This window comes from Ranitomeya variabilis, chromosome 5 (assembly GCF_051348905.1).
Source record: "Ranitomeya variabilis isolate aRanVar5 chromosome 5, aRanVar5.hap1, whole genome shotgun sequence".
NCBI lineage: Eukaryota > Metazoa > Chordata > Amphibia > Anura > Dendrobatidae > Ranitomeya > Ranitomeya variabilis.
The window spans coordinates 547,508,605-547,632,544 of NC_135236.1; the positions used below are offsets into that span (position 1 = coordinate 547,508,605).

At 45.1% G+C, this 123,940-nt stretch overlaps 2 protein-coding genes across 2 annotated transcripts; both read left to right on the forward strand.

Moving 5' to 3' along the window:
• The first annotated feature begins 22,730 nt into the window (after positions 1 to 22,730).
• Positions 22,731 to 50,272, forward strand: LOC143776464 (uncharacterized). The gene is made up of 10 exons (XM_077265879.1): positions 22,731 to 22,862; positions 24,191 to 24,225; positions 25,126 to 25,191; positions 25,921 to 25,986; positions 26,286 to 26,339; positions 29,629 to 29,661; positions 33,303 to 33,371; positions 34,974 to 35,039; positions 46,487 to 46,684; positions 50,079 to 50,272. The coding sequence occupies exons 1-9, from the start codon at positions 22,814 to 22,816 to the stop codon at positions 46,676 to 46,678; spliced, it is 630 nt and encodes a 209-aa protein (XP_077121994.1). The 5' UTR covers positions 22,731 to 22,813; the 3' UTR covers positions 46,679 to 46,684; positions 50,079 to 50,272.
• Positions 50,273 to 60,018: 9,746 nt separating this feature from the next.
• LOC143773827 (uncharacterized) lies at positions 60,019 to 95,978 on the forward strand. The gene is made up of 10 exons (XM_077261165.1): positions 60,019 to 60,110; positions 60,296 to 60,348; positions 61,407 to 61,472; positions 61,793 to 61,855; positions 75,534 to 75,587; positions 76,121 to 76,177; positions 78,142 to 78,216; positions 78,718 to 78,783; positions 83,206 to 83,381; positions 95,806 to 95,978. The coding sequence occupies exons 1-9, from the start codon at positions 60,062 to 60,064 to the stop codon at positions 83,356 to 83,358; spliced, it is 636 nt and encodes a 211-aa protein (XP_077117280.1). The 5' UTR covers positions 60,019 to 60,061; the 3' UTR covers positions 83,359 to 83,381; positions 95,806 to 95,978.
• The last annotated feature ends 27,962 nt before the right edge of the window (positions 95,979 to 123,940 follow it).

Sequence of the window (123,940 nt, forward strand, 5' to 3'; positions counted from 1 at the left end):
GCGCCGCCCGCCAAATCGGACCCAGAGTGGCGCCGCCCGCCAAATCGGACCCAGAGTGGCGCCGCCCGCCAAATCGGACCCAGAGTGGCGCCGAACGCCAAATCGGACCCAGAGTGGCGCCGCCCGCCAAATGGGACCCAGAGTGGCGCCGCCCGCCAAATGGGACCCAGAGTGGCGCCGAACACCAAATCGGACCCAGAGTGGTGCCGCCCGCCAAATCGGACCCAGAGTGGCGCCGCCCGCCAAATCGGACCCAGAGTGGCGCCGCCCGCCAAATCGGACCCAGTGTGGCGCCGCCCGCCAAATCGGACCCAGAGTGGCGCCGCCCGCCAAATCGGACCCAGAGTGGCGCCGCCCGCAAAATTGGACCCAGAGTGGCGCCGCCCGCAAAATCGGACCCAGAGTGGCGCCGCCCGCAAAATAGGACCCAGAGCGGCGCCGCCCGCCAAATCGGACCCAGAGTGGCGCCGCCCGCCAAATCGGACCCAGAGTGGCGCCGCCCACCAAATCGGACCCAGAGTGGCGCCGCCCGCCAAATCGGACCCAGTGTGGCGCTGCCCGCCAAATCGGACCCAGAGTGGCGCCGCCCACCAAATCGGACCCAGAGTGGCGCCGCCCGCCAAATCGGACCCAGAGTGGCACCGCCCGCCAAATCGGACCCAGAGTGGCGCCGCCCGCCAAATCGGACCCAGAGTGGCGCCGAACGCCAAATCAGGCCCAGAGTGGCGCCGCCCGCCAAATGGGACCCAGAGTGGAGCCGCCCGCCAAATGGGACCCAGATTGGCGCCGCCCGCCAAATCGGACCCAGAGTGGCCCTGCCCGCCAAATTGGACCCAGAGTGGCGCCGCCCGCCAAATCGGACCCAGAGTGGCACCGCCCGCCAATTCGGACCCAGAGTGGCGCCGCCCGCCAAATCGGACCCAGAGTGGCACCGCCCGCCAAATCGGACCCAGAGTGGCGCCGCCCGCCAAATCGGACCCAGAGTGGCACCACCCGCCAAATCGGACCCAGAGTGGCGCCGCCCGCCAAATCGGACCCGGAGTGGCGCCGCCCGCCAGAGTGGCGCCGCCCGCCAAATCAGACCCGGAGTGGCGCCGCCCGCCAAATCGGACCCAGAGTGGCGCCGCCCGCCAAATCGGACCCAGTGTGGCGCTGCCCGCCAAATCGGACCCAGAGTGGCGCCGCCCGCCAAATCGGACCCAGAGTGGCACCGCCCGCCAAATCGGACCCAGAGTGGCGCCGCCCGCCAAATCGGACCCAGAGTGGCGCCGCCCGCCAAATCGGACCCAGTGTGGCGCCGCCCGCCAAATCGGACCCAGAGTGGCCTCAACCCTGAGGGGCTACAACTACCAAACCAGCGCCTGAGGGGCACCCAAGTGTGAAAGTCTTGCAGGGGCAGCCCGGGCACCATTCCAAAGCACTATCTGTAGTTCCTTCAGGAGCTCTTTTTTATTAATAAAGTACAAAAACACATACAAAACAACATCAAATAAATAAACATAAAACAGGGAACTAAACTGAAATTAACTTGAAAAACCAGCCTTAAAAAATGTCCATAAAACTATTGTCCATAAATTAAACTTGCAGGAACCTACCTATGTATACTTTAACTATAAAAGAAAAGAAATAGAAAACATACATTTTAACCCACTCATCTACATTCACACCTCCCCCATTCATACATAAAGTCATTCATACAAAGTCTGGCCCATACTGCCCAAAAGAAAAGATGGCCTCACTGGCCGCAAAACACAACTTAACCCTAATATATACAAAAACACTTAACCCTAATATATACAAAAACACTTTTTTTTTCCCTCCACCCGCACTTCAACAATAGGTCCATGTTAGGTCCATATTAGGTCCATATTAGTCCATGCCCTTTCCAAACACCACCACAGGTCCATGCAAGTTCATGCCCTTATAACTCAAACACATTTTTTTTTTTTTCCAAATTTTAATTTTTTTTTTTTTTTATATATATTTTTTTTTTCCTATGCCCCTACACAACCCTATACACCCCCCACCCAACCTAAACTACACCCCCCCACTTCATACTAACTATTGCACACAAAAAAAAAACAACCAGAAAAATTACACACATGGTATCAAACTAAACAGCAACCTTTTACTTTACAGAACATAACTTGCATAGTATACTCATATCACGAAACAAAACAATAACTGAATCCTGTAAGGCCCAAGTTCAGCACCTGCAAGCCCAATATCCATAATTTTTCACCAGAAACAAAACAAAAAGCTAATTGTGCCACACACCAGCCCGCCACCAGGAAAAAGGAGTCTGGAGAGGCCTGGCCCCTGACCCTAACACCAACACAAACATCCTGTCCCTACTCAACTAAGACTGTCCCTCAAAAGGCTGACCCTAACTATCCCTACCTGCCCCTACCTATCCCTACTCTACCTAACTTAACAATGCTAACTATCTACCTATCCCTAATACTGTCCCTCCCTGTCCCTATCTGTCCCTAAATAACTGTCCCTCAACACCCCACACCACCTTATCTTTCCCTATCCCAATCACACAGTCTGTCCCTAGAGTAAAAAGAGAGACCCCTCCAAAGTGAAGAGGCCCTCTTCATACCCGGCCTCCCAAATCCTAGGAAGATTTTCCCTAATCACTCAAACCAAGCTTTCCCTCAGGTACGTATTAAAAGGAGAGACCCCTCCAAAGCCAAGAGGCCCTCCTCGCACCCAGCCTCCCGAACTCCAAAGAGCGCACCTTACCCAGGTCACCCAAGATGTTACTAACCACCTCATCCCGGGGGAGGGTTTTATGCTGCATTGAAACTAGGCACCGTGCATTCCAGGTGTAGAACCTAACAACTACACTAACTAGGAATAAAGTGCCCCGATCTCGGCCACCAAGGGATCTGAATGCCCCATAAGCCCACTCCGGATAGGAAAGGGATGCCAGCCTAGGCCAGCCTATGGAAGCACCCACCCTGTTATAGACCCCTGCATTAAAGGGACACTGAAGGAGGAAGTGCTCCATGCTTTCCAGCATGTCGCCACACTCTTCACGGGGACAACCCCGATCATCAGAGTTCCTGTACTTCAGATTGTCCCTCACATACAGCCTCCCATGGAAGCAGCGCCAGGCCAAGTCCCAAAACTTCGAGGGGATCCGTGAAGAATTTAACAACCCGAGCCCCCCCTCCAGATCCCGGCCTGGGCAATCTCTGAGCACCAGGGGCTTCTGGAAATGGGTCAACAGGACCCTACTGTCAAGGGATTTCCTCGACATGGTCCTGATTTCCCACATTCCCAGACCCCACCGGCGGATCACCTTCAGAGCCGGGGTAGCATAAGCCGGGAGATGTCCATGAGGTGTGCGCAGGTCCTTCACCTGCCCTCCTGTCTCCCATTCCTGGAAGAAAGGCCGAAACCATCCCCTGCAGGAGAATACCCACGGAGGAGCCCTCTCTGTCCAGAGGTTGGCAATGTTGGTCTTAAGAAAGGTGTTCACTAAGAACACCACTGGGTTGACCATACCCAACCCACCTAGTCTCCTCGTGCGGTACGTGACCTCCCTCTTGATTAGGTTAAGCCTGTTCCCCCATAACAGTTGGAAGAACAGGCTATAGACCCGCGTCCAGAGAGATTCCGGCAAGATGCAGACACTGCCCAAGTAAATTAACAAAGGAAGCAAATAACCCTTGGCCAAGCTGACCCTTTCCCTCAGGGTTAAAGACCAACCCTTCCACTGGTCCACCTTCTGGGCGGCAATCTTGAGCCTGCCTTCCCAATTTTGTTGGGGATAGTCCCCTGGGCCAAAATTGATGCCTAAGATCTTAGCGGAGGACTGGGGCCCTGGAAGGGTGTCCGGGAGATCAAAACTTGGATCTCCCCCTCCCAGCCAGAGACTCTCGCACTTTTCCCGGTTGATCATGGACCCGGAAGCCTCCGAGTAGCGCACGACCTCAGACATGACCCAATCCGCCTCCTCTCTCGAGGATACAAAAAGGGACACGTCGTCGGCGTACGCTACCACCCTCAGAGTGGCCCCCGGCTCCGCCCGGTCCATCCCGACTCCCACCAACGGTCCACGATCTACCCTCCTTAAGAAGGGATCGATCGCGAACACGTATAAAAGTGGGCTCAGAGGACAGCCCTGACGGACCCCGGAGCTCACCTCAAAAGGGTGACCAACCCAACCGTTCACGAGCGGGAAAGTCTCAGCCCCCTCATACAAGGTCTTTAACCAATTGACAAACCTCCCCGGCAGACCATACCTCAGAAGGACAGACCAGAGGTACTCATGATCCACCCGGTCAAAAGCCTTTGCCTGGTCTAAGGACAGCAAGTACCCCTTCCAGCGACCCGCAATGCCCTGCTCCACTGCCTCTCGGACACCGAGCACAGCACTAAAAGTACTGCGGCCTGGAACAGAGCAGTGCTGAGCCCCTGAAAGGAGCCGGGGTGCAAACTTCACCAGCCGATTAAACAACACCTTTGCCAGAATCTTTCGGTCCGTATCGAGAAGCGCTATGGGACGCCAATTCTCGATACGGGACGGGTCCTTACCCTTTGACAAGATAATCAGAGCTGACTTCCTCATTGAACTGGGAAGAGCACCCGAGGAGAGGCACTCATTAAACACCTCAGTCAAGAGGGGGACCAAGGAGTCCCTAAAAGTCTTGTAGAACTCGGATGTTAAGCCATCCGGACCTGGCGATTTTTTGGGCCGGAGCCCATCAATGGCCAGTCTCACTTCCTCTTCCCTGATTACCTCGGCCAAAACATGAAGAGAGGGGTCATCTCCTGGCTCAGGAACAGTTTCAGCCAGGAAAGCCGACATCCCATCTCGATCCAGATCCCTCTTCCTCAAGAGGTGTGAGTAAAAGGACCTGACCACCTCCAGGATCCCTGATTTGGATCTGTTCAGGGAACCCGTACTGTCGATCAGTCCTGTCACCACCTTACAATTTACTGACATCTTACAGTTTCTGTAAGGGTCGGGCGAGCGGTACTTCCCAAAGTCCCTCTCAAAAACCAAAGATGCGTGCCTATCATACTGACACCTCTTGAGCAAAGATTTCACTCTGGAGATTTCCTCTCGGTCACCTCCAGTCGAGACGAGCTGCTCGAGTTTCCTCCTCAGGTCCTGATACAAGCGATGCCTGTTCAGGCTTCTGAGGCTCGAGAGCTGACGGAAGAACCCCGCCACCCTTTTCTTGAAGATCTCCCACCACTCAGACTTAGTACTACAGAGATCCAAAAGCGGTACCTGGCTCTGAAGAAAAGCCTCAAAGGATTGTCTCACCTCCGCCTCTTCCAGAAGGGATGAATTCAGCTTCCACAGCCCTCTTCCCATCCGGGGTGTCTCTGTAACATTCAGAGAAAAGAAAATTAAACAGTGATCGGAGAACTCCACCTCAACGGCGGACACTGCGGAAAAGATGGCGTCCTCCTTCAAAAAAAACCTGTCTATTCTAGACCTACTGCTACCTCTATGAAAGGTGAAACCCCCGTGACCTGGGGTGTGCCGTATGTGGACATCCACCAGGCGAGCTTCACTAGCTAGACTATTTAGGGCTATGCTATCATAAGCCAGGCGGCCTCCGGGACCCCCCCTATCACGGGATCTCGTAATGGTGTTGAAATCCCCACCGAAGACCACCTGCCGGCTCGTAAAAAGAAAGGGCTTGATCTTCATGAAGAGACATTTACGGTCCCACTTAGACTGTGGGCCGTAGATGTTTATGAGCCGAAGCTCCTGTCCCCTCATGAAGACGTCTAAGACCAGGCACCTCCCCATTTCTATCTCAATAACCCGTCGGCATTCCACCTCAGCGGTCTTAAAAAGGACCGCCACCCCGCTATACGGCTCGGCCGCAAGAGACCAGTATGAGGGCCCATACCTCCACTCCTTTTTAGCTTTGTGGATGACCCCCATGTCTGTTAGTCTGGTCTCCTGCAAAAACAAAATTTCAGCCTCAAATCGGGTGAAAAAATCGAAGGCCGCAAATCTAGCCGCATCAGACTTTATGCTGGCGACATTAATCGACGCCAGAGTCAACGGGGTGAGTTCCGCCATCATGGGTGATCAAGTTAGACGGCCTTCTTCTTCCCCACCCCGTCATCCTCACTTTTCCCCCCCGAAGAAGGGACAATACCAGACATCTTTTTCCTCTTTAAGGATGACGAGGTGTCCATTTTGGCGGTGTCCTCGCCTCTGGGTTCCGGGTCAGTCCCCCCCCCAGAGGAAACAACGTCCCCCGGAGGGCAGACTGTGCCACCCCCCGAAAGCCCCCCAGGTGCCGCCCCCGGCCCCTCACCCTTGAACTCCGGCTCAGCAGAGTCCTCGAGGGCTTGGAACCGGTTGGAGAGGGCAATCAGAGGGGAGCCGGCGAGCCCTTCCGTTGGCACATCTACGGTCAGGGGAGGGGGCGAAGGACCAGAAGGCTTAGCAACCCTCTTTTTCTTCTTCCCCCTTTTTTTGGTCTGATGTTTTTCACCCTGTTTTACTGTCGGCTGATCCGTGACCTCCTCATCCACACTTTCATACTGGGAGGAGTTGTCGGAGTCAGCCCTGTTGTCCTCCCTCTCCATCCTCCTGATCTCCTCGCACACCTCCGCCTCCCCCGGGGCCTCAGCGACAACAGCCGATGCCTCAGAGGGGGGAGCAGACATTACCCCAGTTGCCTGAGGCTCTCCCTGCCCCCCACCCCCGTGGCGCCTTTCCTGCCTCCTTTGGTAGGTAGGACCCCGGGCTCTGTCTCTCCTCACTGGCCCCTCAGCCCCTCCCCCGCCGCCACCACCTACCACGGCAGAGGTTGAACCGCCAGAGGTTTCCCCCTCACGGCCTCCCCCCACCCGGCCAGCAGCAGCATTGGAGAAAGAGCGAGGGCAGCGGCTGTACGGGTGACCTAGATCACCACACAGGTTACACCGAATATCCTTACAGGATGCAGCGAGATGGCCTACCCCGCCACACAAGGCACATTTCTGCACCTTGCAGCTTGCGCTGAAGTGGCGGGGATCACCGCACCTGTGACAGACCTTCGGCTGCCCCTGGTAGAAGATCAGGATCCGGTCCCTTCCAATGAACGCCGAGGAAGGGATGTGGGTGACAGTACCCCCTGAGACCTTCAACTTCATCATGAAGGTCCAGCCCCCTGACCAAATGCCAAATTCGTCCAAATTTTTTTTAGGGACGTCCGTGACTTCCCCATAGCGGGAAAGCCACGTCAGGATGTCAACACCAGAGAGTGACTCGTTACATGTTATAACGGTCACCCTCTTCACGCCATTTTGGCGAGACACCGCTTGTACAGCGAAGTCTCGCCAGCCGGGTTCCCCCTTCACCAGCTCGTAATTTGACCAGAAGAGCTCAAGCCCCTCTGGCCGCACGAAACTGATGTCAAAGAAGAGGGTGGCTGCAGGATGAATCAGGGCAAAGATGTCAACTACCCCAAAGCTCATCTTCAGGAGGAGCTCCACCACCCTACTCCTGGGTGGGCAAGCTTCACTGCCCCTCCAGCGAAGACGGACTACATTCCTCCTCGCCACCCCCTGCCCGGCTGTCGGGAGGGACCATACGGTTTCCCCCTCCCTTCTATCTTGGAAGGCGGCCAGGCCATGTCTCTCCAGCCAGAAAGACAGGTCCACCTCTCTTCCCTCTACCAGGATCGACCGCTCTCCGTTTTTTAGGGCTTCCAGAAAACGGCGCTGCAAAACGCCGTCCCCGGAACCCAGAGGCGAGGAGACCCCCCGAGGAACCCCCTGAGCACCCCTCGAACCCCCTGGAGCCCCAGCCACCACCGCCGAAAAAGAAAGGGGGGAGGGGCAGCTGGGGGGGGCAGATGGACCAGCCTCCCCCTCACCCACCACCGCGCCACCAACGCCACTGACACCCACACCATTCACACGTGCAACATTTGTACCGCCATTCACCCCCTCCGCCACATCCCCAGCACACAGCACACCATCCATACCATCAATTGTATCCTCATTCGCCCCAGCCACATTCACACGGGTTTTATTGATGTTCTTGGTTTTTTGTTTCACTTTTCCCCCTGCTGGGGGCCCCTGCTGCACAGCAGCACTGTTGTCCTTGCCCAGGAGCGCCGCTGCCCCTTTAAGAGCCACAGAGCAGAGCCCAGTCAGTATGCTCTGCCCGGGCCCAGGAGCAGCAGCACTTCCTGAGCTCTGGGCTGACACCTCCATTTTTTTTTCTTTCTTAGCACTTGGAGCAGGGCCGGATACTGCCACCGGACCCTGCCCCACAGGAGAACCTGATTCTACTGTCTTCTGGAGCACCGGAGCCCCCGCACCACCAGATGTCGGTAAGTGGGCAGGGGACCCCGGCACCCCCTTGCCGGCTAGTACCGCTGCAATACATATATTTTGAGTGGGCGGAGCCACTCGCGACAGACCCGCCGAGGCCACGCCCCCTCAGCTGGACACAGCACCAGTGGGCGGGGCCACAGCCACACAGGCCACGCCCCCTCCACCGGCCGCGATCACAGCGGGGGGTCCCGCGACCACCGAGGCTGTGCCCCCCCGCCGGCCGCAACCACAGCGGCGGGTGGGACAGCAGCCGAGGAGGGCACACCCCCCCGCATGCCACAACCACAGCGGGCCGGGCAACACTCGGGGAGGCCACGCCCCCCTCACGGGCCCCAGACACATGCATGGAGGGGACAACTGGGGCCGCAGCTGGGGAAGCCACACCCCTCAACGCCACCCGCACTGGAGACCCCGGGGTACGCCCAGGGCCCCCCATGGTACTGACGCCAAGGGGCATAGCTCCCGCACCAGCCGCCACCACCGCTGAACCCCTCAGCACAGCCCACTCCCCCTTGGCGTCCAGTGGCGGCGGGGCCCCCGGCACGGACCCATCACTGGCTCCGCGCACGGGGGTCCCCGACCTGGCCACGGACCCCGGCAGGGGAGCGACCAGCACCTTGCACTGTGTCTTAGACTTAGTCGCGCCCTTTCCTGGTCCCCGAAAAAGATCCAGCCTTATGAGCGGATCCGCATGTGGGGGACCCGGACACCCCAGCTCTCGCCGCCGGAGATGCGGCCCTGGCTGCCTGCACACCAGGTGCCGGGCCAAGTCCCCTGTGGCACCTCCACCACAAACACTACCACCGGCTCCGCCGGCACCGCACTCCATATCACTGCCCGAATCAGAGCTACCACCACCAGGCATGGCATTCCGATCCGGGCAGACTTTCCTCTCCCCGCTCCCTCGCTGCGGACCCACAACAGGGCCCGAGCCGGGGTGGGTAGCGGGTTCCGCACAACGGGACAGGGGAGCCCCGGGAAGGGGGACGTAGACATATTTATCTACCACGGATACCTTCGCCTTCTTCCGTTTTTTTCCCCCTCCCGGTTGCCCCATCCTCGCAGACCTCGTCCCCAAACAACAGCTCGCCAAACCGTGCTGGGGACTCGATCTGCCGCACTTGCTGCAGGATGAGGCAGCCCCCCTGACTGCTGGTACCACCACCATCCTCCCCCTCGCTCCCGCTTTCCTCTGAGTTACTGGAGTCCGACGGGAGGGCCACTTGCTCAGGGGCTATCCCGCTATACGATACCTGGGTGCTGTTACTCCCCAGGCCTTCAGGTGGATATGGCACAGATGGACCGCCATCTTCCTCCTCCTCCTCTTTCTCCACCTGGTAGGGGTCTCCTGACCCCTCAGGAGACCCACCGGTCATGGCCCTAAACCGGTCATCGTTTCTCAGCTTCTCTTCGAAGGGGCCGCTTCCCACCAGGATCTGTGCCCTCCGGTCTTCAAGGGACTTTATGGACCCCTTCAGCCTCTCCACCGTGGCGGAGACCTCAGCTCTTCTTGAGGCAGGGAGCCGGCACTTTGCAGTTGCCCTGGCTCCCTTCAACTCCTCCCGGAGTAGCCTCAGTTTCTTGGCGGCCTCCCCGTATTCGTAGAGGTGCGCGTGTATCCGGGAGCCGTAGTTGGTGATCGGCTCCCCTGCCACCTTAGAGCCCCATATCAGGGGGCCCACCGCCACACCTCTACTGGCCGCCTCACCTCCAGGAGGAGGAACCGCCACGGTCTCGGCCTTAGGGGCCCCGGTCTTCTGGGGCCTGCGGCCCCCCGAGTTCTTGCCATTTTTTCCCCATGATCCTGGGACTGGCTGAATGACACACGGGCCTCTGGTGGTATGCAAGGCCTCCCACCCCCAGCCGGCTTGCACCGGGGGGTGGGAGCCAGGGGCTCAGCCCCGAAGCTCAGTCCCAGGAACAGTCTCTGCTTCCTGGGAAGGGGCAGGCAAAGAGTCCCAGGTGAAAAATCTCCCTTCCCAGGAGCTCCTTCCTCACAGCAGCAGCCAACACCCAGACCCAGAGTGACTCCGCCTACCCGAACCGCTAAACGCACAGACTCCAGTGAGGTGTCATTTCGAAGCCAGCGTCCCCAAGAGGTGTGCTAAGTATTTTTCGTGTCGATCGGATTTGTAGTTTTGGCGCAATTTGCGTTTGAAAATGTTTTTTCCCCTCATTGTAATGCATTTCAATAGGGAAATTTTCCCATAGGTTATAATGGCCGGGTTTCTGAGGCAATTTGAAATGTACCTGCCACCTGCCACCTGGCTGATTAGCTCATTGATATGCGCAGTCAGGCCCAGTTACTATGCCAACGCCTGCGAACTGTACACCAGCACAGTTTTGCCAGATAATATCAGCTCTTAAAGTGATAGCACAGCACAATTTCAAAGCACTATCTGTAGTGTTATTATAATTATTGTTCATTTAACCCTTTTGGATTTAGGGTCTGTAAGCAGTGAATCCATCTTGTTTCTCGCTGTAAGATGCTTCTGTCTCAATTTCCTCCTCTCTGTGCCCTGGGTACCCTGTCGATCCCCATGAACTTGATCATCTTCAGTTCTTAATTGTGCATGTTGTTAATATGGGTGGCCACAGGGGTATTTCTATGATTGACAGTATCCCTGTGATGCTCTCCCACCCTTCTTCTCAATTCCCTGGTGGTTTTCCCTATGTATTCCATGCCTCATGACATGCAAATGTGGGGGGGCGGGATTATGTGTGGTAATGTGGTGGGGGGCAGGATTATGTGTGGTAATGTGGTGGGGGCGGGATTATGTGTGGTAATGTGGTGGGGGGCGGGGTTATCTGTAGTAATGTGGTGGGGGGCGGGATTATGTGTGGAAATGTGGTGGGGGGCAGGATTATGTGTGGTAATGTGGTGGGGTGGTGGGATTATGTGTGGTGATGTGGTGGGGGGCGGGATTATGTGTGGTAATGGGGTTGGAGGCAGGATTATGTGTGGTGATGTGTTGGGGGGGTGGGATTGTGTGGTGATGTGTTGGGGGCGGGATTATGTGTGGTGATGTGTTGAAGGGGCGGGATTATGTGTGGTGATGTGGTGGGGGGTGGGATTATGTGTGGTAATGTGGTGGGGGGGCGGGATTATGTGTGGTGATGTGGTGGGGGGGTGCGATTTGTGGGGGGCGGGATTGTGTGTGGTGATGTGGTGCAGATTGTGTGTGGTGATGTGGTGGGGCAGAGCTACTGTACAGGGGGCAGGATTAGCGAGTAATCGCGATGCCTCATACTTGTCACCGGCAATCCTCATTTTCATATTGTTGCACGATTCCATGTTGCTATAATGTCTACGTGCAACAATATGAAAATGAGGATTGCCGGTGACAAGTATGCTGGAACTGAAGGGTTTCCCAGAGAGATTCCTGCGGACCCAGATGAGTATATATGATTTACGCAGAGTACACTTAGCCCGCTATTTGAACCCATGCCATTGCTTTTAGGGGCACTGATGTATTCGAAATATATAGGGGTATAAGGCTGCGGTTTTGTAGATGATGGGACATCTCAGTAGTAATCTATTGATGAGCATACTGTTTATATACCACTGAATGATTATAAGAACTATGCAGATGAGACTGAATGAGAGTTATCCGTATAAAATATAGGATTTGTCTCAAATGATAGTAAAGTGATATGCCAGGAGAAAAAGTGTGGTTTCACTAAGTTGTCCGCACATGTAAATGGTCTATGGTTTCCAGGCTATGATGGTACATTGTGTCTATATCCAAGAATATTGCGACATGGATATTTCATAAAAGGATTCTATGAGCAAGAATCCTGAAACTGGTATATTCCAATTGTGGAGATAATACCCTAGGCAATACATTTGGTGGTATTTGTGGTTTCTCTACTTACTTTGTTATTGTTTTGTTTTTTTATATATTTTTTTCACGTTTTATGCACCTAGCACTTTGGCACCGCACTTTGTAAATGTACGGTTATATAAAAAATGTTTTTAAATAACTCAGTAAAAGTTATGTTTTAAACAATGTAATGCTATCCATTGCTACTCCATTATTCTGGCACCACACTACCCTGGCCAAACACAACGGGAGCCCTGGGGACACCGCTTCACCGTTGGGAAGCGTCATCATCTTTGCTGCAGACGACCCCTTTAAGCAGCGTCGGTCACCCCTGACAGAGTACCACAGGTGGCATCACAAACTTTTATCATCTTCACAATCCCTTTAAAGACTATCCCTTTCACTTGGGTGCCCAGGGCCACAGACCGGGTCGCAGCCAACGTGACCATCCCTTTAATAGCGACCGGACCCAGTACCGAATACCCTACCGCCGTCGTGGGCGTTCCAACTTGGCGTCACAAACAGGATTAGTGCTCTGGTCTCGCCAAGTACTGTGTGCCATATATTGTGTTAATTTGCGTGTAAGCCGCCATTGCCGCGCTGTGTGGAGTGCGAGGAGGAGGCGTACCATCATGGGCAGAGTCTGCAAAAGAGCGCGAAGAGGAAGCGGGCACCATGCAGGAGAGCCGCAAGTGAAGAAACCAGAAGGCCCTGGACGAAGGAACAGGAGGAGACCCTGACCGAGCACAGGAGGTACCGCTGCAGACTCCGAAGACTGGACACCAAGCTTGCTTGAGTTTAGCACAGGGAAGGGAAATGTCCGACCTGGGAAGAGAACTAGCGGCGGTCGCAGCCGCAGGACCCATCATGCCCCCAGGCCCCGCAGCAGATGCAGCCGGAGGCCCCATGATGCCCGCAGCTCCTCCAAACCGGCTGGACCCCACTGCAGTAACAGCTCCTATAATGCCGCTATCCATGCCCTATATACCGGGAGCGGCTTGGCTGTCACAATATTCAGGGGAGTCCCACACGCTGAATGATTTTAAAGGCTCTGCAGCCTATTTGCAGTATCTCCCCTAACAGAACATCAAAAGGTCAACTTTCTAACTAGTCAATTAATTGGCGCACCACAATGAAGTAAAATCCTGGCCGGACATTTAAAAAGGAACTATTAAGCAGATATTTGCCAAACTTAAAAACACTCTTGATACCCGCACCGCTGCAGAAATCAAGTTGAGGCTTTTTGAGTGTAAACAAAGAGCACAAGATAGCATACGGGACTACGCCCTTAATCTCCATGAGGCACTGCGGGCCATTAAGCAGGTTGACCTGAACAGAGTGCAGGACGGGAACAATCTCTTAAAGGAGCAGTTCATTGAGGGATACCTATCCAGTACCCACAAAACACAGCTGCGCATCCTGGCCTTGCAAATCCCTGACCTGGACTTTGCACATTTTAAAGACAGGGCCTTCCGGTTGCTGCATTAACCTCAACCCAGCCGCACAGTGACCCTTAGGTGTTCAGTCCTCACATACCACCAGGAGGTGGCGCCCTTTTATCAGATCCCCGTTGAAGCCGACGCACAGATCCTGGATGACGATCCCTCCACAGAACTGCGCCTCCCAGTCCAGGAACTCACTAAAAGCGTAGCTGCACTAGTCAGGATCGTGCAGTCCCTCCAGGAATCCCCAAAGGAGAAAATCATGCTGGCTTCCAGTCCGAATGACGTCCCCTGACGACAACAGAAGAGGATCCCACCAATCAGAGGAAGAGACAACGACTGCTATCATCAGCATGGAAGACCCATCTGCTGCTGCTGCTGTAACCATGCGGGGCACATTGCAAGGTTCTGCCATTTAAACAAGTGACCCCTGGGGCGTAGGGCCAACCCTCAGGAGTAGCACGACCACACCCACAAAACTGGTGAGCCAAGTAAGTCGGAGGACGACCGGTCCTCCCCATTGTGATCGATGGTATCCCGATGAACGCTTTACCGGCTCTCAGGTGATGAATATACCTTAAATTCTCTACAAATGGTATTGACTCTGATATTACCCGTGGCCCAGATAGTGACTTGACAATAGTAACCAGTAATGGTCAGCCTTTGCCACAGGTATACAAGATATTATTGCATATTTTTGTCACTCGCCATCTTTCAGGTTCCAACCCAGTGAGCTCACACCACAATAAATGGTAACTTAATGCATACCCACTAGTGAGGAGCGAGTATGCTCGTTACTCGCGATTTCTGAGCATGCTCGGGTGTTCTCCAGGTATTTTGGGCATGCTCAGAGATTTAGTTTTTGTTGCCGCAGCTGCATGATTTGTGGCTACTAGACAGCCTGAATACATGTGGGGGTTCCCTGTTTGTTAGGAAATCCCCACATGTATTCAGGCTGTCTAGCAGCCGCAAATCATGCAGCTGCGGCGATAAAACTAAATCTCCGAGCATGCCCAAAATACTCGGAGAACACCCGATCATGCTCAGAAATCTCGAGTAGCGAGCATACTCGCTCATCACTAATACCCACCAATATAAGAAGAGATTTCATGGCTGAAATGACCACCAAGGGGGGAATGCATAAGGTGGCATGAATTCCTCTAATACGACGATGTTCTCCACACTCACCCGAACGTGTAGAATGGGGAATCTCATATGTTGAGGTAGGAGGAGCCATGTTGGGTCTCTGGACAGATGGGTTTTCAAGGCTTGGAAACGATGTGAGGCTCCTCCCTATGTCACCAAGAACAATACTGATGTGATGGTAGACACATCTAATATGGATAGAGAGAACCATCTGGAGGATCTGGAGCATTGACTTCTCTTTCAGTTCTTGGAACGGCATCAGGAGTGGTACCTGAGATGACTTTTGGAGTGATAACAATGGTGGCGACAAGCACCAAAGGAAGTAGAAATTAGCAGATCTTTTGAAATCACATTTGCCAGCTTTGCCTAATTACCTTTCATACTTTAATTTCTTTCCACCTGCCTTCCTGTTTAATTTTGGCTTTACCCACTCTAAATAGCCCCAGCGCTTCTTTTGATTAATTTTCTGAAAAAACTGACAGCTTTCATGCTGTTAGAGGGGGTGGATCAGCTGTTCAGTGTTATGACGCAGAAGTGAGTTCTTCTATCCTCTGTCAGCTCCCAACACTAGTCAGCCAGCACTGTAGTGATAAATGGTATTTCACCTCATCTCATGGCAAAAATGGAACTGTAGGGCCACTAACATTGACTTTAATTTGGTGGGTTTAGTGGTTTGCCTAAAAGGTTTAGTTATTGAAGCCAAAAGCCTCCTTGGACTCTTGACTAGGGTTGAGCGACCTTTATTTTTTTATGGTCGAGTCGGGTTTTGCGAAACCCGACTGTCTTAAAAGTCGAGTCGAGTGAAATCGGCCGACCACCGTGAAAAATCGGGGATCGGCCGAAACACGAAACCCAATGAAGAAATTTAATTTTTTTTTAAATCTCTCTCTCTCTCTCTCTCTCTCTCTCTCTCTCTCTCTCTCTCTCTCTCTCTCTCTCTCTCTCTCCTTCCTTCCCCCGGAACGGTAAGACTGCTTTTACACATTGCAAATCACTGCAACATGCAAGCGAAAAAATGGCGATAGTTGTGCACGCCCCCTGACACCAATCTCATCACTCTGCCGCTCCTTCATTGGCTGCAAAAATGGCGCTAGACGCGTCATTCGAAACGCGACTTTGGCGCCAAGTTCGCGTGTCGCGTGGCCGACCCCGCACAGGGATCAGGTCGGGTTTCATGAGATGCCGACTTTGCCAAAAGTCGGCGACTTATGAAAATGACCGATCCGTTTCGCTCAACCCTACTCTTGACACATCTAAAATATTTGTGTTTCTGATAATGCAGATTTGTGAGCGCACACTCATGAACTAAAGCATCAAGGGTAATTTCAGGGTCAAAGTGTACCTGCCGAGTTTCTGGAGTATTAGTAAACATGTTGTCTATAATTATTTGACAGCTTGTCATGGACCAGCTAAGTTTTCGTCATGTTTTTAATCGTCTTTAAAGAGATAAATTTGACTGGCTGACTTGTGATAATTGCCTTTGCAGTTGTGAAAAATAGACAAATATCATCAAAGCGAGCCAGATTGTTGTCCTCAGAAGTTTGTCAGAATCCGGTTAGGTCATTCTTAAATTCTTCCATGTTGTACCACTATGAAGGAGAGCACCACTGTTTCAAAAGGGAAATTGGTTTTGAAAAAAGTAAGTCTATAGAAACAGGTGTGTTATTTGAGATGTGAATGTCATAAATACGTGAAGATGAGATAATAGGTAGAAGTGAAGAAGAGATCGAGTATTAATCTATTTGTGTATGGATGCCGGGGGGAAGTGACTAATGCGTATAGTCATCTTCCTTGGGATTATGTCATGTCGGACGCTGTTCACACTAGGGCATCCGACAGACAGCGGTAATTCCACTTTTGTCCACTATGCGCTCAGTGGCGTCGGCTAGATTCTAACTAGCTGGTCCGGGGTTAATTTACCTGGTACTCGGATTGGAAGCTGGGTCTCGCCCACTGCCTTTAAATAGTTCTGCTGAACATTGGGTGTCGCCGATTATAGCTTCTGTCTTGTGCTTGGTTATCTCGGTCTGGAGTGGTGGTCTAGGAGAAAGAGTTTTGTATCTGGTGGTGTATTTCCCTTTGTCATAATTTCTCCTTCCTATATTTGTATTTGTTTTGCCCTGAGCATTTATAGTGTATTCCTGTGTGACTGCGGCATGGTGTATATTCTCCGTTATCCTTGTCTGTGCTAACTGTGGGTATTGGTGTGGTCTCCTCACTGGGTGGTGGGTGGTGGTTTCAGCTTAGGGTTGAAACAGGAGACAGGGTGAGGATGGAGGCCCAGGCACACCATCAGTGTAAACTGTGGGAGAGGGTCAGTCAGGGTTTCCCTAGTCTAAGGGAAATCGCAGGGGCCCGGGTTGATAGCTTTTGCCTACCTAGGTCTCCCATGACAGATTATGAAGTCATCAACGATCAGCTAGATTCAAGTGATCCATAAACTATGTTAGAAGGAATAATACCCGAGGAGCCTGATTTACTTACCATAAGGTCATACACATCAACTTTCCCAAATCAATAGTATGTTTGAGGCTTCCCAGGTGAGCAACTGGAGGAAGATTAGCACTTTTCTCAGACGGGCATTGCCACACCTATCTCGCCCCAGCGAGTGTGCCAAAGCTGGAGTGAAAATGCCAAAAGTCACCAATTTTTGGCGCAACGTGATGGTCAAGAATTCTGTGATAAAGACTATGATTAACTGGAGCCTATGATTTTATAGCAAAAAGGTAAAATTGTGAAGTGCTAAACTCTATGTAGGTAATAGAGATGAAGTGCTGGTGCCCTCTGGTGCTTGGAAAAGGAAAAAACAATGAGATCTTTAGAAAACTAAAATCTCTACACAAGGTTAAATACCAGCTGTGAATGCAGAAAAAAAATGTTAAGAGCTGAAATATAAACCTTTTCACCAAGTCTCCAATTTTAAAGTAGTTTGTTTCACGATATTATTGAACGATGCAACGTGCCGTAGCATATCAAAAAAAGTATAATTGCAGACGCTGCACCTTGTTATTACAGGGTCAAATTGCTATTGAATCAAAACAGTGGAATTTATTAGCCCTGTGGGCTGGAGAAATTGATTTGGGGAAGCTGTGCTGGAAGATCAGGGTTGTGTCCCAACTCTCACTTGTCGTGATATGTGTCCTGCAGTCTTGACTGCTTTGTAGTTCCTCCTCTCCCCTGACTACATGGGAGGGACTGGAAATTCTCTGCTCTGTTTATACTTACATTCAAAGAAAAAAATACACAAAGAAAATGGGAGTTTATTAGCATCCTGGATAGGACCTGTGCACAGTATATACCGTATGGAAATAAACATACTAGAAATAGGAGGAAACCAATATGGCTAAATAGAGCTGTAAGGGGCGCTATAAGTGACAAAAAGAAAGCATTTAGAGAATTAAAGGAAGTAGGTAGTGAGGAATAAATAAATACAGAAAATTAAATAAATGCTGTAAAAAGAAAATCAAGGCAGCAAAAATTGAGACAGAGAGACTCATTGCCAGAGAGAGTAAAAATAATCCCAAAATATTCTTTAACTACATAAATAGTAAGAAACTAAAAAATGATAGTGTTGGCCCCCTTAAAAATAGTCTGGGTGAAATGGTGGATGAGGATGAGGAAAAAGCTAATATGTTAAATGACTTTTTTTTTATCAATCTTTACACAAGAAAATCCCATGGCAGACAATATGATCAGTGAGAACAAAAATTCCCCATTAAGTGTCACCTGCTTAACCCAGCAGGAAGTACGGCGGCATCTAAAAATCACTAAAATTTACAAATCTCCGGGCCCGGATGGGATACACCCCCGAGTACTGCAGGAACTAAGTACAGTCATTGATAGACCATTATTTTTAATCTTTAAAGACTCCATAATAACAGGGTCTGTACCACAGGACTGGCGTATAGCAAATGTGGTGCCAATATTCAAAAAGGGGACAAAAACCGAACTCGGAAATTATAGGCCAGTAAGCTTAACCTCTACTGTGGGTAAAATCCTGGAGGGCATTCTAAGGGATGCTATACTGGAGTATCTGAAGAGGAATAACCTTATGACCCAGTATCAGCACGGGTTTACTAGGGACCGTTCATGTCAGACTAATTTGATCAGCTTCTATGAATGAAGAGGTAAGTTCCGGACTGGACCAAGGGAACCCAGCAGATGTAGTGTATATGGACTTTTCAAAAGCTTTTAATACGGTGCCACACAAAAGGTTGATACATAAAATGAGAATAATGGGGATAGGGGAAAATATGTGTAAGTGGTTGAGAGCTGGCTCAGGGATAGGAAACAAAGGGTGGTTATTAATGGAGCACACTCGGACTGGGTCGCGGTTAGTAGTGGGGTACCACAGGGGTCAGTATTGGGCCCTCTTCTTTTTAACATATTTATTAATAACCTTGTAGGGGGCATTCAGAGTAGAATTTCAATATTTGCAGATGACACTAAACTCTGCAGGGTAATCAATACAGGGGAGGACAATTTTATATTACAGGATGATTTATGTAAACTAGAAGCTTGGGCTGATAAATGGCAAATGAGCTTTAATGGGGATAAATGTAAGGTCATGCACTTGGGTAGAAGTAATAAGATGTATAACTATGTGCTTAATTCTAAAACTCTGGGCAAAACCGTCAATGAAAAAGACCTGGGTGTATGGGTGGATGACAAACTCATATTCAGTGGCCAGTGTCAGGCAGCTGCTACAAAGGCAAATAAAATAATGGGATGCATTAAAAGAGGCATAGATGCTCATGAGGAGAACATAATTTTACCTCTATACAAGTCACTAGTTCAACCACACTTAGAATACTGTGCACAGTTCTGGTCTCCGGTGTATAAGAAAAACAAAGCTGAACTAGAGCGGGTGCAGAGAAGAGCGACCAAGGTTATTAGAGGACTGGGGGGGTCTGCAATACCAAGATAGGTTATTACACTTGGGGCTATTTAGTTTGGAAAAACGAAGACTAAGGGGTGATCTTATGTTAATGTATAAATATATGAGGGGACAGTACAAAGACCTTTCTGATGATCTTTTTAATCATAGACCTGAGACAGGGACAAGGGGGCATCCTCTACGTCTGGAGGAAAGAAGGTTTAAGCATAATAACTGACGCGGATTCTTTACTGTAAGAGCAGTGAGACTATGGAACTGTCTGCCGTATGATGTTGTAATGAGTGGTTCATTACTTAAATTTAAGAGGGGACTGGATGCCTTTCTGGAAAAGTATAATGTTACAGGGTATATATATTAGATTCCTTGATAGGGTGTTGATCCAGGGAACTAGTCTGATTGCCGTATGTGGAGTCGGGAAGGAATTTTTTTCCCCAATGTGGAGCTTACTCTTTGCCACATGGGGTTTCTTTGCCTTCCTCTGGATCAACATGTTAGGGCATGTTAGGTTAGGCTATAGGTTGAACTAGATGGACTTAAAGTCTTCCTTCAACCTTCATAACTATGTAACTATGCAACTATGAATTATTCTCTTGAATAGTGGTCTCCCCAAGATTCAAACCTCCAACCTGAATCGTAGGATGGACCAGCAGTAGTCATGAGCTATAGGACGCACTGACATACTGTATATACAGTAGGAGAGCTTTCTGTACCTGAGTGTGAATTGTATTCTTCTGTTTTATAGGCAATTTGCACAGTACATAGAGATGCATCATTATATACCAGTTAATTTCTGTGTTCCTGTATATTAGAGGTAAAATAAAAGTGAGAGATTTATTTATTCCTATAAAATTAATAAAAAATAATGAAAAAAGGATTACAATAATGACATTTTAAATGGACTTAAAAAAAAACCAAACATCTCAAACAGCAGAAAACAGGCATATTTGGTATTTCTGTAATAGTAATAGTATAAACCTGTACAATACATAGAACAGATTATTTACGATGACCAGGAAATCACTTTAAAAAATGGTGTGATTTTTTTTTCTCCATTAGAGGAATATGTCACCAAGTTTTCGCTGTATAATTTGAAAACAACATAATGTAGAAGACACTGATTCCAGTGATATTTCACTTACTTGGTTGTGATTTGCCATTTCAATAGAATCAATGTTTTATCAGCAGGAAATTATTACTACAGGACAACTGGCCCCATGCATTCTAGGCCAATCAAGCCCCCACTAATCATTAGCATCTTTCTGTCACTTTACAATGCGCGCAGGAAGCTGATGTGGGCCGGCTATAAACAGCTCAACATCTCAGCTTGGTTAGATCTGCAGCAAATAAAGCTAGGACTCTCATAACTGCTGCACTTAGTAAACTAAAATGCTTTGATGTGGGCTCCGGTGCTGAGCCCACCTCAAAGCCAGGACATGTCAGCTGTTTTGAACAGCTGACATGTGCCCGCAATAGCGGCGGGTGAAATCGCGATTCACCTGCCGCTAGTAACTAGTTAAATGCCGCTGTCAAATGCTGACAGAAGCATTTAACCGGCGCTTCCGACCATCGGGCCGGAAATGAGCGCATCGCCGACCCCTGTCACATGATCGAGGGTCAGAGATGCATCTGCATAGTAACCATAGAAATCCTTGAGACCTCTTTGGTTGCTGATGCCGGATTGCTGTGCGCGCCACCCTGTGGTCGGCGCTCATAGCAATGCAGGAATTCAGCTACATAGGAGCGATCTGATGATCGCTCCCATGTAGCTGAGCTGATCGAGTTGTGCCAGCTTCTAGCCTCCCATGGAGGCAATTGAACTATGGCAAAATTAAAAAAAAAGTTAAAAAAAATATGAAAAAAAATATATATAAAAGTTTAAATCACCCCGCTTTCGCCCCATTCAAAATAAAACAATAAAATGTTGGTCGCCGCAACATTGCATTAAAATATAATAACGGGCGATACAAAAAAACGTATCTGCACCAAAATGGTATCATTAAAAGCGACAGCTCGGCATGCAAAAAATAAGCCCTCACCCGACCCCAGATCACGAAAAATGTAGACGCTACGGGTATTGGAAAATTGCACAATTTTTTTTTTTTTTAGCAAAGTTTTGAATTTTTTTTACCACTTAGGTACAATGTAACCTAGATATATTTGGTGTCTATGAACTCGTAAGGACCTGGAGAATCATAATGGCAGGTCAGTTTTAGCATTTAGTGAACCTTGCCAGAAAGCCAAGCAAAAAACCAGTGTGGGATTGCACTTTTTTTGCAATTTCACCGCACTTGGAATGTTTCTCCCATTTTCTAGTACACAACATGCTAAAACCAATTATGTTGTTCAAAAATGCAACTAGTCCCACAAAAAACAAGCCCTCACATGGCCAAATTGACGAAAAAATAAAAAGTTATGGCTCTGGGAAGGAGGGGAGTGAAAAACGAGAATGCAAAAACGGAAAAGGGCAAGGTCGTGAAGGGATTAAAATGTAGCATTTTGAATTTTATATTATAATGTTATAATTTAGGAACTCCGTGGATAGCTACTAGAGAACAGTGAATTGATCTGCAAAAGATGGGATTCGAGTCAAATTTCTTGGCATCCACTGGTCAGTGTGAATGTGAAATATGTGGGCTCTCATTTGCAGCTACTTAGAGTTACTGCGATTTTTTTTTTAAAGAGAAATCTACACTGCAAGCATTCAGGGTGCGAAGGGATTGTTATAGCAGTGGACGACCCCTTTGTCACGGTATTTCATGTGCAGCACACATCAGACTAATATTTTAACAGATTTTCGGGGGTCTCAGGAACCAGTCTCCCACCAAACTGCTGGGCATTTCATTGTCTATACTCTATACCATAGTTAAAATAGAAAATAATGGGTAAGTAATTTGTTTTTAATTATACATTTAGAAAATCTTTGCATGATATTGCAGCGTGTAGAAGAATAAAAGCAAACAAATTAATTACAGAGAAATATTTTTTAGAATCAATAGCAGGATCTACATCCGTGTAATAAATGGCACAATGACGATATTTTATATTGTGCCAATCAGCAAATAAGGAAAAATGACAAGATCACCCTGCAGCATCGTCCTGGATGTATATAAGAGCGGCACATGATGGTACAGTTCATCCCAGCTTTTACTTTCCATTGAAGTTAAGAGCTAAGCAACTTTACTCGCATCATGAAAATTGCCGTCATCTTCCTTTGCGTGGCCCTTGCCAGCTTTATTGGTAAGCTATTATATTTGTCACCCTACATCGAAAAATGTTATTAATTAAATATCTTGATTTCCATAATATTTTATTTCATTATTTCACCAGGTTATTGCTACTCTGTCTTAGATCAACATGATGTAGGGAAAGGGACCCTAAATCCAGCAATGTATCACTTATTGGGCTATGTGCTGTACTTTTGACAAAATTGCTCTGTTATCTGTTGCAGTTCCAGTTCTCTGAATGCAGAGCTCTCTATAACCCCACTCACACCTCTGATTGACAGCTTTCTGTGTACACTCTGCATAGGCAGAAGGCTGCCCATCAGTTGTGGAGATGGGGTTATACAGAGCTCATGAGTATGGAAGACTTCATGGCTGCAGGTTTACTATTCTTCTAATTATAATGTCCTGCTGCTGAAACAGTGATTTTACCAAAACTACAGCAAGCAGCCCAGTAAGAGACACATCACTGGACCCAGCGTCTCTCTCTGTGCATTAAACTGCTCTCAGATTAGATGGCAAAATCTTGGTGACATATTGCCTTTAATATTAGTTGCTGCTGTGCCTAATGTTCTACAGGAAAGAAAATAGACTGAACGCTGGTTGGTCAAAAGTCCCAATATTAACATAAAAAATGTGGGGTATGATACCAACTCTCTCTTTATATAGAGGATTATAGAAAATCTAATTTAAGACAACATATTGGTAAAATGAATAAACTCCATCAGTGAGTGAATGATAAAACATCACAGATTATCACTGTCTAATGTATCTGATAAAGAAAAAGATACTGAAATATCACATAGAATTTCCACCTTATTTCTAGGCAGTCGGTTTATAGTATATCAAGGGTTAATAGGGTTTGGCTGTAATAATAAAATGATCCATATTTTATAGTGAAAATCACATTCAGAAAATCCATTAAGACATCACAAAATAATGTAGCTGTTTATCTGTATGTATTAGGTATAACCAGACCTGCCCTCTTAACCCCTTAGTGACTACGCTTATTTGGACTTCATAGGAGGGAAACATTTTTGTAACTCTTTGCTCTCACAAGGTGGCAGGTTACGTCCTATAAACGTTTCCCACAAATTGCAATAAATACATCCCAGGTTGAATTAGTAACACAGGCATGATTGACTCCATACAGAATGGCCACTCAGAAGTGAGGCGATGATAACTGTATTGACTTTTGTGTCCTTCTGTGATTTTAGATATCGGGGTTTTGTCATATTGAGATTAATGTGAACGTTCAAATGTTTCTTAAATCTATGAATAATCCAAAATATTTCTGCTCTTGTTATTGTTACTATTGATTCCACCTTTTTCTTTTTTTCACAGACACCGGTAATGGAAACCCGACGCTTACCTTCCAAGTAAGAGGCCGCTATAGACTGACTTCTACAACTGGGATCTGTTCTTTCTATTGTACAGTATCATGAATAAACAGTCCTGTTAGTGAGCGATACAATAGGGTCACAGATACAACACATCCCAGTGACATTGTGATGTCCTACTACAGTTGGCATAAATTCAGGTGGCATTACCTCAGTGCCGGCCCCGATGCCCTATATCATCAAGAACGTCTTAGATTAGAAAGGCGACTGCAGCATCCAATGTGGAAAGCTGTTGTGTGTGTATGGGTGTGAATACAAATACATGGGCCTTTCCCTTTGTAATGCCATAATCTTCTTTTTGGGGGGATTGTAATAATTCAATGGGACGCTCTCTAGATAGCTGTGCCACAAACATAATGACTAGTGTGGCTTCAAATTTTGTTTTTGTACAAGTGCCAGCAGGCCGGAAAGAAGGGGACTGTGAGGTGATGTGTAGATGCTGGAGGGTAGCCATGGTGTATGCTATGGTGGAATAGGATTGTGGGGAGGTTGGGAATATGCTGAAGATGGTGGAGAAGTGAGGTTATGGAGGGGGAGAATATGAAGGGTCCCCTGTATTTAATCAGAATGACCAACCAGGTTATTTACTATGGGTTTTCTAAACCTGAAAGCCCCTTTAAGGTTATTGTTATCACAGTTTAAAGGGAAGGTCTCAACATTACAATAGTCCTTATAAAGACGGCCATCTTGAATCCTCAGTGAATAACTGTTATCACAGAAGTGCAGAAATTGCAGCTTGCCACAAATACGCCCATGACAGGGCTCTGGATGTACACGGTGTTAGTGTAAATCTATTTATGGTTATGTAGACATAGCAGACATGATGTTTTCCTTACTGATATTTGCTGACTCGCTGTCTACTTGTGAATTGTTTTTCAGAAAGTCAATGTTGACGCTCTTGTTCGTTCCACTTACACAATTACGACCAAATATGAGGAACTTCAGGTAAATTTTTCTACAAATATATTCAGTATAATAATAAATCTATGAAAACATTTAGAAGGTAATTTGTCTGGCTATTATTCATGAAAATACCAATATCAATCAGTCATAAAGGATATAACAAGTGAGAAGCAAGGTTTTCTGGTGGAAATGTACATAAGAAATGTCACCATTGCCACTAGTTTCTCCATTGTATCTCTGCACCGGGAGCTGTCAGTGAAAGTGCCGGGCCGCGCTTACAGCCTCACAGTATAGTGAGCGGGGAATGTAACCGCTCCGGGCATGCCTATATGACTGAAATCCGGCAGCTCCCTTGATGAGGGGGCCTTGTGGAGTCAGACGCCCCTGATTCATTAAGAGGTGCAAGCCTCCTTATGAATCAGGACCATTGGACAATTGACGTCCAAGTCTGAGTGATCTTCGCCATAAATCTTACCCAAGTCCCTGCCGGAGGAAGATTGGTGTCATAGCGAATGTCAACACACGTCATTCATTTATCGGACCTGGGCGAAAAATGGCACGAGAACGTCAAAAGTAGCAACATTTTAGCGCAGCCTTGAGTTATACCAAACTGTATGACTTTTGACTCCATAATTCTGGTGCAAAAGCTTTGATGAATCAGGGCCTATATCCGTAGGTAAATAACGTTTTCCAAGGTGACGGGTTCACTTACCGCACAGATTGTCTACTTGTGCCACAATATAATTAAGACAAATCTTTCTTTTTTTACAGATACTTGTTGGCCTTGAATGGAACACACAGGCCCGATGCATACTAAGCGAAATAATCTTTGAACTGGTATTTGTCTGACATTATATATTTTTTATTCTTTTTTTATAGAAGTGATGTCAAGGAATGTCATTTTGACATCTAACAAGAAACAATTTAAACATTTTAAAAAATATTAAAATTTGGACAGCACATGAATGGTTAATAACATTAGATTAAAAGGAAAATAAAATTCAGAGTATTATTATTCTCTCATATAACACCTCCCAGTGACACCCTGTAATAACCTATTCTTGAAACGTAACTCATGTCCCATGTTCTATTACAAAAGTTTACTTACTCATTACATCAACACTTTTTCTTTCCAGCAATGTTTGGCCTATCAGCTTGGTTGTTCACTGCAATATCTTCTGCAAATTTCAGTAAGTTTCTTCCTGCTTATGTTATGTTATTCATAGTATTTTTCTAAACCTTACCAAGGTGAATGATTTTGTTATTACATTTAGATCGAATGATTTAATCCTTACAATGATAATGTCAAATATGATAAACATTAATAACACCCCGTCATATGTATACTAGTAGAATAAATACTGTAAATCTAGCTTGTCACCCTATTTTACAGAAGCCCACCATTGCTTCTACTGCAGAAGATGTTCCTAGTATGGAGGGGTAGGGAAGCATTAAAGGGGGTATCCGGGACTACACCAAAACCAAACATGTACCTAAGCACTAAGAGGCAGGTAATTGCAGCTTACTGCCTGTTGTGCACGATGCTGTCACAGACCGCTCCTGCTGGAGACTGAGCTGCCTCTGCTGATGTGACAGGGCGGGACTTTCATTTTGATTGACAGCAGGCTCCCCCAGTTAGGCAGCGGGGATCCGGCTGTCAATCAGAATGACCTCACAAGTACCTCCCATCAACAGAGTGGAGCGGAAAAGAAGCCTCCGCTCTGTAGACGTGACGTCATTAGAGGCTTCTGAATCTGTGGCAGGGGCGGCCTGTGTCTGCTCTGTGCCAGGGAAGAACAGTGCTGGGCACAACTGGAAGTTGCAATAATCTGCCTGTTGGTGCTTAGGTACTTTTTTTTGTAAAGTCCCGGATACCCCCTTTAAACAGTAGATTCTACTGTATCTCTCTGTAATTCAGGGTCAGTTATTTGTTCTACCATGTCTCTGGCTTTCTACTGCTCAGCAAAATGTCCGCTGCCTTTATTTTGCTGAATTTGCATGGAGCAAATTACAAAAAATATTCTGTATTCTGAAGAAAATAATTTTTATGTAAGACTCAAGGAGAATTAATTTCCATTCTAATGAATTCACTGATCTCTGGTCCTTACCATTGTGGCTCTGCCTGATAATGCAGCTGAAGTAAGGCCATGATTAACAATAAGTCCAGATCAGTTCACTATGCAGCAAATAGCTATTCATTTATTGATTATGCTTACTTACATAGAAAACCCAAGCACTTATGGAGAAAACCCACGCAAACAGGGAGAGAACATACAAACTCTCTGCAGATGTGGTCTTTGGTGGGATTTCACCCCAACTCTACAAAGCAACAATGCTAACCACTGAGCCACCGTGCAGCCCACTCATTAATGTGGAGTAAACAGACTTCAAGGAAAATGTCCTGAAGTTCACAGATCCTAACAGGATTGGCTAAAAAATAAAACATGCCCTGTGCCATTTCACACACTGGTGAAGCGGGCTAATGGCGTTAAGCCCAGAAGGGCAGGCTTTCCCACAATGCTCAGCTGTCAAGTCAGATGATATAGCGCAGCCAATAAGGGAGGCTGTCACATCTGGTGTAACAGATGGGGGCAAGCCATGGAGCGCCATCTTATGTCAGTGAGGTGTAGGCATAGGGATTATGGTGTACTATTTTCAGTGCTCATGTAGATTAGTATTTTAATGCAAAATCTCCATAACTCGGAAATTTTAAAATGTTTTCATTACAGAGCTCAAACAGGTTCACTACACACCTAGGAGACATCGGAGTGTTAGAAATCTGTTCTATGGGCAATTAGAGGCTTTTCTGTATTGCTAGTCCAGACAAATGTATTTAGCGCAAATCAAATTCTTGGGGAAAAGTTGGAGAAGACAACAAGTTCCATTTAGAAAAATACCCATGTATCTATTATATTCTATCTATATAAAAAATTTGCGCTGGTAAACCCCAAACCACTTAAGTAGTGATCAGAAAAGAGCATATAAAAGATTTCGGTAGGTCAATATGGCTGCCTCCCACGGTGTACGTGGTCCAGTGATAAATAATTTTTAGGGCACAAAGTAGGTTCATATACCCTATCTAAACAAAGGGCTGTGGGTGGCAGTCTGTTGCTGTGAACACAATAATCTCAAAGTGTGCTGGTGACACACACGATAAGCTAAAAACAAGTCATAATCAGTACCTTAGGGAATAGGAATAGATCATCTGTCACTTCTCTGGAAGTTTTTCGGAAAGGCTGGATGACACAGCAGAAGTCTTCAAAAGTTGTAATCCCGGCTCCGGCCGGTGGCAGCTACTCCGAGTATCGGAGTCCAGCATGGGGCGGGGATGCACTGTCTGGGGCCGGCGGCGCCGCAACGTGCGAACGGTGTAAGCGGTGCATGCAGGACCTGTGTGATGTGTGAATCAGGTGACCGCCCCACGTGACTGCAAAGTTAGGTACGGATCGCAGTAAGGACCAGAAAAAACCAACGCGTTTCGAAAACAACTGTTTTCTTCCTCAGGGCTTAGGAATCAATCAGTGGGTGTTTTCCTGAACTTGGTCCACACCCCAAATCAAGTTTTTCAGGCTGGGATAAAAGTTTTGAAATAAAAAAATATGAAATATCATCTTTGAATGTGAGTCCTGGGAAGCGCAGCCATTCATGGGCTGGATGTGCTTTTCTTGAATTACTCATCCTGTGTGAGCCTTACTCTGGCTCTTTCACTTGGATCCACCCGAGGCAAGCTGCAAGCCCTGTATATTGAAAAGTATCTCAGAGGGAATTTTGAGGATACATAATCTAAAGCCATTTCAGTCTTTTATCAGGTGAGTGCATAAAATTGTGCACCCTTTAAAGACTATAATATTGTGTTTACGCACTTAGGGCCCTGCGATTTGTCTGTTCTTCTCTCCCAAACAGGGTTTTTTTGTAAACAGCCAGTTAGTAACATTAGTGCATGTTAGGGACTGTTCTGGGAGCTGAAACACCTCTGATAACTGCGGGAGAGCCTGAAAATCTATATATACAGCGTTAGGCTACTTTCACACTGGCGTCGGTATGCGGCCGTCGCAAAGCGTCGACGTGACGTACCGACGGACGTTGTGCAAATTCGGCACAACGTGGGCAGCGGATGCAGTTTATCAGTGCATCCGCTGCCCATTCCAAGTCCCAGGGAGGAGGGGGCGGAGTTCCGGCAGCGCATGCGCAGTAGGAAATGGCGGATCCGACGTACAAAAAAACATTACATTGAACGTTTTTTCGTGCCGACGGTCCACCAAAACATGACGCATCCAGTGCACGAAGGACACGACGGATGGCCGTCCATCACAATCAGTTGCTAATTCAAGTCTATGGGGAAATGCAGGATCCTGCATTCTCAAAAAACGACGGATTGTGACGGAAGCTGAAAAACGCAAGTGTGAAAGTAGCTTAAGAAAATATTTGTCAAGGATAGGAATACGTGGAATTACCGTACTTTCTTTTTTCTTTCTTTAGGGAATCCCATCTGATTACTGTGCCCTAATCTTGGTAAGTAACAACCTACAAAAAATGGGGAATCTACATACAGTATCATATATAAAGTCAGATCAGAAGGTCATAGATCATAGATTGTAAGTTACATGATATATGCTTTGTAGCAAGAGAGTTAAAAAGAACAAATCACAAATAAAGGGAAATGACGACGACACTGGGGAAAAGCTCTATTGTTACAGGAATAATTTACTATGTGGAGAAGCAAATATATTAGAAGTGCTAGCGAGATATTTGATGAGAAGGAAGGTTCTTGGATATTGATTGAATTGGAAAGCGAATATGACACAACATACACATGTATAGTATAACGTCACTAACACACCATTGCCAGAAGAAAACACAGCGGCTGCTGCTGAGCGATCGTTGTACACGTGATTCCCTCCTGCATTTTGCAGAGAGACGTGTATGGGATTCTGTGCTCCAACCACTTCTGCTCTGGTGCGAAATATCAGTGATATTGGGATCCTGAGAATGCGCCTTCCATCCTGTATAATCCCTTCCCACAAGAAAACCCTATTACATACAGGACCCCAGATTTCTTGTCACTGGGTAACATAATCCTACAGACATTCTGCGCTAAACAGCGGCACAAAGATTTGGTTCATCAAGTTTTTTCTCAAACTTTCAGTTTTACATCAATATTTTATATAGCAATAAGCATAAAAATAATCCCACAAGTTGTATGTCTTCTGGATATATAAGGATTGAAATGGAAAGGTTTTACTATAAACAGGAAATAATCTTCTTTTTCATACTATCATTATTGGATTTTTGGTGAATAAAAATTGAAGGTTTGTCCCAAATTGTACAAATTTGAGATATTTCTGTAAAAAAAACAGGCTCCTTCTAAGTTACCCACTGGACTCCTACTGCATTACCTTTTTACCATTTTAAATCACAAATAAAAATACATATTATTTTTTGAAGCTTTTTTTTAATTACATGAATTTTTCTGGTGATTTTGATGCCCTTTATGTAAACTTTTAGAAAAAAATGATAGAAGAAAAATCACAATATACAGAGTAGTCTGCAATATAGAAAATGCCACTGCCTCCCAAAACACTACAAATACACTCCCCCAAAATACTGTGCTTACGTCATTAATATTATATAGAATTTATAGTAACATAAAATTAGTGACTTTTCAAATTAAAAAAAAAGAAATGATAAAAGGGATTTTATGAAAAGTACACTTAGCAGCCCCGTAAGTGATACCTTGCTGGAATCAGGGTCTCTGTCTGTACATTATACTGCTCTCAGAATAAGTGGCAAGAGCTTGGTGACAGATTCCCGCGAACACCTTCACAACAAGGCAATTATATGTTTTTTTTCTTTTCAGGATTTTTCCTGCCCTTCTTCTAAGAGACATGACTTTTTTTTTATTTTTCCATCCACATAGCCATGCCAGGGCTTAGGTTTTGTGGGTGTGATGTAGCGATGTCCTTGCTATGCAGCGAATAGGCAGTGACCCATATAAAGTTCAAACAAAGTCTTGTTTATTTCAGAGCATACTCACGAACCGGACAAATAAGCAAACAAGTCTTTCAGTATGAGTACATAAGGCCTGCCAATGAAATTAGACAAACCACCAGAATGTATAGTTCAAAATAAACAACCTTTATTGATACAATAGTAAAACCCAGTATTGGTGCAACACCAATCAAAAATATAAAAATGCCTCCGATCATAATGGACAGGGCTCAAGCAAACCCCCACATAATGCCTAATGTCATAACATACAATTGATAAATCTTATATTGGCTGGAAAATTATTAAAAGGAGATAAATCTAAACCATAGAGCATATGAGTGGAAAAATGCCACATATATCAATCATTTAAGCAGAGTGTGCCCAAATAAATCTATGTCATAGAACATGTGATATCAATCATTGAACAAAGTGTGCGCAGATTAACTATATAGTTACTATGGTAACGTATCAATCATTAGACAGAGTGTGCGCAAACTTGCTATATTGTTACTATCGTAACGTATGCTGTAATGCAAAATAAGAATGGCTATAATACTCTAATGATGAAATATTAACATGGCTAGTGTGGTTAATCTCCTAATAAAATTTACCAAGGTGGAGGCTGCATGAGACCTGCTGAATCCCCAACGCGCGTTTCAAACGAATTCTTCTTCCGGGGGTGTGTGGTAGGGAGGGAAAAGGGAGTCTATTTAAATGCAAACCAGCCAATCCAAAACGCGCATATACGCGTATGGGTGGTAATTACACTCACTTTTATTCTTCCCTGTGTCTCACAGGCAAGCCTGCTGTGAGCACAGGGCACTCCAGCGGATCTAATATGCTTCTAAGCACATCCTGGGGGATACATAGCGACCCTCGCATATGACACCGGTCATTGCCTTACATGGGACATGTTGTACTTTTGACCGACATCATTCATTTTATCATATTATGGACGAGAAAGTGGGAAAATATTCAAAGTGTGCTAAAATTGAAAAAAAAGTGCAATGTCACAATTGTTTTTTGGGTTTTGTATTTACCATGCTCACTATTTGGTAAAACTGACCTGACAATGTGATTCTCCAGATCAGTACGATTACGCAGATACCAAACGTCGTTTTTCTTTATTTAATTGGTGAAAAAAGTTTGTAATTTTATTTATTTTAGAAGTTTGCTTCTGTCGCTTTATTCCAAGACCTGTAACACTTTCAGTTTTCAGGATCTGGGGCTCGGAGATGGATTATTTTTTGAGCCATGAGCTGCAGTTTTTTCTGGCACCATTTTGGGGTAGACACAACATTTTTATAGCCTCTTACTGCATTTTATTTTGATGTTTTGGCGGCCAAGAAAATATAATTCTGCCATTTCGATTTTTTTCTTGTTAAGCTGTTTAGTGGTCAGATTAATTTATTTAATATATCGGATTTTTACAAGTGCAGCGATACCAAATATGTGCATTTTTATTGGGGTGGGTGGGAAAGAGATGAAAAACATTTTTTAAACTTTTCATTGTATTTAATAGTCCTTTTAGGGGACTTGAAGCTGCGATCGTCCAATCGATTGTACCAGACATAGCAGAGCACCAGCACTGCTACACTGAAATCATAATCTCCTATGAGCTCCAGCCACAATCTTGCTTTCATGAGGGTATCACCATGACAAGCACGGGGTCTTCAGCACTGGTAAAGGCACAAGATGGCTGATAAAATCAGGCATACTATTTTGGGAAAGGTACAGACTCGACATTGAAGGGACGTGACTTTTGACGTACATGTACATCAAAGAAAGTGAAGGGGTTAAAGCAGTTTTCTGCTTAGGTCTCCCCCCAGTCGCTATAAGGGAGAGCTGCTATCAGGTGACTCCTGTTGTGTAGGAATATAGGTTCTGTTACCTGTGTTTTATTCAATGCTTGGTGGTAAATGTATAGCTCCGCTGCATTACGGCAGGGCTGTGTTCTGTGACTACCGATTGGCTGCCGTGTCTACAGGAGCTGAGATGGTCCAAGTTCCTCCCTGACATGTCATCTGCTGCTGCTTATAGCCTCAGGTACCTGCTAGGGAATCCAGCAGGGCTGGTGTAATGGGTTAATGCATGATTACATTACTTTCTAATAATGAAAATGGCTGACTAAATTATAATATAGTAAATCACCCTTTACCTTTCAGGCAGGCGATATAGATGGGCTTTTGAGACTGGATATTCAGCTCTGTCTGACACATTTTCTCTTCTGTGTGGTAAGCTACAGCTATGGACAGTTCATTCCAAGACAAGTAGGGTCAAAAGACAAGAGAATAGCACTGAGCACAAGCAAACTGTATATGTATAGAGGCAGACACATTTTATATAGTTAGTTAGACATGAGCGGATCAATCCATTTATAGTTGAAAATCATGGCTCCACACGAGTGCGAACACCTTGAGATTCGATCCGCAAATCACAAAATATGTCTGGCCGCCATTTTGGTGAGCCATTTAGGCAATTTGTAAAAAAAAAAAACAAAGACGGAAAGAAAACTAATAATGCCTCACTGTTCTCCGGCTGCCCCTGTGCTTGCTACATGCTGCCCTCTCCTCTCCACTACCATGCTGCACATCTCTGGCCTCTTCACCTAAGGCCAGGACTAGTCACCATCAGGCCTTGGAAGTCACTGCACGTCATAAGGTTACAATACCATGATATCACGACGTGCGCTGTGACCTTATAACGGGCCGGAAGTCCTGGCCCATAGTGAAGAGGACGGAGACTAGGCGCACAACTACAGAAAGAACAAGCCTGGATGGCGGGCAGCGAACTGCGAGCAGGTGGGGGGCTGAATAGGTGAGCAGTAAGGGGAATTTGTGCTAAAAATGATATTTCTACCTAGGAAATGTAAATTACATAGAATTAACACATGGGGAAAATTTTCTAATGAAAACAGCCAGAAATCAGTCTAAGGCCCCCCTTACATGTATGTGTTAGATGGTCCCTTTTTACCATCTGTGTTTTTCTGTTGTGCGTCCATGTGTACATGTGTATCTGTGAGTTACCTGTGTGACATCTGTGTGTATGTGTGTACCATCCAGGTAGGTAGATAGGTAGGTAATAAATAGATAAATAGATATCTGTCACATATATAAGTTGTGCCCTGAATGTGTAGCTTTCTGTACATCTATTAATCTAATAAATAAATAATTGGAAAAAAATGACGTGCGGCCCCCTAGTTTTTTAAACCAGCAAAGGTAAAGCAGACAGCTGAAAGCTGATATTTTCAGGCAGGGAAAGTCCATAGTTATTGGGCACTTCCCAGTCTAAAAATACCAGCTCGCAGCCACCCCAGAAGTGAAGAATCGTTGAGAGACTCCAATTCTGGCGCTTTGCCTAAATCTGTTCATGTAGTGTAGTGAGAGTGTAATAATATTCTCACCTACTGCTGCTTTGTCCAGGATCCAGCAGCGCTCTGCTCCGCTACTGAGTGACGTCACCGCTCTGCAGAACCTCCACATCACATTGTGCTCACCCTGGCCCCATAGTGTTATTTTTACAATGTAAATCTATGGAGCGTCAGAATGAATCTCCATAGTCCTTTCACTGTAAGAGATTTCCACCTCACACATAGATCGTAGCGTGATCCGGAGAGTCTGAAGTGCGGTGACATCACTGAGAAGCGGAGTGGAAGAGCGCTGGATCACGCAGAAAGCAGAGCTAGGTGAGTATATGAATACACTCACACTACACTACATGCACATATACATACATTTAGAGAAAAAATATTCATGAAAGTGCTTCTGTAAGATGACTAAGAAATACACAGTATTTGTAAATCTATCCCATTATTTTACATTTCTCAAAATCTGCAGGAAGGAATCTTGGCAAAACTAAATTGTGTTCTGAGTGTCCTATTGAATACACTAATTGGAGCTTTGGTAAGTGGTATTTACTTATGGATTCCTATGTGTGTTATGCGCCTACTCACAGGGGTGGCAAATGTACCCTTCTTTCTATGTCCATTTTCTTAAATAAAAAATTCACATATTTACCACAAGAGATAACTGAGAAAAATGTTTTGTGATTTCTGTTGTAGATAAGCCTTAGTACCTTTCTAAACAGTGGATGGGGCTTAGTTAGAGACAAGAGGCCGACTACAGGCAATAAATCTCCTTTAGTCTAAGCCAGAAAACTGGTTTACGTTCTAGTGATTAGCGAATGTGCTCAGATAAGGTGTTATCCGAGGTTCCTCGTGTGCTAACCGAGTATCATCAGAGTACTCGAAAAATATATTCGAATCCCCTCGGCTGCATGTCTCCGGCTGTTACACAGCGGCAACACTTACAGGGATTGCCCATTTGTTAAACAGCCGCAACACATGTAGGGATTGACCATTTGTTAAACAGCCGCAACACATGAAGGATTGACCAATTGTTAGACAGCGGCAACACATGAAGGATTGACCAATTGTTAGACAGCGGCAACATATGAGAGATTTCACGTTTGTTAGACAGCGGCAACAACATGAGGGATTGACCATTTGTTAGACAGGGACAACACATGAGGGATTGCCCATTTGTTAGACAGCGGCAACACATGCAGGGATTGCCCGTTTGTTAGGCAGTGGCGACACATGCAGGGATTGCCCGTTTGTTAGGCACTGGCAACACATGAGGGATTGCCTGTTTGTTAGCAAGCGGCAACACATGAGGGATTGCCTGTTTGTTAGGAAGCGGCAACACATGAGGGATTGCCCGTTTGTTAGGCAGCGGCAAAGCATGAGGGATTGCCCGGCCCATTTGTTAGGCAGCGGCAACACATGAGGGATTGACCGTTTGTTAGACAGCTGCAACACATGAGGGATTGCCCGTTTGTTAGACAGCAGCAACACATGCAGGGATTGCCCATTTGTTGGGCAGCGGCAACACATGAGGGATTACTCGTTTGTTAGGCAGCCCCAACACATAAGGGACTGACCGTTTGTTAGACAGCCGCAACACATGAGGGATTGCCCGTTTGTTAGGCGGCGGCAAAACATGCATGTGCGGCGCCCCCACTGCCGCAGGGCCGAGGGGTACCCGATACCGGGCCTCAGAGTCTCTGTTCTGGGGGTTTGTGGTCACGGTGGCTAGGCCCGGTCCGTGGCCCTGCTAGTCAGTGGGGGACGTCCGGTGGAAGAGTGGTGAATGATGGTGTAGTTGTGAAGTGCCGGCCGCAGTAAATAACGAGGACACCAGGTTGCAGTCTCTTTACCTCTTTACTGAAGATCTCTGGGTCCTAAGTCCGGAATCCAGATAACCAGGCTGCGCAAGTCCGGCCGGTCCAATGGCACCTCCAGAGTTCTCTTTACAGGTGGAAATCTGTGCCTTCCTGCTAGCGCTGTGTGTTGTGGTCCTTCCCTGCTGTGCTTACGGAAAGTACCCCACAACTGTTGTGTCTGTTTCTGATGTTCCCTCACAACTCGATTAGATGATGTTCTGCTAATCCTCCGTCCCTCCCGGTGTTATGGTTGGGACGGCACCCGTATGACGGGTAGGCTCGGAGCTCTTCCGGGACCCTAGAGTCGTCCCTCTCCACAGGTTGCCCCCTATGTCGTCTTAGGTGATTGGTGTGAGACAGCCCGCCTATAACTGACTGTCCTGCCGTTGGTTTGAAGTATTGCTTGAAGCTAGATGTATAAATACTTCCTCGGCGTTCCGGCCACCGGTTGTGCGCCTCAGTAGGATGTTGCCTCGGTCTTACACCACGACTCCTACTGGAATTCTCCTATTTGCTTTGATCTCGTTTCTCACTCAGCACAATCTATCTCGCTTCTTATCCTTTCTTAGGGCACCGCCGCTATACTGCGCAGGCACGGTCCCGTAACCTTCTTCCTTATTGCCAGGCCTCCATCAGGGTCCCAAACCTGACAGAGACCCTACCGAATCTTCCCCTGCAACACCCTCTGCCACAAGGTGTTGCCTGGTTCCAACCCAGTCAGCTTTCTCTTCTAACTTCCTGCCTGACCCCCAGTTTTACCAGTATGTGAGGAGTGGCCTAATGAATAGAACCCTTAGCTCCCCCTGGAGGCCCGACTGTGAAATGTATTGGTGTCTGTGATACCTGGTCAGATGAACTCCTTCAGTGCCATCAGACGTACCATGGCTCCCCTTAGTGGCGGAGCCACAGTACTGCAACGACCAGGACTCTGGGGCGCTGCACTCCCCCCCGGTTAAATCCAGTACTCCGGGACTGGGAAGAAAACAACAATACAGGTAGCAAAAAGACATACAATTTTGAAAATGCAATAACAATAAGTAAGCTTAAACAGAGCTTCCCTTTATGGGAGGTGAGGACACTTGAACGTTACAAACATGGTTAAACATTATAAATTACAGGCCATAAATAACTCCTGTTACCCAACCGGGTATTCTACTTAGTGCAAACTTTTTGAATAATAAGTTAACATTGTCTTTAAGGACGTACACTTCCTATCCACTAAAGACTTACTTATAAAAACATTATAATACTGATTAACTTTTCTCTTTTATTCTCCTACTTTAAGTCTGCAGGACCGCCTGTCCTAACGGCACCAGACCTTCTGCCTCTCCTTTCTATACAGGACCGCCCCGTTCAGCCCGGGCCTACTGCCTTTTCAACTACTATACACAGTATAGAACATAACATTACTTTCAGTTTGAAATCACTGAGCCATCCCTGTATGGCTCCTAAGAGGACTCACTGACTAACCCTGTACGGGTCCGCTTTCTGTCCTCAGCCTTCTAGCAACATGGTCAACATTTCTTTACAATAAACTGATTTTCTACATATAACTTTTACATGTAAGCATCATCATCACTTTCTTTTATCAAGGCATTATTGCTATTTATCTGTCTTAAAGCAATACCATTCTTTAAATGCAACAAGTGAATGTCCCCTTTAAGAGAGGACCAAGTCTTTATGAGGTAGCACATCTTCTCAAGCTACCAGTCCATACTCAGCAAAGGCTCCGGTGCGGTATCTTCGCAAAGAGTCCTTCTTTAAGTAAAACCAGTAGGGAGCACCTTTAAGAAGGTGCAAACTATTTACAAGCAGTTTGTATCATGCACTGTTCATGATTGCGGCAGTTCTTGATAACGTAGAAGAAAATAGAAAATAACCAAAAAGCAGTAGGGATCCCGGGTCAACAAAGGGATCCCTTTAAGAGTTAACCCTAGACAGGTTTAGCAGCAAAATCAGGAAAGCAAACAGTTAAATGAACTATATACATGTCAGCATACTAAAACGTTTATTTAAACCATTCAGGGGGCAGCACCGGTGGAGGCAACCCCTTTGGGTATTGCGAACCGCCCGGTACTGCATAGGGGGGTCTGTTATCCCAGCTGGGGGTCTGTGTACCCACAGTCTTCAGTTCTGGAGCAGCAGACACGCGGGTCACCTGAGGAGGCACCTGCGTGGCCACGGCAGCGGTGGAGGTCATAATGCGGCACGTCGTGGTCTTCACGGTCGTGCCCGTTGGGGTGACCATGGTGGTCTCAGTGGTGATCGTGGGCCGACCACAAGGGGGCATCTTGGCCACGGGAGAGATCTTCTCTGGCACCTTAGTCGGGGGTTCCACCAGCTTTTTCCTGTGGACATTCAAGGCGAACCATCCCTTCTCTCCAAAGTGCCGGGTGTAGGTAACTGCATCCCCTGGGTGGAGGTCCCGGTCCGGGTGACCCTCCCTCAAGTGAGACTCTACATCCCTCCGGTTAACGAACACTTCCGCATACAGGCCCGGTTCCTTGATGAAGCCCCAACCTCCGCGGAGCCTGAAGGTGACAACGGTGCCCTGCCTGCGCGGGGCCTGGTGAGCGGTGGGGTCCTTGCGGGCCCGGTCCTTGACCGCCAGGTCTTTTTGGTGGTAGGCCTCTAGCCCGGCCTGGTATTCTTTCTGTTTCTCCTCCCATTGCTGCTCTAGCTGGACCTGGTATTCTTCCCAGCTTGGGGCCTGTACCATCTCGCCCTCCTGGGTCTTCACCCCGGGGAACCCCATAAGGTTGGATCCTGGGTTCACCCAGCGGCACACTGTGCGCTCTGCACGGACTTCACACAGCAGAGCGGTGGGTGGAATCGGGGCCTTCAAGCGGTGTTCCATACCCGTGGGCTCCTCCCATGGCAACAGGCGCTGAAGTCTATGGGTCCCAGGGAGAGGGGGTGCCGCTACGGGGCCTACTAGCAAGCCCTCGGCCGGCAGGACAGGGTCGACAGACTCACCAGCCGATGCAGGCTCCTCCTCCGCGACGGGTTCCTCTGGCGGTGTCAGCGAGGACCTCGGCAGCAGTATAAGATCTGATGCTGGGAGACTGCTGTCCGGCGCCACCTGGCACGGAGCCTGGGCCTTCACATGCAGCTGAAGGAGCTGGTCGAGCAAGCTCTCCATCTCGACCTGCAGGAGTTCGGTTCTGTCCACGGAGAACTGGCTGCTGCGCTCATCCGGGTAGTCGGGGGAGATGTCCGCTTCAACCCCACTTTCGGTCTCAGAGCTGCTGGCCATGGCGTCCTCCACGTGGGTCACTTCCTGGTCTTTTTCCCGCTCTCTCCTTCGTGGGCGGTTCCGTTTTCTCTGTCTCCGCCCTCCATTGAGGATTAGGAGGCAGATCTCTGCTGCTGACTGACACGTCCTCACAGTGCAGAAATATTTAGACTGGGCGGCCATTGTCTTTCGCGCTCTCCAGCTTGTCTACGCCCACTCCACGCCCCTCTTCTTCTCCTGCGCTTCTTCTCAGCGCTGCAATGGCGGCGGTTTTGGGGGAAACTTCTGGCGGCAAGTGGCAACACACAGTTCTCTCAATAAAGCACAGTCTTTGCAATAAGTTACAGTCCAAGCATGATAAATCACAGTTCCAAGGCACACATGACCCGATTCTTCAGGCTTAAGTAGATCCTGTTTGTGATGCCAAGTTGCGGCGCCCCCACTGCCGCAGGGCCGAGGGGTACCCGATACCGGGCCTCAGAGTCTCTGTTCTGGGGGTTTGTGGTCACGGTGGCTAGGCCCAGTCCGTGGCCCTGCCAGTCAGTGGGGGATGTCCGGTGGAAGAGTGGTGAATGATGGTGTAGTTGTGAAGTGCCGGCCGCAGTAAATAACGAGGACACCAGGTTGCAGTCTCTTTACCTCTTTACTGAAGATCTTTGGGTCCTCAGTCTGGAATCCAGATAACCAGGCTGCGCAAGTCCGGCCGGTCCAATGGCATCTCCAGAGTTCTCTTTGAAGGTGGAAATCTGTGCCTTCCTGCTAGCGCTGTGTGTTGTGGTCCTTCCCTGCTGTGCTTACGGAAAGTACCCCACAACTGTTGTGTCTGTTTCTGATTTTCCCTCACAACTCGATTAGATGATGTTCTGCTAATCCTCCGTCCCTCCCGGTGTTATGGTTGGGACAGCACCCGTATGACGGGTAGGCTCGGAGCTCTTCCGGGACCCTAGAGTCGCCCCTCTCCACAGGTTGCCCCCTATGTCTTCTTAGGTGATTGGTGTGAGACAGCCCGCCTATGACTGACTGTTCTGCCGTTGGTTTGAAGTATTGCTTGAAGCTAGATGTATAAATACTTCCTCGGCATTCCGGCCACCGGTTGTGCGCCTCAGTAGGATGTTGCCTCGGTCTTAAGGCACGACTCCTACTGGAATTCTCCTATTTGCTTTTATCTCGTTTCTCACTCAGCACAATCTATCTAGCTTCTTATCCTTTCTTAGGGCACCGCCGCTATACTGCACAGGCACGGTCCCGTAACCTTCTTCCTTATTGCCAGGCCTCCATCAGGGTCCCAAACCTGACAGAGACCCTACCGAATCTTCCCCTGCAACACCCTCTGCCACAAGATGTTGCCTGGTTCCAACCCAGTCAGCTTTCTCTTCTAACTTCCTGCCTGACCCCCAGTTTTACCAGTATGTGAGGAGTGGCCTAATGAATAGAACCCTTAGCTCCCCCTGGAGGCCCGACTGTGAAATGTATTGGTGTCTGTGATACCTGGTCAGATGAACTCCTTCAGTGCCATCAGACGTACCATGGCTCCCCTTAGTGGCGGAGCCACAGTACTGCAACGACCAGGACTCTGGGGAGCTGCACATGGATTGCCCATTTGTTAGGCAGCGGCAACACATGAGGGATTGCCCTTTTGTTAGGCAGCGGCAACACATGCAGGCAATGCCCATTTGTTAGGCAGTGGCAACACATGAGGGATTGCCCGTTTGTTAGGCGGCAGCAACACATGCAGAGATTGCCTGTTTTTCGTTTGTTAGGCAGTCCCTGTGTAATTTGCGACTGTCAAACAGCCAGAAGACATGTGTGTTATTAATCTAAAGGTGGGGAGAGTGAAGCCAGCGCTGACTAGCCTTGTGTATTGTGTGAAATGTTAATATCACATGATCTCCAGGAGAGACAATGCCGACACCAGAGGGGAATAGAAGTGTTATTATTTTACTGGGTAGACACATAGGGATTCAGAAAGGGTTATCTGAGTAGTGGACAACCCCTTTCACTCTACCGGGTACCTATCATTTGAAATTATTTTCTATATGTTGTACAGACTTAAAAGGATTGACTGCCTGGACCATAATACCCCTCCCCAGTTTTCTTCAACGCAAATAATGAAACAGTCTCATATTCAACTTATACATTTATTGGAGAGTAACAACATAAAACCACTCTCTTCTTCATAACAAACCCTTCTTTTTTGGAGGGGTAAGGTCGCAGCTCTCTCTCAATTAACCACCGGAAGTTGAGGGGATATGCCACCGGACTCCCGGCACATGTTGCCCTTTTTGCTCTTCCGCCAAATGCTGCAACTTTTCACTAACTTTTTCCACATAACATAAGCCACAATCACCACCAAGTAACCATCTGAATAACCAAAACACTGGGAGGGAGGATGGGCAGCTTGATGACACGCAGCTCAAAGAGGCCAAAACAGCTCAGGCACCCTTTTTATATCCCACTAATGGAAAGTAGCTACAATCCCCACCCCGGAAGTGATGCTGCCCCATGCAACTAACTGCAACGAAGGAGGGAATACTCCTTGTACCCTTTCCACACCCCACACCGAAGACAACTGGGGGGGTGGGTAAATTAACAAGACCCGGCTGGCCAGTCAAGGGGTCTCCATCAAATAAAGACGGGCCCCCACAATCTCATCATTAAAGAGGTTGTCCACTACTTTTACATAGATGCCCTGTCCACAGCTATTATCGGTGCCAGCGTCAGCAGCAGCCAACCAGAAGTGCCTACTTGCAGAGCTTGGTCATCTACTACTAGTGGACGGAGCTTTTATTGCACATCTGCCTCCCATTGAATTGAATAGGAGGCGAACGTGTAGTTGCCCACGATGATCAGACAGTGATGCCCTATCCTAAGTATAGGGCATCAAGGGCATCAATAGGGCATCAATGTAAAAGCATTGGATAACCTGTTTAAATAGCAAATCTCAGGAAACTGCACTTTACCCTGAGTTCTCAGAAATGGAGGGGTTATTAATTCTATAGTTTACATCTTGTTGTCTAGTTTGCCGGTCTCTCTGCCATGTATCTGTGGTTCCCTGTCTCCTAGTCGAGTAGTACATGCTTTCAAACACTGCTCAGTACTATTAACTTGAGAAAACCACTGCAAATGTGTTGCTGATTGAAGGGGGTCCAGTGTCCGAGCCCCCTGATAGCTCACTTTCACTGCTCTGTGCATGCCGTCATGCAGGATCTGAGCGCTGAACACTGCAGAGCATTATTTGAGCCATGGACTGGGGTCTCCGGACTTAGACTTCAACTAATCAGCAGCATATTTCAGTCCATATAACATATATAAAAGCCCTCCCATGAAGATTTGGTTTCACTAACTCCGTGTACATGTGCATGTAGTGTAATCTGTGCGTGGTAATATAATCACCTACCGCTGCCTTCTCCGGGATCTAGCTGCTGTTCCGCTCCACATCTCAGGGATGTCACCGCTCTTCAGACCCCCGGGGTCACACTGTGCTCAGCGTGACCCAGAAGTGGCTTTTCCAATGTGAGTCTATGAAGCATCAGATCCATAGGCTCATATTGTAATAGAGATATCGAGCTCACACAGAGCATGGAGTGAGCAGAGCGGAACAGCGCTGGATCCCGGAGAAGGCGGCGGTAGGTGAGTATATTAATGCACAAATGCACAGATTTAGTAAATAATAATAAAGTAGGTATATTTCAGGCACACTCATAGCACTTTTCTCATACATTATTAACCTTTGCAGCCTCATTTTTGCTCTTTATAAATGGGTACAATATGTGGTCTCTAAAATTGAGTCCAGTGCCCCCATCACTGAGCTCGGCTGTGGTGCAGAGATCACAACCATAGAGGAAAAACTGGAGCAGCAATTGTGTTACTTGTAAACAGAGCAAACCTATGAATTATTACAATGTAGAACACGCCATTAAGGGGTTAAAGATATTGTAATATCAGAGGTAAACCCCAATACAAATGCCGAACAATCTCCTGTGGACATCAGCTAAGGACAGTTCTCTGATAACTTCTCTTTATAGGCCAGAGCAGAGAACCCTTAACAGGCCGACAGTCTATACTTATTTTATTTCATTGTATTTATTTATAAAAATACACCAAGTAGTAAAGCTGGCGACTAAAGGAATCGTTATTATAATGCCGCATAAGCTGGACTTCTTCAGCTCTCCTTCTCCTTCCACATACAGTGCCGAAAGTATTCGGCCCCATGGAACTTTTCATCCTTTTCCCACATATCATGCTTCAAACATAAAGATACCAAATGTAAATTTTTAGTGAAGAATCAACAACAAGTGGAACACAATTGTGAAGCTGAATGAAATATATTGTTTTTTTAAAATTTTTGTATAACTGAAAAGTGGGGCGTGCAATATTATTCGGCCTTTTACTTTCAGTGCAGCAAACTCCAGAAGTTCATTGTGGATCTCTGAATAATCCAATGTTGTCCTAAATGCCTAATGATGATAAATATAATCCACCTGTGTGTAATCAAGTCTCCGTATAAATGCACCTGCTCTGTGATAGCCTCAGGGTTCTGTTTGAAGCACAGAGAGCATCATGAAGACCAAGGAACACAACAGGCAGGTCCGTGATACTGTTGTGGAGAAGTTTAAAGTCGGATTTGGATACAAAATGATTTCCAAAACTTTACACATCCCAAGGAGCACTGTGCAAACAATCATATTGAAATGGAAGGAGTATCATGCCACTGCAAATCTACCAAGACCCGGCCTTCCCTCTAAACTTTCATCTCAAACAAGGAGAAGACTGATCAGAGATGCAGCCAAGAGGCCCATGATCACTCTGGATGAACTGCAGGGATCTACAGCTGAGTTGGGACAGTCTGCCCATAGGACAACAATCAGTCGTACACTGCACAAATCTGGCCTTTATGGAAGAGTGGCAAAAAGAAAGTCATTTCTCAAATATATCCATAAAAAGTGTTGTTTAAAGTTTGCAACAAGCCACCTGGGAGACACACCAAACATGTGGAAGAAGGTGCTCTTGTCAGATGAAACCAAAATTGAACCTTTTGGCAACAATGCCAAGGTATATGTTTGGCGTAAAGGCAACGCAGCTCATCACCCTGAACACACCATCCCCACTGTCAAACATGGTGGTGGCAGCATCATGGTTTGGACCTGCTTTTCTTCAGCAGGGACAGGGAAGATGGTTAAAATTGATGGGAACATGGATGGAGTCAAATACAGGACCATTCTTGAAGAAAACCTGTTGGATTCTGCAAAAGACCTGAGACTAGGATGGAGATTTGTCTTCCAACAAGACAATGACCCCAAACATAAAGCAAAATCTACAATGGAATGGTTCACAAATAAACGTATCCAGGTGTGAGAATGGCCAAGTCAAAGTCCAGACCTCAATCAAATCGAGAATCTGTGGAGAGAGAGGAAAACTGAGGTTCACAAACAATCTCCAACAAGCCTCACTGAGCTCGAGCTGTTTGCCAAGGAAAAATGGACAAGAATTTCAGTCTCTCGATGTACAAAACTGATAGAGACATACCCCAAGCGACTTGCAGCTATAATCGCAGCAAAAGTTGGTGCAATAAAGTATTAAGTTAAAGGGGCCGAATAATATTGCACGCCCCACTTTTCAGTTTTTGAATTTCCACAAAAATTTAAAATAACCAATAGATTTTGTTCAACTTCACAATTGTGTTCCACTTGTTGTTGATTCTTCACCAAAAATTTACATTTGGTATCTTTATGTTTGAAGCACGATATGTGGGAAAAGGTTGAAAAGTTCTGGGGGCCGAATACTTTCCAAAGGCACTGTACTCCTTCCTACTGAACCGCCGCACAACCAGCTCTACCCTCTCCTAGTGTATCCTCACCCATCTCCTGTAGACTGTGAGCCCTCGCGGGCAGGGTCCTCCCTCCTTATGTACCCGTGTGCCTTGTTTTTCCTCATGTTTAATGTATTTGTCTATATTTGCCCCGTATTTCACATGTAAAGCGCCATGGAATAAATGGCGCTATAAAAATGAATAATAATAATAAATACTCTGCTCTGAGACTTGGGCCATCTGTGTAGTTCATGGACATCCATTCATCATAACAGCTACCATACAATACTTCATTCATTTATTCTGCTCCCTGACAAAGTCCCATTAATTCCACAGCACTTTACCCACCATCATCACTGTCAGGATTGCCAACTTGACTTTTTTTATTTTCTCTAAAAGGCTAAAAATCATGGGCATACAATAATTTTAGGGACACATTGGAACCATAATAAATCTTCATGACTATAAGTGAGCTAGGCCTACAGCCCATAATTCTGATAATTCTGATATGATACATGAGCTGCATTCATTGTAAACTGTAAATTATGAGAATTACAGTTAGAATAATCTGTAGAAGTTTATTCTGCTTAAAAAATCACAGACACTTTCATTTTATTTTACGAACAGGGCAAAAAATGGCCAATTTTTACAGACTGTCTTGGAATTTCGGAACAGTTGGAAACCCAGATCGCTGTCCCCATTGAAGCTCACATTCTAAATTCCCTATAGGAACAATTTTTGAGTGTGTTAGGAAACCCACACAAATAGAGAGAGAACATTGAAACTTCTTGCAGATTTTGTCATTGGTGGGATTTGAATCCAGGGCCCCAACACTGTAAAGCAACATGACATACACCCCACAACAACAATGGTAGCAGAGATAAATAGCCCCTTACATGAGTAGCTGGGTCTCAGAAACCGGATCAGTGGCAAATTGCCATGGCAACTCTCATAGTAAAGAGATGGGATGGACAAGTGATAAGAAAGCTCGTTTAATATTGCAATAATTATTAAACCAGAGATTATATTTGTACGGTATCCTTGATCTCAAAATACTAATTGTTGACCAATCTTTTTTCCAGGGTATTGTAGGAGGTCTGCCTTCAATTTGCTCTGTTCTGCATCTTGACCTTTCAGCTATTATAAGCTTCCAGTCCGGTACCCTTCTTGGAATTGCTCTGGGTATTGTTGGTGGTATACTCAAACCTGTTACCGCAGTGCTAATAGGTGTCCTAGGAAGTGTCGGAGGTATCTTAAGTATTCTGGGACGCTAAACAAAGGTAACAAAATATGTAGCTATATCTATTTACTTCCAATATTTACAAAACTAGTTTAAAGTTTCCTATCAGATACACACAGTTTATAAGACCATGCGATGAATGTACTAACCAATGCCAGTAAGGCACTGAGATCAAATGTAATAAAAGAGAAAAAAGGTAAAGCTTAGCTTTTAATAAAGAACAATTAAAAAGTTGTATACTAATCTCTAGCAGAGCATGGACCGCTATTCCAGCACATTTCAGGCGTACCAATGTGTTTCCCTTGTCCATGCATCAGATAGGTCAGGGACATCATATATCATGAGAAAATCAATAACAAAATATAGATGAAGGGACTCATGACCCTGCTGTGCATAGTTATATGGTGAGCATGATCAATGTCGCCAAGTGCTGGATAAAGTGATAGATGGTGCAGCTATACCGTCAGTGTAGCTTGGATAACGAGTTACCAAACTTCATTAAATGATATCATTACTTATCGCTTTAGCCAGCACTTACTGATCATTCCCACCATATAAAATGGATATATGCACAACAGGGTCATGACTTCCTTTATCTATATTTTTTATTGATTTTATACTAGGATAGGGCATTAATATGGTTCTATAGGAGAACATCATCCTTACCAGTCTGCATAGTTACTGGCTTAACTGGCCAATCTCTATTAGAGGGTTGTATATGACATTTTAGTTGTTTTTTATTCTAATCTTTTTTAAAGTATTTTTATTTGCACTTTATTGGATTTGACCAGAGTGCCTTACTACAATGAATGATTCATATGCCAGATATTTGAGTCCTACACATATACTGTACTTCGGCATGTAAATAAGAACATCTCTAAGTTGTCTGTTTTTCAAAGATGAACATGTCTGATTTTTAGAGCTTTTCATTGCATAATAATCTAGTGCTCACAGGTTAGATCTTTTTATATACCCAGAATTACACTTACCTTTGCATCTGCTGCTTGACATTGAGCGCTGATGCTTAGCTAACTTGTAATCTGTAACATCTCTTTAGTGACATCTGAAAATGTTTCTATCCAGTTGGAAAGATCCATTCAGAAGAAGCATCTCTGATCTGAAGGCACATGGCAGTGGCATTAGTCATTGTTCCAAAGCATGTGCATGCCTTACGGTCAATTGGGTGATGTTTTGTTATTTTACAATTGTTCCTAATATTTCCAAACCATAATTATGAAGCGTATGATCACACAAAAGAAATAAAATTGCAAATAGTTTTATTATATTACCATAAAAAATTACCATAAATTACATGTAACAACAGTGAAGGTTCAATTTTTATCCAGTTATCATTAACAGAGCAATTTGAAAATAAGGAACAGGTCCACCCATACAATGAATTATAGCACCACACAGGGATCATGGGTAGAAAGATGAAAGGATAGGGGTCAGGATAACAATTCTTTTAAAAGTAAAGTGCCAGTGCATAGTATCCTCAAGAAATTGTAAACCACCTGCTAATACAACAATATAGGGAAATACTCATTCCTCAAATCAAAATCGGTCAAACCGTATAGCAAGAGACCCCCTTATATCCATAGAACCAGTGTTTCTATCAGCAAATCTTACCCATATCCTTCTCCATAGGTGCCCACATGCGCCCCGACGCGCGTTTCGCCCTCGGCTTCCTCGGGGGGCAGTTCCTAATACTTGCAATAGATTTCTAAAACCAATGTCTAGGAAATTTCTTAACATAAGATCTGAATATATAAAAATGAAACATTTAAACATTTTCGATTTAACAATTTTTTATCAAACCATTGAATGATATTAAATTCTATCTAAAAATAACAAAAGTCGTTATCAAGTTCATGAAAAAAAGTAAATTGGCAGCAACATTTTCAAAAAACCCTATTCATCTCTCCATTCACTTACCAATCCAGAGCTCATTCCCTGGCGGTCCACCAGGTCTTTGTTCAGAAGCAACCAGCAAGTGACCAGCTGTCATTTACCAAACTGTGCTGGAATCATGACCAGCATTATGCCAGTTGTATGGTATGTGGGCCCCAAGGTGGTTGACTGCAGTGGACACTTGGTACTAGGCTATAGGATAGAAAAGATAAATAGTGTTTTTATAGCATTTGCTGATGTTCTTTTCTTCTCACAAACAAAATGGAAACCCACTTTATAGTCCTATAAAGATCATATTTTAGTAAAAAGCAACAAATAAAAAGATTTAAATAAATTTGTGTATTTTGCTCTCATGTCTGTTACAAAATGCTTCATAGTATTTGCAGTTTACCTTATTGCTTGTTACCCTGCTGTACCCCTGGTAATATCTGCCATGGATAATAGTAATCCACTGTTCTCCATTAGCATTGCTTTCCATAAAGATGGAGACCAGGAGAAACTGCCTTCGGAGGTGCTGTTGTATCATGCGTTTTATGGGTTAAATAAAAATACAACATTCTTACCTTTAAGAGGTCGACTCAGGATCGACCTTGCTAATATTAGAATTGAGCACGGACAAGTGTAGTCAAGAGACGGAATAGAGAGACTGAGCGTTGAGCAGTAGGTCTGAGGTGAGGGCACCTGAGGGCAGATCCTGGAGGACCTGACATGGCCTATGGTCTAGGGCAGCATGAATCTGTGTGATCGCAGCTAGGTACCGTATGTTCTACTCTGAAGCGTTGCAGTGTTTCAGAAAACAAATATTTTGCAAAAGCCAGGTGGGATTTATGTGTCTCGTATGACTAAATCTGCCCTGTTCCAGTTGAGTCACAGGTAGTGTATGTATAGTCACGGAGAAGTATGTGTGTTTATAAGGAAAAATCTGTCAGAGTCAGTGTAGGAAGAAGCAGTTTCCAGCTGGATTCACAAAGTGTATTTTCTCTGAAACACCACAGTAATACATAGCCGGCTGCGGACTTCCAGTCAGTGTCTTGTTCATGCTGTCCGTGGTTCAGGCAGCATGAATCTCATGACAAGTTCCCTTTAAATAGTATGAGGAGGATTTTTGTAGTTGAGGAACATGACTGGACACCAGTGATACCTACTGTAGGAGGCTATTGCATGTCTAAAGGGAATCTGTTAGTAGGATCCACCCTCCTAAGTCATCTGTAGATATATCTGCAGTATGAAAAAGGGTTCCCAAGAAATCCATGTTTTTCTTGTCTGCAATCTAGCACAGAGATCTATTCAGCTCATTAGCATATAATAAGCACGTTGATTTCTCAAGAACCAGTCATCGGATTGCAGATATCAAGGTATCATTTGATTCAGCTTCCTATGACCTACATGCCCATATAGACGGCTTGGGAGAGTTGGTCCTACTGACAGATTCCAGTTAAGAAGGATAATGTTCACACATACATGTACAGTACATAGTCTGTAGCATGATTTACCCACTAACTATGGCTTCTTATTTTTTGCAGGTCCTTCACATCACTATGACAAAGTCATGTCATAAGAGAGATTTCTTTCTATAAAGTTTCTAAATCTTTAAATTTGCATAAATTTCTGATGGGGTGAAAAATCATATCTGCAGAAAATTATTATTCTGATAATCAATTATTGTGCTTGCGGTTGGTTCTTTTGCAATAAATTCTTTCGGAGCATTACAATAAAAGTGTTTGTTAACTTATTGGAACACCTGAATAATGTGGACAGATGGACAAATGCTCACTCACAAAACATCGGAGTGAATATGGGGCATTAACAAGGCTTACTGGATATAGGTCTCTGTTCTAGGGCAGTGTAGGTTCTTTATTTATCTACATTATTTTATAACATTAGTCAAGAATACAGATATGGGTAAAAGCAAAAGCCGACTAGTCAGAGGAGGTGGCGGCCCGACTCTGACAGTTCTCTCCCTATGTCTGTATTGGGAAAGACCTCAAACCAGAGAGCTGTATTCAAAAGCAGTGAATACACAATATATCATGGACACCTTTGGAGATCTGCTATAGGCCCCCAAATCGTGAAACAAAATATGTGATTCAAAAGCCAAACGGGGCTCCGTCCCTTCTGAGTATTGCCGTGTGCTCAGGCAGTAAAGTACAATGTATGGGGTATTGCTATATTCAGTAGAAATTGAACAAGATACTGTGGGGTACATTTTATACTTTTACTCCCAGGGACAATGAAAAATTTGATAATAAAGTAACATTTTAGTGGAAAAAATACAATTTTTCATTTACACACTGTGAAGCATAATGGATTAATAATGCTCACTGCAGCACTCGATAAATTCCTTGAGAAGGTTAGTTTCCAAAATGGGCTCACTTGTGAGGATTTCTGCTGGTCTGATAACTCAGGATTAGTGTTGAGCATTCCAATACCGCAAGTATCGGGTATCGGCCGATATTTGCGGTAACGCAATTCCGATACCGAGTTCCGATATTTTCCGTATATCGGATACTGGAATCGGAAGTTCCCAGAATTCAAACTGCCCAAATTCAGCAATGAGGAATGACTAGAAGTGTGGGCACATCCTGTTTTGCATGGTGGGCATGTAAGTACTGGCATGGCTGTGATTGGCTGCTGAAATGATGTCATGATGCAATATAAAAGTCTCTGCCGCCATTTAGGGCTCTCTCTGCTGTGAATTCAGTTAGGGACAGTACGCTGTGTTCTGACTGAGGGCCAGTTTAGAGATAGCGATTTGCTTCATTGTGCTTTACCCAGGCTAATTTAGCAACCGCTGTGTGAGATCCTCGCTTTTGCCTTGCAGCGCTGTTCACAGCTGTCTGCAAGGTCTCGGTGTGTGGGAGTGCAGCTCACTCTGTAGTCTGTGTGCAGCCACAGCCGGTTGTAGCCAGCTCAGAGTGCAACACTGCCTCATACTGTTTTATCCATTGTCCTTTTTTGCAATTAGTGCAGCCTGCTGCACATTTTTTCAAATATTTCCTATTAGTGGCTTTGCAAGTGGCTTTCCATCTGTGTCCAGCTAAATTGTGGAAAAACACTATAGGATTACATAGAGGAGCTTGTTTTGGCCTTCCAGCGCCATTTACGGCTGTCTGCATGGTCTCTGTGTGAGTGCACATCGCTCTGTAATCTGTCCGCAGCCACAGCCGGTTGGAGTCAGCTCAGGGTGCATCACTGCCTCATACCGTTCAATCCATTGTCCTTTTTTGCAATTAGTGCAACCTGCTGCACATTTTTTCAAATGTTTCCTATTAGTGGCTTTCCATCCGTATCCAGCTAAATTGTGGAAAACCACTACATAGGATTACATAGAGGAGCTTGTATTGGCCTTGCAGCGTCATTTACGGCTGTCTGCACGGTCTCTGTGTGAGTGCACATCGCTCTGTAATCTGTCCGCAGCCACAGCCGGTTGGAGTCAGCTCAGGGTGCGTCACTGCCTCATACCATTCAATCCATTGTTTTTTTTTTGCAATCAGTGCAGCCTGCTGCAAACTTTTTCAAATATTTCCTATTAGTGGCTTTCCATCCGTATCCAGCTAAATTGTGGAAAAACACTACATAGAATTACACATAGTAGCTTGTTTTGGCCTTGCAGCGCCATTTACGGCTGTCTGCACGGTCTGTGTGTGAGTGCAGCTCACTCTGTAGTCAGTTCTGCAAAAAAAAAAAAAAATTAATAAAGTTCACCATACACACCACTTTACAGTTGTGTAAGCCACATTAGCTCATATTAAAGTCTAGCCCACACTTTAGAAAATTAGTGTTTCTTATACCTGTTAAGAGCTGTTCAGGAATAAGCACACTAAGCCCTTAGTACATTTCTGCTTATCTTTATCAGTCAACCAAGATGAAGAGGGCAGGGAGTAAGGCACGTGAGCGTGCGCATGGGCGCAGAGCAGGGAGAGGATGTGGGGATTCTGTGCCTGCTGCGGGCACCGGTGACTCATCATAACCCAGTTTCAGCAGGGAACAGTCCTTCATGCGCAGCTTTGTAGGAGATCGCCGTACACCGCTGCTGCGTGAAGAACAAATTGAAGCGTTTGTCGGATGGATGGCAGCTAACGCATCGACTTAAATTAGTGCCACATCCTCTCAGGCACAGAGCACTGGAGAGCACCCATCTGTCTTTTCACCACCTGCCAAATTGCCCAGGCAGTCAGAGAGCCCAGGACAGGAGCCATCTCTACTTCTGTTCTCGGAATCTCTTGGCTTGGAAACAGGGGGCCAGCCAAGCAGTATTAGAGAATCAGTAGAAGAGGCTGTATGCAGTGATGCCCAACAGCTTTGTCTCTCTGAATCAGAAGAGGCGGGTGGGACAGTGCCTCCGGTTACAACTTCTCAGTACGCATAGGATGATGCGACTCAGGTGCCAGTTTCTGGTGCATACTGTGCTGCCGAGACTACCCAGGAGAAGCAGTTGGAGGCAGAGGGTAGCGTAGATGATGAGGTCCTCGACCATCATGGCGTGAGGTACAGGAAGGTGGTGGGAGCAGCTCTGAGGAAGAGATTCCCCGAACGGGCCAAAGAGGGAGAGGGAGGGGGAAGACTGCGGAGCCTGTAGCCTCCACTTTGTCACCCGTTAGGAGCATGCCTCTTCCAAAAGCCAAAACGGGCGCTCCCAAGACATGCATTGCCTGGTCCTTTTTTGACACAGTTGCAGATGACATTTGCTTTGTCAAATACAAGGTGTGTCATCAGAAAGTCAAAAGAGGGAAAAATGTCAGCAACCTCAATACCTCAAATATGTGGAAACATGTGCGGACCAAGCATGCGGTGGAGTTACAAAAACACACTGAAGACCTAGGCCAACCCACAGTGGCACCTGCCACCTCTTAAGCTCGTGTTGTTGCCTCTTCCTCCAGCTCACACACAGCTGGTTCGTTTTCCTCACAGTATCGCCATGGAAGAACCTCTGGCACTGTTGTCCAGAGACCCACAGTAATTCCACCCGCAGCTCCACATTCCCAGTCATCCTCACACTCCCAGCCCAGTCTACAGCCATCAGTAGCACAGGCATGAAAGAAAAGGAGGCCATTCTCAGCAAACCATCCCTGAGCACAGGCTCTGAATGTTGGCATTGCAAAACTACTGTCCCTTGAAATGCTGTCATTCAGGCTGGTGGAGACTGACAGCTTCCGTAACTTGATGGCATTGGCAGTCCCACAGTGCAATGTGCCCAGCCGCTTTTATTTCAGCAGGCAAGCCATCCCTGCCCTGCACAAGCATGTGGAGGGACACATAAAACAGGCGCTACTGAACGCCGTCAGTAGCAGGGTCCACCTCTCCACCGATCAGTCACCATGCACAGGGGCGATACCTTTCCCTCACTACCCATTGGGTTAATGTTGTTGAGCCAGGTACAGATCGTGCGAGTGGCACAGGACGTGTTCTGCCAACTCCAAGGATTGCAGGAATCCAGTCTGTACGCATTGACTCCTCCTCATACACAAGTTCCTCAGAATCATCGCTGCAGGAGCCGTCACAGTCCACCTCCACATGGACCCGTGAACGCTTACCTGTTACGACCGATATGAACACAGCCGTGGCCAAACGTCAACAGGCTGTCTTGAAATTCATTTCTTTGGGGAATCGAAGCCACACAGCGCAGGAGCTCTGGAATGCCATCAAGCAGGAGAACGACGTGTAGTTTGTGCCTGCGAATCTCCAGCCAGGCATGGTAGTGTGTGACAATGGCCGAAATCTGGTGGCAGCTCTGGCCCTAGGCAACCTCACTCACATCCCATGTCTGGCACATGTGCTCAACTTGGTCGTGCAGAGTTTTTTGAGGGACAGTCCGGATCTTGATGCACTGCTGCACAAGGTCCGCATAGAGTGTGCTCACTTGCGGCGTTCCAGCGTGGCAAGATCACGCATTGCAGCTCCGCAGCGCCGATTCCGCCTTCCGGAACATCGCATCATATGTGACCTACCCACCAGGTGGAATTCCAGGTTACATATGTTGGAGAAGTTGTGTGAGCAGCAGCAAGCAGTAATGGAGTACCAGCTGTATCAGGCGCAAAGAAGTTGCACTCTGCGCCGTTCAGACTTCACAACCACTGATTGGGCCACTATGAAGGACGTCTGCCAGGTTTTACGTTCCTTTGATGATTCCATGCGGATGGCGAGTGCAGATGATGCACTAGCCAGCATGACTGTCTCCCTTATCTGCCTGCTTCAACAAACACTGCAAGCGCTAAGGGATGATGTTGTGGAAGAGGTGGAGGATGAGGAGTCACCAATTCCATCACCTTCTCGATAGTCAGCACTACGTGGTTCCTAACAAAGGCCTAGGCAGGGGACACTTAGTGAGGAGGATGAGGAGGAGTCAATGGAGGAGGAATACATCGTTCCAGAGGAGGGAGTTACACTATTCTCCATTAGTCAGTGTGTAGAGCGAGGGTGGGGTGATGCAGAGCAGGCAGAGATCACGCCTGAAGCAGGGGACAGCGTTTCTTGGCCAGGTGACAGTCTGCAGCACATGGTTGATTTCATGCTGCAGCACCTGAGAAACGACCGTCGCATCGCCCACATTCTCAACATGGCTGATTATTGGTGTACACCCTCCTAGATCCTCGCTACTGGGACAACTTACAATGCCTCATAACACCGTTGAACCGGGAGCGTAAAATGCGGGAGTACCAAGACACACTGGTGAATTCCATCATCTTCTCCAGTCCAACTGAGAGCAGTGCTGCTGGTGCTTTGCAAAGCAGCTCAGTGCGTCAAGACAGTAGAGGAGGCTCTGCACAAAGAGGGAGCAGAAGCAGTGCCTCAGCACAAGGCAAGACCAGTATGGCCCAACTGTGGCACAGTTTTGTGTGCCCGCCACAAATGTCTACACCATCACAGACGGCCCCAGTCAGCAGGAGGCAACGTTTCCGTCAGATAGTGACAGACTACATGTCTTGCCCTATTACTGTACTTCCAGATGGCTCTTCCCACTTTAAATTTTAGGTCTCTAAGCTGGATACATGGCCAGAGCTAAGCCAATATGCATTGGAGGTGCTGGCTTGCCCTGCTGCTAGTGTATTATCGGAACGCGTCTTTAGAGCCGCAGGTGGTGTACTAACAGACCGTCGCATGCGACTGTCCTCCGATAACTTTGACCGGCTTACATTTCTGAAAATGAACAAGGCCTGGATCTCGCAGGAATTTGCCACTCCTCTTCCAGATTAAATAATTGGTTGGCAACAGTATCCAGGTCTCCTGTTGCGTTCATGTTTCTACCACCCGAACTGTAATCCCTGGGCTCCAACACCGCCAGTTGCTGCTCAGAAGTGCCGTCTGCACAGTCAAAACTAGTGTTGAGCATTCCGATACCGCAAGTATCGGCCGATACTTGCGGGTATCGGAATTCCGATACTGAGATCCGATACTTTTGTGGTATCGGGTATCGGTATCGAAACAACATTAATGTGTAAAAGAAAGAATTAAAATAAAAAATATTGCTATACTCACCTCTCCGACGCAGCCTGGACCTCAGCGAGGGAACCGGCAGCGTTGTTTGCTTAAAATGCGCGCGTTTACTTCCTTCCGTGACGTCACGGCTTGTGATTGGTCGCGTCGCCCATGTGACCACGACGCGACCAATCACAAGCCGGAACGTAATTTTAAAATCCTGAATGCCTAGAATTAGGCATTCAGGACCTGAAAATTACGTCACGGCTTGCTGTGATTGGTCGCGTCGCGGCCACATGGGCGGCACGCGACCAATCACAAGCCGTGACGTCACGGAAGGAAGTAAACGCGCGCATTTTAAGCAAACAACGCTGCCGGTTCCCTCGCTGAGGTCCAGGCTGCGTCGGAGAGGTGAGTATAGCAATATTTTTTATTTTAATTCTTTGTTTTACACATTAATATGGATCCCAGGGCCTGAAGGAGAGTTTCCATTGGAGTTTAGTAATGCCAGCTGCTCCCCTGCTGTGTTGCCGGCAATGTGTCCTGCAACTGCCACGCTGACACAACAACTCAAATTTAAGGGAACCTGTCCACCCCCCCCTCAGGCGTTTGTTACGGAAAGAGCCACCTTGTGCAGCAGTAAAGCTGCCCAAGGCGAAGGAAGCTCTTTTAGTTTTGCTCCCTGCAACACTTATAAGATGTGTCCCCTCATACCGTGAAACCGTCCCGGAGGTGGGACTTTCCTTCGAAATGTAACGCAGCACAGCCGTCATTCCTACCCCCTGTGGCGCCGTGCACTGCCTCCTTAGCGATGTTTGAATCTGTCCCGTAGACTGCGCTGTTATGTTCAACCTTGGCCATGTGCTGTTTGCGCTTCCCGTCTTCTGACATCATTTGGTGTCAGGCAGACTGGGCCTGTGCGGCCGAGCTTCCCAAGATCCCGCATCGCTGTCTCTTCTGATTTCATCATACTGTGGGCCTGGTATCCATGGGCATGCGCAGTGCATATCTTCACCTCTGGCTCTCGCTCATCTCCCTCCGCCTTCTTCAGACGGTGCGCCGTCAGCTGATCCATAATAGCATGCCACGACCGTGATGCCGCACACTCTGAAGAAGCAGAAAGGAGGTGAGTGAGAGGCGAAGATATGCACTGCGCATGCCCATGGATCCGAGGCCCGCAGTGTGATTACATTAGACGACACTGCGGGGCAAGATCTTGGGCAGGGCGGCCGCACAGGTGCAGCCAGCCTGAAACCAAATGATGTCAGAAGACGGCCATCGCTAACTGCGCATGGCCAAGGTTGAACATAACAGCGCAGGATCCGGGACAGATTCAAACAACGCTAAAGAGGTGGCGCATGGTGCCAAGGGGATAAGGATGACGTCTGTGCTGCATCCCATTACGAAGGAAAGACCCACCTCCAGGACAGTTTCACGGTATCAGGGGACACATTTTATAAGTGTTTAGTTCTGCGTTTGCAAGGAGCATAATTACAAGAGCCACCTTTTCCTTTTGCATCATTGGTGCTGCACAAGGTGGCTCTTTCAGCTACAAAGCCCTGGGGGGGTTAAAGGTTCCCTTTCAACTAGCTCCAATTAGGCCTCGGCATACACTCTGCTCCTCCTGCTGACCCTGGGCTCCAACATCGATAGTTGCTGCTCAGAAGTGCTGGCTGCACAGAGAAAACACTTGCCACTGTGTCTGTGGGGTTCAGTAACGTCAGCAGCTCCCCTGCTGTTTATCCGGCAGAATGTCCTGCAAACACCACGCAGACACAACAGACAATAAACCTCCTCCAGTGCAGGCTTAGGCCTACACTCTGCTCGTCCTTCTGACCCTGGGCTCTAACACCGCCAGTTGGTACTCAGAAGTGCTGGCTGCACAGAGAAAAACACTTGCTCCTGTGTTAGTGGGGTTCAGTAACGTCAGCTGCTCCCCTGCTGTGTATCCGGCAGCATGTCCTGCAAATGCCACGCAGACACAACAGACAATAAGCTGCCTCCAGTGCAAGCTTCAGCCTACACTCTGATCCTCCTGCTGACCCTGGGCTCCAACACCGCTAGTTGGAAGTGCTGGCTGGCTGCACAGAGGAAAACACTCGCCTTGCCACTGTGTCATTGGGGTTCAGGAACGCAAAGAATTGCTGGAGCAGCAAGTTCTTATGCTGGACCTGGTCATGTGACAGGTTTCCAGGATATAAAAGCACTGCGTGCCAAACTGCTGGGAGATTTGGCACCAAGGAGGAAAGTGGAGCAGACGTTGGCCAGGGATGGTGCCAAGGCCAGCATGACAGGCCTCATTGGAAAGCTGATGCCACAAAGGTGCCAGTCATTGCCTGACAAGATCAAGACAGCGTAAGGGCAAGAACTGTGCTGGTCAAAACCCAGAGTCCAAACTGCTCTGGTCAAGACCCGGGTCCTATGCCCTATGCCGGTTAGGTTCCAGGGACCAGACGACACTCATCAAAAGTCGAGGCCCAGTCCTTCCTAACCCAGTGCCAAGAGACATCCGCCGATGGTCAAGCATTGAAAACCTGCTAGCAGACGGCGACCAGAGGAGCATGCCTGCCATTGCAGAGAGACAGCGTGAGTGGACAGGGCCGTCACTTCCAGCCATGAAATGTGGTACCAGGACTGGCATGGGCTTAGGCATAAGGTGAGGAGGGAGTCTGTTGGTGCTTGGGAGGGTCAACATGCTTTAATAGCCTTCGTAAGAAAGATGTGCATCCTAGCGTCAAAAACCCGGGGTAGTTTCAAAATTGAGGGAAGACCTCACATGGTAACTCCCATGAACGGGCGTAAACTCCTTGTAAAGAGAACATTAGCGTTATATAGTGAAAAGATGTATTGTGATTACAATTATAGAGTTACATATGGTTCATTGTTGATTTGCATTGTTTTGTAACACCAATTGTCTTGAAACTACTATAAATTACACCGTTCACTGACTATTCTTGCCTCGTGTCCTCTGTGCATTGCATCCGGTCATCTAAATTAAAGTTTGATATTACAATTTTTTGTCTGTAGGAGTATGAATTGTCTTTGTGAGTGTGAGCAACCACCTTTCTGTACATACTTTAATGCGGAACTGGGCACCTGACCATGGATGCTGTCTGAGGAAGTGCTGAGTGCTGGGTTGCAGATTGGTGGATGTGTCAGAATCATCCTGACTTGACAAATTTAGAAGGACCTGAAATTCAGCATAGAGACAATTAATGGTGGTTTTCTGAGTGATATAGCGCTTGGGTGGACATCTCAGTGATACATTTTACTTATATAGTTCAATCAATACACACTATTTAACAATTCAAACAAGAAGAATGAAGGCCCCGCTTACAAGTAAAGGAACATATGTTAGTTTTTCACATATAAAACTTGAAATCTTTATAGACAAGTAAACAAACATATGTTCGTTTTTCACATATAAAACTTGAAAACTTTATAGACAATGGGGCTGTTTACATATGAATTGTTATGTTTTTCATAAGAAATGCCAGCAAAAGAAAGACATGAGAAATCTTCATTTTTTTGCATATAACAAAACAATGAAACACTAAAGGTGAATACTGACACACAGACCGATGATAATAGTATCCAGCAAACTGATGAAAGCCGCTCTGTTCTTCTTTCGTGAAAATATCTCTGAATAATATGTAAAAATGATGTGATGGGTGATAATTCATTTTTTTATTGCAAGGGTCTTTTATGATTTGTTTTTTTATGGTGCTGATCCTTTAAGTAGACAACTTGAGGATTAGAACTGAAATGCAATTAAAAAGTAATTAACAAAAAAGCAAGATCTTATTTAATTTTAAGATTTAAGTTGAGGTGTGAAAACTAAATAGACAATGGCTCAAGGTTTGCCAACTATGTGATACAAAGAAGGATTAAAGACGTGTGGATAATTTGAAAGTTATAGAGACTTAAGATAAAAATGATGATTACTTTGTCCTATGCCAAATGTCAGCAATGACGCTAAAGTCAATATTCCTAAGCTGTGTCCTTATCATATAAATTAAGTGGCTTCCTTCACTGCAACCTATCTGTGACTAGTATATTAAGGGAAAACCTTAAACCAATTACTGCAGCTATGAAGATAGCCATTTTTTTCTTGCTTGTGGGTTTAAGCAGTTGCGTTGGTAATGTATCTCTCTTCATTCACAATGAGGAATATGAATATAGTGTATATTAGTACTGGTGTAAATGTATGGTGCCATTAGACATATTTGTGGCCTTTTCACAACAATGATAATAACAGGATACATTGCTTTCTAGTCGTTAAGTTGGGAAAATGTGTAAATTTTAAGATGATTTTTCCTTTCAGTTGCTAGCCATCATGAGTATGGTGAACTTGAGTCATGCCCTGGAAGGATCTCAGTAAGAATAACATTTTCCTTTGATATGTTTGTAACTTATCTGAGAGACTAACAACAAACTTGACTGTTCTCAGTGGGAGAAACAATATAATAATATTTTAGTTATGAGACTCTTTAATGGCTAACAAAAATAAAATAATGGATTTTACAATGAAAGCTTTCGAGACTTCTTAGGTCTCTTCATCAGGCATGGTATAATAAAGGACAGATACGTTGCTCTATCGAATCTGATGAAGAGACCTAAGAAGTCTCGAAAGCTTGCTTTGTAACATCCTCTATTTAATTTTAGCTTCAGAAAGTGTGCATTTTCAATTGTATATAAAAACTGCTTTGAAACTGAAGATTAGAAACTTATAATACAATTCTAGGAGAAATATTCTTCCCTCAATGACTTTCCCCATCACTGCCTCTCTCAGACCTGTTTCTGTTTAACAGGAACTGTTTGAGATAGGCTGTAAAAGTTGACATTTTTCATTTAAAGTTTTTAAAAACGAGACTTAAAAAACTCAAGATATGTTTCAGCTTCTTAGCATAAATTCCAAATTTAATTTAGTCCATATAAAATATGGAGCAAGCTCCTAAAATAACACCCATATGAGGACAATAAGGCGACACGCGTTGATCGCAGTCCCGCGATCTTTATCTTATTTTATAAATGATATAGCAAAAGTTTAAAATAAAATGAAAAAGTTAAATTATTTATTACATTAGAACCAAATAAGAAATGCTTACAGGAACAATTTTACTTAATGAACATTACGTGATCAGAGACAGATTATAATAGTGATCTTGTATTGATGAGACAATATGATTGTACATTATGGGAGCTTCCTTAACTAAATTAATTCATTAAAATGCATTACACATACAAGAACAACAGGTAAAAAACGAAACACAAACAAGACTTTCATAAGATATTGAGTTATATCAAAGCAAAAGTCAAATTAATTCATGAACAAAAAAAATCACGTCTATATCAAATATCAAAAAGTCAATTTCTAGAAAGAAAATCAAAGAACATATCCATAACATGTATATATGTGTGTGTCTTACTTTCAGCTCGCTGAAGGTCAGATTTTGGTTACAATGGTTATTGAGCTGATTCACAAATATGCAAAAATGAAGGTAAAGTAAATTCATCTACCTTTTTAATCATTTTTATTCTGTGAATTGTAAATTATTTTTATGGCAATTGAATCTAAAGTATAAAGTAGTGTATATGTTCTAACAATCTATCTATCTAACCATCTATCTATCCATTATCTATCTGTCTATTTTTCATATCTGTTTATTGATCTATCTTCTTTCTAAATATTATCACTTTATCTATTATATTACTGTTGAATCTATCATTTATCCATAAATAACCACTTTGGAATTACTTTGCAGTAGTTGCATTCGCATTCAGATGCATAACCCTTATTCAATGCTTCTCTATCTTGTAGGAGGAAGGCAATGAAAATTCATGGGAAAAGATATGTATCGTCGATATGGCCTTCACAATTGTGGTAAAATAAATTCAAACTATTCACATATTATTCCATCTAGTCTTATTCAGTGTCAGTCGAGAGTGCCAATGGCCCACCAGTAACATTGACTCTGGAAGCCCACTGTTCAGCTATATTACCCTCATTTACAAATGTACCTTTTTTCCGTATAAAAATAAACTGGGTAGCTTGTTAAATGAATGATGAAATTTTGCTTTTGTATTAACATAGTGGTAGAATGTATTGTGACAACTGCTCATGTTGTGGAGTGGGGGGGTCAGTGCTCCACAATGACCCACCAGGGTATTAATCTATTACCCTGATGGGCCAGTCAGAGCCTGGCCTTGTTTAGGTCAAGTGCATTTTCTTATATTTTTTCTTTTATGTACCATTATATACATGATAGGAACAACATATTATTTATATAACTAATGTTTAACGTTGAGCTCCGTTTTTGTAATAAAACTGCTTGAGGGAAATATCTCTCACAATAATAAAGTAAATCAAAAGACAGTGGTTGATATCACTAGCTTTTCTAATCTGCCATGGAATCGGTCCAACATTGAACTCATATAGATACAAGATTGTGGAATTGGTCAAGAGACTATGCGTATATATCAAATTTCAGGGGTTAAAACATGACCATATATCTTAGACATGGCTAATCTCGCAAATAATGTGTTTGTTTGTGGCCTTCTGACTCAACTAGAGATGTTGGGTCTTGTTGGATTCCCTACACTAAAATTAATAGCAACTCAGTAAAAGAACATCAAATCAAAACACATTACAGCATAAAAAGGTCATAGTTTTTAGTACCTGGACACAACACCAATGACATAAGGTGGAGACAGCACAAGTGTAAAATATTAACGAACAACCCATTACACATGCCACGTGGATGGTAAGTGTGTAAGTGGTTGTTCATCATAATTTAGAATTTTTGAAGCTTCTGCCTTTTACAACTAGGACCTGTCTTTATTCTGCAGAATATTGATACTGTGCCCATACATTAGTAAGTATGGCCTCTGTCTTGTGTTCTTTCACTTTTTTTTAGTTTTGTATTTGAAGTTACAGGCAAAAATATCAAAAAATACCTCATGTAATTTTAATATTTGTAGGATGCAGCCAGGCCATGTTGTATTGGTGGCAAGAATTGAGGTATTTGTCCTTGTGGAGTGCACTTATGTAGTGCTGAACATAGTGCCTGATCTAATAGTATGGGCATCACCAATAGGCTGTTAGCCAGCATGGTGCAGTGTGACTGGTGTCCTAAGCAAGCCTTACCCATGTACAGTTACTGTACAATTAAATCAAACTACTAGACACTGGCGCTGACCACTAGGGGAGGACAAAAAAGGTGTACAATAGTGTTGAGCGATACCGTCCGATACTTGAAAGTATCGGTATCAGAAAGTATCGGCCGATACCGGCAAAGTATCGGATCTAATGCGATACCGATACCCGATACCAATACAAGTCAATGGGACTCAAGTATCGGACGGTATCCCTGATGGTTCCCAGGGTCTGAAGGAGAGGAAACTCTCCTTCAGGCCCTGGGAACCATATTAATGTGTAAAATAAAGAATTAAAATAAAAAATATTGCTATACTCACCTCTCCGACGCAGCCTGGACCTCACCGAGGGAACCGGCAGCGTTTTTTGCTTAAAATGCACGCGTTTACTTCCTTCCGTGACGTCACGGCTTGTGATTGGTCGCATGCCGCCCATGTGGCCGCGACGCGACCAATCACAGCAAGCTGTGACGTAATTTTCAGGTCCTGAATGCCTAATTCTAGGCATTCAGGATTTTAAAATTACGTTCCGGCTTGTGATTGGTCGCGTCGCGGTCACATGGGCGACGCGACCAATCACAAGCCGTGACGTCACGGAAGGCAGGAAACGCGCGCATTTTAAAATTACGTCACGGCTTGTGATTGGTTGCGTGCCGCCCATGTGACCGCGACGCGACCAATCACAGCAAGCCGTGACGTAATTTCAGGTCCTGAATGCAGAATTAGGCATTCGGGACCTGAAATTACGTCACGGCTTGCTGTGATTGGTCGCATCGCGGTCACATGGGCGGCACGCAACCAATCACAAGCCGTGACGTAATTTTAAAATGCACGCGTTTCCTGCCTCCCGTGACGTCATGGCTTGTGATTGGTCGCGTCGCCCATGTGACCGCGACGCGACCAATCACATGCCGGAACGTAATTTTAAAATCCTGAATGCCCAGAATTAGGCATTCAGGACCTGAAAATTACGTCACGGCTTGCTGTGATTGGTCGCGTCGCGGCCACATGGGCGGCACGCGACCAATCACAAGCCGTGACGTCACGGAAGGAAGTAAACGCGCGCATTTTAAGCAAACAACACTGCCGGTTCCCTCGGTGAGGTCCAGGCTGCGTCGGAGAGGTGAGTATAGCAATATTTTTTATTTTAATTCTTTCTTTTACACATTAATGTTGTTTCGATACCGATACCCGATACCACAAAAGTATCGGATCTCGGTATCGGAATTCCGATACCCGATACTTGCGGTATCAGAATGCTCAACACTAGTGTACAGTTGCTGCTGGTGAATAACAGGTGCTGTGTCTGACTCTGTTAGTGCATTAAACCAAGAGGGATATAAAATAAATAATATTCACTGTGCTGCTGTTGTACCAATTTGTCTAAGAGGACAAAAAAGTTGAGTATACTTACTCTTGTGGTGGAGAAGGTATGCAATTTTTCTTGGTGACGTGAGAGGATGTAATGTCCAAAAGTGGAAACTAGTAAAATGATGCAGCAATTAGTGATATATTCACAGTAGATTGTACTAATATATGTGTTCGTTTTGTATACTTGCTTAATACTTACTCCGATGACAGACAAGTTTTTCATCAATCCTTGCCTGTTTGGTAGAACTGCTGGTGTGAATATATGCTGGGAGACTTAAAGATGGCTGGCTACAAATGTAAAGATACAATGTACTGGGAATATATTGGGACCACAGTGCATTAGAGGGAAAAATACCTATGAATTAATGGTACTTACCAGAGGTGTATCTAGGGTTTGTGGCACCCGGTGCAAGAATTCATTTTGGTACCCCCCAGGACATATGCCCCCTCTTCAGTCCCATCATTGCCCTCTCCTCCCCCACCATCCCCATCATTGCTTTCTCCCTGTCAGCCCCATCATTGCCCTCTCCTCCTCCACCATCCCCATCATTGCTCTCTCCCCGTCAGCCCCATCATTGCCCTCTCCTCCCCCACCATTCCCATCATTGCTCTCTCCCCATCAGCCCCATCATTTCCTCTCCTCCTCTACCATCCCCATCATTGCTATCTCCCTGTCAGCCCCATCATTGCCCTCTCCTCCTCCACCATCCCCATCATTGCTCTCTCCCCGTCAGCCCCATCATTGCCCTCTCCTCCTCCACACACATCATTCACTTCTCTGCACATTCCCCTGCAGCGTGCCACACACACACACACACATACACACACACCCCTCTCACCTCCCCTTGCACTCTGCCACAGCATCTCATTGCCTTCCTCTGACACAGCCGGCCGCTGAATGATGACATCATCCAGTGGCGTGTCTGTGTGAGAGGAAGCGAAGCAGGAAGACAGATCACTGGGCAGCGGAGCTGCAGGGATTTCTCCCTGCCTGCCGCAGCCACCCTGCATGGGCGCCCCTCCACCTCTGCACATGTTGGGAGCCAGAGCTCTGCAGCTTCTCTGTGCCGGCTGTCAGCTTGACCAGGGGCGGCAGAATGCAGCTGCCGGGGGGAAGACACTGTGGACCGCCAAATTAGGTGGCCCGACTGCACCCCCCTGCCGGCTGCGCACCGGCTGCCTCCCCCTAGATATGCCACTGGTACTTACTGATTGATATATCTGCTGATAGTAAGCAGTTAATCTAACATTGGCTTGTGTGCTATGTTAATGCTCTTAATCCAACATTAAATGATTGGCTATATTAAGCGATATATCAAATGGAGCCGACTTGATATAGCTGCTGGATAGTGTGAGGATAATACCGTCGGGGGATCCTGTACTTGCGTCCCGTAATGTCATATGTCTGAAATCCACTTACTTGAGTATTAGCGGTGGTGGTGCTGCGAATTGTCTGGTGCTGTTAAGTCAGGAGTATGTCTCTGCCACTTGCAGTTCCACAGCGGGGAGTAGGGGAGAGCACGAGATGCCTGCACCAAGCGTGCCCTGGCCGGAAGCAAACGCGAAGGATGAGGATGAGGGGTGGGGCTGACGTGATGTCACTGTAAGGGAGGATGGATGCGTGTGTAGGACACTTTCCTATGCATTTCAAGGGGTAATTCCCCTCTTCGTCAGGCCTAGGTCCATCCCTGCTGCTTCCTCTCTTATATATCAGCCTGCCCGCAGAGTGCATCACCTGAATCAAGTGTCAGACAATCTAATCTAATGGATCCAAAAGTACTTTCTCTAGGGTTTCTAAGGCTAGGTTCAGATTGCGTTAGTGCAATCTCTTTAGCGCGAGCACTAGCGGATTGCGCTAACGCAATGTCTTTTTCGGGGCCGCGTTCAGGGGTCGCGTTAACGTCCCTGCTCTCGCAGATCCCTGATCTGCGAGAGCGGGGAACGGACCTCTGGCGCGCCGCGGACGCTGCAAGCAGCGTCCGAGGCGCGCTACAAAAGACCGGCACATCGCTAGCGCGTGCCGAAAATGACACGCGCTAGCAATGCGCTCTAACATTGCCGGCAATGGGAGCGCTAACGGACGCGGTGCACGGCGTTAATTTCGCCGTGCAACGCTGTCCGTTAGCGCTATCCCATTAACGCAATGGGAACCTAGCCTTAGTAGTAAGATTGGTAAATCACCTTTATTATGAAAATAAAATTCTGAGATTAAAAATACCTTTATTAAGAAAATTAGATTTAGAAAATGAGAATAAAAAGGAAATATCAATAAAAACAGGAAGGGGGGGAAGGGAAAATGTCTAAAAAAAATGTATAAGGAAAAAACTAATAAACCTTTTCTGTAGTATGTATAAAGTTGGGTCATTCTATGGGGTTGCCGGTAATGGTGCTTACTTGCTACTTGAAATAGTGTGCCCCCGTAAAAATGCATGTATTAAGAAATGCATCGCCCGAATATTTAAATATGTAGTTACACTCCCCATATATTTGTTTAGTTACTATGGAATAGAAGAAACAGAAAACTAAAACATGTCTAACCTTTTTTTTTTTCCAAAAAGTTTGACAAAATGAATAAAGTTAATACTCAAAAAGGAATACATATTAAGTAGAATAATCAAATAAGTGTATATTAAAAATAGGGGCCAAAATTGGTGAAATACAAGGGGCTCAAAATAGAAAATAAAGTGGTTTAAAATGCATACAGTTCAATTTCTAGATTAAGTCCGTGAGGGGCTAAGGTGTCGAGGGTGAATATCCACTTGGATTCCACCCTTGACATGGCCTTAAGATAGTCGCATCCTCTAGGGTTCTTTCTAACCATCTGAATGCCCAGAAAAATGACACCTTACATGATTTATTATGTTTATCTCTGAAATGTTTAGATAGTGGGTGTCCTTTAAACCCCTTGCTGATGTTATCAAGATGTTCTTTGATGCATTCTTGTGCACATGTTCAGTATTTTTCGCGTTTTTTTCGCGTTTTTTTCGCTATAAAAATGTGATAAAAACGTGAAAAAAAACGCTAACATACGCCTCCTATTATTTACAGTGCATTCCGCATTTTTTGTGCAAATGTTGCATTTTTTTCCGCGAAAAAATCGCATCGTGGAAAAAAAAGCAACATGTTCATTAAAAATGCGGAATTGCGGGGATTCCGCACACCTAGGTGTGCATTGATCTGCTTACTTCCCGCACGGGGCTGTGCACACCATGCGGGAAGTAAGCAGATTATGTGTGGTTGGTACCCAGGGTGGAGGAGAGGAGACTCTCCTCCACGGACTGGGCACCATATAATTGGTAAAAAAAAGAATTAAAATAAAAAATAGTCATATTCGATGGCCTCCGGAGTCTTCCCGCCTCTCAGAGCTGCATGCTGCCACTTCGGTTCCTATAGCTGGTGTGCGGTGAAGGACCTGCGATGACGTCGCGGTCTTGTGATTGGTCGTGAGACCGGTTATGTGACCGCTCACGTGACCGCGACGTCATGGAAGGTCCTGCACACACACAGCATCTATAGGAACGGACGCCGCTGAGGAGATCCGCTGTCTGCAGGTGAGTATAACCATTTTTTTAATTTTTTTTATTATTTTTAAACATACTATCTTTTACTATAGATGCTGCATGGGCAGCATCTATAGTAAAAAGTTGGTCACACTTGTCAAACACTATGTTTGACAAGTGTGACCAACCTGTCAGTTTTCCAAGAGCTAATTTCGCTTGCAAAATGCTAAAAAAACGCGAAAAAAACGCCAAAAAAAAATGCGGATTTCTTGCAGAAAATTTCCAGTTTTCTTCAGGAAATTTCTGCAAGAAATCCGGACGTGTGCACATACCCTTAGTGCAGTCTACATACATCATATCACAGGGGCATTACAAAATATAAATGACTCGGAATCACACGTTATCTTACTATTGATATAGAATAGATTGCTTTTCGTGCGATCCATTAAAATAGTGTACAACTCCTTCTGCATATGAGTTCGTGTATAGCATGGGTATCTCCCACAAGGGGAGAAGCCTGGTGATGGCGTTTTTAAAAAAGTTTGTGTCATGGAGACAGTAGTATTTGACTTAATTGATTTTGTTGTTGGAGCCAGTAGAAGTCCCAGATTTTAGGCTCTGGTGTAGACAAACCAGTTTTTTGGGGGGAGTAGGTTGCCTATACACTTGTCGCCCTGTAAGGTAGAGCAATGCTTGTGTATGATTTTATTAAATCTTTTGTAGCCTGCATGAAATTGGGTAACTATTTGTAGTTATGAAATTTGTTCCTGCAGAGTGTGTTGAGTATGCTCTTTTTGTGGTTTATAAAAGAGCTTCTCTAGATATAGTTTCTACCTCCTGTTTGGTTGCATCCAGGAATTGGGGGTTATACCACTTTTCCACAAATTTATCTGTTAAATGTCCCGTTTCCTCATTATAATCCTCTAGATTAGTGCAATTTCTTCTTATTCAGGTATACTACCTTTTAGGGATATTGTTGAGCCAAATCGGAAGATGGCAGCTGCTTAGATGAATGAAACTGTTAGATTCTACATCTTTATGATACCCTTTGGTGATTAATCTGTTATCATCTACACAAATAGTAAGATCCAAGAAATTGACGCTGGTTCTACTGTAGGTTGGTGTGAACTCCGAACCGTAGTTGTTATTATTAAGGCTAGATATGAAGGATTGCAGCTCTGGTACAACAGTAGCATGGTGAATATTATTTATTTTAAGTTACTGTATAATACTAGACAACCACCCTCCTCATGGATGGTAGGTGAGTGGGGGGTTGGTCAGCAATATATTGCGCATGTGCTGCTTCTGCTTTATATTATTAGAGCCTGTCTGAATCCTGCCAAATATTGTTATTGTAACCATGCATTTGTAAATTTAGCCTCTCATTTTCTGCAATGGCTATATTGAATTCCAAAAATGTTCATTCTTTGTTCTCATAACTAATAAGCCACTGCTAGCCATACTTAGCAGTGTCTTATTTCCCATATCTTATTAAATAATATGGTCCCCTGTTCTCTATTAGTGAGGAGCGAGTATATTCGTTGCTCGGGTTTTCCCGAACACGCTTGGGTCGTCTCCGAGTATTTCTTAGTGTTCGGAGATTTCATTTTTGCTGATACAGCTGCATGATTTACAGCTACTACCCAGCCTGAGTACCTGTGGGGGGTTGCCTGGTTGCTAGGGAATCCCCACATGTAATCAAGCTGTCTAACAATCACAAACCATGAAGATGCGGTGACTAAAACTAAATCTCCGATCACTAACAAATACTCGGAGACCACCCGAGCGTGCTCGAGAAAACCTGAGCAACGAGTATAATTGCTCATCACGATTCTTTATGTCTTTAGCACGATGTGGTCTGGATGATCTAGAAACGAACATATTGGTTGTTAGTGGCTAGAAGCCAGCTTATACAAAAACCCATACGCTGAATGATAGGAGCAGAAAACCCTGTTAGTTCAGAACATGCATCTTTCTCTACCATCTTCCTTTACCCTAAAGTTGGTGTGAAGTGATCAAGAGCCCCATGAATTAATAATGTCCTCTTCACCTATTAGAATGGATATTCCCAGTCAATATTAAAGTTACAACAAAATAAGGTCACACAGCCGTTAGAGGTTTATGACTTATGCTTTAGATTCGCCATCAGCATTAGATTTTCTGCTGGTATCCCCACACAGATCAGCTGCTTGTGAACACCAAAGTTTTTCCACTGGTTGCATTGGTTGCAGGCTAGTTCATACCTGCTTGTGTCACATTTTTCTTAACAGTTATTGAAGGAATTACTGATTGATAAAGCAGTTTTTAACCATTTCACAACATCCAACGTACATGTATGACACTTTGGGAAAGGCGTTCCCACAAACCAACATATGAGTGTAGCGCTGGTACACTAGCAGAGCCCCCAACATCATCAATCGGTGTCAGCTATGCATCATAGCTGACAATCTGCAGTAATGTCTATGATCATTGCTCGCGCAGATCACGGGCGTTTAACCCCTCTGATGCCGCTTTCAATTGCAACAACCCCATCGATCTGCTGGGAGGTGGCTCACTCTTTACCCTGAAGAGCACATCATGTTTGTGATCACTTTGTGCCTATGGTCTCCATTGTGACCCTAGGTCTGTAGCAGGACTTAATATGCCTACTGGCTGTGTCTTACTGATAGCTCTAATGTCCTGCAAAGCAAAAGCATTGCAAAGTATTAGACCAGCGGCCAGACCAGGGAAACACAATGTCCCATCCTAGGGCTAAGTAAAAAAACTTTAAAAAATTAAATAAAATTGAATTTATTTTTGGTTATTTTATCCTTATTTTAGCTTTCAGTAACAGTTTTGGCTTGATTTCGTCGAAAATGTCTTGCTTGATGATCCTTGCTCTCCATGGAATTCGTAGAAGTCTCCTCCAGCACCAAAATCCAAATGTGTCAATATTCTTCCTGTTAGCCATCTTGAGAGTCCAAGTCTTGCATCAGTATGTTGCTATAGGGAACAAAATTGCATTGACCAACCTGCATTTGGTAGTGAGGGACTGGTGATGTCTGTGCTTTGCCAGACCTTGTTCATGTCGACCATTGCATCCATTCAAGTGCTATACATTACGTGTGCAGTCACGATTACAGTAATAAAGCAATAAATAAATTTAACTTTATTTGCATCAGTATTTAAAAAAATACATACAGTTGATGGATAACGGATTCAATACTGGGCTACGGACAGTGACAAATTGGTAAAGGTATACATACACATTAGACTAAAATGATATCGGGGGAATGGATAACTGTCTAATGTGTGTGGGGCCTCCCACCTTTTTTATTATTATTTTTTATTTATATAGCACCATTAATTCCATGGTGCTGTACATGAGAAGGGGTTACATCACAATACAAATATCACTTACAGTAAACAAACTAACAATGACAGACTGGTACAAAGGGGAGAGGACCCTGCCTTTGTGGGCTTACATTCTACAGGATTATGGGGAAGGAGACAGTAGGTCAAGGGTTGCAGTAGCTCCGATGGTGTTGAGGTGGTCGTGTGGTCATTACAGGCTGTAAGCTTCTTTGAAGAGGTGGGTTTCCGGTTTCTTTTGAAGGATCCAAAAGCAGTGGATAACCGGATGTGTTGGGTAACTGAATTCCAGAGGATGGGTGATATTCGGGAGAAGTCTTGGAGGCGATTGGGTGAGGAGCGAATAAGTATGGAGGAGAGGAGGGGGTCTTGGGAGGACTGGAGATTACGTGAGGGAAGATATTGAGAGATTAGTGTGGAAATATATGGAGGAGAAAGATTATGGATGGCTTTGTAGGTTAGTGTTAGTAATTTAAACTGGATACGCTGGGAAATTTAAGAGCCAGTGAAGAGATTTGCAAAGAGGGGAAGCAGGAGTCTAGCGAGGGGAGAGATTAATTAGTCGGGCAGCAGAGTTAAGGATGGACTGGAGGGGTGTGAGAGTGTTAGAAGGTAGGCCACAGAGGAGTATGTTGCAGTAGTCGAGGCGAGAGATGATTAGGGCTTGCACGAGCATTTTGGTAGAGTGTGGGTTGAGGAAAGGACGGATTCTGGAAATATTTTTGAGCTGGAGGCGACAGGAGGTGGCAAGAGCTTGGATGTGCAGTTTGAAGGACAGGGCAGAGTCAAGGGTCACTCCGAGGCAGCGGATTTTGGGGACAGGGGAAAGTGTGATTTCATTTATTTTGATAGAAAGATCAGGTAGGGAAGATATGCGTGATGGAGGAAAGATAATGAGTTCAGTTTTGTCCATATTGAGCTTGAGGAAGCGAGAGGAGAAGAAGGAGGATATGGCTAATAGACACTCTGGGATTCTGGAGAGCAAAGAGGTGACATCTGGGCCAGAGAGGTAGATCTGAGTGTCATCAGCATATAGATGGTACTGGAAGCCATAGGACCTTATGAGTTGTCCCAGGCCGAGTGTATAGATTGAGAAGAGTAAGGGTCCTAGGACAGAGCCTTGGGGGACTCCAACAGAGAGGGGGCGAGATGAAGAGGTAGTATGGGAGTAGGAAACGCTAAATGTGTGGTTGGTAAGGTAAGAGGAGATCCAAGATAGGGCAAGATCTTTGACCCCAAAGGAAGAGAGGATCTGTAGTAGGAGGCAGTGGTCAACTGTGTTGAAGGCAGAGGACAGGTCTAGGAGGAGGAGTATAGAAAATTGTCTGTTAGCTTTGGCTGTAATTAAGTCGTTAGTAATTTTGGTCAGGGCAGTCTCAGTGGAATGGTGGGGACAGAAGCCAGATTGTAGGTCGAAGAGAGAGTTAGATGCAAAGTGAGAGGAAAGTTCAGCATGGACGTGCTGCTCAAGGAGTTTGGAAGCAAATGGGAGCAAAGACATGGGCCGATAGCTGGACATACCGCTTGGGTCAAGGGATGGCTTTTTGAGGATAGATGTAATTGTGGCATGTTTGAAGGCAGAGGGGAAGGTACCAGAAGTTAGTGAAAGGTTGAAGAGATGGTTTAGGGATGGGATTAGTGTGGTGGTGAGGTTGGGGAGCAGATGGGATGGGGTCAAGTGCACAAGTGGTGAGGTGTGATTTGGAAAGAAGATGAGCAAGCTCCCCTTCAGAGATTTTGGAGAGTGAAGTTATGGGGTTTGGACATTGGTCTCTCATACAAAGGGGTTGTGGTGGTTGGACAACAAAGACTTGCCTTGATTGGTCTATCTTATTTTTGAAGTGCGTGGCAAAGTCCTCGGCAACGATTAGGGAACTCGGAGGGGGAAGTGGTGGGCAGAGGAGGGAGTTAAAAGTGGTGAGCAACTGTTTGGGGTTGTGGTATAAGGAAGATACGAGGGTTGTGAAGTAGGCCTGTTTAGCAGAGGTGAGAGCTGATTTGAATGCCAGTGTTGCTTGTTTGAGTGCCGTGAAATCATCTTGTGAATGTGTTTTCTTCCAATGCCATTCTGCAAATCTTGATACTTGCCAAAGCTTTTTAGTGATGTTATTGTGCCAGGGTTGTCTATTGGTTCGTCGGACTCTGCTATGCATGACAGGGGTGACCATGTCAATAGCTGATGCAAGAGTAGCATTGTAGAAAGCAGTGTCTGTGTCATGGAGTGAGGATATAGAGGACAGTGGTAGGATAGAGTCAGAGAGTGCGTGGGTGTCTAGGTGTGCGAGGTTCCTGCGTGGGTGCGCATGGTGCTGGACATGGGTGACAGGTGAGGAGGAGAGGGATGAGAAAGTGAGTAGATGGTGGTCAGATAGAGGGAGGGGGGAGGTTGTGAAGTTAGATAGGGAGCATAAACGGGTAAAGACCAGGTCTAATGTGTGTCCGTCTGTGTGGGTGGCTGAGGAGGACCACTGAGTAAGTCCAAAGGATGAAGTAAGGGATCAGAGTTTGGAGGCTGCTGACTGGTGGGTGTCAATGGGGATGTTGAAGTCACCCATGATGATGGTGGGAATGTCAGCAGACAGAAAGTGAAGGAACCAGGTGGAGAATTGTTCAATAAAGGCAATGGTCGGGCCTGGAGGTCGGTATATGATGGCCATTTGGAGGTTGTAGGGGGAGTAGATGCGGACAGAGTGGACTTCAAAAGAGGGGAGGATAAGGGAGGGTAGAGGTGGGATTGGGTTAAAGGTACAGTTGGAAGAAAGGAGAAGGCCCACTCCTCCACCATGTTTGTTGCCAGGGCGAGGAGTGTGGGTGAAGTGGAGGCCACCGTAACATAGTGCAGCAGGGGAGGCTGTGTCAGAGGGTGTCAGCCATGTTTCAGTGATGCCCAGAAAGAAAAGATTACGAGAGGTAAAGAGGTCGTGAATCACATGGAGTTTATTGCAGATGGAGCGGGCATTCCATAGTGATCCAGAGAGATGGTGCAGGGGGGTGGGCGTCATGGGCACGGATTTGAGGTGGGCAAGATTTCAGGTGTTTATATTGGGTTGGGAGCGATAGGAGGGGGTAGTAATAGGAGGTATGAGCTGTGGGGGGCCCAGGGTTGGGAGATATGTCTCCAGCAGTGAGGAGAAGCAGAGAGAGACAGAGCAGGTGGGAGAAGGAGAGTGGGCGGCTTGTTTTGTGTTTTATTAGGAGATCTGAGGCAGAGGAGCATGTCAGCAGAGGAGGTCAGGTGGGGAGGCAGGAGGGAAGGAGAGATTATTACTTGGTTAGAGAATGCTGGGGTTTGAGGATAGCGAAGGAGAGTGAGGAGTAATGGAGCCAAGACTGTTAGAGCATATGTCAGCATGATGAGAATAAGTGTGGCGGAAAGGGAATTAAATTTAGTACAGTTATTAACAGTGGTTAGTATTACCTTCTGTTCACTTCTGGCTCATTTCTGGCATATTTCTGCTATCATATTTGCTGTTATCCTTCTAGAGACAGACCAAGGTCCAGACAGACCTGTGTCTCTGAATTTGTAACAGGCTAAGCGCTCATGAAATAGGCCAGGTGTGATCAGGAGGGAGGGGGCAGCAAGAAGACTGGTCACAGACACAGGAGGGGATTAGTTAGAAGTCAGAAGGGAAAATGCAAGGGGAAATAGATCCAAATGGAAAGATAAAGCCAAACAGGAAGGAATATCAGGGTGCGGAAGATCATGAAAGTTGGGTGACGGTGATAGGATTGGGGTAGCAGCCAGCGGACATACCAGGAAGGTTTATCAGGGTGAGGAAGATCAGCTTCTGCCTTAAAAGATGCTGTCAGAAGAGAGAAGGATCCGACCTGTTGAACTCAGTGCCCAATACTTTTGTAACCTTGGAGTAAAAGTGATTGCCAGCAACAGGAGTGTAGCAGAAGCTGTCTCTCAGACAATGCAAGCTGCGCTGACTGTTTGTGCCAGTGGGAAAGTCAGGAGAAACAACAGTCTGCTAAACAATTGTCAATGGGTTATTGGGAACTAGATTCTTTGTCCCAGGCACTGGCAACCCACACTACGCCAATGGCTACGAGTGATTGATTAAGAAATTGTGCAACTGATGATATCTATGAAAACACACTTGCTTTAATACTGTAGAGTATAAATGAATATATTGGTATATGTTTATGTAGCTCACACAAAATGCTTTTCCTCTATTGTAGAAACTTGTGGCTTGCTACAAGCAATGTGATGTCAAAATCATTTTCCAAGTCGTGGTATAGTATTGGTTTCATGTGACGCTATTATTTAGTTTGTGCTATGAGACATCTCCTAAAATATGTAGACATTTTAGAGAGTAACACAGCTACTCAAAAACAAAAACCGCCGTGACTAACATTTTCACATCCTCCAATGTGGCCTTTGTCTGCACTATTAATTTACATGTATAAATGGGGAAAAGGCCATAGTTATTAATGCTCATTACACTAAACACGCTTATTATTTATTTACTGTTAAGACAAACTCCCCTCATTCTATATAACACATCTATTATCTTTATGTTTTTTTTAATTTAATAAAAATGTAATACAAATATCTGACTTAAAAAAGGCATATGGTATTAAAGCCGTTGAACAGCTTGCAGGCATTTGGACAGAAAATTGCTACTATCTAAAAGGTGCTGTGATACAATACCAGAAGTGCTTCATCTAGAAGATAACAGCCATGCTTCCTCATCTCTTACACCTTTATTTTTAGGAATTTTAATCATTCTTACATTGAATGTGTTTTCTTTACATTTGTTTTATAGTTGGATTGCCTGAACTTTACAACAAGGGAGGAAAACATACTTATACAAGCTCTGTTGGTAATGTGGTGAATTTTTGTCCCTCCAAACTTAATTCTAGTTTTTCCCTTTTCTACACTGTTTACATTTCTTTATTTGTCCATACAAAGTTTCATTAATTACCCACACTGTTGTAGTGTGACGAATAAGACGTCAGAAAAGTGACAAAAATGCTTAGAAATATTGCAATTTTTTTGCGACTTTTGGTGTTTTCATGCTGGTATGATCAGGTCTACCAAAATGGGTGGACCTGGGGAGGAACTCACCCAATTCATCAAAGTGCCAGCATTTTGTATAGCAAAAATGCTACTCCAGTCCCTTACCAAAGCAGAATTTGAGGCACTGCACCAGTCTTAAGAAATTGACCCCATAATTTAGAAATAGGTGAATTTTTTTTAGCAGGACTTAATTTTACTTAAATTTTATAAAAATTTACTTTCTGGAGAATACAAATATTTTTGAAAATCACCCCATGCGAATTCAGAGACCACCATCTTGCTGAACAGTAGAGACCCGGCAAAAAAGAGATCACAGAGCGCAATAATGTACATTGCATTTATAAAGAATACTTTTTCTGCAAATCAAGTTAGCAAGGTAAAATATGCATGAAAATTCTAATCTTGTCAGACCTGCTCATCTCTAATATAGTAACATAGGTTGAAAAAAAGATACAGGTCCTTCAAGATCAACCTTTATCCACCAATTATACATTTTTTATCACTAGATATAGTATGTGCTATTACTACCATGTGGTAAGGCATTCCACCATGTGATTGCTTTAACTGTAAAGAACCCTTTTCTTTTTTGCTGCTGGAAATTGCATTTCCTCCACACCTAATGAATGTCCCCTGGTCTATTGCAAGGTCTTTGGCATATGCCAGTCCTTTGCATTGACCACAAATGTATTTATACATATAAATGAGATCTCCTCTTACGCGTCTATTTTTGTAAGGTAAAATATTCATACCTCTTGAACCTTTCCACATTTTTCATGGTACACCCACAAGCGTAAATGTATTTCAATGGGATATTATGTGGTAATCCAACACAAAGTAGCAACTATTTGTGAAGTGTAAAGAAAATGATACATGGTTTAGTTTAAAGAAAAATCTCAAGCTGAAAATTGTGACATGCATTTGTATTCAGCCCCCTGTAATTTGATACCCCTGAATAAAATCCTAAGTGACCATTTGCCTATAGAAGTCAAAATTAGTGACTTGAGTCCACAAGGGTGTAATTTTTTTCTCAGCATAACTACTGAGTTTCTGTGAAGAAATGAAGGACTCATAGGTTTGCTTGAGAACATTAGAATTCAAACAGCACCAGAATAAACAGCCAAAAAAACACAAGACAGGTCAGGTCAACTTTGGAGAAGAGTAAAGCAGGGTTAGGTTAAGAAAAAATAGCCCAAGCTTTGAACATCTCACTGAGCACTGTTTAATCCATCATTCAAAAATGGAAGGAGTATGACACAACTGCAAACCTACCAAGACATGCCGTCTACATAAACTGACATCCAAAGCAAGGAGAGCCCTAATTAGAGAACCGACCAAAAGACCCATGGTCATTATGGAGGAGCTGGAGAAATCCACACCTCAGGTGGGAGGATTTGTACACAGGACCACTGTTAATCGAACATTAGACAAACCTGGCTTTTATGTAAGAGTGGCAAGAATCAAGACTGTTTTGAAAGCAAGCCATGATACACAGATGATATCCACTTTTCCCCGCCTACAACAATGTCCATCTTTTTAAGGTGGACACTTAGTCTGTAACATTGCATACATTTGAACCTAGCCTTAAAGTCCTGGTCCAATTACCTTATGGTTCTAAATCAGGCACAATGCTGCATACTTGGATTCTTGTGCTGTGGTATTTCTCCTTAATAACTGACTTTGGAAATGATAAGCATAAAAATTGCATGTTCATATTTCTACATATATCTTTATAAATTTTAGCCAGTAACACATTTGTATTTATTACAGAACGATGAGCCTAGGCTGGTTTTATATATCAATGAAGATATTGACGTACTTGTTGATGCTGTTTGTTGCTCAGCGGTAATCTCTTTATAGCATTCTCAAAATCTGTGCTAATTATTATTAATTATGTTCACTGAATACAGATTTTAGCTGTCAATTGAGAATTTTGAAAATGATTTATCTGTCCTGGGGGAGAAAAAAGCAGATTTCTCTGAGAAGATAAATTACAAAGTTTCTGATTTTCATATGTTCTATTGATTTCTGAAATATGAATTAAAATGTCAGTTACTATTTTCAGTGTACCTGTGATTACAAGTGACCCTTAATACTAAGCGGTCACGTGTGCACATGACAAATACTTATATATAAATGTAAGGTAACAATTTTATCACATATAAGTAAATACCCAGTGATATGAAAATAGTCATCCACATGTCTGCTCTTACCTCACAACTATCAGTCTATGTGCTAATATGCACTGTATCCAAAGCAGAACACTCATTTATGTTATATCTATGGATAGAAGACTGGAAACATACAAAATAAATAATTGTCTTTTGTTTCTTGTTTGTTTTCCAGAGGAAGTTTATTGATGCAGAGGGTCTTGGCTTTCTAGACATACTAAGTGACATTCTTCCTGGTTTGGTAATGAACATCCATATCGCATATAACATCTTACTGTAAACAAATAAATATATTTATGTATATATAGAAAGTGATTATATATATATATATATATATATATATATATATATATATATATATATATATATATAAAGATATACACACATATACATACATATACAGTATAGACCAAAAGGTCTACACACATTCTCATTTAAAAAATTTTCAGTATTTTCATGACAATGAAAATTGAAAATTCACACTGAAGGCATCAAAACTATGAATTAACATGTGTGGAATTATATACTTAACAAAAAAGTGTGAAACAACTAAAAATATGTCTTCTATTCTAGGTTCATCAAAGTAGCCACCTTTTGTTTTGATGACTGCTTTGCACAGTCTTGGCATGTTAATTCATAGTTTTGATGCCTTCAGTGTGAATTTTCAATTTTCATAGTCATGAAAATACAGAAAAATCTTTAAATGAGAAGGTGTGTCCAAACTTTTGCTCTGTACTATATCTATCTACCTATATCTCTCTCTCTCTCTCTCTCTCTCTCTCTCTCTCTCTCTCTCTCTCTCTCTCTCTCTCTCTCTCTCTCTCTCTCTCTCTCTCTCTCTCTCTCTCTCTCTATATATATATATATATATATATATATATATATATATATATATACTCAGAAAAATAAAGAGAACTCTAAAATCCCACATCCTAGATGTCACTGAATGAAATGTTCCAGTTGCAATTAGTGTTGAGCGATACCGTCCGATACTTGAAAGTATCGGTATCGGAAAGAATCGGCCGATACCGGCAAAGTATCGGATCTAATCCGATACCGATACCCGATACCAATACAAGTCAATGGGACTCAAGTATCGGACAGTATCCCTGATGGTTCCCAGGGTCTGAAGGAGAGGAAACTCTCCTTCAGGCCCTGGGAACCATATTAATGTGTAAAATAAAGAATTAAAATAAAAAATATTGCTATACTCACCTCACCGAGGGAACCGGCAGCGTTGTTTGCTTAAAATGCGCGCTTTTCCTTCCTTCCGTGACGTCACGGCTTCTGATTGGTCGCGTGCCGCCCATGTGGCCGCGACGCGACCAATCACAGCAAGCCGTGACGTAATTTTCAGGTCCTTCTAGGCATTCAGTATTTTAAAATTACGTTCCGGCTTTGTGATTGGTCGCGTCGCGGTCACATGGGCGACGCGACCAATCACAAGTCGTGACGTCACGGGAGGCAGGAGACGCGCGCATTTTAAAAGCCAGATGAGCTCAATTGGATTCAGGTTTGGGGAACAGGCAGGCCAGTCCATAGCATCAATGCCTTCATACAGGAACTGATGATACTCTTCAGCCACATGAGGTCTAGCATTGTCCTGCATCAGAAGGAACCCTGGGCCCACTGTATCTGCATATGGTCTCACAATGGGTCTGAGGATCTCATCCCAGTACCTAATGGCAGTCAGGATACCTTTGGTTAGCACACGGATGGCTGTGCGGCCCTCCAAAGAAATGCCACCACACACCATTACTGACCCACTGCCAAACCGGTCATGCTGAAGGATGTTACAGGCAGCAGATCGCTCTCCACGGCGTCTCCAGACTCTGTCATGTCTGTCACATGTGCTCAGTGTGAACCTGCTTTCATATGTGAAGAGCACAGGGCGCCAGTGGCGAATTTGCCAATCCTGGTGTTCTGTGGCAAATGCCAAGTGTCCTGCACGGTGGTGGGCTATGAGCCCAACCCCAATCTGTGGACGCCAGGCGCTGAGACTTTCCTCATGGAGTCGGTTTCTAACCATTTGTGCAGTCACATGCACATTTGTGGACTGTTGGAGGTCCATTTTCAGGACTCTGGCAGTGCTCCTCCTGTTCCTCCTTGCACAAAGGCTGAAGTAGTGGTCCTGCTGCTAGGTTGCTGCCCTCCTAAGGCCCCCTCCACATCTCCTGCTGTACTGGCTTGTCTCCTAGTAGCGCCTCCAGCCTCTGGACACTACGCTGAAAGACACAGCAAACCTTCTTGCTACAGCTCGCACTGATGTGCCATCCTGGATAAGCTGCACTACCTGAGCCACTTGTGTGGGTTGTAGAGTCCGTCTCATGCTACCACGAGTATGAAAGAACAACCAACATTCAAAAGTGACAAAAACATCAGCCAGAAAGCATTGGTACTGAGATCTGGTCTGTGGTCCCCACCTGCAGAACCACTCCTTTATTGAGTGTGTCTTGATAATTGCCAATAATTTCCAACTGTTGTCTATTCCATTTGTACAACAGCATGTGAAATTGACTGTCTATCAGTGTTGCTTCCTAAGTGGACAGTTTGATTTCACAGAAGTTTGATTTACTTGGGGTTATATTCTTTTGTTTAAGTGTTCTCTTTATTTTTTGACCAGTGTATAAGATAGATAGATAGATAGATAGATAGATAGATAGATAATAGACAAAGGTTGTCTATCTATCTATCTTTCTGTATCTTGTGAGATCAAGAAACTGGTGGCAGATCTGACTGAAAATAAGATAAGACAATTTAGATTGTATTCTTAGCAAAATTCCTGTTCACTAATTTTTTATTTTACGTTAAAGGGGATGTCCAGTACTTATATATTGATGGTCCGTACATACTATAGGATAGATCATCAGTATCAGATCGGTAAGATTGCAACACTCAGTACACCCGCAAATCAGCTGTTTATGTTGCTGGCGTCAGCTGGACAAGATCAGTTGTGGAGCAACACAGCTCCAACAGCTGTATGGGGTCTTGAGATCCACCACCACTCATTCTAATAGGGGCAGGTATGTAGTACCCGGCCATGGCAACTATACAGAGGACAACACTGTGTTAGGGCTAGCGGAACCCACCAAATAAATAGAAAGATAGTATAAGGTGCATTCGCAGCCCGGGGTCCACCGTGCAGAGATGGAACCTGCAGCTGAGTAATGACGGACTATATGGCGGTACAATATGGATTCACACACGGGTTAACTTCACCCAGTATGAAGTTGCGTTACAGGGCCGCGGTACCGCACAAAGAACGCAGGCAAGGAGTCACAGAGCTCTGTCCCAAGACTTGGGATTAGAGTCAATCTAGACCTCCTGTGCTCTACACTGCAACTGGGGTGTCAAAATGACTGAAATAATAATTTAGATGGACGAGAGTGCATGCGGTGCCACTCTGGCGGACACCACTAACCACCCAGACTTGGGTCAGGAAAGCGCTGTGATAGCACACGGTGCCGCACTGGCGGTCACAGCAATTAGACGCTGTTTTGTGTGTTCAAGTGCTAATAAGTCGGGTGCTAGATAGCAATCATCCACCTTATGCGAGCAGTCAAACACAAGGGAGGGGATGATTATAGAGCGACTTTCACACAACAACACACACACATTTACAAACCTTTTATAGCAGCAGTGCTAAAAGACCTTCCAGATGGTCCAATAGGAGCTGCAACAGGACCAGAGCATCTAACCCCCGACCTCCAATGGGAGGTTGTCCAGTGGGCATGCTCAGTATGGGAAAGGCAGGGCTTAGTCCCAGAAAGACCTGCTCGCTGCTGATTAGTGCTAGCCACAAAGGCAGAGCCTGGAAGGACAGTAGTAACCAGTCACCCAGTATCAGCCTGAGCTAGACGCTGGGACCGACGTCTCCACTGAGCAGGCTCCACTGTGGCTGGAGAAGAATGGGAGACTGCAGCGGAGATGGTTCGAGACTCCCCCTATGCAGAGGTGGGAACTCGACACCTAACACACTGTGATGTGAAGCTCCGTAATTGATCACATCTGGTAGTTGCAAGTACGGCGAGCAACTGGTCAGTGGGGGTGAATGGTGTCGCACCCCCCACCAATTTAATACTGATTGGTCATCAATATAAAAGTACTGCACAACCCCCTTAACTATTAAATTATACAGCTGATATCAAGATATCATTTCAAGTATATGAATGTTTAAGGTGGAAGTCAACCCCTTCTCAATCACTATGCATCCCTAAAGTAAAATAACACCTATACTCACCTCCGGCGCTAGCGCCATTCCAGCAGTGTTGGCACTGGCTCTTCCGAGGCCCCTACATGATATTATGCCATGGGATCCCTGCCTCCAACCAGCGCTGGCTTTACTCTTTCCCCATCCTTTGAACAAATCAGACATCCAGAAGAAGTGAGAGAGCAGCCGCAGATTTCATTTCCTCCATATGTCAGTTACGGCCAAAGGAGAGGAGTGTGAAGTAGCTGCTGATTGGAGGCAAGGATTGACAGCCAGTGCCAACACTGCTGGAAGGGCGCTGGCACATAGGAGGTGGGTATAAGTGTTATTATTTTACATGGAGTAAACATGGAGATAGAGAAGTGGTTGTCCGAGTAGAAGACCCTCTCCTTTAACATATATGTTTTTAATTAGCTAATGATAATTATGCTTTTTGTATATTTTCTTTTCCAGACTTTTTTGCTTGGTCCACTTTTGAAAACAGTTACAGGAGTTCTAGGCTCAGCCCTCCATGTAACTGTTGATCTTGTTGATTCAGTTAGTGGACTCGCCATTGATATTGTTGATGGTGTGGTTGGTGGTTTACTTGATGGATTGCGTTTGTGAGTCATCATTATCCCTGAATTCAGGTAAAGTCATTTTTACTTTTTCATTGTTAGATATTTTGTTCATAGCAAATAATTGTCACAATAACCAAGGAAAAAAAAAATAAAGGAACGGAAGGAAATATTATTGGCACAACCGTACAGTTTGTCCATTTACTTTATCACATACATATATGGAAAAGGAAACAGATGACAAATGTGTTAATCAAACATTAGCTTTTAGGGAAGCCAATGATCTCATGTTCGCAGGCTACGAATAGTGTAGTTACTGACTGAGGGATGAAGACTCATGACAAGTTAAAGCGGGATATATTAGGTCATTCATACCGCAACCCACATACTTATACTTATCCTAAAACCTTTAAATATACACAGGACTGCTGGACTGCTTGTGACTTGGTAAAAAATGGTCACAGCAGCCTTTTATTTAAAAAATTTACATACCACTTGGGGTGCACCCCCAACCTAGCACCCCAACAATGTAAACATCATTCATAACATGAAATAACACAAGAATCCTATTAACACACCGATAGGTCTGGTCCAGAGGCATATCCAATTATCTTCCCTGGCCTCACATCACCAGCCCAGGGAATGAGGTATTAATCACACCTAATTAACACCCTGACCTATGCCCGCAAATAACCCTGGCCAGCCACCATACTGTAATAGTGTCTTCCAACCAAAGACCATGACCACCTGACCCGCCTCTAACCCAGACCTATCCCCCCGCCACTGTGACATAGTAAAAGAAAAACATGTTATTCATCTTCCTTAAATCTTTTTGTTTAAACAAGGGGAGGGTGGTTGGGCAGCTGTATCCTGAAGGCAAAGAGGTCAGCAAAAACCCTTCAAACCCCTTAAATAGACCTTCTTTTTCCCTGTCCCTAAATCTACCCCCCATCAATCTGGCTTCCTGCCCCATATGCCACAAAAAACTCCCCCATCCCTATTTCCAGTCTTTTAACCCTATCACTCACACCCTATTGGGAATTGAACCCCTTAACCACCAAGCACATATAATATGTCTTATGAAATTGCTAACATAACTAGATCACCGTTTGACCCTGCAGGTTATTTCTGCTATATGTATAATTGTCATGGATTCGAACACTTGATTGTTTCTCTGTGTTTCTTTCCGCTGAGCCACAGCAGAAACACCTTTTCCTTGTGTGCTTTAGTTTTCTTGTCTTTGTTCCTGACAGTTTTGGGTAAGAGGTGTTTTTAATTTACTCTATTTGGCTGCCCTATCATCCTCTTGGATGCGGCTTTATATGCATTCCCCTGCTGGTCTTTCCTGCTGTTGATAGTCTTTGTTGGATGCTTTCACTTTGCTGCTGTTTATGTTGTATTTATATTTTGGATAACTCTCCTCTCACACAATTGCAAGTGTGGTAAAAGGCTGAGAGCTGTGAAAGAGCACATCGCATGCACTTGTGCAGTACACATAATTTGGTACTGTCATTGCCTAGGTAGAGCACTGCAGTTGAGAAGTTTGTCATCAGCTGTTAAGCTTTGCATAGGCATTGACAAAGATTTCACATCTCAGTTTACTGTACTGAGAGATTTTTCAACTTTCTGGTCACTGTGTCCAAGCGCCCCTTGAAAAGGATCAGTGCAATAGAGTTGTGGATCATTTACCAAAAGGGAAAGGGGGTAAATTTTGTCCCTTCCCCCCAGAGAATTTGCCACCAAGGTTAGCCAACCACTGTGTACTCCTTACAAGAGATGAGCGAATATGTTTGGCTCCCTCCGTATTCGGCCAGCTACAGCGCTTACCGAATAAGCTGCAGAGGGAACCAGAACACCTGGAGCGCTCCACTCCTGCTGATCAGCTCTCCGCTGCCGCAGCTGAATGTGTAGCGGCTGTGTCACAGTTGGAAGGCGGCCAGGGTGGTAGTCGTGGCAACGAGCTGTACTGTTCCCACACCCTGGCGCCTCACAAATGAAATCCAATGTCCCTTCTGCTGCATGTGCAGCTTGTGCAGCAGTACACTCACATTTAGGGCTCATTTCCACTGGCGAGAGACAAATCGGTCCATAATCTGGACCGAAAAAAGGGATGTAGCGTACGCGATTGTCATGCGATTGTCATGCGAGTGTAATGCGAGTGCAATGCGATTTTTAATCGCACCATCCGTTTTACATCCGTATGACATCCGTATGCAATCCGTTTTTTTTCTCTGCAACTATTTTTAGACAGTCATTTACAGGACCATGGACAGTGTTCTAGGCCACAGAATGGTGATGTATCCGTAAAAAACGGATGGAATACGGATGGTCCGTATTCCGTACGTATTTTTTCTCGCACCCATTGACTTGCATTGGCGAGTCTTGTCCGAGACTCACAGCAAATCGCAGCATGCTGCGATTTTTTTTTCAGTCCGATTTCGGCTGAGAAAAAAATCGCAAATGAAAAGACACCTATTGAATAACATTGGTCCGAGTGCAATCCGATTTTTTATCGGATTGCACTCGTCCGTTTTCCTCGCCAGTGGAAATGAGCCCTTACTGTCAGAGTCCCCTCGATATCTGTCACTCCGGCTCTGTATCCATGAGCTCCACAAACCATCTCAGAGACAATGTCCTTTTTCAACAGTTCAACTGCTATCAATCAAAGATGCAGCCCAGTGTACACAGAGTGGCATCTCCCAAGCTTTAGTTCACCGATTAAAGCAATTTTATAAATAATAGTATAGATAAAACTTAATCTTTAATAGTTAATATAATATAAAAAATACACCACAGCAATTACACACAACCACTTGGCCCTAAAAACCTTTTTTCTGCTGTAGGCTGAAAATAGAAAGGTGAAAGGTAACCCTAATGTCCAAACTGTGATTCCCTACCTTACTGCGGAGGTTACATAGTTACATAGTTACATAGTTATTAAGGTTGAAGGAAGACTTTAAGTCCATCTAGTTCAACCCATAGCCTAGCATGCCCTAACATGTTGATCCAGGGGAAGGCAGAAAAACCCCATGTGGTAAGAGTAAGCTCCATCATGGGGAAAAAAATTCCTTCCCGACCCCACATACAGCAATCAGACTAGTTCCCTGGATCAACGCCTTATCAAGGAATCTAATATATATACCCTGTAATATTATACTTTTCCAGAAAGGTATCCAGTCCCCTCTTAAATTTAATTAATGAATCACTCATTACAACATCATACGGCAGAGAGTTCCATAGTCTCACTGCTCTTACAGTAAAGAATCCGCGTCTGTTATTATGCTTAAACCTTTTTTCCTCCAGACGTAGAGGATGCCCCCTTGTCCCTGTCAGCGGTCTATGATTAAAAAGATCAGCAGAAAGGTCTTTGTACTGTCCCCTCATATATTTATACATTAACATAAGATCACCCCTTAGTCTTCGTTTTTCCAAACTAAATAGCCCCAAGTGTAATAACCTATCTTGGTATTGCAGACCCCCCAGTCCTCTAATAACCTTGGTTGCTCTTCTCTGCACCCGCTCCAGTTCAGCTATGTCTTTCTTATACACCGGAGACCAGAACTGTGCACAGTATTCTAAGTGTGGTCGCACTAGTGACTTGTATAGAGGTAAAATTATGTTCTCCTCATGAGCATCTATGCCTCTTTTAATGCATCCCATTATTTTATTTGCCTTTGTAGCAGCTGCCTGACACTGGCCACTGAATATGAGTTTCTCATCCACCCATACACCCAGGTCTTTTTCATTGACGGTTTTGCCCAGAGTTTTAGAATTAAGCACATAGTTATACATCTTATTACTTCTACCCAAGTGCATGACCTTACATTTATCCCCATTAAAGCTCATTTGCCATTTATCAGCCCAAGCTTCTAGCTTGCATAAATCAGCCTGTAATATAAAATTGTCCTCCCCTGTATTGATTACCCTGCAGAGTTTAGTGTCATCTGCAAATATTGAAATTCTACTCTGAATGCCCCCTACAAGGTCATTAATAAATATGTTAAAAAGAAGAGGGCCCAATACTGACCCCTGTGGTACCCCACTACTAACCGTGACCCAGTCCGAGTGTGCTCCATTAATAACCACCCTTTGTTTCCTATCCCTGAGCCAACTCTCAACCCACTTGCACATATTTTCCCCTATCCCCATTATTCTCATTTTATGTATCAACCTTTTGTGTGGCACTGTATCAAAAGCTTTTGAAAAGTCCATATACACTACATCTACTGGGTTCCCTTGGTCCAGACCGGAACTTACCTCTTCATAGAAGCTGATCAAATTAGTCTGACATGATCGGTCCCTAGTAAACCCGTGCTGATACTGGGTCATGAGGTTATTCCTCTTCAGATACTCCAGTATAGCATCCCTGTTGGCAGTCTAGGACCTGTGAAATGGCGCCCTGGCTCAACGTAGACTCTCCCTATTTTGCCGTTATAGGCCCTAAAGTGAGAAAGAAGAAAATAATCAGACAGCAGACAGCAGGCAATTTGATTCAGAATAATCACATAGGGTGAAAGATCATAGAAATGCACTGGGTACATATTGATTAATGACATAAGGTGCAGAAAAGGGGGATACACATATGCACATATTCAAATGAATAAATAGTGCATATAATCCCAGAAAAAAGCACCTATTCCCAAATACATATAACACTGAAGAAAAAAAACAAAAAAGGATAAAGATGTGTTTCTCCAACAGTGGGTTCATCAGGAGACATACTTAGTCATAAATTATTAATAGAAAAACTTATTTGAATCATATTGACCAGAAGGAAAAAAAGAAGGGTTTGGCTCCATAAATCAGATTCACAGGGAGCCTATTCAAACGCAATGGAGAATAGAGTCCATCCATCCTTGCCTGCCTCAATCAGCCTTATGCGTGATAAACATTGCCTCCTATATATATGTAAATAAACAAACCAGGTGTTTCCCTCTAATTAGACTCCAGGCTACATTGCTTCCAGTGTCTCAGCACACTTTCCATCACTCGCGCAGGCACATTCCAACACCGCTGACTTCCGCCCTTGCTACTATACTTCCTGTTGTGTGGAACACAGATGCGTTCCATATTGCGCATGCGCACAAAAAAAATACACTACAGTGCGCCTGTGCCAAATGAACTGCAGTACTCCTTGTCATTGCGTCAACCAATACATAGCGCAGGCGATAGTTTAATAGAGGAGACACATTATGGGCTGAAGTACAACGGAATGTGATTTAAAGGGCAACACACCAATATTAGGGCTCAAAATCCCCTTACTTCTCCGTTATAAATCTTTAAGACCAAAAAAAAAAAATTAATAAATAAATCAAGAGAAGCGTATGATATAATAAAAAAAACCTATACATTGATATTGACCAAATCCCTATTTAGGGCAATGGGTCAGTGGGCTCAAACCTATACCTAGGACTGTCAAATTATTGGGAGGGTGGGATCAGTAATCGATTCAGATAAAACAACCGAACTGTAACTGATCATTTAGTCCCACCGGTTTCATGCTACTCATATGGAAGATCCACCTGGCTTCCTTCTGCAAAATAAAACGGTCCCAATCACCTCCTCTATCTGGTGGTGTAACCACTTCAATCACTGAAAAACTAGAACTTTCCATGTCCCCTCCATGTACATTCCTCACATGATTGGATATGGGGGTTTCATGATAATTTAGAATATCTCCTATGTGTTCCCCCACCCTCCTACATAGTTCTCATTTCGTTTTCTCCACGTAGTCCATAGGGCAACTACACTGGAACAAACACACCACCCCTACAGTCCTGCAATTTGCGAAATGTCTACTGCAGTACATTATCTCCGCATAAGAACTAGAAAATGTCTTTCCCCTAGTTTTCTCCTTTCTCCAACCAAGTGGGGGACTTCTTAATAGGTGAATATGCACTATGGACTAATTGGTCACAGATGGATCTCCCTCTCCTATATGTAATCTGTGGGAACTCAGGGATAATATCATTCAAGTCAGGGTTCATCTTAAGATTGGTATTTCTGAATGACACTCCGTACTTCATTCTATTAATCATCATATGTGCCCAAAATTCTCAAATCATTTCCTCCATCCTCATCACCTTTAGTTTCAAAAAGCGTAGGCCTCTCCCTTTTAATCGATGACTTATAGGCTTCATTTAAAACCTCAAGGGGGTAACCTCTGTCCAAAAACTTGTTCCTCAGATCACGGGCCTGTTGATGGAAATTTGTGTCAGAGGAACAATTCCTTCTTATACGAAGGTACTGACCCTTGGTATACCCCTTCTCAAACTGGAGGGGTGATGACTTTACCAACGTAGCAGGTTGTTAGTAGCAGTAGGCTTATAAAACGTTTCAGTTACAATTTGACCCATATTATCTCTAGAGATCTTCAAATCGAGAAAATTAATGGAGTTATAATGGATCTCAGAAGTGAGTCTCAGGCCAATATCATTGTTGTTCAATTCACTGACAAAATTAGAAAAGGAAATGCCATCACCAGACCACAATATCAGCACGTCTTCTATGTATCTACCCCAAACTAATATCTTGGGTTTCCACCAAAACGTCTCATCTTTGCAAAAAATGGCCTGGTCCTCCCACCAGCCCATGAACAAATTGGCATAAGTGGAGGCACAGGGGCTCCCCAATGCCATGCCCCTGAGCTTGTGGAAGAACCTACCCACAAATGAAAAGAAATTATGCGTCAATACATATTCAAGTAACTTAATGACAAATTGATTATGTTGGAAAAAATGTGTTCCCCTTGACCTTAAAAAATAATCAACTGCCCTCAGTCCCTTTCCATGCATGATATTACTGTATAAGGGCCTCCACATCAATGGACGACAGATGTACATCATCACTTAAAATAATATCCTCCAGTCTGAGAAGGAGGTCAGAGGAATCTCTAATATAAGAGGACAATGAGGTAACAGATGGTCTAAGTACCCTATCTACATACACACTAGACTTCTGGGTGATGGAATCAATCCTAGCCACTATTGAGCGACCCCTCAATGGACTCAGTCCTTTATGGACCTTTGGAAGTTAATAAAAAACAGCCATAATTGGAAATTTAGGACACATAAAGCCAAACTCGCTATTTGATATCAGCCCAGATTCATTAGCTTTTGTCAATAAAATCTTGAGATCAGCCATAAAACTTTCAGTAGGGTCCTTTCTCAATGGTTTATAAGTCAATACATCCTTCAGGATGTTCTCACACATGTCCAAGTATTGTTTATGGTCCAAGATCACCAGGTTTCCCCCTTTATCAGAGGGCTTAAAAATACATTCTTTCCTAGTGGCAAGACCATCCAGTGCTTCCCTTTCTCCTCTCCTCAAATTCGAGTGGTGATATCCACCCATAGAGCCAATCCTTCCAAATTCATCAGTCACGAGTTTAAAAAAAATCCCAATACTATCAAGACCCGTCTGTGGTGGCATCCTCCTACTTTCCGGATTAAGGTCTGTGAAAGGACCCATACCTATCGGTCTTTAATATTCTTTCAATAGGTCCGTTAAAATCCTGACACTTGGGAGATCCTCCTCAATGACACCCATAGATTCACATGCAGCCTTATTATGTGTTTTAAAATACTTTTTCCACCCAATTTTTAAGGCAAAGAGATTTATATTCTTTACCCAACCAAATTCATCAAACCTATTTGTAGGGCCAAATGAAAGGCCATTAGATAAAACTGACTTTTCCAAGTTGGTTAGAGGATAGGGTGACAGGTTAATGGTTCTATTGTTATCTATCACTTTTTGGTGTCTTCCTCTTTCAGTAGGTCTGGACCCATAGCCTTCTTTTTCTCTAAAAAAGATAAGGAAGATGATGGTGAAGGCCCAGATGGAGATACATCTCTCCTGTAACTGTTCCTTGTTGCCATATAACCTCTTCGTTCTTGTCTCTCCATCTTGTTCTATCATTTTTCCTCCATGCTCCACCGAAGGCGCCCCATCCCCTGAAAAATTAGATGCCTCTCTGTCAGTGTCAGATAGGTCTATATCAGACGTCAGTTGTGACGTCAGTTTTTCTATCCTCCTGTAGAAAAGTATAAATCTTTCTCTTTAAACTCATGTAATTCTCTGGTGAATTGTTTGTTTTCTACTTTTTATTTCACCCTGAAATTGCTCTATTGTATTTTGGAGAGTTGCCTATCTCCTAGCAAAATCCGAGTGGGTCTTAAATTTTAGGATCTCCTCCACTAGATCTGCCAATTTTAGCTGTTAATTCTAAGGTTTTATTCTCTTCTTCCAATTCTCTTCTTCCAATAGGATAGACATAAACCTCAATGAACTCTCTGTTAGTTCTACCTCCCACCTTTTAAAGGGAACCTGTCACCCCCCCCCAGGCGTTTGTAACTAAAAGAGCCACCTTGTGTAGCACTAATGCTGCATTCGGACAAGGTGGCTCTTTTAGTTATGCTCCTTGCACATGATGAAATAAACACTTATAAAATGTGCCCCCTCATACTGTGAAATTGCCAGGGAGGCAGGCCTTTTCCCTCTTAGTAGACGCAGCACAGCCGTCATTCATGTTCCATTGGTGCCGGGCGCCGCCTCCTCAGTGTTGATTTAATCTGTCTCAGAGCCTGCGCTGTTATGTATTCCCTTGGGCATGCGCAGTTAGCGCTGCCCATCTTCTGACATCATTTGACATCAATCTTACTGTGCCTGTGCGGCCACGCTGCCCGAGATCCCACCCCGTGCCATGGCATGCGATTAGGGATCAGCTGACGCTGCAGAGTCTGAAGAAGGCGGAGGCAGGTGAGTGAGAGGGGAAGATATGCACTGCGCATGCCCATGAATCCCAGCCTCGCAGTGTGAATAAATCAGAAGACACTGCGGGGCAGGATCTCGGGCAGCGCGGCCACACAGGCGCAGTCAGCCTGACATCAAATGATGTCAGAAGATGGGCAGCGCTAACTGCGCATGCCCAAGGGATAACAACACAGTGCAGGCTTCAGGACAGATTCAAACAATGCCCAGGAGGCGGTGCCCGGCGCCAAGGGGACATGAATGATGGCTGTGCTGCATCTAATCAGAGGGGAAAGGCCCGCCTCCCTTGCGATTTCACGGTATGAGGGGGCAGATTTTGTAAGTATTTATATCAACGTGTGCAAGGAGCATAGCTAAAAGAGCCACCTTGTCCGAATGCAGCATTAGTGCTGCACAAGGTGGCTCTTTTAGTTACAAATGCCTGGGGGGGGTGACAGGTTCCCTTTAAGAAGATCTGTAGTTCTAGCCCTACGCGCTGGTGTAATAGAGATCCTAAGACCCCTTGGCACTATCTTATTTTTTATATAGTTCTCCAATGATTTTGTTTGCCACCAGGATTTTATATTGTCCTTATAACAGTCTGACAAATTATTAAACAGAATTCTCAAGTCAGTAGTTTTTGCACCACAATCTTCCTCTAACTCAGAAAAGGCATCCAAAGCATCAGCCACCCATTGATCACTATTGATAGTCCCGGACAGAAGACCCGCAATATATAAATCAGCAATTCTTCACCGAAAAAGAAGATATAAAGTTTACAAAAAGATAGTTCACTGATTAAAGCAATTATATAAATACTAGTATAGATAAAAGTTAACCTTTAATAGTTAATATAATATAAAAAACACACCACAACAATTACACACAACCACTTCCCTACCTTCTGAGCAACATCTGTTCTTCATGGCAATCTTTGCCTCGCTTCGGGAAATCCCTGCCTAGCTTCTGGCAATCCCTGCCTAGCTTCTGGCAATCCCTGACTTGCTTCTGGACAATCTCCACCCAGTCTGTGCATTAGGGCCCACCAGCTTTCTGTCATCCCCTGGACCAGCTTCGAGTTATAGGGTAACAGGCTCGCTGTCTCAGCTGCCACTAGTCCCTGTCATAAGCTTCAGATCCTTCCTTGGAAAAGTACTTTCTTAGCTGGTGACCGACTGCACAGCACACAGCCTGGAGCCCCTTCCTGCCTTAGCTGCCTTATTCTCATGGCTAGCAGACTGTCTCTTTTCACTGCTGCATCCTGACTGACTACCAACCAGTTTGTTCCTTTGCTATATATCCCACTGCATTATGCTGCACTACTCTATAGCTCCTCCCAACTAACAAACCCCTAATGCTCACGATACCTACCCTAAGGCTCTGATTCCCTATCACTAATGCGCCCCCTAATCCAATCTCACTATTGTCATATGCCATCTTCTTTTCTATCCCTAAGCTTATAGACAACACATATCAAATACATACACAACAATATCACATGAATACATAAACATTGGTTGATGACAAGTTACCGCACGCCATCCATGAGAACAGCGTCCAAAGAGGGGGAGGCATGAGACGACCTCTGTCACCTCCTTACACACTCACAACTTATGCATGGAGGGTCAAACAAACAGGCTATCCATGCATGTTATGTGACAGAGAAACAGCGGCGACATATGCAGCTGTGATGCTGGAAAACTGATCAGCTGGTGCGCTCCATTTATCCGGGTTCCCTCTGCAGCTTATTCGGTGAGCACTGTAGCTTACAGAATAAGGAGGGCGCCAAACATATTCACTCATCTCTACTCCTTACGCTACACCATTGGCTTTTTTATGTGTATGTATGTATTTTAAAATGTCCTGCTCCATTTCTCTTTATCCTTCTGCTTGATATAAAATGAAATAGTCAATATTTAAAGACATGGATAAAAAAATCATATACAGTAAGTGAATCCAAATGGCACTTGGACCCAGTGGATGACAAACCTGCTTATCCAGCAAGAGTTTAAGGAACAAATTTCTCAAAAGTGGGTACATGCAATTCAGGATACTGTATACTGCTTAGTAGAGTAAATGGGCTGGTCTCTTAACTTACAAAGGATGTAGCCCGGAGGTAAGGAGATATTGAGTGTAAAGTTGCAATAAAACCTCTGATGCTGTCAGTACGTGCAGTGCATGAAAGTAATGAATACCTATATGGTGATATCAACTAACTATAAATGCAAAATACAGTCCGTGGTACAGCACAAAAAAATGTTTAAAAAATGTTGATTGAGGTATTACCTGTGGTTGTTGCCGTGGTAAGGAGAGTGTAGCTGCAGTATCCTGCTGTTCTCCCTGTGTAGCCACAGGGGCAGTGGACGTCCTTCCTGCTTCTGCTTCTCATGCACATTGAGAAGATCCGTCTGTACAGGTTCCCGATACTCGTATATGAGCGCTTGTCAGATCCCGATTACTGGTAAGAGGATAGAGTTGTAAATAGCTTGTTACCGGAGTTGCACGCCAGGAGTGAGCGTGGTGAGTCTTCTGCCTTTGGACCAGCTAGTCCAAAGAAGTATACCTTGTTCCACTAGTCCATGATTGGAGATCTGTAGATAATGATTGCCAGAAAGTAATTATAAATTAACTGTGTTTTCAGTGCAGTAATCCAAGATAGTGTTGCCCCGGCCAGCGGCAAACACTGAGGATGAATGCTCTTTCTATCAGCCCGACTTTACTTGATATCCAAAACATGTGTGATGTTACCAAAACGGTTCCGATAGCGGAATACTACCTCTCGGGTCAACCAGCAGTGATACCTTACCTTATCTAGAGATCTCCAATCATGGAATAGTGGAGCAAGGTATCCTTCTTTGGACTAGCAGCAGTGCAAATGCAGATAACTCAAAACACACATTCCTTGCGTGCAACTCCACGTGCAACTCTGCTCTCATCATCGATGGGACTGCTGGACATAACATAGCACTGTATTATTTCTATGTTAGTAATTAGTGTTGAGCGATACCATCCGATACTTGAAAATATCGGATAGTATCGGCCGATACCCGAAAAGTATTGGATATCGCCGATACCGATACCCGATACCAATACAAGTCAATGGGACACAATTATCGGAAGGTATCCAGGATGGTTCCCAGGGTCTGGAGGAGAGGAAACTCTCCTTCAGGCCCTGGGATCCATATTCATGTAAAAAATAAAGAATTGAAATAAAAAATATGGATATACTCACCTCTCCGGCGGCCCCTGGACCTTACCGATGTAACCGGCAGCCTCCGTTCCTAAGAATGAGCGCGTGAAGGGCCTTCGATGACGTCGCGGCTTCTGATTGGTCATGTGACCGCTCACGCGACCAATCACAAGCCGCGACGTCATCGCAGGTCCTTCAGGCGCTCATTCTTAGGAATGGAGGCTGCCGGTTACAGCGGTAAGGTCCAGGGGCCGCCGGAGAGGTGAGTATATCCATATTTTTTATTTTAATTCTTTATTTTTTTACATGTATATGGATCCGATTCCGATTTCCGATATAACAAAAGTATCGGAACTCGGTATCGGAATTCCGATACCGCAAGTATCGGCCGATACCCGATACTTGCGGTATCGGAATGCTCAGCACTATTAGTAATATATTGTATCCAATTTAAAAAAAAAAAAACAGAACTTATGTACCAGATTTAACAATGTGTCTATACAAAACACAATGGTTATTAATATAGGAAGATTAATTAAACTGTTTTATTTTTTCCAGGCACTTCCAAAAGGTTCTTGACCAAGAAAAGGGAGTGAAAAAATAAAGTCTATCCCCTGATTTACAGATGATTTCTCTTCTTCTATAAAAATGAAATTGTTTCCTCTACAATACTGACAATGATTTACTTTGTGTAATCTTTAAAACAAATAAACTAGACATGTAGAACTGCACTCGGGTTTGAGCATTTATTGCAATGACTTAGATGCTTTTTTCCTATCCTTAAAGTCTAGTGATGACTCAGCGAATAGTGAAATATTCGGATTTGGGAAAAACGGCACAAATAATTTCTGATATCTGTATATTCATACAGAATAATGAATCCAATTCAAGTAAATGGGAAAGCTGAATATTTTTCTGCTCTACCCAACAAACAGGTCTTTGGGCACGGGAAAAAGCAGAAAAGGACGGGAAAGAGCTAAAACTACTGTAAATGGGAACAGAATGAAGAAGATGCCTGCATGCCTTTCAGATTCTCCTATAGTATCTGGGAATAATGTTGTCAGACTATTGCCCCTGTTTTATGGATTTTTAAAAAGACCTAGCAAACCAAACCTAAATTTGTTTAAAGGGACAAATGCCAATAAACATTTTTTCCTTCAAATAACATGTATATAACGTAAACTAAAAATAAAAATGAAAAAATTACACCTCCCTTTTGCATATTTTCACACGAAGCGTTTTGGCATTAGATTTTTCTTTAACATTTGTGAGGGCTCGCACTCCTACATTTGGGAGGTTCCTCCCTCATTCCAAATTGTTAGCAAGAATACATATGGAATACATATTGCCCAGCACTTTAGAATTCCAGCTAAAACATGCCTATTTGAATTTTTGGCTTCGCCCGCCACCACCACCACATCCACCGCCATGTCATTAAGCGGCCCTTGCTTGACATTTGCAGAGTGCCAGCAGGTGGCCCTGTATCATACATTTCGGACAGCTCTCACTCCTGTATTTGGGAAATCCCTCCCTTGTTCCAAATTGTTAGCTAGATAGTGGATACATATTCCCCATCAATTTAAAATGCAAGCTAAAACATGCCCATTTAAATTTTGGGCTTTGAAGTCACCACCACCACCACTGCCATGTCATTATGCGGCCCTCGCCTCACATCTTCAGAAGGCCAGCAGGTTCCCATGAAACATGACTTTTGTGAGCTCCACAGTTCATTTTGGCCACTAGATCCCACTGAAACCACTGTCATAGCAGATGAAACCACTGTAAGGTGAATATAATATAGGAGTTGGGTGACCTGTATGCTCAATGTCAGGAAATTGGATTCTACCAGACACCAAAAGCATTAGAATTTAATTCTAAGCAAGCGAGGGCCTGTATTGTGCTCAGTCTGTCAGGCCTGAAACCCATGTCAGGAACATGTACAAGCCTTATTTTACTTGGAAGCAGCCTCCTCAAAGGAAAGAGACAGGAGTGCCATTGACCAATCTGCACAAGCCTGTGCACTTCTTCTGGAAAGTATATATCCAGGCAGAATGTATCTTTTAAAGATAAACAACTGTGAGTGGCGCTACAAAGCACAGGGCAGTTTGCCTGCCGCGGGTACAACAATCACCACAAAAGACTAAAAAAATTATATATTGTATTGAATAGATGATTACATAAAAAAATATGTATACATCGGTACCCGCGCTGGTATAACTACCTATAAGCAAAGTCTCCCAAGATAGCAGAAACATTTGAAATTATATAAGCGAGCAGCTATAATTCCAGAATAGTGTACTTTGAAGTTCAGTGTGGTAACAGACCGTTCTACCCTAATAGACGGTGCAGCGATGTCTCAACAACAAATATAATCCCCCTTGGTGCGCAGGCGCCATTTGCATCACCCGCACCGAGGGGGATTATATTTGTTGTTGAGACATCGCTGCACCGTCTATTAGGGTACAACGGTCTGTTACCAGTTCGGGCAGCGAAGCGGCATCCGGTGGACCCTTTCATGCAGCGGATCCCATCCAGGATCGTCATTACTCCCCTTGTGGACTCCTGACAGGGGTAAGAACTGTGCATTCATTTTGATAGCGCATGCATGCTGGTCCGTACTACCAGACACTGAACTTCAAAGTACACTATTCTGGAATTATAGCTGCTCGCTTATATAATTTCACATTTTTCTGCTATCTTGGGAGACTTTGCTTATAGGTAGTTATACCAGCACGGGTACCGATGTATGCATATTTTTTTATGTAATCATCTATTCAATACAATATAGAATGTATCTTTTGCATGGTTTTGAGCAACAATGGAGTAATAACATGATATGTCCTAGAGAGTGACAAGGTCTATGGAGTGTATTACTCAGGTGACAGTGCTACAGAGATCAGATAAAGGCCTTAGCATGGCAATTATCATGTTCCAATATGTGTAAGGCTGCGGCTTTAATAGGTCTGTGCAGTGTATTAACACAGTCTCTTAGAAGTGCTTAAAATGTCAAGAAACTGGGCAATACCATACCACCAATTTCTTTTTTAGGATCTAAAATTAGAAAATTCAAGGGGAGCGACAGTTTTATAAAGAGACACAAGTTTCATTTAGGAGCCTGGAAAAGCCAGCATTGGTCTTTGTACACCACCAGATAATATAAAGTGGTAACAAAAAAGTTTTCCCTATTTAACTAACAATTTGTGAACAGACATACAGAAAGAAAAACTAATACTCCGAGCACTAAAAAATACTCGGAAGACCCCCGAGCATGCTCGAGAAATCTCAAGTAACGAGTATATTCGCTCATCACTATTGAAGACATTTGGTAAATTCAAAAAAGTTATTTTTTTCTCATTAATGTACACTCTGCACCCCATCTTGATTGAAAAAAAAAACAGAAATGTAGACATTTTTGCAAATTTATTAAAAAAGAAAAACTGAAATATCACATGGTCATTAGTATTCAGACTCTTTGCTCAGTCTTGAGTAGAAGCACCCTTTTGAGCTGGTACAGACATGAATCTTCTTAGGAATGCAACACTTTTTTCACACCTGGATTTGGGGATCCACTGCCATTCTTCCTTGCATATCCTCTCCAGTTCCATCAGGTTGGATAGTGACCGTTGGTGGACAGTCATTTTCAGGTCTCTCCAGAGATGCTCAATTGGGTTTAGGTCATGGCTCTGGCTGCGACAGTCAAAAATGGTCAAAGAGTAGTGTTGAGCATTCCGATACCGCAAGTATATAAGTATGTAAGTATATCGGCCGATATTTGCGGTATCGGAATTCCGATACCGAGTTCTGATACTTTCAGTATATCGGATACCGGAATCGGAAGTTCCCATAATTCAAAGAGCCAGAAATCAGCCAATGAGAAATAATTAGAAGTGTGGGCACATTCTGTCCTACATGGTAGGCAGGTAACTACTGACATAGCTGTGATTGGCTGCTGAAATGATGTCATGATGCAGTCTAAAAGTGGCCGCCGCCATTTTGGGTTCACTCTGCTGTGAATTCAGTGAGGGACAGGACGCTGTGTTCTGACTGAGGGCCAGTTTAGAGATAGCGATTTGCTTCATTGTGCTTTACCCAGGCTAATATAGCAACCGCTGTGTGAGAACCTTTTTTTGCCTTGCAGCGCTGTTCACAGCTGTCTGAAAGGTGCCTGTGTGAGTGCAGTCTGTAGTCTGGTCTGCAGCCACCACTGGTTGTAGTCAGCTCAGGGTGCGTCACTGCCTCATACAGTTCCATTGTCTGTTTTTCAAATAGTGCTGCCTGCTGCACACTTTTTCAAATTTATCCTATTAGTGGCTTTCCAAATGTATCCTGCTAGATTGTGGAAAAACACTATAGAGGATTACATACAGGAGCTTTTTTTGGCCTTGCAGCGCCGTTCACGGCTGTCTGCACGGTCTGTGTGTGAGTGCAGCTCACTCTGTAGTCTGTTCTGCTGCCACAGCCAGTTGTAGTCAGCTCAGGGTGCGTCACTGCTTTATACCATTTCATTGTCCGTTTTTCAAATAGTGCAGCCTGCTGCATATTTTTTCAAATTTATCCTATTAGTGGCTTTCCATCCGTATCCTGCTAGATTGTGGAAAAACACTATATAGGATTACATAGAGGAGCTTTTTTTGGCCTTGCAGCACCGTTCACGGCTGTCTGCATGGTCTCTGTGTGAGTGCAGCTCACTCTGTAGTCTGTTCTGCTGAAAAAACAAAAAGTTTATCAAGTTCTCCAAACACTCCACTTTACAGTTGTGTAGGCCACATTAGCTCATATTAAAGTCTAGTCCACACTTGATAAAATTAATGTTTCTTATACCTGTTAGCAGCTGTTCATGAATAAGCACACTAAGCCATTAGTACTTTTCTGCCTATCTTTATCAGTCTACCAAGATGAAGAAGGCAGTGAGTAAGGCACCTGGGCGTGGGCGTGGAGGTGGAGCAGGGAGATGACGTGGGGATTCTGTGCCTGCTGCGGGCACCGGTGACTCATCATCCCCCAGTTTTAGCAGGGAACAGTCCTTCATGCGCAGCTTTGTTGGAGCTCGCCATACCCCGCTGCTATGGGACGAACAAATTGCAGCCGTTGTCAGATGGATGGCAGATAACGCATCGACTTCAATTAGTGCCACATCCTCTCAGGCACAGAGCACTGAAGAGCACCCATCTGTCTCTTCACCACCTGCCAAATTGCCCAGGCAGTCAGAGAGCCCAGGACAGGAGCCATCTCTACTTCTGTTCTCTGAATCTCTTGGCTTGGAAAGAGGGGGCCAGCCAAGCAGCATTGGAAAAATGGAAGAAGCAGTATGCAGAGATGCCCAACAGCTATGTCTCTCTGAATCTGAAGAGACAGGTGGGCCAGTGCCTCCGGTCAGCACACCTCAGTACGCATGTGATGATGAGACTCAGGTGCCACTTTCAGGTGCGTACTGTGCTGCCGAGACTACCCAGGAGAAGCAGTTGGTGGAAGAGGGTAGTGTAGATGATGAGGTCCTTGACCCATCATGGCGTGAGGTACAGGAAGGTGGTGGGAGCAGCTCTGAGGAAGAGATTCCCCGAACGGCCCAAAGAGGGAGAGGGAGGGGGAAGACTTTGGTGCCTGTAGCCTCCACTTTGGCACCCGTTAGGAGCATGCCTCTTACAAAAGCCAAAAAGGGCGCTCCCAAGAGTTGCAGTGCCTGGTCCTTTTTTAACACAGTTGCAGATGACATTTGCTTAGTCAAATGCAAGGCGTGTCATCAGAACGTTAAAAGAGGGAAAAGTGTCAGCAACCTCAATATTAAAAATATGGGAAAACATGTGCGGACCAAGCACGCGGTGGAGTTAGAAAAACATACTGAAGACCTAGGCCAACCTCCAGCATCACCTACCACCTCTTTAGCTCGTGTTGTAGCCTCTTCCTCCAGCTCACACACAGCTGGTTCTGCTTCCTCACAGGATCGCTATTGTTAGGGAATTCAGGGACCCTCATAGTTTATCCTTACATATATGAATCCTTACATGACTTATGTTTCACCTCTCTGTCTGAATTACTGCATTCCTTCAGTTACGTGATCGAAACTACTGACAAACCCTATATTGCTTAAGGGAATAGTTAATAACTGTGTTGGTGGTGGGAGCTATCAGATAGCAATGATTAATGAGCGTTGTCCACCGTAATTATACTAATTAGCTACTTTTTGGAATGAGAATGATAATTTGCCATATGAGAATATGTTTTTAGCCAATCAATAGTTTGTACACCATATTGATGTGAACGCCCTAAGTTGAAAGGGTATATAATATCAGCTATGGAATAAAGGAGTTATGATTGTATCTTCATAGAAAACAATTTGTCTCTGTGTGAATTCATCATCCGCTTGAGCGTCCTCATAATAATATTTGGAAACCATCCAAATATTCTCTGGTCGACTTGATACCACCCTAACATGTGGTGTCCCTCAGGTGGGCTGGGGAAAACGGAAGACTACCAATATCTGAGGATCGGCAATCACAGGCTTGGGATCAGAAGGAAACACAGACTAAAATCCCGGGGAGGTAAGAACTTTGTATTCTTACAAACTCTCTCTGTGTCTCCGCCTGTCTCACAGTCTGCAGCCGAACCCTGGGTATGTTATAGTCAAGTCTTTCTACATAAAAAGCCCATATTTTGGCAAAGAACTGTAGAATATCCAAGTGATACTTAGAGTGTATATTGGATTGGTAAATTTTCTGTGTTACTGTTCCTGTCATGTGTTTTGTTATATGTCTAGCGTATGACTGAAGTATGAAATGTGTATGTCAACCTTGAGGAGACGTCCTCTTGGTGAGTGATAGAGGTATGGTGTGACAAGCTGATTGAATGGGGATAGGTTCTCTACAATACAAGTCCGTCTTTTATGTTGTAAAGTCTGTCTGTCTCGTCCTATATGTACTAGCAGCTCCCATACGGTGCCAAAAGATCTTAAGAGAATTAGACCATTTAGTCTGCCTGTTAAACCTGTTCTGCAATCTCTGGTTGATATATATATATATATATATATTATAAGAATTTCTGTGTATACTAAGACTTAATAGGTACATGCCATTTCTTCCAGGAGGCCAGTGAGGGGATTTAGTGACGGTGACAGTAGTCACATTGGCCAAATCACTGATCCATTATTCCTAGGGGTTCACACGCCCACAAACTGAGAAATACAGTTTAGGGTTAGAAAGTGAGAACAAAAAGAGGAATTAACGAGTCTGCCGCCCACAGATTGTGAGAACAGTCTAGGGTTCGAAAGTGTGGACATAAACGGGCACTATAGAAGCCAATTTGAGGGCCATAAGAAATAGGCACAAGCTGAGCTACACATCAAGGCTGTAGGGAAGGCATCAACCAGAGATAGAGATAGGGAGAGAAAGAGAGAGCAGATAGGCAGAAGTAGAGAAAGGGGGAAGTGGCAGTACATATGACATAGGGAAATACAGAAAAGGTCAGGTAGCTGTGAAAGATACTGACGCTCATTGTATGGAATAATTGTGTGTATGTAAGAAAGTGATTGATATATGAGACTCCTTGTTTGAATTCAAAAGATCGGGTGTATGTAATAAGGATTTGAAAATAAAAATCCTGATTGTATAAGGGAGTCCACCTAGGTATGATCTCTGGTCAACTGGTACCGGAGATAAAACTGAGGAACATTAGCAAAGTGAAAACACATAGTCACATGTGTATGAATAAGATGAGCTGAAACCAAATATTTTGTCAATATTGTGGAGTTACGCAGAAAGACTGGGAAGCACGTAGTCGGGCTTGTCCTGTCCGTGTTACTGGTGGCCTATGATTCTGCAGTGATTGACTAATATCTGGGGAGGCTGCAAGTGAAGCAACTGTTCAAAATGCTCTGCAGATTTTGTGTGGGTTGTGTATGTTGCAGAAAATTAATAGATGAGAATAATGTCCGTTATGGTAGGTGGAAATTAACTAAAGTATTACCTAGGACCACACAGGTGAGAACAAGATTTATGCAAAGAGGGAATAGTAGATGGGAACTTAGGTTTGTGAATACCCATACCCTTATAAGTGATTCTCATTTAAACCAAACTCCAAGAGCCTTGCTAAATAATTCCCTGTATTTACGTCAAAGTCCAGATGGACAGGTCCTTCATATCAAGTGCATATGTGTTATTTAATTAGGAGCTCTGTTTCTATGTGTATGTTTTGATGTTTATGTCTATAAATGGAATACACAGGATCGCCATGGAAGAACCTCTGGCACTGTTGTCCAGAGACCCAGTGTATTTCCACCCACAGCACCACGTTCCCAGTCATCCTCACACTCCCAGCCCAGTCTATAGCCATCAGTAGTACAGGCATGGGAGAAAAGGCAGCCATTCTCGGCAAACCACCCCCGAGCACAGGCTCTGAATGCTGGCATTGCAAAACTACAGTCCCTTGAAATGCTGTCATTCAGGCTGGTGGAGACTGACACCTTCCGTAACTTGATGGCATTGGTAGTCCCAAAATACAAAGTGCCCAGCCGCTTTTATTTCAGCAGGCAAGCCGTCTCTGCCCTGCAATAGTATGTGGAGGGAAACATAAAACACGCGCTACTGAACGCCGTCAGTAGCAAGGTCCACCTCACCACCGATGTGTGGACCAGTCACCATTGACAGGGACGATACCTTTCCCTCACTGCCCATTGGGTAAATGTTGTGGAGACAGGTACAGATCATGCTAGTGGCTCTGTACGTGTTCTGCCAACTCCAAGGATTGCGGGAATCCAGTCTGCACACATTGACTCCTCCTCATACTCAAGTTCCTCAGAATCAGCGCTGCAGGAGCCGTCAAAGTCCACCTCCACATGGACCCGTGAGCAATTACCTGTTACCACCGATATGAGCACAGCCGTGGCCAAACGTCAACAGGCCATATTGAAATTAATTTCTTTGGGGAATCGAAGCCACACAGCGCATGAGCACTGGAATGCAATAAAGCAGGAGAGCGACGTGTGGTTTGTGCCAACGAATCTCCAGCCAGGCATAGTAGTGTGTGACAATGGCCGAAATCTGGTGGCAGATCTGGCCCTAGGCAAACTCACTCACATCCCATGTCTGGCACAAGTGCTCAATTTGGTCATGCAGAGTTTTTTGAGGGACTATCCGGATCTTGAAGCACTGCTGCACAAGGTCCGCCTAGAGTGTGCTCACTTGTGGCGTTCCAGCATGGCAAGATCGCGCATTGCTGCACTGCAGCGCCGATTCCGCCTTCCAGAACATTGCATCATATGCGACCTACCCACCAGGTGGAATTCTATGTTACATATGTTGGAGAGGTTGTGTGAGCAGCAGTCAGCAGTAATGGAGTACCAGCTGCATCAGGCGCAAAGAAGTCGCACTGCGCGCCGTTCAGACTTCACAACCACTGAGTGGGCCACTATGAAGGACATCTTCCAGGTTTTGCATGCCTTCGATGATTCCACGCGGATGGCGAGTGCAGATGATGCACTAGTCAGCATAACTATCCCCCTTATCTGCCTGCTTGAAAGAACACTGCAAGCGCTAAGGGAGGAGGTTGTGGAAGAGGTGGAGGATGAGGAGTCACAAACGCCATCTGCTTCTGGACAGTCTGCGCAACGTGTTTCCTGACAAAGGCCTAGGCAGGGGACACTGTTGTGAAATTGGATTTTGGGCTCCCCCGGTGGCCACTGGTGGAATTGAACTTGTGTGCATCATCCCCTCTGTTCACCTGTTCCCATCAGGATGTGGGAGTCGCTATTTAACCTTGCTCCTCTGTCACTTCCATGCCGGTCAACATTGTAATCAGAAGCCTTTCTGTGCATGTTCCTGCTACCAGACAACTTCCAGCTAAGTCGGACTTTTGTCCTTGTTTGTTTTTTGCATTTTGTTCCAGTTCACAGCTGCAGTTTCGTTTCTGTGTCTGGAAAGCTCTTGTGATCTGAAATTGCCACTCTGATGTTATGAGTTAATACTAGAGTCTTAAAGTAATTTCAGGATGGTGTATTGATAGGGTTTTCAGCTGACCATGAAAGTACCCTTTCTGTCTTCCTGCTATCTAGTAAGCGGACCTCGATTTTGCTAAACCTATTTTCATACTAAGTTTGTCATTTTCATCTTAAATCACCGCCAATATATGTGGGGGCCTCTGTCTGCCTTTCGGGGAAATTTCTCTAGAGGTGAGCCAGGACTATATTTTCCTCTGCCAGGATTAGTTAGTCCTCCGGCCGGCGCTGGGCGTCTAGGGATAAAACGCAGGCTATGCTACCCGGCTACTGTTAGTTGTGCGGCAGGTTTAGTTCATGGTCAGTTTAAGTTTCCATCCTTCCAAGAGCTAGTTCCTATGTATGCTGGGCTATGTTCTCTTGCCATTGAGAACCATAACAGGACACTTTGCGAGAAAGAAGAGGAGGAGTCAATGGAGGAGGAAGACATCTGTCCAGAGGAGGGAGTTACACAAATCTCCAGTAGTCAGTATGTAGAGCGAGGGTGGGGTGATGCAGAGCAGGCAGAGATCACGCCTGAAGCAGGGGACAGTGTTTCTTGGCCAGTTGGCAGTCTGCAGCACATGGTTGATTTCATGCTGCAGTGCCTGAGAAACGACCGCCGCATCGCCCACTTTCTCAACACAGCTGATAATTGGGTGTACACCCTCCTAGATCCTTGCTACCGGGACAACTGTCAAAGCCTCATAACACTGTTGAACCGGGACCGTAAAATGCGGGAGTACCAAGACACAATGGTGCAGTCCATCATCTTTGCCAGTCCAACCGAGAGCAGTGCTGCTAGTGCTTTCAAAGCAGCTCAGTGCGTTGAGGCAGTGGAGGAAACTCTGCACAAAGAGGGAGCAGAAGCAGTGCCTCAGCACAAGGCAAGACCAGTATGGCCCAACAGTGGCAAAGTTTTGTGTGCCTGCCACAAATGTCTACACCATCACAGATGGCTCCAGTCAGCAGGAGGCAACGTTTCCGTCAGATGGTGACAGACTACATGTCTTGCCCTCGGGGCGTTTTTTGGATCCCATCCGGTGTGCCTTGCCTTGGAGCTTACTATCGGTAAGTGCTGCTATCCTTATTTTTCATCTTAAAGCCACATGGCGTTTCTCTGCTATCACAGGTAGCTTTGTTATTATAGCAGCAGACCGTATACTTTGTATACAATTATATATTGGTCTCCTTTTGACAGCGCACACCGGGGGGTCTTTTCTCCACTCTCTTTTTAAACATCCTTGAGCACTGTATTCATTTACAATATGTTTTTATGCATTTCTGCTACTAAGCATGTAATTTATATGTTATTTAAATAAAGTATTTTTCACTATCTAAATACCTATTGGCTCCTAGTTTTCTCCTTCTCTCTATGTTTCCCATGGAGCAGGTTTTTCTTTTTGGTGGGGGGCTGTTCTGCACTACTTAGTGCTCTTACCCCCCCCCCTGTATCCAATATGTTGCCTGGTTTTGTTCTCATGTCTTGCCCTCTCAGTGTACTCCCAGACGGCTCTTCCCCCTTCAAGTTTTCTTCTCTAAGCTGGATACATGGCCAGAGCTTAGCCAGTATGCATTGGAGGTGCTGGCTTGCCCTGCTGCTAGTGTATTATCGGAACGCATCTTTAGTGCCGCAGGTGGTGTACTAACAGACCGTCGCATGCGACTATCCTCCGATAACGTTGACCGGCTTACTTTTCTGAAAATGAACAAGGCCTGGATCTCCCGGGATTTGCCACTCCTCTTCCAGATTAAATAATTGGTTGGCAACAGTATCCAGGTCTCCTGTTGTGTTCATGTTTCTACCACCTGAACTGCAATCCCTGGGCTCCAACACCGCCAGATGCTGCTCAGATGTGCCGTCTGCACAGGCAAAACACATGACCCAGTGTTATAGGGTTTTAGTAACGTCAGTTGATCCCCTGCTGTGTATCCAGCAATGTGTCCTGCTACCTCCACGCTGACACAGATATTAAAGGGAACCTGTCCCCCCCAAGCGTTTGTAACTGAAAGAGCCACCTTGTGCAGCAGTAATGCTGCACAAGGAAAAGGTGGCTCTTTTAGTTATGCTCCTTGCATACGCTGAACCTAACACTTATAAAATGTGTCCCCTCATACCGTGAAACCGTCCCATAGGTGGGACTTTCCTTCGTAATGAGACGCAACACAGCCGTCATTCCTACCCCCTTGGCGCCGTGCGCCGCATCCTCAGCGTAGTTTGAATCTGTCCCAGAGCCTGTGCTGTTATGTTAAACCTTGGTCATGCGCAGTTAGCGCTGCCCGTCTTCTGACATCATTTGGTGTCAGGCTGACTGTGCCTGTGCGGCCGCTTTGACCAAGATTTCGCCTCGCAGTGTCTTCTGATTTATTCACACTGCGGGGCTGGGATTCATGGGCATGCGCAGTGCATCTCTTCGTCTCTCACTCATCTCCTTCCGCCTTTTTCAGACTGTTCCACGTCATGGTCGTGGCATATGATTAGGGATCAGCTAACGTGGCACAGTCTGAAGAAGGTGGAAGGAGATGAGTGAGGCGAATAGATGTACTACGCATGCCCATGAATCCCAGCCCCACAGTGTCTTCAGATTTATTTACACTGCGGGGATGGGATTCATGGGCATGCGCAGTGCATATCTTCGCATCTCACTCATCTCCTTCTGCCTTCTTCAGACTGTTCCGCGTCACGGCCGTGACATGCGATTAGGGATCAGCTGACGCGGCACAGTCTGAAGAAGGCGGAAGGAGATGAGTGAGAGGTGAAGACATGCATTGCGCATGCCCATCAATCCCAACCCCGCAGTGTGAATAAATCAGAAGACACTGTGTGGCGGGATCTCTGGCAGGGAGGCCGCACAGGCGCAGCCAGCCTGATAACTAATGATGTCTAAGGGTGTGTGTCCACGTTCAGGATTGCATCAGGATTTGGTCAGGATTTTTCATCAGTATTTGTAAGCCAAAACCAGGAGTGGGTGATAAATGCAAAAGTGGAGCATATGTTTCTATTATACTTTTCCTCTAATTGTTCCACTCCTGGTTTTGGCTTACAAATACTGATGTAAAATCCTGACCAAATCCTGATGCAATCCTGAACGTGGACACATACCCTAAAGACGGGCAGCACTAACTGCGCATGGCAAAGGGATAACATAACAGCGCAGGCTCCGGGACAGATTCAAATAATGCTGAGGAGTTGGCGCACAGCGCCGAGGGGGTGTGAATGACGGCTGTGCTGCGTCTCATTAAGAAGGAAAGTCCCACCTCCGGGATGGTTTCAGGGTATGAGGGGACACATTATATAAGAGATAACTTCAGCGTGTGCAAGGAGCATAAGAAAAAGAGCCAATTTTTCCTTGTGCAGCATTAGTGCTGCACAGGGTGGCTCTTTTAGTTGCAAACACCTGGGGGGGTTAAATGTTCCCTTTCAACTTGCTCCAATTAGGCCTTAGCCTACACTCTGCTTCTCCTTTATTCCCTGGGCTCCAACACCACCAGTTGCTGCTCAGAAGTGTATTTGGCACGGGTACTCCCTCCTGCCCAGCCGGTTCCAGCACGCCAGCTGTTTCTGGGTAGTGTCAAGGTCACTTTGCCTCCAATATGTTGTCCTGTCATATTGCTGTCGGGTTATCCGACTCTATGGTGCCTGCAGTTTAGGTGCTTCCTATGTGGGCTGCGGGAACTGGCAATGAAGGCTGGTTCCGTAGTGCCAATAGGACAAGCTCCCCCTGTCGGACTGTGGTTTTTTGGTAACTACGGCAGCTCATGGCCTAGCAATTATTTTTATCCTGTGGGCCTTCTGCTGCCTATCCAAGTTCCAGCACCATTACCTGGTTCTTAGAAAGACAATCTTGAATAGGTCCCCCTGGTTCCAGTACCGTCAGCTGGTTCCAGGCAGAGCCTTTGGCTTAGGTGCCACCTTCTGGGTATCCGAGTTCCACCAACGTCTGGTGGTCCTTTGTAGTGCTTTCTGGCATGGGTACCTCCTGCTTAGTAACCGGGTTCCAGTACCGTCAGCTGGTCCTCGGTAGTTCCATTGGCTCTTGTACCTTCGGCTAGCCATCCGAGTTCCAGTGCCGTCAGATGGTTCTCGGCAGTGTCTTTTGCTCTTGTACCTTCAGCTCCCCATCCTGGTTCCAGTACTGTCAGCTGGTTCCGGGCAAAGCCTTTGGCTTAGGTGCCACCTTCTGGGTATCCGAGTTCCACCAACGTCTAGTGGTCCTTTGTAGTGCTTTCTGGCATGGGTACCTCCTGCTTAGTAACCGGGTTCCAGTACCGTCAGCTGGTCCTCGGTAGTTCCATTGGCTCTTGTTCCTTCGGGTCGCCATCTGGGTTCCAGTACCGTCAGCTGGTTCTCGGCAGTTCCTCAGCCTTCTTGTACCTTCTGCTACATTTCCAAGTTCAAGACCCTAAAGACGACGACCCTGAAGACCACCCCGTAGATGACAACGACCCCAGAGACGATGACCCCTGAGACGACGACCCTGGAGACGATGACCCTGAAGACCACCCCAAAGAAGACGATGACCCAGGAGACGACGACCCTGGATACAACGACCCTGGAGACCGAGAAGCAGAATAACAAGAAGCTGCAGAACAAAAAGCAGAAGAACATTAAGCATAAGACTAAAAATCAGAGCAAAAGATATTATCTAAATTATAAGCAGAAGATGACTAAGCAGTGTATGGGGGTGAGTCCGTTCCTCCTCGTGGGGCCCCTGGAAAAGACCTGCTGCTGCAGGCCAAACTGAACGCGGACAAGTCCTGTTGTAAACCTTTGTGACAGGCAGAACGGAAGGTGTAATCTTCAAACTTTTATAGATAACTACAGGAATGCCTGTCACAAATAAGAATATGATGAAGAAGAATATGAAGAACATGAAGAAGTAGAATATGAAGAATAATAATAGTTGAAGAAAAAGAATATGAAGAGTGTAAAAAAAAGAATAATGGGAAGAAGGTGAAGAAGAAGAAGATGAATAAGGTGAAGAAGAAGTTGATGAAAAAGATGCTGCTGCTGAGGATGATGAAGAAGAAAGTGCGGGAGAAGTAAAAAAGAAGTTGAAGAGCATGGAAGTAGTGAAACATAAATATCTGACAAAATATAAAAAATCTTAACATAGTCAATATCTTTGTAACTCCGAACGTCTTAAAAAAAAATGAATTCCTGCTATTCCATTTGATTGGGCTAAACCTCTATGCCTTTAATGTCTCCTCCACCTCCCACAATACATCCAACATTATTCTTAGTTGTTTTCCTTCACGTAGAATTAACCTACAAGGAAAGAAAGGGTTTATTTTATTTCCGATATTTTTGTCCCATTGACTTGCATTGGTATCGATTATCGGTATCGGCGATATCCAATATTTTTTGAATATCGGCCTATCCAATCCGATACCAATACTTTTGAATATCGGAAGGTATCGCTCAACACCATCAAAGAGATGTTCTGAAGCCACTCCTTTGTTATTTTAGCTGTGTGCTTACGGTCATTGTCTTGTTGGAAGGTGAACCTTCTGCAAAGTCTTTAGGTCCAGAGCACTCTGGAAGAGGTTTTCATCCAGGATATCTCTGTACTTGGCCGCATTAATATTTCCTTCAATGACAACCAGTCGTCCTGTCTTTGCAGCTGAAAAATACCCCCATAGCATGATGCTGCCACCACCATGTTTCACTGCCAGGATTGCATTGGGCAGGTGATGATCAATGCCTGGTTTTCTCCACACATACTGCTTAGAATTATCAACAAACAGGTCTATATGCGTCTCATCAGACCAGAGAATCTTTTTTTTTCATAGTCTAGGAGTCCTTAATTTGTTTTTTAGTAAACTCTATGCAGGTTTCCATATGTCTTGCACTGAGGAGAGGTTTGTGTGGCGAATTTTGAAGTGGTATTGCTGAAGCACAAGGCTCCAGAGTAGTAACCTCCCATACGTCCTGGAGACCGTGTGTAATCAGGTGACGATGTTGTGGTCCATCTCCACGGTGAAGTGGCACCTGTATAAGTAGGGCTGCAGATGCTGCAGGTCCAGGCATTCCTTTTCCATCACAGAAGAAAATCCAGCTCACCACCTGCAATTCCACACTTCTGGAGCACGGATAGCACCTGGGCACTATGCAACATCTAATGAAGAAAGCAGAAAAATCCAGCTCAGAGATGAAGTCTAAAAAAGTGCTTTTTATTTTCCAAGGAAAAAGAAGCAAAGATTAAAATTGTGTGTTCTCAAAAGAGAGAGTGCAGGCATCATTTGACGCATTTCAAAAGACATGCTCTCTTTTTCAATCTTGACAAAGAGCACATGTCGCTCAAAACACATCAAAAGGATGCCTGTACTCTTTTCTGTGAACACACAATTTTAATCTTTGCTTCATGTACATTGAAAAATAAAATGCACTTTTTTGGATTTTATTTGTGAGTTGGATGTTTTTGCTTTCTTCCTTTTCCATTATAGAGTAGACCGCTTCCCTCGGCAATAACTTCCTGCTCATGTACAAGATGGGATGCTCCTGGACAGTCGAGTTAACCTGACTGACCAAGGCACCAAGGTCAAAGTCAATGGCGTTGGTCTGTACTACAAACAATCATTCAAAGTCAGCAGCTTGTAGTGCTGGGAAGCTAGAGAGAGTGGTCTTGAGCACTTGGAAAGCTGTCTTGCAGGGGAATGTCCAGTCAACTGCGACGGACAGCTTCTTCTTCGTGAGTTCCGTCAGGGGCTTTACCAGGGTACTATATTGTGGGACGAGCCTCCTATAGTACCCTTCAGTCCCCAAGAAGGACATCACCTGCTTCTTGGTCCTGTGGGTGGGCCAGGATACAATGGCAACCACTTTCCCCAGCTCTAGCTTCAGACCTTCCCATCCCCCCCCACCTAGCCTGTGAGCCAGGTAGAAGACCTCGCTCATGCCCAGCTAGCATTTTTCTGGCTTGATTGTCAAGCCTGTCTGGTGGATCCGCCCGCGCACCTACGCCAAATGCTCTGGATGATCATCCCAGATGGGACTGAAAATGGCAATATCATCCAGACATGCAGCCACATACCCTTCAAGTCCCTTGAGCAGTGTGTTTACCATCCGCTGTAAAGTGGCAGGGGCATTCTTCATGCCGAACGACCTCACGATGTACTCGCACTGTCCAAAAGGGTAATAAAGGCAGAGGGTTTCTGTGCCTCATGGGTCAGGAGAATCTGCCAATATCCTTGGCTCATATCCTCGATGGTCAGGTACTTAGTAGTGATGAGCGATCGTGCTCGCCACTACTCGTTACTCGCCCAAGTATCGCTATGCTTGGCATACTAGGCAAGCAGCGAGTATTTCCGGGATTATTCGGCGATAACTGGTGTATCCACCCAGCATTTTTGGCGAGCTTTAGAGACCCAATCAGGGTGCAGGGATTGTCTGCCAGGCCATGAAACACTGCAGCCATCTTTGTGGTTGTGCAGTGATTGGCTTGGCTGTACAGCATTTTTCCGAGTATAAGAGACCTGGCACCGCCCTGCTCGTCGCATTCTGTTCCTGTTTCAGGGAGAGCTGGTGCCGAAATAGGGTCAGAATCATGGTTTTAAGAGGTAGTGTAGGTCTGCAACTCTTACATCCACAACTCCTGGGAAACCAACAGTCCTTTTTAGGGCTAATTTGTGGGTCCCGATATTGCAGCCCTAGGTAGGCAGGGCACAGCATATTCACATCAGTGCAAGGCCTGCAGGCATTGTATGTGCGTACATAGCTCCCACTGCATCCTTCCCAAAGCTCCATAACTGTCTGCTGCTGCTGCAGGTTATTTACTATATACCTATACTATATATATTTAAGCTCTGCGGAATATGTGGCGCTATATAAATAAAAATTATTATTATATTATTATTATATACCATTTTTTTTCCCAAAAAATTCACCCTCCCCCCAAAAAAAATATACTGTCTGTTCTGTCAGACTGAGGCCTGTTTAAAAATCATAGTTTGTCAGGCATACATGGCATAGTTTTGTGTGCTAGCCTTGTGCCACTGTTTTTTTTTTTGTTTTAAATTAACCCAAAAAGGCCTCATACAGTATATCGGTGTTCTCCAAGTTTGTGCATTTTAGGCCAGTGGAATACTTTTTTTGCTGCCTGTTACCCAAATTATATACAGCACTATTTGGCATTTAAAAAAAAGGCACAGATTTGGCAGTGTGTTATTTTAGTGACAGGCCTCATATTTTTGCGTGCTCCAAGTTAGCGCATTTCAGGCCGGAGGAATACGTTTTTGCTGTCTGTTACGCCTCTTTCACACTTGCGTCGGTACGGGTCCGTTGCTAAGGGTCGGCACGCCGTTCCGACGCACGTTGTGAAATTTCTGCACAACGTGGGCAGCAAATGCAGTTTTTCAACGCATCCGCTGCCCATTCTAAAGTCTGGGGAGGAGGGGAGGAAGGGGCGGAGTTCTGGCCGAGCATGCGCAGTCGTAAATGGCGGATCCGACGTACAAAAAAACGTTCCCTTGAATGTTTTTTCGTGCCGACGGTCCACCAAAACACGGCGGATCCAGTGCACGACGGACGCAACGTATGTCCATACGTCGCGATCCGTCGGCAACACAAGTCTATCGGAACAAAAACGCATCCTGAGGGCACATTTGCAGGATGTATTTTTTTCCCAAAAAGACGGATTGCGACGGAGCAGCCACGATGCAAGTGTGAAAGAGGCCTTACCCAAATTATATACAGCACTATTTGGCATTCAAAAAAGCCACATATTTGGCAGTGTGTTATTTCAGTGACAGGCCTCATATTTTCGCGTGCTCCAAGTTAGCGCATTTTAGGCCTGTGGAATACTTTTTTACTGTCTGTTACACAAATTATATACAGCACTATTTTGCATAAATTCACTTCACAAAAAAGCCCCCAAACATTGAATACAGTCTGTTAGGTCAGGCTGAGGCCTGCCTGTTTGGGTTTTAAAAATCGTAGATTTGCAGGCATACTGATCAGATATTATTTCGCTACTAATAAAGAAATTTGTGTTGGGCATTTGAAATAGTGCAGTAGTCCATTTAAAATGGTTAAGGCAAGTGGCAAGGGATGGAGAAGTGGACGTGATGCTGATGGTGCATCCAGAGGATGAGGCCGTGGCCAAGGTGAAATTGGGCAACAACAGACCCACATCATCTCTCTCGACCTTCCTGTCAAAAGTTTCTAGGGGACCACAGCACACCACTATTGAAGCCATAGCAGTGTGAAATGGTTGTCGGTTGGATAGCGGATAATGCTTCCAGTCACTTAGCCACCACCACCATGTCTTTCACACGGTCAAGTCTGAGTAGCCATAAGTGTGGCCAGGATATTTCTCACCCTGATCCTCCTTCCTCCCACCATGCCGAGTGCCCTGAGACGACTGATCCCACACTTGGACACTCTGGCAGAGAGTCTGGAATCTTGAAATGGAAAACTGAACAATTCTTCAGTCAACCTCAAGTGGGGACAGATGATATCGCATGTAGAGCTGCCAGAAGCTTTGACTAGCTCCGGTTAGGGTTGAGCGAAACGGATCAGACAAATTCAAAAATCGCCGACTTTCGGCAAAGTCGGGTTTCATGAAACCCGACCTGATCCTAGTGTGGGATCGGCCATGCGGTCAGCGATCAGCGCGCCAAAGTCGCATTTCATATGACGCTTTCAGCACATTTTTCAGCCAATGAAGGAGGACACAGAGTGTGGGCAGATTGATGACATAGGTCTCGGTCCCCACCATCCTAGAGAAGGGCAGCAAGTGGCTGGCTGATATACGATGAACTAACAGGACTGAAATATATCCACTTTGTGAGAATTTGAATCTCCCTTTTTTTGGGGAGACTGAACGAAAACTCAGCCCAGTGTATAAAACAACGCAATGTAAGTGGCAGCAAGTGGCTGGCTGATATACGACAAACTAACAGGACTGACAGTCCGCTTTCTGCGGTGTCACAGGGGCTATAAAGGGGCACGCTAGCTGACCGCCATCTTACTTCTGCCGATCGTAGCATAGGGAGAGATTGCTGCAGCTTCATCAGAAGAAGGGATATAGTTAGGGAGGGAAGATTAACCCCCAAACTGCTTGTGCTGTAGCGATTTCCACTGTCTAACACCACATTTTTTTTGCAGTGACAGTGGAGGCTATATTTTTGTGCATCAGCTCTGTAGCTTATTAGGCTGCCTTATAAGGCTCCCTGATAGCTGCATTGCTGTTTGCACGCTGCTGTGCAAACCAACTGCTTTTTTAAAAACAAAAATCCTGTTGCTCCTTTCTGCACAGTTATCTTATTTATTTGTCCACACTTTTGTGTGCAGCAGTCCTTTTAATTGCTGCCATACTGGTCCTGAGATCATTATAGGGAGATTGAAATTGTACTACAGTCCTTGTATTTTTTCATATATCTTCCAGGCACTTTCTGCCACTTACATTGTGTTGTTTTATACACTGGGCCTGAGTTTTGGTTCAGTCTCCACAAAGTAAAGGGAGATTCAAATTCTCACAAAGTGGATATATTTCAGTCCTGTTAGTTTGTCGTATATCATCCAGCCACTTTCTTCCACTTACATTGCATTGTTTTACACACTGGGCCTGAGTTTTGGTTCAGTCTCAAAAAAAAAGGGAGATTTAAATTCTCAACAAGTTTATATACACCTTCTACCTTGTTTTAGAGTACCATATAACGGTTGTTATTTTGGTTAGATTTTCCAAAGAATGAGGAAGTCTGGTGGAAGAGCCCGTGGGCATAGGTTGCCAGCTGGTATTGATGGTGGTGGTGGTGCATCTGGTGGTAGTGGCAAAAGCACAATAGCACCTAAGGCTGGAGGTGTTGAGCCAGCGTCATCGTCTGGCTACACAAGGCCTTGAAGGCTCCCTTATCTAGGAGTAGGAAAACAGCTTTTAAAGCTCGAGCAGCAGGAACAAGTTTTGTCTTTCTTTGCTGACTCAGCCTCTAGCTCTTTCGCCTCCTCTTCAGAAAGTTCAAAATATAAAAGCAGCGAGTCATCAATGGATGCTCCCTGTCAGGAACAAGACGTTTCCTTGTGTTCTTCACAGTGAAGGATGCGTCAGGCAACACTACAGGTTACTCTGTGGAGCTCTTTACACATACCGTGCCTGGGTTAGAAAGGAAAATTGTTAACTGCCCATTACAAGATGAATTGGACATGGAGTGCACTGATGCACAGCCACAGCTGGATTATTATGCTGTTCCATTGACTCAGATCACTACATTGAGCTCGCAGTGTACTGAGCCAGAATCTGACCCTGAAGAGAATATAGTGCCCCGTCCCTAACGCTATAGCACCTTACATGGTGACACAGAGGATGGTGCACATGACATTGAAGAGGAGGTGATAGAAGACCCGGTTGTTGACCCAGATTGGCAGCCATTTGGGGAAGAGGGTGCCGCTGCCAGTAGCTCAGAAGTGGAGGGGGATGATCCGCAGCAGCCATCTACATTGCAAAAGCTGTCATCTGGCAGATCCGTATCAGGCCAAAAACGTTTGTCAAAAACATTTGTAGGACAGCGTGGCCATCCGCTGAAAGTAGCACAGCGTGAAATGCCTGAAAAGGTATTTCATAGTAGGAAGAGTGTAGTGTGGCATTTTTTTTAACCAAGATCTGAATGATCAGTGCAAAGTTATCTTTAAGAAATGCTCAAAGACCTTTAGCAGAGGGAAGAATCTTCAAAATTTAAATACAACGTGCATGCTTAGACATTTAACCAGTATGCACTTGCAAGCCTGGACTAACTACCAAATGTCCCGTAACGTTGGTGCACCTGCTCAGAATGAAGGTAGTCAGCAACACTACATTGCTTCCCTCACTGTAAGCCCACCGGTTAGGACACCACCAGCAGCAAATGTGGAGGTATCGTCGCAAGGCCAAAGCAGTCAGTGAATCACAAGGTTCTTGGTAGGAAACACTGTATGTAGGCCAACATCAAGAATACCATCACCAACCCTCTCTCAATCCGCCATGTTCACCACCACCACCACCGCTAGTACCACCATATGCAGCTCTCCAGTCCAGCTCACCCTACAAGAGACTCTCGTTAGGACAAGAAAGTACTCATCCTCTCATCCGCGTACACAGGGTTTGAATGCCCACATTGCTATACTAATCTCGTTAGAGATGATGCCCTACCGGTTGGTTGAAAGCGAAGCTTTCAAAGACCTGATGGCCTATGCAGTACCATGCTATTACCTACCCAGTCGGCACTTCTTTGCAAGGAAAGCCATCCTAGCCCTCCACCAGCATGTCAAAGACCGCATTGTCCATGCACTGAGGCAATCAGTCAGTGGAAAGGTGCACCTCACAACAGATGTATGTACCAGTAGGCATGGCCAGGGACGTTATGTGTCCATCACCGCGCACGGGGTTAATGTGGTGGATGCAGGGTCCACAGGGGACAGCCATAGTGGGACAGTTCTGCCTAGCCCACGGTCTAGGAAACAGTTGGCTATAGGCGTTTGCCACCCCTCCTCCTCCTCCTACTCCTCCAGAAGCGAAAGCTCATCCACAGAGCGCAGTCGCACAATCACTCCATCCACAGCTGCAAGAATTGCACACGAGGTGTCCCATTATCGAACAGCTAGTGGTAAGCGTCAGCAGGCTGTGTTATAAATGAAGTGTTTGGGCGACAACAGACACCGCGGAAGTACTGGCCGAGTACTTGCAGTAACAAATGCAGTCATGGCTGGGCAGTGTACATCTTGAGGCAGGCAAGGTAGTCAGTGATAACGGAAGGAATTTTATGGCTGCCATAGCCCTTCCAGAACTGAAACACATACCTTGCCTGGCTCACATCTTGAACCTGGTGGTGCAGTGCTTCCTCAAGGTGTGAAGACTTTGCTCGCACATCCGCCGGTCGCCCGTACACTCCAGCCGTATGCAGAAAAATCAGCGATCGCTGAATCTTCCCCAGCACCGCCTAATAATCGACGTTGCAGCAAGGTGGAACTCCACACTGCTCATGGTTCAGAGGCTGTGCGAACAGAGGCATGCTGTAATTAATTTGTGGGAGGATACACATACACGGGCAGGCACTTAGATGGCAGACAAGGAGTTGTCTGGTGTGCAGTGGTCGAAGCTACAAGACCTCTGTCAATTCCTTCAGTGTTTTGAGGAATGCACATGGCTGGTAAATTCAGATGACGCCATCATAAGCATGAGCATCCCACTAATGCATCTGCTGATGCAAAGTTTGACGCACATGAAGGAGCAGGCGTCTGCAGCTGAGGAGGAGGGAAGCCTTGATGACAGTCAGCCATTGTCTGCTCAGGGAACTCTCCTGGACGAGGTGGCGGACTAAGGGGAGGAGGATGATGGGGATGAATATTTATGGGAGGAGGATGCTTCTCATGGGGCAATAGAAACTGGTGGCGTTGCAAGGTCTGGTAGAGGGTTTTTGCGGGACACAAGTGATGTTGATTTGAAAGAAAGTGCTCCTCAACCCAGCACAAGCAGTGAATTGACACCTGATACATTGGCCCACATGGCTGAGTATGCCTTGCGTATCCTAAAAAGGGACCCCCGCATTATCAAAATGATGAGCGATGACGATTACTGGTTGGTCTGCCTCCTGGATCCACGATATAAAGGAAAATTACAAAATATCATGCCACATGCGAACCTTGAGCAAATATTGGCTACCAAACAAGCAACTCTTGTAGACCGTTTGGTTCAGGCATTCCCAGCACACAGCGGCGGTGATGGTTCTCACACGAGCCGTAGGGGGCAACATGGCAGAGGTGTTAGAGGTGCACAAATCCAAAGTGGCATTGGACAGAGGAGTTTTATGACCAGGTTGTGGAGTGATTTCACAATGACCGCAGACCCGACAGGTACTACTGCATCAATTCAAAGCAACAGGAGACTGCATTTGTCCAGTATGGTTACGAACTATTTTTCCTCCCTTATCGATGTTCTCCCTCACAGGTAGTGTTGAGCGATACCGTCCGATACTTGAAAGTATCGGTATCGGAAAGTATCGGCCGATACCGTCAAAGTATCGGATCTGATCCGATACCCGATACCAATACAAGTCAATGGGACTCAAGTATTGGAAGGTATCCCTGATGGTTCCCAGGGTCTGAAGGAAACTCTCCTTCAGGCCCTGGAATCCATATTAATGTGTAAAATAAAGAATTAAAATAAAAAATATTGATATACTCACCTCTCCGACGCAGCCTGGACCTTACCGCTGGTAACCGGCAGCCTTCTTTGCTTAAAATGAGCGCGTTTATGGCCTTCCATGACATCACGGCTTCTGATTGGTTACATGCCGCTCATGTGACCGCCACGCGACCAATCACAAGCCGTGACGTAATTCTCAGGTCCTAAATTCCTAGAATTGTGATTGGTCGCGTGGCGGTCACATGAGCGGCACGCGACCAATCAGAAGCCGTGATGTCATGGAAGGCCATAAACGCACTCATTTTAAGCAAAGAAGGCTGCCGGTTACTAGCGGTGATGTCCATGGGCCTCCGGACAGGTGAGTATATCAATATTTTTTATTTTAATTCTTTATTTTACACATTAATGTTGTTTCGATACTGATTCCCGATACCACAAAAGTATCGGATCTCGGTATTGGAATTCCGATACCGCAAGTATCGGCCGATACCCGATACCTGCGGTATCGGAATGCTCAACACTACTCACAGGTCATTCCCCTTTGATTACTGGGCATCTAAAATAGACACCTGGCCTGAATTGGCTGAATATGCATTACAGGAGCTCGCTTGCCTTGCTGCTATTGTGCTATCAGAAAGTCTTCAGTGCTACTGGTTCATTTCTGACCGAAAAAAGGACTCGTCTGGCTACCCAAAATGTTGATGATCTAACCTTCATTAAAATGAACCACTCATGGATTTCAAATTATTTTGCCCCACCTTCCCCTGCTGACACGTAGCTTGCCTGAAAAATGTCTTGCTTTTGGCCTCCTCTTACTGACTGCACCAATTCCTCCATTTGCAGCTGATGAATGTCCACCATAGGCCACTTTTATACCTCCATAAACGGGCTGACTCCCCCCACAGGGCCATGGTCACCACTTGGCGCAAGCACCCGTGCGAGTGCCGTTTGCCTGGACAGGTGGGTGTGCCCACTCTTGGGCGATGGCACTGGCACAGGGTCCCTCATAGTACAATGAAGTGTCTCTGATGGTGGTGGTGCACAAACAACGTCAGACACACCGTCGTAATATGAGGGGCCCTATGCCAGTACCGCTGCCCACGAGAGAGTGTTCCCCCTGTGCTTTATTTTAGGCCTACTACCTGTGTCTGTCTGCACCACTCAATACAGCTGTCCTCCACTGAACAAAGCTATGCCACCTTTGTACTCCAGTTACCAATTTTGAACTGCATTTAGCCTAGTTTTTTATTTTAGGCCTACTACATGTGTGTCTGCGCCACTCAATACAGATGTCCTCCACTGAACAAAGCTATGCCACCTGTGGACTCCAGTTACCAATTTTGAACTGCATTTACCCTACTTTTTTATTTTAGGCCTACTAAGTCTGTCTGCGCCACTCCTTACAATTGTCCTCCGCTGAACAAAGCTGAGCCGCAATGTTCATCCTGTTTTGAATATTAAACTGCATTTGGCCTACTTGTTTGGTTGGGCCTACTAACGGTGTCTGCCACTCCTTGCTTTTCTCCTCCACTGAACAAAGCTGAGCCGCAATTTTCATCCTGTTTCGAATATTAAACTGCATTTGGCCTACTTGTTTGGTTGGGCCTACTAACAGTGTCTGCCGCTCCTTGCTTTTCTCCACCACTGAACAAAGCTGAGCTGCAATTTTCATCCTGTTTCGAATATTAAACTGCATTTGGCCTACTTGTTTGGTTGGGCCTACTAACAGTGTCTGCCGCTCCTTGCTTTTCTCCACCACTGAACAAAGCTGAGCTGCAATTTTCATCCTGTTTCGAATATTAAACTGCATTTGGCCTACTTGTTTGGTTGGGTCTACTAACGGTGTCTGCCGCTCCTTGCTTTTCTCCTCCACTGAACAAAGCAGTGCCGCCTGTTTACTCCTCTTACCAATTTTGAACTGCATTTGGCCCACTTTATTACTTGGCCTACTAACTGTGTCTGCCTCTCATTACAGTTTTCCTCTACTGAACAAAGCAATGCCACCTGGTTAGTCTTGTTACCAATTTTAAACTGCATTTAGCCCACTTTATTATTTGGGCCTACTCACTGTGTTAACCACTCCTTACAGTTGTCCTCCGCTGAATAAAGCAATGCCGCCTGGTTAGTCCTGTTACCAATTTTGAACTGCATTTAGCCCACTTTATTATTTGGGCCTATATCTGTGTTTCCTCCTCATCCTGTCCATTGCCCAGCCACTGCTAGATGAGTCTGCTGGTACATTGACGCAGACCACTACATTCCCGTTGCACTCTACACAGCCAGAATCTGACCCTGCTGAAAGTCAGGTTCCCCTTCCCGCATACTATACCACCTTACACGGGGACAAAGAGGAAGGTGCAGATGAAAGTGAAGGTTCCTTCATCAGGTGGGGGCATACTCGTTGGCGACGTCACTGGCACAGGCCCCCTCATAGTATGCAAAAGTGTCTCTGCCGGTGGGAGGCGCCCCCCGCACACCACCGTACTTTGAGGGGCCCTGTGCCAGTGCCAATGCAAATGAGTGGGCCCCCCTGCTTGCTCAGGATCACAGCACTAGCAAAATTTAAATGCTTACCTGTTATGCCCTGGTGGTTAAGAAGCAACATGGGACAAGCTCTGAGGAGGTGGTATCTGAACTGACCGCAGTTCCTAATCCTAACACCAACACTAGAAGTAGCCGTGGGATGTTCCTGTCACTCCCTAGACACCTCGTCACAGCCTGAGAACTAACTACCCCTAAAGATGGAAACAGAAAGCTATCTTGCCTCAGAGAAAACCCCCAAAGGAAAGATAGCCCCCCACAAATATTGACTGTGAGTGGAGAGGGAAATGACATACACAGAATGAAAACAGGATTTAGCAAAGGAGGCCAAAACTACCTAGATAGACAGAACAGGAAAGGATACTGTGCGGTCAGTGTTAAAAGCTAAAAAATCCACGCAGAGTTTACAAAAATAATCTCCACACCGACTCACAGTGTGGAGGGCAAATCTGCTTCCTCAGAGCTTCCAGCTAAGTTGAATATATCATACTGAAAAGCAGGACAAGAAAAAACATAACATGAGCTGAGCGATTAAGCCCACAGCAAGAGGACAACAAAAGAACAAGCAAGGACTTGTCTTTGCTGAAATGGACAGGCAATCAGAGAAATCCAAGGAAAGATCTGAATCCAACCAAGAAACATTGACAGCTGGCACTGGCTGAAGACTAGAGCCAGGTTAAATAGCAGAGCCAGGAGAGACGATCAGTGGAAGCAGCTGCTAATGCTAAACCCAAGGAGCAGCAGTTCCACTCAAAACCACCAGAGGGAGCCCAAGGGCAGAATTCACAAAAGTGCCATTTACAACCACCGGAGGGAGCCCAAGAATGGAATTCACAACACTTACCTCTCCCTGCTCCACCTTCGTGAAGTATTCCGCGTTTCCTGGGCCAACGAAAAACTTGAGCCAGCCATACCCCCCTACAACTTTAGCCAAATGACCCCCAGTTTTCAATGCCTAACTATTATTATAAAGTAAATTAAGACTGACAAGCTTCAGTAATAAGAATTGATTTTTTGGGCATTAAAATGGGCACTGTAGGTGTTTTCCTGTCCTCCACTCTCTTCCGACTTTGATTCTCCATTGACTTGCATTGGGTTTTGTGTTTCAGTCGGCCACAGATGTTTCGCAATAATCGGCCGATTTCACCCTACCCGACTTTTGGGAAAGTCGGGTTTCGCGAAACCCGACTCGATCCTAAAAAAGTAAAAGTTACTCAACTCTAATTGGAACTGTTGCATGAGGTATCAGGGCTCCCAGCAAAGAAAGCTTACAACAATCCCTTAACCATTAGGTCTTCATTGAAACTTCAACTCAAAGCTGTAAATGCTGGCTCCGACCATGATACCTCATGCAAGGTCCATGGCTGACTGCTTCTGTGCCATTATAAAATGTTCCACTGTAGGTCAATTGACCAGTCAATTACCTGTGTTACTTTCCTTACATTTTTATACCAATAGTACTCTATGAAACTTCATGGCCCATAGCTGACTGCTTCAGTGCCATTATAAAATGTTCTACTGTGGGTCAATTGATCAGTCAACTACCTGGTGTTACTTTCCTTACATTTTTCTGCTAATAATACTCTATGAAACTGATGTTTGTGTCATCTGAGTCTAGCTAGAAAAAAAATTAAAAAATAGGAGTTGTTGCATGAGGTATCAGGACGCCCAGCAATGAAGGCTTACACCGCTACCTTAACCACCAGGTCTGTAAATGCTGAGCCAGGCCCTGATACCTCATGCATGTTCCATGGTTGAGTGGTGCTGTGCCATTTGCAAATTTCTACTCTGAGTCAATTGATAATGGTTTTCAGGGTGTCTGCCTCTAATTTTAACTGCTTGGAACTCTTTTTGTCACCACTTAAGCTGTTGTGTAAACATTTAGCCAGGTCTTCCATTGAATTTAATGGGGTTCGAGTACGTTCGTTGAATTGTTCGGCATATGTCGAAATGTTCGGCAAATCAAACCGAATGGAACCTTAAAAGGCTCGCTCTTCTCTAATCTTAACAGCTAATTTACTTAATAAAAAATGTGGATTTCTCTGGAATAAGATATTAGATCTCAGATATT

Bases quoted from the DNA above. Each gene is read 5' to 3' on its own strand.
- LOC143776464 (XM_077265879.1), top strand. From the start codon at position 22,814: ATGAAAATTGCCGTCATCTTCCTTTGCGTGGCCCTTGCCAGCTTTATT. The intron at 22,863-24,190 runs GTAAGCTATTAT...TTTTTTTCACAG, and splicing joins GGCCCTTGCCAGCTTTATTG to ACACCGGTAATGGAAACCCG. The intron at 33,372-34,973 runs GTAAGCTACAGC...CAAAATCTGCAG, and splicing joins CACATTTTCTCTTCTGTGTG to GAAGGAATCTTGGCAAAACT.
- LOC143773827 (XM_077261165.1), top strand. From the start codon at position 60,062: ATGAAGATAGCCATTTTTTTCTTGCTTGTGGGTTTAAGCAGTTGCGTT. The intron at 60,111-60,295 runs GTAATGTATCTC...TTTTCCTTTCAG, and splicing joins GGGTTTAAGCAGTTGCGTTG to TTGCTAGCCATCATGAGTAT. The intron at 61,856-75,533 runs GTAAAATAAATT...CCTCTATTGTAG, and splicing joins ATATGGCCTTCACAATTGTG to AAACTTGTGGCTTGCTACAA.